At 54.7% G+C, this 134,479-nt stretch overlaps 9 protein-coding genes and 1 pseudogene across 24 annotated transcripts in view; 4 read left to right on the top strand and 6 right to left on the bottom strand.

The window, feature by feature from the left end:
• The window catches only part of PLXNA3 (plexin A3), a 15,740-nt gene extending 3,323 nt beyond the window's left edge, over positions 1–12,417 (top strand). For 4 of the 5 annotated variants that reach the window (XM_045068141.1, XM_045068140.1, XM_004780736.3 and 1 more), the window contains exons 3-33: positions 1–290; positions 488–670; positions 1,573–1,701; positions 1,773–1,873; positions 2,215–2,338; positions 2,426–2,582; positions 2,662–2,761; positions 2,936–3,050; positions 3,204–3,404; positions 3,535–3,631; positions 3,789–3,979; positions 4,061–4,206; positions 4,285–4,405; positions 4,486–4,622; positions 4,731–4,901; positions 5,201–5,294; positions 5,407–5,646; positions 5,735–5,878; positions 5,958–6,192; positions 6,325–6,467; positions 6,553–6,809; positions 6,919–6,985; positions 7,098–7,244; positions 7,332–7,491; positions 7,648–7,751; positions 7,987–8,083; positions 8,350–8,540; positions 8,821–8,990; positions 9,568–9,780; positions 9,994–10,144; positions 11,271–12,417. The exon at positions 1–290 is cut by the window's left edge and continues 250 nt beyond it. In XM_045068141.1, the coding sequence (XP_044924076.1) occupies positions 1–290; positions 488–670; positions 1,573–1,701; positions 1,773–1,873; positions 2,215–2,338; positions 2,426–2,582; positions 2,662–2,761; positions 2,936–3,050; positions 3,204–3,404; positions 3,535–3,631; positions 3,789–3,979; positions 4,061–4,206; positions 4,285–4,405; positions 4,486–4,622; positions 4,731–4,901; positions 5,201–5,294; positions 5,407–5,646; positions 5,735–5,878; positions 5,958–6,192; positions 6,325–6,467; positions 6,553–6,809; positions 6,919–6,985; positions 7,098–7,244; positions 7,332–7,491; positions 7,648–7,751; positions 7,987–8,083; positions 8,350–8,540; positions 8,821–8,990; positions 9,568–9,780; positions 9,994–10,144; positions 11,271–11,366 (4,772 nt within the window). In that variant the 3' untranslated portion in view covers positions 11,367–12,417. Of the gene's footprint in view, positions 291–487; positions 671–1,572; positions 1,702–1,772; positions 1,874–2,214; positions 2,339–2,425; positions 2,583–2,661; positions 2,762–2,935; positions 3,051–3,203; positions 3,405–3,534; positions 3,632–3,788; positions 3,980–4,060; positions 4,207–4,284; positions 4,406–4,485; positions 4,623–4,730; positions 4,902–5,200; positions 5,295–5,406; positions 5,647–5,734; positions 5,879–5,957; positions 6,193–6,324; positions 6,468–6,552; positions 6,810–6,918; positions 6,986–7,097; positions 7,245–7,331; positions 7,492–7,647; positions 7,752–7,986; positions 8,084–8,349; positions 8,541–8,820; positions 8,991–9,567; positions 9,781–9,993; positions 10,145–11,270 lie in introns of those variants that run through there. The other variant, XM_004780737.3, reaches the window with a different exon arrangement.
• A 4,947-nt stretch (positions 12,418–17,364) lies between these two features.
• Positions 17,365–19,695, bottom strand: LAGE3 (L antigen family member 3). Its single transcript, XM_045068143.1, has 3 exons — positions 19,312–19,695; positions 18,016–18,144; positions 17,365–17,727 (listed from the first exon to the last, which is right to left on the bottom strand). The coding sequence occupies exons 1-3, from the start codon at positions 19,548–19,550 to the stop codon at positions 17,613–17,615; spliced, it is 483 nt and encodes a 160-aa protein (XP_044924078.1). The 5' UTR covers positions 19,551–19,695; the 3' UTR covers positions 17,365–17,612.
• A 5,021-nt stretch (positions 19,696–24,716) lies between these two features.
• On the bottom strand, positions 24,717–27,445 carry UBL4A (ubiquitin like 4A). Of its 3 annotated transcripts, none has more exons than XR_006602977.1 (5): positions 27,285–27,445; positions 27,003–27,108; positions 26,595–26,809; positions 26,176–26,489; positions 24,717–25,576 (listed from the first exon to the last, which is right to left on the bottom strand). XR_006602977.1 is itself a non-coding variant. In XM_045068029.1 (4 exons), the coding sequence occupies exons 1-4, from the start codon at positions 27,330–27,332 to the stop codon at positions 26,379–26,381; spliced, it is 480 nt and encodes a 159-aa protein (XP_044923964.1). In that variant the 5' UTR covers positions 27,333–27,445; the 3' UTR covers positions 24,717–26,378. The 3 variants fall into 3 exon arrangements, 1 of the variants encoding a protein (XP_044923964.1); XR_006602976.1 differs by having other exon boundaries at positions 24,717–25,055; XM_045068029.1 differs by having other exon boundaries at positions 24,717–26,489.
• A 289-nt stretch (positions 27,446–27,734) lies between these two features.
• Positions 27,735–31,943, bottom strand: SLC10A3 (solute carrier family 10 member 3). Of its 4 annotated transcripts, none has more exons than XR_001177525.2 (3): positions 31,177–31,934; positions 28,134–29,891; positions 27,735–27,930 (listed from the first exon to the last, which is right to left on the bottom strand). XR_001177525.2 is itself a non-coding variant. In XM_013050118.2 (3 exons), the coding sequence occupies exon 3, from the start codon at positions 29,751–29,753 to the stop codon at positions 28,323–28,325; it is 1,431 nt and encodes a 476-aa protein (XP_012905572.1). In that variant the 5' UTR covers positions 29,754–29,891; positions 30,555–30,616; positions 31,177–31,934; the 3' UTR covers positions 28,083–28,322. The 4 variants fall into 4 exon arrangements, 3 of the variants coding, with proteins under 3 accessions (XP_012905572.1, XP_004780799.1, XP_004780795.1); XM_013050118.2 differs by lacking the exon at positions 27,735–27,930 and adding an exon at positions 30,555–30,616 and having other exon boundaries at positions 28,083–29,891; XM_004780742.3 differs by lacking the exon at positions 27,735–27,930 and having other exon boundaries at positions 28,083–29,891; positions 31,843–31,943.
• A 4,343-nt stretch (positions 31,944–36,286) lies between these two features.
• On the bottom strand, positions 36,287–47,122 carry FAM3A (FAM3 metabolism regulating signaling molecule A). Of its 4 annotated transcripts, none has more exons than XM_045068214.1 (10): positions 44,626–47,122; positions 43,057–43,127; positions 41,480–41,593; positions 40,960–40,983; positions 38,847–38,970; positions 38,680–38,738; positions 38,209–38,259; positions 37,853–37,937; positions 37,650–37,776; positions 36,287–36,914 (listed from the first exon to the last, which is right to left on the bottom strand). In XM_045068214.1, the coding sequence occupies exons 2-10, from the start codon at positions 43,067–43,069 to the stop codon at positions 36,819–36,821; spliced, it is 693 nt and encodes a 230-aa protein (XP_044924149.1). In that variant the 5' UTR covers positions 43,070–43,127; positions 44,626–47,122; the 3' UTR covers positions 36,287–36,818. The 4 variants fall into 4 exon arrangements, with proteins under 4 accessions (XP_044924149.1, XP_044924147.1, XP_044924148.1 ...); XM_045068212.1 differs by lacking the exon at positions 44,626–47,122 and adding an exon at positions 43,468–43,970; XM_045068213.1 differs by lacking the exons at positions 38,209–38,259; positions 44,626–47,122 and adding an exon at positions 43,468–43,978.
• Positions 47,123–48,470: 1,348 nt separating this feature from the next.
• G6PD (glucose-6-phosphate dehydrogenase) lies at positions 48,471–61,260 on the bottom strand. 3 transcript variants are annotated; one of them, XM_004780748.3, is made up of 13 exons: positions 61,003–61,260; positions 60,021–60,148; positions 53,137–53,174; positions 52,945–53,053; positions 52,188–52,405; positions 51,067–51,225; positions 50,814–50,939; positions 50,458–50,551; positions 49,959–50,145; positions 49,643–49,878; positions 49,485–49,561; positions 49,277–49,369; positions 48,471–49,182 (listed from the first exon to the last, which is right to left on the bottom strand). In XM_004780748.3, the coding sequence occupies exons 1-13, from the start codon at positions 61,112–61,114 to the stop codon at positions 49,092–49,094; spliced, it is 1,668 nt and encodes a 555-aa protein (XP_004780805.1). In that variant the 5' UTR covers positions 61,115–61,260; the 3' UTR covers positions 48,471–49,091. The 3 variants fall into 3 exon arrangements, with proteins under 3 accessions (XP_004780805.1, XP_044924145.1, XP_004780806.1); XM_045068210.1 differs by having other exon boundaries at positions 61,069–61,260; XM_004780749.3 differs by lacking the exon at positions 61,003–61,260 and adding an exon at positions 60,710–60,895.
• On the top strand, positions 56,557–79,196 carry IKBKG (inhibitor of nuclear factor kappa B kinase regulatory subunit gamma). 2 transcript variants are annotated; one of them, XM_045068211.1, is made up of 10 exons: positions 56,557–56,736; positions 64,803–65,004; positions 67,368–67,579; positions 71,768–71,886; positions 73,262–73,414; positions 73,831–73,906; positions 74,509–74,652; positions 74,912–75,054; positions 75,212–75,273; positions 75,442–79,196. In XM_045068211.1, exons 2-10 carry the CDS (start codon positions 64,818–64,820, stop codon positions 75,582–75,584), a joined length of 1,239 nt encoding a protein of 412 aa, XP_044924146.1. In that variant the 5' UTR covers positions 56,557–56,736; positions 64,803–64,817; the 3' UTR covers positions 75,585–79,196. The 2 variants fall into 2 exon arrangements, with proteins under 2 accessions (XP_044924146.1, XP_012905560.1); XM_013050106.2 differs by lacking the exon at positions 56,557–56,736 and adding an exon at positions 61,491–61,644.
• An 8,202-nt stretch (positions 79,197–87,398) lies between these two features.
• Positions 87,399–88,040, bottom strand: LOC101674614 (annotated as a pseudogene).
• Positions 88,041–117,480: 29,440 nt separating this feature from the next.
• On the top strand, positions 117,481–118,416 carry LOC101674922 (olfactory receptor 3A3-like). The gene has a single exon (XM_004780755.3). The coding sequence runs from the start codon at positions 117,481–117,483 to the stop codon at positions 118,414–118,416; it is 936 nt and encodes a 311-aa protein (XP_004780812.3).
• A 5,399-nt stretch (positions 118,417–123,815) lies between these two features.
• On the top strand, positions 123,816–129,313 carry LOC123386970 (sodium- and chloride-dependent creatine transporter 1-like; the record flags this gene model as incomplete). Its single annotated transcript, XM_045068075.1, has 10 exons — positions 123,816–124,178; positions 125,245–125,379; positions 125,468–125,571; positions 125,653–125,777; positions 126,341–126,453; positions 126,564–126,701; positions 126,793–126,895; positions 126,988–127,088; positions 127,176–127,346; positions 127,781–129,313. Coding segments are annotated over 10 exons (1,494 nt in total), but the record flags the coding sequence as incomplete, so codon positions are not given.
• Between the last annotated feature and the right edge of the window lie 5,166 nt (positions 129,314–134,479).

Below are 134,479 nucleotides of genomic sequence, written 5' to 3'. Positions count from 1 at the left end.
GCTCCTGGCGAGGCGTGGAGTACCGCCTGGTGCAGAGCGCCCACCTGGCCAAGCCCGGCCTGCTGCTGGCCCAGGCCCTGGGTGTGCCGCCTGATGAGGACGTGCTCTTCACCGTCTTCTCCCAGGGCCAGAAGAACCGGGCCAGCCCCCCGCGGCAGACTGTGCTCTGCCTCTTCACCCTCAGCACCATCAACGCCCACATCCGGCGCCGCATCCAGTCCTGCTACCGTGGGGAGGGCACGCTGGCCCTGCCCTGGCTGCTCAACAAGGAGCTGCCCTGCATCAATACGGTGAGCGCCCCCCCCCCCCCGGGCCGCTGCTCTAGCCGCCTCTGACTTCCCGCAGGGTCCCAGGGCCCACAGTTGGTCTTGGCTGGTGGGGAGCCAATGCCAGTTCCTGCTTCCTTCCAGAATATGGGGTCATGTGGCCTCCGCCCAGCCACTGTCCCCCAACTCTGACTCTCACTGCACCCCTCCTGTTTCGCCAGCCCATGCAGATAAATGGAAACTTCTGTGGGCTGGTGCTGAACCAGCCCCTGGGGGGCCTGCACGTGATCGAGGGGCTGCCTCTGTTGGCTGACAGCAGCGATGGCATGGCCAGCGTGGCTGCCTACACCTACCGCCAGCACTCTGTGGTCTTCATCGGCACGCGCACTGGCAGTCTGAAGAAGGTAGGCTGGGGGCCGGGGCCAGAACATGTGCCGTGAGGCCCCGGACAGGACAGGGCCCAGGGAGGGGAGGCGGATTGCCCAGACCGGGCCCCAGGAACCCAGTCACATTCTACCCTCACCAATGCTAGTGCCCGCCATGGCCTAAAGGGCTGGCTCGTGTAACACAGCCTAGGCCATCGTTGCTGAGTCCTCTGCTGAATGAATGAGGAAGAAATGTGACTGTGACACCCCCACCCTGTCCCCGCTGAGGCTGTGCCCTCTTGTCCCCTCATGGGCCCTGGGGCTGCTTCCATTCTGGGACAGAGGGTCATGGGAAAGGGGGAGATGGACTCTGGGAGCTCCACTGTGCTCTGAAGGGACAGGAGTCAGGATGGCTGGCCCTGTGCTGCCCCCAGGAGGGCTGGGAACATGGGGCAGGGTGGGGGAGATTCGTAAAGAGAGCCCAGTCTGTCCCCCTCCTGGGCCCTCATGTGCTTCTGAAACCACGCTGGGGAGGCATCATTCCCAAATCACACCCTGCTCCCCATCTCAGGTGTGCCTCTCAGTAAGTCTCCAGAACAGTGCTTAGTAGTCCAAGCATTGTCAGTTTCTTGTTCCAGGACAGGTCACCCTGCAAAACGCCCTCCCCCACCCTGAGCTCTTCCCCTCTCCCCCAGGCCTAGGTACCATGAATCTCTCCATCTCTAGTTCTTGGAGGCCTTTTTGACTGGCTGAGACACCCCCAGTGGCCTCCAGGGATGGCCTTTGAACCCTCCTTCCCCTGCCCATGGGGGCCGGGGGCGGGGGCTGGGGGGCAGGCTGAGTGCCGAACCCCTCCAGGCCCTGGCTGCAGCTTGATAAGAGGATGCCTTGGGTGCATGTGGCACAGCTATGACATCCGGCTGGCTTGTCTCGTGGCCCAGGTCCGGGTTGATGGCTCCCAGTACGCCCACCTCTACGAGACAGTGCCTGTGGTGGATGGCAGCCCCATACTCCGGGACCTGCTCTTCAGCCCTGATCACCGGCACATCTACCTCCTGAGTGAGAAGCAGGTGGGCCCATGGCGGGCGGCGGTGGGCGGCAGGGTGGGGGGCTGGGCAGGTACTGACACGGCTGTCCCCAGGTGAGCCAGCTCCCAGTGGAGACCTGTGAGCAGTATGGGAGCTGTGCGGCCTGCCTTGGCTCAGGGGACCCCCACTGTGGCTGGTGTGTGCTGCAGCACAGGTGAGGGTGGCCGCAGGGGGCCAGTGGGGAGGGTGGCTTTGGGGAGGCCCTGCTCCAGAGAGGAGTCATCTAGACCCCCTGTGGGCTGCCCACGTGCCCGTCTCTCCCGGCCATGCCCTTGTGGCCTCCTCCTCCTTCCCCTTCTATTTCATCCAACTAATGAGCAGAACCTCCATCCTCCGGGACACTTCTCGGACCCCAGGGGACGATGCCAGAGCACACTGTTGCCTGGCACTGTGGGCTGGGCCAGCTGGCCCCTCTTCCCTCCAGACCTCCACGACTTCCCTGGCCAGGGCCCTCTGGGGCGGCTGCATCACAGGCTCTGGCCTGATCCCACGCAGATGCTGCCGCGAAGGGGCTTGTCCGGGTGCCTCAGCCCCACACGGCTTTGCTGAGGAGCTGAGCAAGTGTGTCCAGGTGCAGGTCCGGCCCAACAACGTTTCAGTGACCTCCCCCGGGGTGCAGGTGTGTGGCCTGGCAGATGCGCGTGGGCCGAGGCGGTGGGGGGGTCGCATGCCGCATGCCGCACTCTGACTCCTCTGCCTCCCGCAGTTGACTGTGGCCATGCGCAACGTGCCAGACCTCAGCGTGGGCGTGAGCTGTGCCTTTGAGGAGGTGACAGAGAGCGAGGCCGTCCCGCTGCCCTCGGGGGAGCTGCGGTGCCCCTCGCCCTCCCTCCAGGAGCTCCGGGCTCTCACCCGCGGGCATGGTCAGTGGGCTGGGGCTCTCGGGGCTGGGGGCACTCTGCGTCCCGGGCTTGCTCACGGCCACCTCTGGGCTCGCTGCAGGGGCTACCCGCACCGTGCGGCTGCAGCTGCTGTCCAGGGAGACGGGGGTCAAGTTCGCCGGGGTCGACTTCGTCTTCTACAACTGCAGCGCACTCCAGTCGTGAGTCCTGGCCTTTCTGACCTCTGTCCCCCCATCTCTTCATCCCTTGCTGGGTTTTGTGGGCTTCGGGCGGGCCCTCGGGCCCTCTTCCCTCCCGTTTCCCCATCGGGCCTGGGGGAGAGTGGTAGGAGGGCAGGCCCGGTCCTCGGACTTCCTAAGCCTCTCCCCCACCAGGTGCGTGTCCTGCGTGGGCAGCCCCTACCCCTGCCACTGGTGTAAGTACCGCCACGTGTGTACCAGTCACCCCCACGAGTGCTCCTTCCAGGAGGGCAGGGTCCACAGCCCTGAGGTGAGGCGGGGGCAGGGGGAGATGTTGCGTGCCAGGGGGCTGGGCTCTCTGACCTTTCTGCCTTTGATCTTCCGGGTTTCTCTCGGAGCCTCCCCCCGGGTCCCCCCCCCCCCCACCGTGCGTGTGTGTGGCTGACGGGTATTCTCCCCTCAGGGCTGCCCTGAGATCCTGCCCAGCGGGGACCTCTTGATCCCAGTGGGTGTCATGCAGCCTCTTACCCTGCGGGCCAAGAACCTGCCGCAGCCACAGTCCGGCCAGAAGAACTACGAGTGCGTGGTCCGGGTGCAGGGGCGCCAGCAGCGGGTGCCAGCCGTGCGCTTCAACAGCAGCAGCGTGCAGTGCCAGAATGCCTCGGTGGGGGCGGTACCCAGGGCCAGGCGGAGTGAGGGGGCGGGGCGTGGGGCGTGGGCTTTGGGGTGGGCGGGGCTAAGGCCAGCCCCCCCCCCCCGGGGTGGGGCCGCTAACGCGGCTCCCTCTCTCCCAGTACTCTTATGACGGTGACGAGTATGGTGACACGGAGCTGGACTTCTCTGTGGTCTGGGATGGAGATTTTCCTATCGACAAGCCTGCCACCTTCCGAGGTGAGGGGTGGGATGGGGCTGGTGAGCTCGCTTCCTGGGGCCCAGTTGCTATGAGCTGGGGCTGCATATGGTGTGTATGTGGGGGGACCCTTCATCGGGGTCCTCCGAGCCCTGGGCCCCTGCACGGCTGCTCTCCAGCAGTGCCCTCTGCCCACAGCTCTCCTGTATAAGTGCTGGGCGCAGCGGCCCAGCTGCGGCCTCTGCCTCAAGGCTGACCCTCGCTTCAACTGTGGCTGGTGCATCTCGGAGCACAGGTGCCAGCTGCGGGCCCACTGCCCGGCCCCCAAGACCAACTGGATGCACCCGAGCCAGAAGGGCACCCGCTGCAGCCACCCCCGCATTGCCCAGGTCAGTCCCCCCTGCCCTCTTCTTTCAGTTGGGCACCTGCCAATCTGGGCTCACCCTGTCCCCTCTCCTCCTGTTCTGCAGATCCACCCACTCATGGGGCCCAAGGAGGGAGGCACCCGGGTCACCATTGTGGGCGAGAACCTGGGCCTCAGCTACCGAGAGGTGAGCCTGCGGGTTGCGGGTGTGCGCTGCAACTCCATCCCCTCAGAGTATATCAGCGCTGAGAGGTGAGTGCGGCTGCGTGCGCACCGGGGCCCTGAGCCCTGGGCCCTCTGCAGCTGGCCCTGACCTTCTTGGACCCCCAGGATCGTGTGTGAGATGGAGGAGTCACTGGTGCCCAGCCCGCCGCCCGGGCCCGCTGAGCTCTGCGTGGGTGACTGCTCGGCTGACTTTCGCACGCAGTCTGAGCAGCTCTACAGTTTCGTGGTGCGTGAGATGCCTGTCCCGTACCCCCCACTCCTGCTGAGTACCCCCCCAGCTGCCCTTCAAGGGTGCTTCTCCCACAGACACCAGCGTTTGACCGCGTGAGTCCCAGTCGGGGCCCCGCTTCTGGGGGCACACGGCTCACCATCTCCGGGAGCTCTCTGGATGCCGGCAGCAGGGTCACTGTGACCGTGAGAGATGGCGAGTGCCAGTTTGTGAGGTGGGCAGGGCCCTGTCAGCTTCAGCCTGGGCATTTTGTAGGGGACACAAGGCAGGGTGGGTCCCGGCCCTGAGCTACCTGCCCTAAGCGCCCTGCTTGCCAATGTAGGAGGGATGCCGAGGCCATCGTGTGCATCTCCCCCGTGTCCACTCTGGGCCCCAGCCAGGCCCCCATCACCCTGGCCATCGACCGTGCTAACATCTCCAGCCCTGGAGTCCTCTACACCTACACCCAGGACCCCACTGTCACTCGCCTTGAGCCCACCTGGAGCATAATCAAGTAAGACCCTAGGAAAAATGAGGAGCATTGATGGCAGTCAGGGATTGTGTCCCTGAGCTGTTCTGGGGCCTTGCCTGGTGGCCGGAGTCTCGGGCATCAGGTTACACCTCCTGGGAGCCCAAGCCCTCACCGGCAGAGGGGGCCCAGTCCTTTCCTTGCCATCCACCCAGCGCCCTGGGTAGAGGAGGCCCTCGGCTCCCCCGCAGCCTTGGTAGCTGTCCTGGGCCAGGCTGGGGGTAGTGGGGGGAGGGAGGACCCTAACCCTAACCTTGAGGCCCCTCCCCCCCCACCGCTCCCAGTGGAAGCACTGCCATCACTGTGAGTGGGACCCACCTACTGACAGTCCAGGAGCCCCGGGTCCGGGCTAAGTACCGAGGCATCGAGACCACCAATGTGAGTGCCGGCCGCTGTGGCCCCGCCCCGCCCCGCCCCGCCCCGCCTCCACCCCGCCCGCCCCTGCCCCCTGTGGCCTTAGCCACTGGGCTGCCCTCCCTTGTCCCCACAGACTTGCCAGGTGATCAACGACACTGCCATGCTGTGTAAGGCCCCCGGCATCTTCTTGGGACGGCCGCAACCCCAGGCCCAGGGAGAACATCCCGATGAGTTCGGCTTCTTGCTGGACCATGTGCAGACGGCCCGCTCCCTCAATCGGTCCTCCTTCACTTACTACCCGGACCCCAGCTTTGAGCCCCTCGGGCCCTCTGGCGTCCTGGATGTCAAACCCGGCTCCCACGTAGTGTTGAAGGTATGAGTGGGGCACAGGGTCAGGAGAGGCGGGGAGGTGGGGAACCACAGCCACGACCCTGTCGTGTCACTCCCCCCCACGCCGACAGGGCAAGAATCTGATCCCTGCAGCGGCCGGCACCTCTCGCCTCAACTACACGGTGCTGATCGGGGGCCAGCCGTGCGCGCTCACTGTCTCCGACACGCAGCTCCTATGTGACTCTCCGCGCCAGACAGGCCGGCAACCTGTCATGGTGGGTGGGGACAGGGGAGGCCTCCAGGGGCGCGTGGGGTGGGCGTGGGGGTGCGCTCACGGCGCGCTGGTCCCTGCAGGTCCTGGTGGGCGGCCTGGAGTTCTGGCTGGGTACCCTGCACATCACGGCCGAGCGGGCGCTCACCCTGCCGGCCATGGTGGGCCTGGCGGCGGGCGGCGGGCTCTTGCTGCTGGCCATCACTGCCGTGCTGGTGGCCTACAAGCGCAAGACCCAGGACGCAGACCGCACGCTCAAGCGGCTTCAGCTGCAGATGGACAACCTGGAGTCCCGCGTGGCTCTGGAGTGCAAGGAAGGTGCCTGGGCCGGGGAGGCATGGCGGGGGGGGGGGGGGGGGGGGGGGGGGGGGGGGGGGGGGGGGAGGGGGGGCGGGGAGGAGGGGGGGCCCCTCCCCTGCTTTGCTCACTCCACTTCCCTGCCCCTCCCAGCCTTCGCGGAGCTGCAGACGGATATCAACGAGCTGACCAGCCACATGGATGGCGTGCAGATCCCGTTCCTGGACTACCGGACGTACGCCGTGCGCGTGCTCTTTCCGGGCATTGAGGCCCATCCAGTGCTCAAGGAGCTGGATGTGAGTCCCCGCCCTGCCTGCCCACTCCTTGTCCCCTCAGTGGACCCCCCCCCCCCCTCTCTCTGAGACTCCCCGTCCCTCCCAGACACCCCCGCACGTCGAGAAGGCCCTGCGCCTCTTCGGGCAGCTACTGCACAGCCGCGCCTTCGTGCTCACCTTCATTCACACGCTGGAGGCCCAGAGTAGCTTCTCCATGCGCGACCGTGGCACCGTGGCCTCGCTCACCATGGTGGTCCTGCAGAGCCGCCTGGATTACGCCACGGGGCTGCTCAAGCAGCTGCTGGCTGACCTCATCGAGAAGAACCTGGAGAGCAGGAACCACCCGAAGCTGCTGCTGCGCAGGTACTGGGAGGGGAGGCAGCCCCGCCCCCGGCCTGCCCCCCACCCCTGCTAGAGCAGGCCCCGTCCAGGCTGCTCTCTGCCTGCTGGCCCAGTGCCCCTTATGCCCTAGGACCGAGTCGGTGGCCGAGAAGATGCTTACCAACTGGTTCACGTTCCTGCTGCACAAGTTTCTGAAGGTGCACTGGTGGGGATGGGGCCAGGGGCGGGCAGAGGTGATGGGGTACAGGGACGGGGGAGGCGACTAGCTGGCAGGCAGGTGGCGAGCCGGGTGCCCGACCCTGGCTGCAGGAGTGTGCCGGGGAGCCGCTTTTCCTGCTCTACTGCGCCATCAAGCAGCAGATGGAGAAGGGCCCCATTGATGCCATCACGGGCGAGGCCCGCTACTCTCTGAGCGAGGACAAGCTCATCCGGCAGCAGATTGACTACAAGACGCTGGTGAGCTGGGGTCCAGGTGGGCTGGGATCCAGGCACAGGGGAAGGAGCCTCACCCAGGACCCACCCCATGGTGCCCCCCACTCTCAGACCCTGCACTGCTTGTTCCCGGAGAGCGAGGGCAGCACTCAGGTCCCAGTGAAGGTTCTCAACTGTGACAGCATCACCCAAGCCAAAGATAAGCTGCTAGACGCCGTGTACAAGGGCATCCCGTACTCCCAGCGCCCCAGAGCTGAGGACATGGACCTAGGTAAGCGGCCCTTTCCTTTCTTCCTGGCCCCCACCCTGTGGCCGCATCACACCGGCTGGCATTCACACCCCCATTTGGGCTCTGTCTTTGGAGGGGAGTGGGTGCAGGGCCGGGGGGACCCCAGGCAGGACCTCAAGGGCTGTCTGTGGCCTGCAGAATGGCGTCAGGGCCGCATGGCCCGCATCATCCTCCAGGATGAAGATGTCACCACCAAGATCGAGTGTGACTGGAAGAGGGTCAACTCGCTGGCTCACTACCAGGTGAGGGGCAGGGGCCTGCTCATCCCCAGGGCCACCTGGGGGCCATGGCCCCGTCCTGCCGACACAGAAGCTAGGGCACCGGCTCCTCCCTTCTCCTGCCCCTGTGGTCATGGTCCCTGCGCAGGGAGGCTCAGGTGCCTCTGCCCGTGCGCCCTGCAGGGTCAGGTTGGGTGGCGGCTGAGGCCTTGGCCCCTCAGCCTCCTGTACCACCTGCCTCTGTCTCCGGGCTTTCCAGGTGACAGATGGTTCCTTGGTGGCACTGGTGCCCAAACAAGTATCCGCCTACAACATGGCCAACTCCTTCACCTTTACTCGCTCCCTCAGCCGCTACGGTAGGTGCCTTCTGCGTGGCAGCCTTTGCTGGCTCTGTGCCCTTCGAGGCCATGTCAGCCATCATGGGGGGCCCCCTCGCTGCAGGGCCGGCTTGCTTCTGGTGGCCTCCCCAGGCCTTGACCTTGGGAGGCCTTGAGTTTCGTGGAGCCTAGACGTGGGCCTGGGCCAGTGGGAGCAGGCAGGCCGCCCCTTCACTTGCTGGGCTCCCAGGACAGAGCGGGGCAAGAACCGCTGGCCTAAGGGGCATGCCTGTCCTTGGCCCCAGAGAGCTTGCTGCGCACGGCCAGTAGCCCCGACAGCCTCCGTTCTCGGGCACCCATGATCACACCCGACCAGGAGACTGGCACCAAGCTGTGGCACCTGGTGAAGAACCATGACCACGCTGACCACCGGGAGGGGGACCGCGGCAGCAAGATGGTCTCGGAGATCTACCTGACGCGACTGCTGGCCACCAAGGTGCAGGCCTGCTGGGAGCCACCATGGCCTGAGCCCAGACAACTTGTAGCCTGGCCTTGGCCCTGTGGTGGGCCTGGCCTGCCCTGGGGCGGGGTGGGGGGAGGCCACGGGATTGGTCGCATCCGGCGGGCCTTTCTCAGGCTTTTGCTTCAGGAACTTCCAGCCAGAGGTTGAGGCTGGGCCTGTCTTGGGTGAGGCCCCTGTCCCCTGCCCTGGTTCTACAGCGGGGCTGTCCCGGCCTGGCCCCGTCATGGCCTGTGCTCTTGCCGAGCCCCTGCAGGGCACGCTGCAGAAGTTTGTGGACGACCTCTTTGAGACGGTATTCAGCACGGCCCACCGGGGATCGGCCCTGCCCCTGGCCATCAAGTACATGTTCGACTTCCTGGACGAGCAGGCTGACCAGCGCCAGATCAGTGACCCTGACGTGCGCCATACCTGGAAGAGCAACTGGTACCGCCAGAGGGGGGGCCACGCATGGAGGAGCCGGACAGGGGGTCGCAGGACGGGGGTCCGAGCCGGGAGGGTGCCAGATGGGGGGTTGCCAGATGGAGGTCTGCACGGGGAGGGCACCAGACAGGGGGGCCGCTGGACGGGAGGCTGCAGGGCAGGGGGCAGTGCGAGGAGGACACTGGATGGGGTGGGGGCGCAGGACGGGGGGGCCGTGTAGGGAGGGTACCGAATGGGGGGCCGCAGGACGGAGGGTTGTGTTGGGGGGTGCTGGATGGGGGGCCATAGGACAGGGGACTGCCGCTGGACAGGGGGCTGTGCAGGGAGGCTGTTAAAAGACGGGGGGTGGCAAGACGGGGTGGCGCAGGATGGGGGGCCACGGTGCTGTCAGCGGCAGCAGGGGAGGTGGGGATGCCGGCCATGGGGTTAGGATGGAAGGCCATGGGCTTGTGTTTTTCTCTGCAAGAAGGCTGGCAGGGAGTTAAGGGACGGCCAACCTCACTATGTCACCCTGGCCATGCCCAGGCTGGCCGGGGAGCATTGGCGGGAGGGGGCCTCAGGCGCTTGCTCCTCTCCCCAGCCTGCCCCTGCGCTTCTGGGTGAACGTAATCAAGAACCCCCAGTTCGTGTTCGACATCCACAAGAGCAGCATCACGGACGCCTGCCTATCCGTGGTGGCCCAGACCTTCATGGACTCGTGCTCCACGTCCGAGCACCGGCTGGGCAAGGACTCCCCGTCCAACAAGCTGCTCTATGCCAAGGACATCCCCAACTACAAAAGCTGGGTGGAGAGGTGGGCCCTGCAGCCCCCTGCTGGGTGGGCCTGGGGCGGGTTGGGGAGAGGGAGGGGAGGGGAGCTTGACTGGGCAGCCCAGAGAGCCCGCTTGCCACCCCGCCCTCTCCCCAGCCCTGTCGGCTTTAGGAAGAAGGCCCGGAGAATGGCCTGAGAGCCAGGTCAGGGCTTTTGGCAGCACCTGCCTCTGTGACCTACTCAGGGTTCCGACAGGTACTACCGGGACATCGCGAAGATGGCGTCCATTAGCGACCAGGACATGGACGCCTACTTGGTGGAGCAGTCGCGTCTCCATGCCAGTGACTTCAACATCTTGAGCGCGCTCAGCGAACTCTACTTCTACGTCACCAAGTACCGCCAGGAGGTGTGTGCCAGTTCCACAGGCGCCCAGTTGTTAGGCCCCGAACATGCATTTGGTGGCAAAAGTGGGGGGCTCAGTAAGGGTAAGGGAGCTCCAGGGCGTGGGAGGGGACAGAGAGGGCCTAGAGACCGCCCCTGAGATTGCTCACGGTGCCCCGCCTAGCCAGCCTCCAGGCCAGCACCTGGGATGCTTTCCGCAGATGCTGGGGTTTGAGGGACCTAGGAGAGAAGCCACCGGCCAGAGAGTCAAGTTCTGGTTGGGCAAAAGTAAAGGTCCAGGGAAGGGATGGGTGGATGTGGGGGTGCCCAGAGGGGTGAGGCCAGAAGGTGAGCAGGGCTAGAGCCTTATAGGGCCCATGGTTTTTGTGACTGCAGCCTCAGGAGGCTGGAAACATTAGAGATGTGAGACTGAGGATGTATTATTACTGGAAATGAGAACCTTCCAGCCAGGACCGGGCCCTGAAAGCCCGGAGCCTGCACGAGCTCACCGGGGCGGCCCAGAGCCCGTGTAGAGGGAGAAGCGGCCTGCGCAGCGAGCCCTGGGGCCCTGGGACACTCGGAGGTGGTGGAGGAGAGAGGGAGCAGCCACGGAGACTGCAGCGGGGCGGCCAGAGGGCCGGGAGGGACCCCGAGAGGGCAGGTGCAGGGTGACCTCCCGGCTCGGGAAGGGCCCACGTACGCGCGCACCGGGGCAGGGGGGAGGTCAGGGAGGAGGGAGCGAGGGGCTCCGCGGGGGCTGCTGCCGGTCAAGGGACAGGACGCCTTCTGGAAACCCGCCCGAGAGAGGTTCGGGTGGGCGTGGGAGGTGCGTGTGCCGAGGGGCTGGGGAGCTCGGGGTCAGCCATCCGGGCCGCTCTCGGGAGGGGCTGCCCTCTGCCCCCCCCCCCCCCCGAGAGCAGGGAGCCCGGTTCTGCAGCAGGAGGGGCTCTGGGGCGCAGGAGAAGCTGCCCACCGAGTTGCCGGGGGAGGGGTTGTGCCTCCTTCCCCGTGCCCGGGGGTCCCCCAGAGAGGACGGGGCGCGCCCAGGCGCCGGGGAGGGAAGAGCTCCAGCTGGGGAGGAGGGCTTTGGCCGGCGGGCACTGGCCCCTCCTCGCCAGCCCGGCTCCGGGGGGGACACCCCCCTCCCCCAGGTTCTCACCGCTCTGGACCGAGATGCCTCCTGTCGGAAGCACAAGTTACGACAAAAACTGGAACAGATCATCAGCCTCGTGTCCAGCAACAGCTGAGGGTGGCGGAACCGGTTGCGGGGCGGGGCGACTCGGTCCTGAGCTGTCCTCCGGGCTGAGCCCTGGATCCGGGGGCGCGGGGGCGGGGGTTCCCTGGGCCAATATGCCCCCAGCACACCTGGGCGCCCCCTTCATTAGTGCCTTCCTCTGGGCCCTGTGAGGGGGCAGGGGTGACAGGACCAAGCCCCCGACCCCGGCAGCAGCAATACCCCTGCCCCCTACCCCCCCGCCCCCTACCCCCCTACCCTCTTGTCCCCCCGCCCCCGCCCCGCTCTCCCCAGCCCTCCTGCCCCTGTGCTGTGGCAGCCCGTGCCGTCCTCGCTATTTATACCCCTAACAGCCTATTTATTTAATTTATCTCCCTCTCGCCACCCCCATCTGTAACCATGTGTCCCTTCTCCGGGATGCTGTCACCCACACACCCCTTCTGTCCTTGAGTCGTCCTGGCTCCTCTGTGACAGCAGCAGCCCTGGCCTGTCCTCGGGCACCTTCCCCCCTGCGCTGTGGCTGGCCCCGCCCATTCCAAGCGGGGGAGGGGGGATCTCGGCACCAGCAGCACTTGGGGGCCGGGCCGGGGATAGAGGGAGGGGACGCCCCCCCCAGCGCCACCCATGGCCTGTGACGGGGTGGGCCTAGGGTTCTCCCTGCAGCTGAGCCACAGATCCCCCTCCCACGCAGCTCCAGAGTCAGATGGGACCTTCTCCTGGCCCCGCTGGCAGCACCAGGACAACTAGAAGCGGGCCTGGGCCCAGGCTGGAGGCGGGCCTGGGGGCTCTGGAACTCTCCTTCTCCTGGCACTACTGCCACATGTCCTCCGTGCTGTACGCACTTGCCCCAGACCCCTTGCCCTCAGCCGCCCTGTCCTGCGCCTGCCCGGCGTGGCCTGGTCACGGCGGCCGTGCCTTACTCCTTGGTTCTTCTTTCTCTGAGGTGAGGGCTCTGGCCCCGTCTCCTGGGCCCCCAAACCCACTTCTCTCCTCTTTTCGGGCATGAGCTTTCTGTCGTCGCTGTTCATGGAATTCTTTTCCTAATTAAGTGTTGGGAAAATGGAGTCTCGTGTGGCTTTGTCCTGGGGGCAAGTGGGTGGTCGGTGCACAAAGAAGCAGGTGGGGAGGCTGTCGGCCTGTGGGTGGTGGGAGGGCTAACTCGAGCCGGCGTCCTGAGGCTCTGAGGAGGGCGAGGGCCATGTCCATCCTCAGCCGGCCCTGGTGGCTCTCCCTTCAAGGTCCAGTCTGAATCTGTTCCCTTCTCCCCACCTCCACGCCCCCAGTCAAGTCCCAGCTACCCTGGGCTCCTGCCTGGATGCCCAGGGTCCCCACTTCTGTCCCACTTGCCTGCCCTCATTCTAGTCTTAGTGCAGCAGGCTCTGGGAACCCGAGAAACCAGCAGTAGCTCTTGTCCCCCTCTGTGCAGAACTCCCCAGACTCCTCCATATCGGACAGTGCTTTACTGCCCCACTGCCTCCAGCCCGAAGCACCTGCTTGCTTCTTCTCCGCCTGCCCCCCCACATGTTAAAGTCATGCAGGAGGCGAGGAAGTGGGATGAAGGGAATGAAGTTTGAGTGAGCCGGCAGGAACACCAGGGGAAGAGATTTCCAGACCTGAAAGAGCCTGTGCAAGGGCCCTGAGGCAGGGGTGGGCCTGGCCTGTTTGAGAAAGGAGAGGAGGCCGGTGTGGTTGGACCAGAGGGAGCAAGGTGGAGGGGGGAGCGGAAGAGGCCAGAGAAGTTGAGGGGGCCTGGGTCCCATCCCCCTCTGTCGGCCACTGTAAAGGGCTCTTTGTCTCTGAGTCAGAGGGGAGCCCAGGGAGGGTTGGTGATAGAGTTGTGTGATCTGCCTTGGGTGTCAGCGCCACCCAGCAGCTTCAGCAGTCCGTCTGTGGGGCCAATGCAGTGGACTGTGGTGGTTACAAAACTGCATTTGTTAAAACTCCTAGACCTGTACGCCTGAAGAGGAGGAGGTTACAGGATGGAAATTAGACCTCACTAAACCTGACTGCAAACATAGTAAACAAAAAGGGGAGGTAAAGGGTAAAGAGAAAGCTGCTTGATCTGGGACAAGGCTTCAAGCCCAGACGAAAGGAAGTGCTTGGATGTCTGCCAAGGAAGATGGTTTTCGAACATGACCGCTGTGAGGTTATGGGAACTAAGCCAATGCAAGACTAAATGCGTCAATTTTTAACCTTTGGGGAAAGAGACCACGAGTGACTAGAATAGAACCATTCTGGGAGAATGAATAGGGGATGCAGAGTGGACAGCGGTGTAAGAGCGAATTTCTCATGTATCAAACTGATTTTGAAGGGGCGCCTGGGTGGCTCAGTCCGGGGAGCGTCTGATGCTTGGTTTCAACTTAGGTTGTGATCTCAGGGTCCCGAGGTGAAGCCCATGTCGGGCTCTGTGCTCAGTGCTGAGTCTGCTTGACACTCCGTCTCTGTTCCCTCCACCCTGCTGGTGTGCACATTCCCTTTCTCTAAAATAAATATAATCTTTTTTTAAAAGATATGTATTTATTGGTCAGAGAGCAATAGAGCACACAAGCAGGCAGAGCGGGAGACAGAGGCGGAGAGAGAAGCAGGCCTCCTGCTGAGCAGAGAGCCCGATGCGGGACTTGATCCCCGGACCCTGAGATCATGACTTGAGTGGAAGGCAGCTGCCCAACTGACTGAGCCACCCAGGCATCCCATAATGCAAGGAGCCTGCTTCCCTCTCTCTCTCTCTGCCTGCCTCTCCATCTACTTGTGATTTCTCTCTGTCAAATAAATAAATTTAAAAATCTTAAAAAAAATTTTTAAAAAAAATTTTTTTAAAAAGATTTTTAAAAAGGAAGACAAGAGACCGACCCCTGCTGTCGCCTGCTGTCAGGCAAGTCTTCGTTGTCATCATCATCACAACTACAGTCCCCCTGCCACCGCCACCCCCCGCCCCCAACCCCAGCAGCGTCACTCTTTCCCCTGCGCGCAGCACAGGCAGTCTCCATGTGCCACAATGGCAGATTTTCTGTTCTTGCATCTGGACTAACGGAGGACGGAGTTACAACCCAATTTGGGGGGCTTTAATTGAAGGAGCCCCACAAACCACACAGACTCGATGAAACACACACCATAAAGAACGCAGGTATGGTGCAGGAAGAACAGCGATCTCTGGGCGGGGAGAAGTCAGAGATGCGCCCTGTGATCGTTGGCAGAGAAAGTTCCTGGTGAAGCCCAATGGACACTCCTAGTTTAGGAAGCGGGACTGAAAGCCCGGGGACCCCAAGTTGGCAGGGCCAAGGATGTGGGGAGCGGTGGGTGGAGGAAAGCCTGCACATCCTCAGAGGGTCCCGCTGGAGTAAGCTGCAGACCACTGACCATCGCCAGTGCATGAGGGAACTGCCCGAGGCTGGGGTAACGACCATTTGAAGAACGGAAGGTAGTTTGTCTGGCGCTTGAGCACGACAGGACGTCACAGCTGTCCCTACCAGCCAAGAAGGCAAAGCTCACAATTCAGGAGGCATCAGACTGGCCACCCAGAGGGTCTTGCCTCAGTAGTGATGCGGGAAAATTGACCGCTACATTGAGTTGTTCTGGTGCATAGAACAAATCTTCAAAGCTGAAAAGGATCAAACTGTTCATGGTCACATAATAGCATCTCAGACTAAAGCTCACAGATCTGTCCAGCAATACAAAGATATACAGCACCCAAGGAAGATCATATCTGGCATCCAATCTAAAACTACCAGGCACGCAGAGAAGCAGGGAAAGTCCAACCTACAACTAGGAGAGAAATTCTTCACAAAAAGGTATCTATATTGGAAAGGAAGAAGTAAAACTGTCTTTATCCTGAGGAAACCTGATCACCTATGGAGAAAGTCCCACGACATCCACCAAAGGATTGCTGGAACCCCTGGGCTGGGCAAGCGTACAGGACGCGGTGTTTTCTAGAAAGTGCACTCCTTCGGCCGAAAAGCTCAATTGTCCCAGCACTCGTTGTCGCTGAGCTAAGTCCTGTCAGCCACAAAGCTCTGATTCTAGTGTTTCTGGGTTCCTTGCTCTTCTCATGCAAACTATTTTTTTCTTACAAATTTTATTTATTTGAGAAAGAGCGAGAGAGAGAGCACGAGCAGGGGGTAGGATGGAGGGGCAGACGCAAAGAGAGAAGCAGACCCCCGCTGAGCAGGGTCCCGATGCAGGGCTCGATCCCACAACCTCAGGATCATGACCTGAGTGGAAGGCAGATGTTTAACTGACTGAGCCACACAGGCGTCCCCAGAGTAATTTTTTAAAAACTTGGCCAGAGAGCCAGTGGTGATAAGGTGGAAAACCTGTATTCTGGCAGGAGGGTGCATTTTCTGGAGAGGAATTTTACACTTTTTTTAAGATTTCATTTATTTGTCAGAGAGTATGCACAAAGCAGAGGGAGCAGTGGGCAGAGGGAGAGGCAGGCTCCCCGCTGAGCAGGGAGTCTTATGCAGGGCTCCACCCCAGGACTTGGGGAGCATGACTTAAGCCAAATGCAGATGCTCAACCAACTGAGCCACCCAGGTGCCCCTAATTTTGCCGTCTTGAGTCAGAGTTTCAAAAGAATAGCCGGGGGCGCCTGGGTGGCTCAGTGGGTTGGGCCGCAGCCTACGGCTCAGGTCATGATTTCAGGGTCCTGGGATCGAGCCCCGCATCGGGCTCTCTGCTCAGCGGAGAACCTGCTTCCCTTCCTCTCTCTGCCTGCCTCTCTGCCTACTTGTAATCTCTGTCTGTCAAATAAATAAATAAATAAATAAAAATTAAAAAAAAAAAAAAAAAAAAAAGAATAGCCAGGCGGGGCGCCTGGGTGGCTCAGTGGGTTAAAGCCTCTGCCTTAGGCTCAGGTCATGATCTCAGGATCCTGGGATCGAGCCCCGCATCAGGCTCTCTGCTCAACAGGGAGCCTGCTTCCTCCTCTCTCTGCCTGCCTCTCTGCCTACTTGTGATCTCTGTCAAATAAATAAATAAAATCTTTAAAAAAATAAAAAAGAATAGCAGGATATCAGGGCGCCTGGGTGGCTCTGTCAGTTGAGTGTCTGACTCTTGATTCTGGCTCAGGTCATGGTCTCAAGGTTGTGGGGTTGAGCCGCGCATTTGGGCTCCACACTCAGCAGCAGTCTGCTTGAGATTCTGTCTGTCTCCTCCTCCAACCCCTCTCTCTCACTAATAAAAATAGTAATTTTCTATTTTAATTTAAAAAAAAAAAGAATCTTTAGAAAAATAGTAATATTTAGGCACTTTCCCTCTCCCCTGGTCTGTCTCCCTCACTTGTACTCTGAAATAAATAAATAAAATCTTAAAACAGTAAATATGCATGCCTGGGTGGCTCAGTTGGTTAAGCATCTGCCTTCTGCTCAGGTTATGATCCCAGGATTCTGGGCTGGAGCGCGGCATTGGGCTGCCTTGCTCAGTGGGAAGCCTGATTCTCCCTCTGCTTGTGCTCTCTGACAAATGAATAAAATCTTAAAAAACATAGAAAAAAATAATAAACATTTAACCAAGTAATTCTGCCTCTATTAACGTATCTTAAGGAAGCATCATTCAAAGATTTTACGCCAGAGATCCACTGACTCACCATCTCTCATTGGCAAAGCTGAAGAGAATTTAAAAGTTCAGTAATGACATGAGAACGCATCTTTCATGCATGCATTCGAGAATGCACTCAGCGTTTTCAGAGAGGAAAAGTTCACATTCGGTGGGGAAAACATGCGGGGACATGGGAAACGTGCAAAATATTACCCCTTCTTCATTATTCTCCGTTTAGCATCTAAACACAAGGAGAAAACGAAGGACACATTCCACCGAGCGGAGAGAGCCGCTGACAGCAAAGGACAGGGAAGGACAGAGAAGGACAGAAGCCGCGTGCTCCCGTTTCCTCCACTGTCTTCAGTCCGCTCTCGCGCCTCCCTATCTCCATCCCAGAACCTCCCCTCCGCTTCCCCGAGGACAAAGGGAAGACCCTCTGAAGGCGGTGCCATGGCGGAAAAGAAACCCAGACAGAATCGCACAGCTCAGCTCCCTTTAATGGTCTGCAGTGACTGACCGTTTTAAGCGGCAAACAAAACAAAACAAAACAAAACAAAACAAAACAAAACAAAACAAAGGGGCCCTGAGTGCCCTGGGGCCCTGAGCCTCAGAGGATTAGGCCCTCCTAACACAGGGGCAGCAGGTACGACAGGAGTCCCTGTCCCGGGAAGGACGCAGTCCCCGGGGAGGGACACGATAGACTTCAGCCCCTCTCCCCAGCCCAGGCTTAGCGGGAAATGGGGGGCCCAAAGCGCCGCATGGTCCGCATCACCAGGGAAAGGTGGTCCAGGAAGTTGAGGACGGAAATTCGCAGGAGGCGAGGATCCTCAGCTCTCCAGCGGCTGAAAGGGAGCAGAAAAGACAACCGAGTTGGAGGTGGAAGCTTCTCCCCTTCCTTGCTCTGCCGCCCCCCGCCCCAAATCCAGCCCACCAACCCCGACATCCCCATGAAGGCACTTCCCTGTACCCCAGGCCAGGCTGCAGGTGCAGGCCGAGACAGCCTCCGCCACCCCTGTCCCTGGAAGTAACCGTTCATGGAGGGTCTCTGTGTGTCCAGCTGAGTGCCCCTTCCGTGGAGACCGGGCCTGCTACCGGCTACCGCTCCCACCGGGCCCCCTTCCAGAACTTACACGGCCAGGACGCTGCCGCTCACGGTGAGCAGCTTCTCGACAGCCTTTCTGTGGGGCTCGGCATCTGGGGCCAGGGACCCACAGGCGATCTCCGCCTCCAAGCAGGATGGAAAAGGGACGCAGAGGGCACTGGAGGAGACCGGCTTAAGGCACCATCCAAAGGATTTTGTGCCTGCCCCCCGCCCTTCTCAGGCCCCCCTGACGAGCCCAGTCCCCTTCCAGACAGCTCCCACCTCCTTCCCCGACCTAATCACGCCCAGCCACCCGGGCCCCAGACGCCAAGCCAGGCCCATAGCCCCCCCCACCCCCGCTCCCCCTGCAACCGGGTCATCCCCGGCTCTCCCTCCTTCCTTCCCCGACCCGTCCCTCTAAAGCCAGGCCATTGGCACCCTGCTGGCATTTCTCTGCCGCCCCCCCCCCCTCCCCCAGCACACCCTGCCTCCCCTCTGTACCCCTTCAACCCAGCCACGGGCCAGAACCCCCCAGCTTCCTCCACCCCCTCGGTGACCACTGACCCACCAACCCTGGGCTGGACTCCTCCAGCCTCCCCAACATCTCCTGTGACCAGTGTCCCCCGCAGCCCGGGCGGGACCCCCCCCCCCCAGCCACTCTCCCCCGGTGACCACCGTCCCACCGGCCCGGGCTGGACCCTCCCAGCCGCTCCCCCCGGTGGCCACGGCCCCACCAGCCCTCTGCAGCCGCTCCCCACTGACTCCTGTCCCACCAGCAATCAGGCTGGACCCCCACAGCCTCTCCACCTCCTGTGACTACTGTCCCACCAGCCCCGGGCCGGACCACCCAGCCTGCCCCAGGGACCACTGTCCCACCAGCCCTGGGCCGGTCCCCCGCATCTGCTCCCCTGGGGACCACCGCCCCACCAGCCCTGGGCCGGAACCCCCAGCCGCGCCCCCGCTGACTACTGTCCCACCAGCCCCGGGCCTGAACCCCCAGCCTCCCCCAGTGACTACTGTCCCACCAGCCCTGGGCCAGACCTCTGCAGCCGCTCCTCCGTCCTGACTACTACCACACCAGCAATCGGGCTGGACTCCCCACAGTCTCCACCCCCCCCGCACACCACTGTCCCACCAGCCTCGGCCAGACCCTCCAGCCGCTCCCCCGGTGACCACTGTCCCACCAGCCCTGGCCGGACCGCCCTAGCCGTCCCCAGCCCCCCGGTGAACACCGCCCCTCTCCCTGTCCGCCCGCAGGCCGCCCCCGACCCTTCGGTCCCTCAGGGGCCCTGGCGCCCACAGCCAGCCCCCGGCCCAGGCCCCGCCGTCCGCTCGGGCAGGATACAATCCGTGTCTTCGGGTCTCCCGCCGTCCAGTCGTGGCAGCGGCGTCTCCGCCCGGCTCCGGGACGTGCCGTGCGCGCGAGACGGGCCGAGCCCTGCCGGCGGCGGCAGCAGCGGCCTCGCCCGCGCCGCCGGGAAAGCCGGGGCCGCCCCGGCCACCGCGACGGTCCTGGCCGTCCGGGCCGTGGTCCGCAGCGCCCGCCCCGCCGCCCGCGCCTGCGTCTGCGCCTGCCGCCTGCATGGCCGCCGCGCCCCGCCCCCGCCTTCCGGGCGCCGCTCCCGCCGCCCCGCCCCTCTGAGGAACTGGGGCTTCTTCCCAAAGCCCCGCCTTTCGCGAGGCCCCGCCCCCGCGCCGCGCGCCCGCCACTGTCTCAGGGCGGGGCGGGGCGGCGTGGGGGGAAAGGGTGCCGGGCGCGTGGCCGCTTCCCGCCAAACCGACCCGGCGGGGGCCCGCCAGGAAAGCGCGGCTCTCTCCACAAGCCCTGCGTCTCAGAGCCCGACGCGTCCCCCAGGGCACCTGCGCCAACGGGCTCCTAGGGAGGCCGCCGGGCCTGTGGTCGCTGCCCGCCCAGTGGGCCCTTGCACCCTCGGGCCCTGGGAGGACCCATGGCTGCCGAGCCGGCGAGCGCTTCCTCGCAAAGCTCAGCGCCTTTGTAGGCGACGCGACTCGGGCTGCCCGGAGCGCCTGCGCCAACAGCCCCCATCGCCCCCCACCCCGGCCAACCCACACCACCGACCCGCCCCGGCCCCGCGGAGCCTGCTGGGCCCTAGACTCTCCTCTTCCCTCCCACAGTCCCGGTCAGCTGCCCCGGGAGCTGCCGGAGACCCCGCCCCACGGCTGCCTGGCCAATGAGCGCTCTCTCGCGAAGCCCCGCCCCTCAGGGCTCCGTGGGAGCCAGGCGCGCCTGCGCATACACGACCCTTCCCTCGGGCGGCGGCCGGCAGCGTGCTGGCTTCCCGCCAAGCCGACCCCCGCGGCCCGTGGCTTCCGGGACCCGCCTTCCCGGCTGCGTTGGCCAGCGAGCACTCCCTCACGGAACGCTGCCCCCTAGGGTGACACGTGACCCCGTCGCACCTCCGCAGTCCCGTCGTGCCTCAGCTCGACCCCCATCGCAGCCCCCACCCCTGCCCGAGACCTCGTGTGAAGCCACGGGACTCGAGGCCTGTTGCCCGCCCTGCCTCTTCCCGGGGTTCGGGTCCCCAGGGGGGACGTGCGGCTCGACGTCCTTGCAGCCATTCGTGGAAGGGAGGTGGGACAGAGCCCACGACGGATCCTGAGCCGCGCCCCGGCCCCATCGCCGGTACAGGTGGACAACCCGAAGTGGCCTTCGAGGGGGCGGCCCCTGGGATGAGCGCATCAGATGCGATTTTCGGGAAGAGGGCCCGGTGGCCCCCGTGCGAGGGCAAGCCTGCCAGAGGGACGAGGAGCGACGGGGTGGGCCCCGGAACTCAAGCAGTGGCCGCGGAAAACCGGGCTCGTGTCCTAGACGAACAACCAGAAGGCAGAACGGCAAAAGTCCCCACGGCCCGGTCTAGATGCCAGGAAGCCTGCACAACACCCCCAAGTGTAGACACCCATGATCTCTGGGTGGTGGCTTTGGGGGGCTGACTTCCTTGGGTGGGGCTTCTTCCCCCAAAAGGCCCGCGGAGACCTTACGTCATGTTTCTTTCATTTTTTTTTCTTGTACGTCGTCTCTACACCCAGCCTGGGCCAAAAACTCACGTGCCCCAGACCAAGAGTCGCATGCTGTACCCACCGAACCAGCCTGCGGGCACCCCCATAATCAAAAAGCAGTTTTTTAATCAGACAAGAGATATCCATCCTGGGATGCTGTATTAGTTTTCTGTGTCTGTCCTTGGTAATCATAAGGAAGGACATAAAACTGAACTAGAGCATCAAATCCTGCTCCATCTCCTCTCAAAACAGACCCTACATCAGACCACTTCACTCCCTCTTCATTGCTAATGCCAAGTGGGAACCACCATCCATCCAATTCGTTCAATAGCTTCCTGACTGGTTTGCTACTATACTTGTGCCTTTACAGCTTGTTCATGCAACAGAATCACCTCTTAATTCTTAATATGTTACATTATGTCGCATCCCTGTTTAGAATCATAAAATGATTTTCCATTGCCCTTGCAATTATATCTGAACTCCTGATGTAGCTAATAAAAGCTCCTACGTGTGGGGCGCCTGGGGGGCTCAGTCGGTTGAGCAGCCAGCTCTTGGTTTCAGCTCAGGTCATGACCTCAGGGTTGTGAGTTCCAGCCCAGTGCTGGGCTCCATGATCCGCAAGAAGTTTGCTTGAGATTCTCTGATTCTCTCCCTCTCCCCCTCCCTCCTCTCAAAAATGAATAAAGAAATCTTCAAAAATACCCCAACTCTGTCTGACCTGAGCTCCCAGCTTGTCCTTCTGTGTCCTCATCTGTTGGCTCCTGCATTCTCTGCAGCCTGGGGCCTTCTCTTTGCTCCTGACCAGGGGTGGCCTAACCCTAGCTCTTGCATTTATTCTTATGTTTGGAAGACTCTGTACAAATCTTCCCATGGTTGGCTGCTCCTTGTCATGAGGATCTTGGTTCCCATGTCGCCTTGGAAAGGCCTTTTGTGTCACCAAACTAACATACTGCCCCCAGGCAACATTCTTCACATATGTCCATTTCAGTCAATTGCATTGCATTGATCATAATCTGAAATTATAATCTTGTTTTCTTTACTTTTATATAATTCATATAGCTCTCTGGTAAGTTTTTGTTGTTGTTGTTCTGTTCAGTTTCTTTTTAAAGATTTATTTATTTATTTTAGAGAAAGCATGAGCAGGGCGAGGCGCAGAGGGAGAGAGAGAGAAGCAGACTCCCTGCTGAATCTAATGAGGAAGCAATCGGGAGAACCTACATTGTGGAACATTCTACGAGGCAAGTGCTCTGGATTCTTTCAAAAATATTGTTGCTTGGGATGCCTGGGTGGCTCAGTGGCTTAAGCCTCTGTTTTGGCTCTGGTCATGATCCCAGGGTCCTGGGATGGAGCCCCACATCGGGCTCCTTGCTTGGCAGGGAGTCTGCTTCTCTGCCTGCTGCTCCCCCTGCTTGTGCTCCCTCTCACCCTCTCTCTCTGACAAGTAAAGAAATTAAAATATATATTGTTGCCTGATTCCCTATGGAAAAGGGAGAGGTTTTATTTATTTATTTATTTGACAGAGAAAGAGACACACGAGAGGTAACACAAGCAGGGGGAGTGGGAGAGGGAGAAGAAGCCTTCCATCAGAGCAGGGAGCCTGATGCATGGCTGGATCCCAGGACTCTGGGATCATGACCTGAGCCAAAGGCAGAGACTTAACGCCTGAGCCACCCAGGCGCTCCGAAAAGGGAGAGTTTTGAGAGACACGGGTGTCCTCCTGCTTCCTGTTGTTAAAAGTGTGGCTGAGAGCTGTTGGCATTCATTGAGGCAGGCTGTGGAGAAATGTGCTTGCTCAGTGGCTGATGTAAATGCCACAAGGGAGGGAGCTGTGTCTTTTGGTGCCAGCGTTGCCAGCCTTTGGGACATGGCGGGCGCTTTGGGAGTGTGTCTGGAAGGAATGAAGGAGGCATCTACAGGAGGGCCAGGAGCTGTCTCAGTCACTTAGAGATGTGGCCTGGAGCTCAGGAAAAAGGGCCAAGAGGGAAGTACAGAGACGGGAATGAAGGTGGACAGACTCCCTTGGGAAGTGATGGTGGGGAGTGGGGTCTGGGTACAGGGCCCTGGAGCTCCTCATATTAAGAGGTAAGGTGTGGGGGGAGAAAGAACCAGCAATGGAGCGAGAGAAGGAGTGAACACCCTGAGGGACACGCAGACAGGGTGGTTCCCCAGGAGCCCTGGAGGTGGGCAAGGGTGGCTGTTTCTCCTTCGGGCTTTCCTGGGCCCCAAGGTCTGGGGCTGCCTACAGCTGTCGTGTCTACTCCTAGAAGCACCAGGCCCGGCTCACCCCTGCACCCCTGCTGAACCTATCAGAGCTGGCCGGGCCCAGTTTCAGCCAGGCCTGTGCAGGACGCCTGCCCGTGCCAGCAAACTGTGAGAGCAGCCTAGCTGCTTGCGTACCTCCAGTCGGTGAGTTCCATTGCGAAGTAAATGCTGTTCTCCCGAGTCTGCCCCTTCCTGCTCCGTGCCTTTGGGAAATGGCACCACAAGCACCGCATGCCAGGTGCCAGACCACTTCCATCTGTGATGCCCCAACTTGTCCTGTGTCTCCCAATATCATTGTAACGAACAGCAGGGCCCACCAGGTGCATCATGTCCCTGGGGGTGGGGACTATCCCGAGGACCCTCCCCAAGGGGCAGGCAGTGGGGCTTGGGGATCCACAGTAGCCAGGGCCCAAAGGGCAGCAGGGGTGTCAGTACCCACCTCCTGGGTGGGCGCTTGGGTCAGAGGGGTACAGAGCCTGCCTTAAACATCGTGACCGCTGTTGAAGAACCATAGTGTTCAGAGCCCATGGGCATACCCAGGGCCACCCCCAGATTCGAGGGGCAGAGGGAGGGTGCAGCCCTATGGCCGCTCCATCTTCACTTGGAGTCCCTGGTCTCCTCTCCTGACAGCACAGGCCCCTTCCCCTTGTGTCTCCCACTCCCAGCCCTGCAGCATCCTTTCTCCTCCTGTCTTCCCTCCTTTTCCTGCCCATCCCTGCCCAGCCACAGCTGGAGAGAAGCTTCCAGAATGTGCCCCCCCCCCCGCTGTCACTGTCCCATCTCTCTCCACCTTGCAGCCACTTCTAGCTCTCCAATGTCACCAACGACCTTCTTGCTACCAATGCCTCTTGGCAGCTCCAGACAACAGACCCCCCCTTTCTGGAAGGGTGTCCTTGGCTTCTCGTACTGACCTTTCCCCGTGGCCTCGTGTTGGGTAGCTTCTGGGCCTTTACCATGTCTCCAGTTGGTAAAATGCCTCAAGGCCCAGTCCTCTCTTCTCTTTTCATGCTACACTCTCTGGAAAGCCCCCTCACCTGTCCTCAGAGATCCTAGGACACCCTCTCCACACCTCACTCCTGTCCGACGTCAAAGAAGGCTGCACGGGGCTCTGGAACCAGACGACTGGGCCAGGCTCCCACCATACACCCTGACGATCTCATTCATGCTTCCATGTCCACCTGGATGAGTTCCTGACCCCCATGTCCCGTGTCCAGTGGATGGCTCCTAGCCACCCGAGGGTTCTTGTCACTCCTGAGCCACGAGGCACTAGCACAAGGCACTCAATGGCCATCTCTAGGGTCTGAAATGCACAATGGCGTCACTCCGCTGCAGTGGACAGCTGCTGCTTGGCCCCACCATTTAGCCCTGGCTTTTGTAGGGAATCCTCCTGTCCCTCCCTCCCATGGGAATCCAGGGGGCTGGCCTCCCACCACCCATCCCCCCGCTGGCCAAAATGACTGGAGTGTGACCTGAGCAATAGAACAGCATTTATTTGCTGGGGGCATCCGAGAAAGAAGCTACACCTACACCCCGGGGGGAGAAGGTGCGCCTTGATGGCTGTGAACAGGAGAGTCCGTGGATACAGAGAACAGCCATCTTTTGATCCTGAGGCAATGGCCTGGACTGGAGAGGGGAGGCAGGAGGAGACTGTGCATCTGGCGGAACCGTCCATCTGCTGCCAGTACCCCTGGACTTCTCAGCTCGGTCAACCGGCGTTTCCTTTATGGCTTAAACCAGTTTCTTTCATGGTTAAACCCATTACTGGATGCCAAATGCAGTTCCTTCCAGTTCAGAGTCCGTCTCACTCACCTTTAGTGGGATTCGAAATTTCAACAAAAATTTCCTGACTCAGAATAGAATGAGAGCATTGCAAAGTGCCAGAGAAGCTTCCCTGCTGTTGGACATTCCCAGCTCTGGGGGGTGGGAGCAGGCAGGGACTTCTTTCTGCTCTTCAAAGCCTTCACCCTTTGGGCCTCTGTCTTCCCTGCCTGGCCACCCAGAATTCACCCCATGAGGCCCAGCAGGAGGGCAGCTTCCTTCTGGCCTTGACCGTCCTAGGTGTCCTCTGCCAAGGAGCAGGTGCCTAGTGACCTCTAGTGCCCACACACAGGGCAAGGTGGGAGCAGGGCCACCAGCCCATGCTTCTAGCCCCTGCCCAGCAATCTGAGCGCTCCCCTCAGGCAGTGAGGTGTGTGCAGAAGGAAAGGCCCTGTGTCCATGTGGCAGAGGAAGGGTCTACTTCCACACTGTGGGTAAGCGCAGGGTGTGGGGGCCTGGCCAAGGCTGAGTGACCTCAAGTTAGTCACCTGTCATCCCTCGGTGAGACATGCCTATGTCCAGGAGAAAATAAGCAGAGGGAAAGGTTAACCCAAAGAGCTGTGACATGAAGGACCAAGACATCGCATCTCTGGGCCATGCTTGGCCACTGCTCGGTTTTTGGCCTGTGTGTGTATGGAGCACAGACCCCTCACCCCGGGGCTGGGTAAGGATGAAGGAAAGGGAGGTTTCAAGAATGGCCACCACGGTGCAGAGTTAACAAGTAGGAACCGGCGTGGCACTGGGACTTGCCTGAGGTCATACCGCAGTCTCCGACTCCCTAACCTGCTTTTCCTTGTCGGGGGCACACTGGCTGCAGCAGCTGCGGGGGCCCCAGGGCTGGCTGTCACTTGACCCCCTGCCAATGTCCTGAACCTGTCTGAGGTCAGGTGACAGGACTGGGCAGCCTGGGCCAGCTGCTTTTCCTTTCAGGCCTGAGGAGTTTCTGGAGGTTTATTTTCAGTGGCCTAAACATGACAGGCCAAAGACCATCCCTTGGAACCTGTCCCAACAGCCCCTTTTCCCCTCTGCACCCTGAGGCACTTCTAGAAGCTGGCCATGCTCAGATGCTGGCTTCCCGGCTTCACTGCTTGATGCCTCCTCACTGTCTTACCTTTCACGGGAGGCGGGGGGAGAGCTGCGTCCAGTGCGTGTGCTGTGCCTGCCCCCAGGGCAAACCAGGTACGTGGACCCGGGTGCCTGCCGGCTGTTATTCTTATTCGTATTATTATTATGAGTCAAATCGCAACAGGAGAACACATTTAATGCTACATGCAGCTTGTAGCCTGGCTGGGCTCCTCCCCACACCGGAGAATCCTATTTGGAGAACCCCTTCTCCACAGCTTCAGTCACTTCGGGGTGCAGAAAGCGGCCAGCGAGGCGCTCGATGTCATCCAGAGTCAGGCGGTTCAGGGACCTCTCATAATCCTGAGGAGAGAAGGCAGGATTCAGGGGGTGCCAGTCGGGGGTACCCTGCGGCAGGGGATGGGCGCAGCCGGGCTGGGGATGAATGTCCTGGGCTGCCTTGCTCACCCTCTGGAGCTGATCCAGGACCCTGGCCGCGTCCGCAGCGCTGAAGTGGCGGGCCAGGACTTTGGAGACCAGCTGCCAGGCGGGGGCCGGCGGGGGTGGGGCCTCGGCGAGTCTCCGGGCGGCGCTTTCTTCCAGCAACACCTTCTCCAGAGGTTTGACCACTAGGTTGAGCTTGGAATTGGGCCCAACGCTGTAGTCGGAGAGTCTCTTCCCATCTGGCAAAGAGAGATTGATAGAAGTCGTTACCCACAGGCGAAGCTCTGCGGCACCTGTCTGAGGAGGGTTCGGTCACCTCCCTGAGGGCAGAGTGACCAGCACCCCATGTCACACTCCTTCTCGGGCTCGGCCTAGACACCCCGTCCCCCGAATTCCTGCGCGGCTCCCTGGGCGGCTCCTCTGCCCGGGTACCTGCCAGGGCTTTGCCCTTGAATAGCAGCCGCTGCTGGCGCACGGGGACGTTGAGCTTCTCGGAGACCAGATGTTTCAGCGTGGACACCGGCTCGTCCTCCGACACCTGTGGCCGGGCCGAGGGTGCGAGGCAGAGGCTGAGTTCCCGGGGCCCCCGCTGAGGTCGCCTCCCCGGCCTCCCCCACTGCCCATCCCCCGCCCCGCCCGTCCCGTCCTTGCGCCCAGCGCGGGGGGTGGGGAGTGCGCGAGCCGGCACGCTGGCGGGGCCCCCCGCGACGCTACCTGCAGGCTGCACTCGCGGCCCTGGAGCGCTTTCACTGTCAGCTGCATGGCGGCCGCGGCGGCATCCACTGCGGCGGGCGCGCACCCCGACCGCCCCCCGCTGCGCGCCGCCGCCCCGGGCGCGCGCCGGAACCGCCCGTCGCCGCCGGAAGCAGCGCGAGGGACGCGCCCGGCCCCGCCCTTTCCCGCCCCGCCCCGCGCGGCCCGGCCCCGCCTCCACCGGCCCGCGAAGAGCGGACCCGGAGTCCCGCCTCGGGAACGTCGGGGAACGCCACGCGCGCTGCCGGATTTCCCTGCGGCCACGGTGCCTGGCAGCCCGCCACGACAGGGAGGAGGAGCGAGTTGGGCCAAGTTGGCTTCCGGTGGAAGCTGGGGCTTGGTGGGGGGGACGGAGGGCCGGGAGTGCTGTCGTCCCTGGCGGGCTGCTGGGGCTCGTGCAAACCCGGATTCTCTCGCTCGGGAGTCCACGTAAAGGCCCAGCGCGGCCAAGCTTTTGCCCGACTGCCCGAGGGCCCTCTGCCTCTCTTCTCTAGCCTGGCTGCAGAAAGTCAGCTGAGTTTGAGAGCTGGCTGGGGAGCCCGGCCTCTGCACTCATCCTGTCTTCATCCTCGCACGCTCACTCGAGAACAGTAGGGCCCACCTCTCCCTGACAGGCAAATGCATGGGAAAGGAAGGTTAGAGAGAAAGCCTGCAGAGATCACATGGTCACCCAAGCCAGTTCCTCCATCCTGTGTACATCTCTACCCAGCCACACCCTTCCTGCCCCCACCCCAAGGGCAAAGACTGGAAGCCACCCAATCTTGCTTCTCTCTTTTATTGAAATATATTTTCTGAGCAGTGCCCACCTACCTAACTCAGCACGGCCTCTTTGGCACTGAAAGCTGGAGAATAAAAAACCAGTAAAAAAAATAAGCCTGGATTTTTTTTTTTTTCTGAATGCATAGTGCATGAGAGCTGAAGGCCTTTGGTACACAAGAACTGTGGAGACAGTGGGCCGAGGGTAGGGGCGAAGGGTGGTGAAAGCTTGACCCAGGGGCCTCAGGGGACTGGGCACAGGCTACTGTAGATGAAGTGGCCGATGACCAAGGCCAGCATTTCTGAGGTGCCACTCAGTGCTACGATGAAGGGGGCCTGGGAGGCGTAGTCTGCTTGAAGGCGACGGAGGGACAGCTGCAGCATGGCCAAGGCCAGCAGGCTGTTCTGTACCCCTACCTCGATGCTGACCGTCCGCCGCTGGGCCACTGGCAGCTTCAGGCATGTAGCCAGGCAGTAGCCCACCAGGAGGCCAACCAGGGGCACTGTGAGGCCCACCAGCACGATGGGCATCCTGACGCCTGCCAGGATGAAGACCCCCATGCGGTAGGCCAGGAAGAGGCCACCTAGGAGGAGCACAAAGCTGAAAGGCTTGATGACCTGCAGCAGCAACTGGGAGAACTTGGGGAGCTTGGACCTGATCACGACACCTGCTGCTATGGGAACGGCGATGAAGAGTAGGGTCCCCAGGATCTTGGAGATGGGCACATGCAGTGTTTCATGGATGCTGAGCAGGCGGCTGTAGAGAGCTGAGGACAATGGCAGGAAACCAGTGGCAGCCACTGTGGAGATGAAGGTCATGGAGATGGCCAGAGTAACGTCCCCTCCGAGGAGGAGGCTGAAGAGGTAGCTCCCCCCGCCGCCGGGCGACGAGCAGGTGATGATGAGGCCAAGAGCCAGGGCCTTGGGCAGCATGAAGACCTTGGCCATCAGGAAAGCATATAAGGGCATGACCAGGAACTGGCCCAGGAGGCCCAGCAGCATGGGCTGGGGGCTCTGCAGGAGCCCCTTCAGAACCTCAAGTTCTACTTTGCACCCAAATGAACACTTGTTGACAAAGAGAAGAGGCAGAAGCAAGTAGAGTATGGGGCTCTCTGAGAAGTGGACCAGCTCGGTGCCGAGACTGGTGGGCGTGTCTTCAGCAGGTGAGACCTTGATGCAGAAATCTCTCCGTTCCTCAATGAGCATGGGTGGGGCCTTGTGGGGATCCATAAGCTGGATGTGGAGTGGGGCCAGGCCGGGCAGGCCCGAGTGGATGCTGACCACAAAGCCGCCCCCGCCGCCCCAGGTTATGGCACTCACGTTTCTGATGGTCAGCACCTCTGTGTCCAAGGAGGTGACCCTCAGCGTGGGACCAGGTCCTGTCCTGTTGCCCTGGCCTGGGTACCGGCTTGAGATCACAATGATGCCCTCACTCTCCTCTGGGAACTCAAACTCCATCACAGAGCCATCCCCAATGCTCAAGTATTGGCTCCCCGTCAGTGGCACGGTATGGCCCAGAGCTGTGCCGAGGTTGATGCTGGCTATTCCGTGGGCTCCCAATGGTAGGCTGACGAGTAGCAAGGAAACTCTGAGCAAGCCTAGGGGGCCTGGGCAAGCCCTGCCCTCACCCTGTCCAGGCCACTGGGAGCTGCCCCTGCCCCTCCTAAGCCCCATGGCTCCTCCCAGAGGACCGTATTCCCAGGCCCTCTGTGGCTTAGGAGAGCAGCCCCACTCGTGCCATCGGGTTGTCCGGAGAAAGGTCCATGGGCCGGGCCTGGCCCTGTGCTGTGTTCTGTGACAGTGGAGCTCTTCCTGAGGAGAGAAGGGACACAGAAAGGTATCTGGTAACGGTGAGCAGCTGTGAGTCCAGGAGCAAGGGGGTCTGGAAGCCCAGTGCTGGGAGACCCAGCAGAGCCCCTAGCCGCAGTCCCAGGAACAGAAAGGCAATGCCTAGTTGCGGCCCTTGAGTGCCATTTGTCTGTCCCCTTCCCCCGCATACCTGTCTCAAGTTTCCCACCCCTCACCCAGCGGGGCCGCCTACAGAAAGGAGTTCCCTTTCAAGCTGCGGCTACCTGCTGCTTTCCCTGGACTTTTCCAGCACAGCGAACATGCAGCAATGGCCTGATACCCGTGGATCTCGGAGAGCCACCCCTAACCCTGTCACCACCAGCCTGTTGCCCACGGGCTTCGAGACAGAGAGGGACCACAGTGACACTGCACCAGGATGAAATCTCCGAGAGACTGCATGGGGATGGCATGGAGACAAGCCTGCTGAGAACCGGGTGCTGAAACCCGGCTTGGGCCAGATCTGAGCGGCCATCAGGCTGTTTGAGTATCATCGGCCAGGCAGAGAGCAGCTGGCAAAGCAGGATGTATAGTGAGTGGGTAACCAACTGGCAAAGGGCCTCAGGGTTAACGTCCATCATCGCCATGCCATTGTGAACAGCCCTGCTGTGGCTTCGTGGCCTACCGTACCTGCCGACAGTGGTGAGGCCGGAGTCCTGGGGCAGGAAGGAGGTCCTCTCTCCCCAGGGAAACTGCCAGAAGCGGGAGCAGGAGGTGGTCAGATAAGACCCTGTGTTTGCAGGGTGCCTTTCTTCCTCCTGTCGGAGCTCCCACTCCTCTGGCAGTCCCCAGTATTTGAGCCCCTTAGGAGCACTGTGTCACCTCTGAGAGGCTCTGTTCTGAGTCCAGGGGCTCCTCCCCATGCCCACACGAGGCCCTACCGAAGCTGAGAACTTCCAGTGGGATTATGAGCGGTTCTGGGTGGGGGGAGGGTGCCTGAGGATGAAGGGTTTGTCCACTTCCACTTCTCAATCTGGGCAGCCACTGTCACCTGCTGGAACTGGGGCAACCAGGGTGGGTTGCCTAACCCTACCCTCACTCCTGTTGGTTGCCTCACTGCAGTGTCCCAGTCCTGGAAGAGGCTCTTGCCTCTCCAGATCCTATCAGTCGTTGGACCTGTTCCCCCTCATCTGAGACTGGGGGGCAGGGGAAGTAGGGGGTGAAGGGCAGGTTAAATAAAGCTCATCCCTGGGAACGTTCTCCCACCCCTGCATGCCATGGCCTCTGCTGGTTTGGAGTTTGGGTCACTTACCCTGGAGGCCTTGGTCCAGCTTTGCATGCCACCGCTGAAGAGGGAGGCAGGAAAACCAGAGGGAGTATAAGAAGCAAAGCGGAAGGGAGTCACAGGGAAAAGACGACAGCACTCGGGACTGAAGCCACTGGGGTGGTTTGAATCAGTTCAGAAAGGAGAGGAGGCTAAGGGCCAGCCACCCTGTCCTTCCAGTACGGCTGGCGGCTTTGAGTCACTGCAAGAGGGTTCTGGCCCAGATCCCACACCATTTCTGCTTGAGGGACTGGACGAGTTTGAGCAGCTGCACCCTAAGGCAGGGGAGGGAGCCCTCGGCCGACCGCTGTTTCCACACCGGCCGTGTAGTCGGTGTGAGCGCAGTCGGCATTGCTGACCCGGCTCCTCCCAAGCTGGGAGTCCGGAAGTTGCCCGCCTGGGCACAGAGCTCGAGCGCCAACCGCGGAGGGGGCGACGCGCCTCGCCGCCGGGCTCGCGCTGCGGTCCTGCAGTCGGCAGGAGGGTAGGCCGCCCGGGCGCTTCCCGGATCGCGCCAGGGGCCCTCACGCCACTCCCAGGCCCTGCGGCCGCGCCCGTCCCTGGCTGGGCCCGGCCGTCCGAGCGAGAGGGCGCGGAGCCGGGCCGGGGCCAGAAGCCGCCTTCTGCCCGCCCTTTCCGGCCCAAAGCTCTCACCTGCAGCCGAAGCCCGGGAGCTCGGCGCCGGGGCCAAGCGCCTGCCCGGCCCGCGGACGCCTGCGAGCTGGGCCCGCCGGGCCCCGCCTCGCTTGCCGGGGCCCCGCCCCCGACCCCGCCCCGCCGAGGCCCCGCCCCCAGGCGGCCGGCACGCCCCTCGCGACCCGGGCCAGTTTCAAGCGGATATGACGTATCTGGAAGCGACGAGTCGGCGCGGGCGCACGGAGCGGGATGTCTTCCGGGTCGTGCTTGGCCCGCGCCGCGTTCCCCTCGGGCAGGGGGTGCGAATCTTCTGTAGCTGCTGACGTGGCTCCGGGCTCCGGGTAGGGACCTTGCTCGTGCACAAACGCCCTGCGGCTGGCCCCAGGTTCCCGCCACCACCACGCAGCCGCCGGGCGAGCGAGCCCTGATAGCCTCCGCCTAGTTCCACCTCCCTTCGTTCAAGCAGTGACCGAGTGTCTATTTCCAAACTGGGAGGCATCGGTGAGCTTGTCCGCCTTTCAGAACTAGTTGGCGCCACTAGCAGAGTCTGAAGGCGTCGCTGGAAAGGAATGCAAACTGATGGCATAAGTTGGGCACAGAGGTGGTGAGAGTGTAGAAAGGACATGGGGGGGCAATAAGCGAATGCTGAGTCTAACGGGATTTATATGTTGTGAAAGGCTGCTGGGCAACTGCAGTCAGTCAGTGGCCACCCGCTGCTCTGGAAAAATTTGTCACGGCTCTGATGGAGGCTAGTGGTCCTGAATCACCAGTACGTGCCCACAGGAGGTGCTGGATCGTTGAGAATGGAAACAAAACAAACCAGCGTCTGTATTTTAGGTTAATTTTTCAGGCACCATGCTAACTTTAATAATAAAAATATTAGTTTAAATTTAAATACATTTTACTTAAAAATTGTATGTTTCATAAAGTTTACGTGGGCAGTGTATGTGATATGTAAACAGATAAACCCATGGTGGGCTTTATGCTCCAGAGGGTTTGATCAGAAACATTCAGAGGCCCTAGCTCTCCGCTCTTCTTTAGCCTCAGAGGACCAGTAAGGCGCAAGCCATTTGTGTGTATTTCAACATCCCTGCTACTACCCCTCACAAATGAGGCAAACGGGGTCCTGATGGAAGTGGCCTGGTGCAGGAGAGAGGCCTGCGTTTGGCACAATGCTGCAATGGAAAGTGCAGTTTACAAAAGGGCAGTGCGGGTCGGGGTGTCTGAGGACGGGTATTACCAGCCAAATGGAGAAGGCGAATGGGTCAGCCGGGAAGACCTGGGGAAGGAGAACCTAAAAGACTTGTCCTCCCTGGAGGAAACCTGTGTTTTAATACAACTAAGGGGCTCAAGGGGAGTAAATGTAGTTAGGAGGCTGCCCCCTTTACTGTCAGTCACCTGAGCCCTCCCTGAAAAGCTAGAGTGGGCTGGAGGGATGTCCAGCATGAGGGGATTTAGAGGTTTGTACAGAGGAAAAGGACAGTTACATTAAAGGTAAGAGAATATTCATAGTTGCTTTGGAGGATTAATAATTTACCTCAAGAGAGGAGGACGGGCTCTACAAATCAGTCAAGGACATCTACTTCCAAAAGAGAAGTCATCCGGACTGAGAGAACATGTGGAACAAACAGTGTGACAGTCAAAACGTAAATGCAGTTCAGACGGGAGCCCTGCCACCGTACTATGTAATAGGGCCACGGTGGCTACCCTGAGAGGTATGCTTACCTCCTGGTCTCCGGGCAGCCATCTCTAGGAATCTGTGTGGTGAATGAGTGTGCAGGGAAGACACGTTCTACACAAGCACAAGTATGGCATGCATTTGCTATTTATAGGGACGGGTGACAACTGTCATTTTTGCCTGCCCAACATCAGGTAACAGGACCTCGGTTTTCTTTGTGGAAGATGTCCCTGCTCCACATTTGGTACACAAGATCTGGATGTGGGTCACTGCAGCACTTGCCTCTGGGGTGGGCACATGCCTCAATGTAGCCCAATCGGAGCCAGCCATATCATAGGAGGATACGCCCATAATCTGACCTGGACCAATGAGAGCTAGTTCCCAGGGACTTGTGCTAGAACTGCTGGGAAGGCGGGAGTTCTTTTTTGGCTGGGATTACTAAACTGGGACCTCTACTACTGCTCCCCCTAAGTGGGGGAGACGGCATGTTTGAAAATGAAGCAAATTACAGAGAAAAGTAGAGCCAAGAGATGGAGGAAGCTCATGTCCCGATAACATAATTGGGGCTAAAATCACCTGTGAGCATTGGGGTCCGATATATGAGAACACTAAGTGTCCTCTCCCATGTCACTACTTAATTTTGGTTATGTCACTTTGGGTTCGGATCCTGACACTTAAAACCAAAGGTGACCTAACTCCTCAAGGGTAGGTGGGGAGAGGGGCACCAGCCCCGTACCCCGGTGGAGGAGGACCAAAGGATACAGCTTTGCCTCCACTTTGGAAATTTGGGCAGACTGTGCTCCATACCATCATTCGCTTCCTAGCCTGGGTTGGCCCAAGGGGGGATTTAAGCTGGCTTGGTGTTTCCATCTGTGTGACTGGTGACTCCTCGTGAGGGCAAAGCCCCCTGAGGAGTTAGGGACCATCACTGGGGCTCACTCTGACGGTCCCAACATGTAACCCAGCCCCGGCAGGCCCTTGGCAGGCATTTGGGAACAGTCAAGTGACCGCAGCAGTGGAATGAGGCAGTTAAATAGGGCTGCATGCCTCCCAGCCTCGCAGTGTGGACTTTCTTTGAGGTTCTGTTTCCTTTGGGACACGCTACCAACCTTGGGGAGCCCCACTTACTTGGCTTCTGGCCTCTCAGCTGCAGTGAAATTCTCCTAAACTCGCCAGGGACTTGTCTCTATCCTGCAAGTGGGGACAGTGACAGTCCCTTCTCGCTAGGGTTGTTGTGAGGCCCACGCAGGTAGTGCGTGTAACTGGAGAGCTGGTGGGAGGCGACGTTGGAATGCTGGCCCCACAGTGATCACTGGGGCAGCTCAGTGGGTACACAGGGCTTTGCGATGCTGTTCTCTCTCCTTCAGGGGACGTTCAGAATTTTTTATGATAGGTTTAAAAGTGCATGCTTGTATGATACTACCCATTATCCATATGTCAAACCCATAGTCTGTATAACAGCAGGAGGGAACCCTGCTGTCAACTTGGGGTTCAGTGATGACACGTCAGGGTAGACTGGGGATGTGGAACTCTGCAGTTTCTGCTCAACATTGCTGCAAACCTAAAACTGTTCTAAGAATGTCTATAAATAATGCATGCACATTAAGCACTTGGCTCAGGGCCGGGCTGGGAGTGGACTGCTACGATCAGCATCTGGGCCCTTCTGGTGTCTCCACCTCCATGACCTTTGAGGTCCCGGCATCACCACCACAGCCTCTCCTTCTGGGCGGCCCTGGGGGCCTCTCACTCTTTTCCCTGCTCCTCACTTTCCTTTCTTGACACTCTGTTCATTCTGGCTGCAGTGAACTCTTAAAAGGTGAAGGCTCGGGAAGCCTGTCTCCAGAGCAGTACTCATGAAGTCCTGCGCCCCTGCCCCATTGAGGTCGCTTGGCTGGCTCCTGGTTTCCCCAGATCTAGGAAGTTCAAACTGCCTTTTTTCCTGTTTCTGAGTTCAGACCGCTTCTTTGCTCCTGGATGTGCCGTTCCAGCAATACTCCTTATAGTTTCTTTTTTTAAAAAAGATTTTATTTATTTATTTGACAGAGATCACAAGTAGGCAGAGAGGCAGGCAGAGAGAGAGAAGAGGAAGCAGGCTCCCCGCAGAGCGGACAGCCCGATGTGGGGCTCGATCCCAGGACCCTGGGATCATGACCTGAGCTGAAGGCAGCAGCTTTACCCACTGAGCCACCCAGGCGCCCCCTCCTTATAGTTTCTTGCTGATTCTCACTCAATGAAGGGAAACAGAACCGTAATGTTTAAGAAATGATGAATAGGGGCACCTGGGTGGCTCAGTGGGTTAAAGCCTCTGCCTTCGGCTCAGGTCATGGTCTCAGGGTCCTGGGATCAAGTCCCGCATCGGGCTCTCTGCTCAGCGGGGAGCCTGTTTCCTCCTCTCTCTCTGCCTGCCTCTCTACTTCTGATTTGTCAAATAAATAAATAAAAATCTTAAAAAAAAAAAAAAAGCCAAATAGCTCACAACTTGGGCTTTGAAGCCCTGATCTCAAAGACATTCAAAGTAAAGTGACGCAGGTCAACACAAGCTCCTGAGGGAGGGTGTGGGCAGTGGGGAGGCACCTGCCTGTTTTTAATTCTCATCCCTGTCTGTAGCGGCCTTGGGGTGTGGGGAGGAGTAGGTGGCAGAATGCTCTTGCCTGGGCAGGGTTGCGGGAATGCCAGCGGCGAGCTGCGTGTCAGGGGCAGGAGCCCCGGAAGCTAGCGTTGTCTATGGAGGCTGTGGGAGCGGGTCCGCCCCGGCCCCCGGCACATGAACGCACTTGATACCACTGGGGGCTACTCGTTTATTAAGAGCGCGTCCCGCAGGCCGGCCCCCTGATGGCCGTCACAAGGCCCCGCAGCGCCCCGCCAGCCCCGCTCCCCAGGGGCCGTTCCCGCGCAGGGCGAGGCCGGAGGCCGCCGGCTCCAGAAGTGCCAGCAGGCGCGGCCCCTCGGAAGGCGTCACACCGGAATTCGGATTGGCCCGAGAGACGGCGAGCGGCTCCGGGACCCCAGCGGCCCCCCCCCCAACCCCGCCCCGGGAGCCGCTGCCGCCGCGCGGGGGTCGGGCTGGGGCTCCCCGGGGGAGGCAGCTTGAGGAAATACGGAGAGGGGCGCCTGACCGCCCGATCAAAGCGGCTCCCGCCGCCCCCTCCCTCGGTCGCGCCCGCCCCCCCCCTCCGGCCCCCTCTGCCCCGGGGCACCGCCTCGGAGCCCCGACGTGCGGGGCCAGAGCGCGCTCGTCTGGCCTCGGGCCCGCCGCGGCGCCTCCTCCCGGCCGGGCGCACGCGGCCTCCCTGGGCTGGTCCTGCGCCCGGCCCGGCTAGCGGGCCGTGGTCCTCCTCGGAATGCAGCCCTCCATCTCCAGCGCCTCGGGCCAGCCTTCGTACTTGTTGGTGTGCTTGCTGTTCTTCACGTGCTGCGGGGGGGGGGCGGGGGGCGGGAAGCCCGGCCTGAGCCCTCGGGCGGACGGGACGCCGGGGCTTCGGTCGCTCCGCGCTGGCGGCGGCCAACCGCGCGCGCTCAGGGCACCCCCGCCCCCTGCCGTCCGTCCCCGCGGCCCGATCCCGCCATCTGCAGCAGGGCAAGCGCTGCACAGGCCTCTCCTGACCCCACAGGGGGAGTGTAGGCGCCGCACGCCCGGGAAGGCGAGGAGGGAACGCGATGTCCGTTCCGCCCTCACCTGACCCGCAACGAGCTGCTGGAAGCTTCAGGAAGAACAAAGCCAGAGGGAACATTTCATCTCTTTTGTGGCAGCCAGAGCCTTCCAGAAACCATGGGAACAGCCTATTTGTCTCGTCTGGCTGTGCGTGGGGGTGGGGGTGGGGCCGGGCTGGGGGGCGCTGAGGCTTTCCACCGGCCAAAGAGGAGCCTCCCAAAGAGGAGGATGGTGCCTGGGCCTTCCCAGCCCCTCGCAAGGGGCTTGACATGGTGGGTCTGGGGGACATGGCGGGTCCCTTAACAAGGGGCAGGGTGGGGTGAATTGGGGCACTGGGTCGTAGCAGGAGGAGACAGCACTGAGCATCTGGAAGGCGTCTGGGAGAAAGATTTCCTAATCATGAAAGCTTTCCCTGTGCAGACGGCCGATTCGGGGGGAGTCTGAGGTGAGGGCTGAGGCACGCTGGTGGGCTGGAGGCAGAGGGGTGGGAAATACCTGCTCGAAGGGGCTCTTGTTCTGCACGCCCTTGGCCCCCACAAACACCCAGCTATCCCGAAAAGCCAGATCCTTCACGTTCCTGCTGCCCAGATCGCTGAAAAGCTTCCTGGTCTCTTCATTCATCCTGCCACACACAAGGAAGAGCCTTAATTGGTCACCGTGGCAGCGTGAGGCTGAGGCCAGCCTTGGCAGTCACTTACTTGGTGGCTGGGTCGTCGTAGGATGCCACAAATACCAGGGTGCCTTCATGCAGCGGCCGAATAAACTTCAGCAGGTCGTTGACATCTGGGGTGACAGGTCCCATGAAACACGGAGCATCGGGCAGCACGGGGTGCCCACCCCCACCAGCCCCCGCTCTCCAAATAAAGAGACTAAAAGAAGGGATCAGGCCAGGGACACACCCATGAAGGGTCGCCGTGGGAGTGCAGGGACAAACTGGTATAGCAACCCCGATGAGTGTACACCTGTCCCTGTCCCTGCCTTTTCCGAACCCAAGGAGCCACAGCCATGGGCAGAGGGTGGCATGTCAGCGATCTGGCGATACATGGCGACTCACCTCCTGCCCACATGTCAAAGGCCCGGGCCTCGATGAGCTCGCCGCTGACCCCTGCAGTGACAGGGAGGGAAGGGGGTCCTGCTGCTCGAGCTGCCGGGCAGCTCCACCCGACCACCGCAGCCCCCCTTGAACGAGGCTAAGGACATGGCCCTGGCCACTGGGTGCAAACCTTCTGGAAGCTTTCTTTCACACCCCCTGTGCCCCCTCCAGCTTCCTGGAAACTTCTGGTTCTTTACTGCTACTGTGCTTTGCTTACTGGGTCACTTCTTCTGTGGAACCTTCAGATTGCATGAACATGAACCCCTGCCTAGGCCTCCCTGGGAATTCCCAGAGGGGCGGGCGGGGAGGAGAGGGCCAAGGCGAATGTCCAGATGCCTCCTCATGGGGAGGGCACGCGGAAGGAGGGGGGCAAGCCATGGCATGGCCCTGCTTCTCTGGTAGCAACTCTGACCCCACATCACAAGGACTCACCATTCACCAGGGCGACGTTCAGTCCACGGCCCACGTTGTCCTGGACACTGCTCATGAGCCTACCGGGGTGGGGGGCAGAGCCCTCAGATGGCACGTTGGCTCCACCGTCCTTCACAGATCCAGCTTCCGGTCTCCCGTCCCCCCACCGGCCACCCCGAGGAGCTCACATCTTATCTTCGAGGCAGATCTTCGGTCCGATGACATTGGCAGCCCCACTGACCATGCGGAAGGCTAGGTGCTCCTCGGGGCATGGCTGGGGCAGGCCACACTTGTACTTCCTGGCTCGTGGCTCTGAGCATGAACAGCAGGAGTGACCCATGGGCCTGGCCCTGGGATCACCTGAGATCTGAGACAGGAAGGTCAGGACCAGCCCACAGGGAGGAATGAGTGGCCACAGAACAGGGGACCAACAGGGGATAGAGAGGACATGGCTCAGGCCAAGGCCAGGGACACTTACACAGACACTCTGTGTCCTGCTGGGGCTGGCCTCAGGGCAAGGTGACAGGGATCTTAGGGAGGCCTTTATGCCACCGGTGGGAGAAAAGAGGTAGGAGGGCTGGCCTTGGCTGTGGCCTTGCAGGGAAGGAGCACAGGTAGGGGAGGAGGGAGCAGCTGGGAAAGTGACTCAGGGAAGTGGCGGTGAGGAAAGCACCTGACTCCCTCCCTTGGGCAGAAGTGGGAGGACCAGAGGAGGGGCTGTGTTACAGGTTAAACCGCAAAAGATGTCCTAACTCCCGCCATCTTTGAATATAACCCTATTTGGAAACAGGCTCACTGAAGGCCTGGTGGGTTAAAATGAGCTCATTGTGGGGTTGGGTTAGTTAGTTAAGCCTAAGTCCAAGGACAAGTGTCCAGTTCATGGCATTTGAGTCCAGAGGCCCAGGGACACTGGAGGCAGGGGGTGGGGTGCTGGCCGTGGAACTGGGTTGCGAAGGGAGGCTGTAGAAGTCTGTGGAGCTGGGGTGCCTGGGCGGCTCAGTGGGTTAAGCTCTGCCTTTGGCTCAGGTCATGATCACAGGGTCCTGGGATCAAACCCCGCATCGGCCTCTCTGCTCAGCAGGGAGTCTGCTTCCTCCTCTCTCTCTCTCTGCCTGCCTCTGCCTACTTGTGATCTCTGTCTGTCAAATAAATAAAATCTTAAAAAAAAAAAAAAACCCGGGGAGCAGCTAGACCAGGCCTAGATGGTCTCGTGGGAGTGCCGACAGAAATATGGATGTTCAGGGTGCTTCCTGTGTGAGCCTAGGGTGAACGGCGCGGGGAGCTTGTCGTGGCTGTGGTCGGTGTGGGGTGGCCATGGACTGTGGTCTCGGGTGGAAATGGGAACGTGTTACTGGGCACTGGAGGAAAGGCGGGCCTCATCATAAAGTGGTAAAGAACTTGGCCCAGTCTGGTTCTGATGTCTGAGGAGAGGAGAACTTGTAGACACTGAACTGGGAATACCGAGCTGAGATTTCCAAACACAGCCCGGTTTCTCCTTGATGCTTGCAGAAAGATGTGAGGAGAGAAAGATAAACCGGAACGAGAATCGTTAAGCACAAAGGAACCAGAATGTGAGAACCGGGAAAAGACTCAGTCTAAGTGCGCTGGTGTGGTCGCAGGACCGATCGCTAACGAGCAGAGGCGCGTGACTCGCGGTTCTACTTGGTCCTGTCCCCAAAGTCAGGAATCGAGGTGGGATTACCCAGAAGAGGTCTGCAGGGCCCTCCTGTCTCACACCTTAGAGTCTCATGAATCGCACAAGACACCAAGAAGGTTTTCGAAAATTTTATACCAGGAGAAACCCTGCCATCCTGGGCTGAAAAGGACAGAGAAAGGACAGAAGGCACAAGGGTGGCTCTGAGGGCGGAGCAGCGGCTGTAGAGGGCAGAGTCAGCACAGGCCCAGAGGGTAGGACTGCCTCCCCAGGAGCGTACCCTGCTCCCCCACCAGCTCCAGTGGGGCCAGAGGACAGAGCATTGGGCCTCAGAGGAGGCCTCTCAGGCCTTGAATCCTGACAGCATTTGCCCTGCTGGGTTTCAGACTTGCTGGGACTGGTGACCCCCTTATTCCTTCCAGTTTCTCCCTTTTGAAATGGAAAGATCTATCCTAGGCTTGTCTCACCAGTGTATTCTGGAAGCAGGTAACTGGTTTTCTAGGTCTGCAGCTGCCAAACAGTTGCAGTGGGCTGTGATGGCTAGTTTGGGGGGGGGGGCGCGCGTGCAGGGAGAACAGAGACTCCGGAAGTCTGGAGGCAGGCGGAGCTGAGAGCTGGGAGGACTGGGGAGGTGACAGTAGCCTTACCTGCGGTCCCTGGGTTCTCTGGGCCTGTGGGGAGAGAAAGTTGCTTGTGTTAGGGTGGAGGCCTCCAGGGGCTGGCAGCAGGGCATCCTAGTCCTGGCCCTGTACCATGGACTTGAGATGGGGGGCTGGTCAGGCTCAGGGGCTAAGCCAGACTCAACAACCCCCCCACCCCGCATGGCTCCAGGAAAAGGGTCAATGGCACTGTAAACAACACCCAGCGCCCCCTCCCCATTCCAGAGGCCTGGGGAGAGCCCACAGGGAGCAGCCAGGCTGTTTTCCCAATGTCTGGAGGGGTCCCCCTGCCCCTCGCTCAGACTCTGCTGACTCCAACAGGGCCCAGGGTTTTAACTGGCAGAGACGAGAGCAACTGGGTGATAGGGGGAGATGACCCGAGGGCAGCTAGATGGGGCCTGGCAAAAAGAGACATCCCCACCCCCGAGCCTCTGCCCCCAGGCCCAGAGTGCCCCCCACCGCCTCCGAGTGGCAGCCACTGCAGAGCGAGGAGGCGTCCCACACTTACTGGTGAAGAGCTGCTGGATGCGAGGAAAGCCACTGCCAGGCCCACCCAGGAGGATGCTGACCACGATCCACGTAAGGCCCACGGTGACAACCAGGGCCACAATGCGGAGGGGGCCTAGAGGCAGGACAGACAGGGTAAGGCCACCCTAAGCCTAACCTGGGGCCTCTCAGGACTGCATCTTCCTGCCACTTGGAAGAATTGAGCAGAGGACCAGAAGGTGGGGGCCTGCTGCCATCCACGAGGCCTGGGAGGGGGACTCGAGCTCCTGTAGGTGGAAGCTTGGTCCTCTCAGCTTGGTCCTCTGTGGCACGTATGGAGCAGACATGACCACTCCAGAGGCTGCCAGCCTCCCTCAGGAGTCCCCAAACTTTATGTCTTGGTGGCCACCAACATATTCACATCCCACCCGTCCTGTTCTCTTTTTGTCCCGTCATGATGAAGGAGAGGGTCCCTGCTCCTTCCAAAGACCAGTTCCTGCAGCTGCTGTGGAGCTGGACCTGAGCTCTCCTCCCGAGAATCGTTATCCGCTCTTTCTCCTTGACCTGCAACACCTCCCATCGTAAGACAGCACAGGAGAGACCGTCAAATCACATCCCTAACCAGCCACTGACCTCTCTCCCCTCCCTTCCTCTTCCCCAGTGTCACCATCCACTCTCTTCCAACCTACTCCGGTGTGGCCTTGTCTCCATCAGCCCACCAAAACAGCTTGTGGCCAAGGTTATATATGATCTTCTTGGGGTAAACTCCCTGGGTCACCTGTCAGCCCCAATGTTCCTGACCTCTCAGTTGACCGCCTGGGTCCTCATGCTGGAAACACTTCAGTGGCTTCTGTGGCAGCACATCTGAACCCCCCACCTCCCTTAGATTGCCCTCTCCTCTCCCCTGAAATGCTGGCCACACCCAGCTTCTGGCCAGGGCTGTTTTCTCTGCCTACGGTCTACTCTCCGGAGAGGTGCCCTCACCTCCTGGCCCCCAATTTACCTACAAAGCAGTATTTTTTTGCTCCAGCCCTCGAGGATCTTGAGGCCACACCCTCCCAGCCAGTTCCTAAGCAGCGGCTCTAGTGGGATACATTTACAAGCAGCCCTGAATTCCAGTTCTTGAGTTCTGCTCGGCATCACCCACTCTCATCTGTTCCTCCCCCAGCCAAGCCACCTGTCTTGCTGTCGGGTGGGCCTAGGGCAGGTTTGCCACCGGTTCTTATCCAGCCCCATCGCTGCTCCAGTCAATTTCCACTCTAAGACCACGCCCCTCCGCGACTGCACCCCGCCCCCCGTCCCTAGCCGCCACGCTCCCTGCAGCCTCTCCCACAACTCGTCTTTTCGGACAGCGGTTACTCAGTTACCCGCGTTGGGAGAAATCGACTTCCCTGATCCTCATTTCACAGCTCTTAACTTCCTGGGGGGGTGAAAGGATTTACTCGAGGTCACAGAATGGGTGTTTGTGTAGGGCCCTCCATTTACAAAACCACATTCATCTGCCCACCCGGGCTCCTCCAGACACAGACCTCCGGACACCTGAGCCTCCAGTCTGGTCCCTTTTCCAACTACCTCCCATTCACTGTGGAAGCCACCCACCTGCCAATCTCATGTCCACTTCTCCCGCTTGGTTGGGGCTGCCGGCAGGAGCACTGCTTGGGGACCGTGCGCTGTGGGAGCAATACAGCAGAAGAGCAGGTTTGGGTGGAACTCAAGGATGGCCCTGGGCTTGGCCCCTGCTGCTGGGAAGACGTGATCGGTGCACCGGCTTGCTTGTCCAACGAGCTGGTGAGGCTCGTAGAGCACGCGGAGAGAAGCACTGCCAGGACAGGAGAGTCCTCTGGAACCCGTCAGCTCACGATCGTGCCCACGGGAGCCTCTGGGGCCGCGAAGAAAAGGTGGTTCTCCCGGACATGGGCCTCCTTCGTGGGAGGCCCTGAACTCAGGCCGTCCCCCAACCTCCAAGGCTGGGGGACACGGACGACACGGGCTAGGCTGGTGTAGACTTGCCTGGCCGTGGGGGAGATACCAGCTGGCGTGGGCGGCAGTCCGGTCAGGCCAGCTGCCCGGCTGTGCTCCGCGACGGGCAGCGAGAGAGGTGCGCAGCTCCGCGGACCGGCACGGCAATGGCGGCCCGGGGCGGGGCCACAGCCCGCAGGCACCACCCCTGCCATCCGCTCCCGCCCTGCCGCCGCGCGGTCAAGGGTAGAAGACCGTGGAGTCCCTGCTCCCAGGTCCGCGGGTCCCGCCCATAGGCCCGCCTCCAGCAGGCGTTTTGGCCGGGGTGGGAGGGGTCTCCGCTCCGGTCCCGCCCCTGAGTGTTCTCTGGTCCCGCCCCCGGCATCAGCACGGGAGGAGCAGGGTGGTGTCGGCGGGATCCTACTTCCGCTCCGCGGCAGAAATCTCTCCTCGGGCTCCTCCAAAGTGGGAGATGCCTGCTTCGAGGACTGGGGTTGAGCTCCTGGCCTGTGGTCGGATTTCTGAAGCCTGGATGAAGCGACCGTATCTAGGGGTGTAATTAGAAATTGTTGGGGGGGGGGGCGCCTGGGTGGCTCAGTGGGTTAAGCCTCTGCCTTCGGCTCGGGTCATGATCTCAGGGTCCTGGGATCGAGTCCCGCATCGGGCTCTCTGCTCAGCGGGGAGCCTGCTTCCTCCTCTCTCTCTGCCTGCCTCTCTGCCTGCTTGTGATCTCTCTCTGTCAAATAAATAAATAAAATCTTTTTGGAAAATTGACATGTGTGTCTTTAGAAAGCTGGAGACATAGAAGAGTCCACGGGAAAACGGAGAAGGTGAGCAGGCCGAGGCCAGAGTGACGCCTTCCCTCCCGCTCTGTTTTCCAGACGGAAGCACGTCCACGTGCTGTCGCCGGTCGCAGACTACGGAGGACTCGCTCCCGCCCTCTCCCCTCCCCTCCCCTCCCCTCCCGCGGGAAAGGCCGCAGCACTCGGCCCAGCACGGCCCCGTCACGCATCGCCGGGAGAGCAGCACCCGCCATCGGGCGGGCTCGCCTTGCTCTCTGGAGGGCAGCGCCCCGGCGGCAGCAGAGCCCAGGAACGCGGCGTGCCCTGACCCGCCCATCGCGCCTGCGGAAACCTTCCCCAGTGAAGAATCCCAAACAGAGAAAGCTTGTAGCGCCAGGCAGCGACAGCTCGGGCTAGGATCCAGTACCTTCTCGGTGGGAGGAAATCAGTTCCCAGCCCTGCTGCTGCAGTCCGCGCTTAGCTTTTTTTTCTTTGCCTTCTCATGGAACTTGGGATCCGAGCTAATGCCGACCACCCGTCAAACGCTCACAAGTCTTTCCGAACCCCAGGTGCACCGTCTCTCCCATAAGGCTTGCAGGCGCCGACGCCGGGCAGAGGGAGCTCCTGCTGCCCGCGCTCTCACTGTGCCCGCCAGGTCCGGAGCACCCGCCCACTCGGTAGTTCGGAGACGACCGTGTTTACATCTTGCCCAGGGCAGGAGTCTCGGAGAGGCTGCTTTAATGAGTCCCCCTGAGGGGCCAGAGGCACAACCGCACAACCGCCGTCCCCACAGCAACCCAGCAAGACACGGGATCCGCTCCAGGCCGTCGGGCCTGCGCGGCAGCCTCGCGCGACTCCCAGCTCCGCTCGCGGACTGGTTTGCAGCCAGGACCGGCAGCGCGTAGCCGCCTGCACGTCCCCGGCCCTCACGTCTCCGCCCACCCCCGTGCGGGGACACAGAACCTGTCCTCCAGGCGTCCCTACCTGTGCCCGTGTAGTCCCGGTAGCTGAGCTGCCAGTGTATGTCCTCAACGGTTCTGTCACCTGCTTCTCTCAGTAGACACCGAAGCAGAGTTAACAGCGGATGGGGACCAGCTAAGGTCCCATCGCCTGGGACCTCTCGCCTCCCCTCTACATGAGGCGACCAGACCTCAGGCGACAACTGATTTCTCCCACGCAGTCCTTCCTGCCTCCGCCTGTCTTTAATAACCAACAGCTTAAGGGACAGCAAAATGTCCTCAGTAGCCCCTCAGTCCAGTCTCCAAAACAGGCGGCAAGATTTGTCCTCATCCAGGCTCTCCTGTCTCTCCTCAGTGCCTCCTCCTCCCTTCAAGCCTAGGGCTCAGGTCTGACCGTGCACCGGAATGCGGTCCCAGGCTTGAGGACCCCGCAGCGCTGCTCACGCGTGTGTCGGGGCTCGCGCTCTGTCTCCGGGTGGGAACCCAGATCAGAGCTAACAGCTGAACGACCTCACCAGTCCCTTGCTGCTCCACCTGAGGCTCAGCAGCATGCCCTGAGTGGGACGGGGACTCAGCACAGTCACCTGGAGCTGAGGGGACTGCTGGCTGTCCTCACCTGCGGCTGCTGCCATCCATCCCATGTAAGCACATGGACGTAAGGTGACAGATGGGTCTCCTCACCGTGTCTGTCATCTCTCTTCCCCGTTATAGACCCCCAGGACTGAGGGGACACTTGTCTTAGTTCAGCAAGGCCCAAGTTCTGTGTCAGATGGCAATGGGAGCTGAGGTGACAGCTTAATGCCCTCAGTTGGGACTTCTCTGTCTTCCCCATTGCAGGTTCCTAGAGCTGACAGGTGACTGTCCTCAGGTCCCTCTCTCTTCCTCAGTCACCCAGGGGTCAGGTGACAGTTGACTATCACCACCAGGGCCCTTACGTGTATGCCCTGGTGTGGTGCTCAGATCTGGGGTGCCCTCATCTGGACCCTTCTGCCTGTCACACCACTCTCTGCACACATACCTGGTCATCATGTGTTGGGGGCCCCAGAGGAATTACGTCCCTCTTCTACTTTAGACTCCCGCTGCTCCCCTTATGTGGATCCTCCCACATTCCCAGGGGAATCCTCCCTGGTGATGCCATGCCAGCAGGTCCCCCAGGGAGCCTGGGGACCCAAGAGGACAATCCCCAGAACACCGCTCTCCTGGGTCACCGAAAGTCTAGGAATGTCTGTGGGTCTCTGCAGAGGACTCTGAGCTTGAGGACCCTTCCAGGGTCCGGACCGACTCCCTCATCTTCATTTATTTGACGGCTCCCGACCTCCAAGGGCTTGAAGTTATGCTGAAGTCTGTGTTTTGGGGATTAGTGAGGTTCCAGGATGGCTGAGAACTTAGAGTAGGCAGCACAGCGCCCTCTGGTGGTGAGCGGGGGGAAAGCGTGGTCACATCTTCAGGGGCTCCCGCTGCCCCATTCCTTTGGTCACCCCAGCTCATCAGGCATGAGGTTGCTCTGCAGTCAAGGGCAAGACCCTTGGCAGCTCCGTGGGAGCCAGAGGGCTACAGTCCCTAGGCTGGCCCCCTCTAGCTCCTGCGGAGGCCTTTGCCACCACCCCCTCTCCAGGAGGTCCCAGGCACCAGGAAGGACCAAGGCCATTGCCCACAGGGTGGAGCTTGGCCTCCAATCCTGTCCACATGGAGTCTTCTTGGCTGCTCTGCATGGACCTGGGCTGGGGTGGATCTTGAGGTCCAGAGCCCACTGAGGAAAGTCACCACTTAGGGGTATGTGATTTGTCCTAACCCCACAGAGTTCCCACCTTCCCTGTTTGGTGACCTCAGTGACCTCCCTCCTTACCTCATCTGAGTGTACCACCTGTCCTGGTCACAGGAGGGGATGGGGAGAGTGCAGATAGCATCCAGGAGGGCCGCTCGCGTACAGGGGCGACACATTCCCCTGGCTTATGGAGCGGAACAAGCCAGCCTGCCAGTAGCTTTTTATCTACGTATGGCTCCCACGTGGGAGCCTTGGCTCCCCCCCCCCCCAACCAGCCAGCACTCCGCCAGACTGCGCCCGTCTCCCTCGCCCTCACCAGGCTCTCCAGCTGGTTCTCACCAGCAGGACCAGGTAAGGTTTGGATGGCTGGAGTGAAAAGCTCCAGGTAATTGCTTCCCCAACAGGAGTGGGGAGAGAGGGGCTGAGCCCTGACAACCACGGAGCCCTGGGCTAAGTCTCCTCCTCCCAGGGAGCGGAGCCTCCCCACTCTCCCCCGCCACCCTGAGTGATTTTCTGGACCACTTGTTCCCTCCATAAAATGTGCTGCCATCTGATCATTCTGTCCTTTCGTTCTAGGCTGGCTGCACCTCCCAGAGCCCCGGGCCCTGGTGCTGCACTATTGTTGAGTAGGGCTGTGGGGGAGGGGGGCACATGGGAGTGTACTGGGACAAGCACCCCCCCCCCCACCGCAACCGCCGGGATCCCTGGAACGTGGCCTTATTTGGAAAGGGGACTGTTTACAGAGGTAATCAAGGTTAAGTCAGATGGAGGTCCGGGAAGAGAACGGCCCCTAATCTGATAGGACTGCTGTCCTAAGAGGAACCAAGAGACACACAACCACACAGGGCAGAACGTAGAGTTGGGTGCAGACACTGAGTGATCTGTCTGCATGCCACGGAAGGTCCAGGATGCCGCCACAGTGGGAAGAGGCAAGGTGGGTCCCTAGAATCTTCAGAGGGAGCCTGGCCCAGCCACACCCGGATTTCCCACATCTCGCCTCGGGAGCCATGGGAGGACACAGTCTTAGGCTTCCCCTCCCGGGCCCGTGCGCCTGGTCGCAGCTATGCCCCCTCCCCCCCGCCCTGGCATCCAGGGTCAGTCACAAGAGCCCACTGCCTCTCTTTCCTAAACACTTCTTGCCTCCATGGATTGGCGTGTAAAGGCCCTCAGCGATTCTGGGATGAGTCCTCACTGTGGTGGGGACAAGGTCAAGGCAGAGGAGGCCCATGTGGGCAGCAAGTGCGGCGGAGTGAATGTGGTCCGACCTCCATGGCCTGGTGACAAAATCCTGCGGAGGACGACTGAGGGAGGAGCACAGGTGAGTGTGCGCGGGGGGGGGGGGGGCCCTCGGGGAGCAGGGCTCAGTCACGACTAGATGTGGGCTCAGGGTTAGGCCTGGACTGCCAAACCCGCGCTGGGGAGAGACGTGGCTGATGAGAACCGGGTGGTGGGATTCAGGCAGCCGTGGGCCCTTGGTGGGCCGGGCTGGCCCAGGCGCCCCCCTGCAGGGTAACAGGGTCAGAAGGAAACAAGCAGGGAGCAGGCGGGTGTGTTTGTGGATTTAATGGCAGGGGCTGGCTGTTTCTGCTTTTCCAGTGGTGAGTGGGCGGGCCATGGAGTGCAGAGTTGGGGAGTGCTGGGTGGGGGGAGGGCAGAGGGGCATCCAGGAGGCCCGAGACACCGGGGGCTGCAGGGCAGCACGGAGGTCCCTTCCAGCGGGTGACCAGGAATGTCGAGTGGCACTGAGACTGGTGTGAAAACGCTTGAGCCCGTCCCCTCAGTTCCGAGGACCTCGCTCACAGCCAGCAGGAGTGTGCGGTTGGCCCCTGGCCCACAGATGCCTGCCCCCCTCTGACATCCTTCCCCCTGCCCTGGGTGGAGGAGCCCAGGACAGATGCGAAAGCCACTCTACTTCCTTCTGTGGAGGCTCAGGCCAGTGGACAGAAGCTGGCTCAGGAAGGGCCAGTGGCAGCTAGAGACGGTCACAGCGCGAGTCTCGAGCGCTTTGCTAGTGGCGGAATGTACTGGGCCCGGGCTGGCCGGGGCCGGGAATGTGAGGCCGAGGCCTGTGGCCCTGGAGCACTCCCGATGCGAGGCTGGGGTGACGGGCAAGTGAGAGGAACAAAGACGGGGCCGAGGTGGGTGGGGTGGGGACCTGGGGCTCAGGGCTCAGAGCTTGTGGGGGTTCACCCACTTGTAGGTGCCCTCGTACTGGAAGCCCACTCTCTTCATCAGATCATCTGCCTCCGCGGGGCCTCGGCTGGGAGAGTGACAGGCAGAGGGGAGCTGTGAGGGCGCCCTGGGCCCCTGCGAGCCGTCCCTGCCCCCCCCAGCCCCCCCGCCCGGCCCCTTACCTGCCGTAAAGGTAAGGGATGGGCTGGAGCCTCTCGTGCTCGATCTTGTGCAGCAGCGGCGTGAAGATCCGCCAGGCTTCCCGGAGCTCGTCACTGAGGGGACACCGCACAGCTCTGGGGGTGCTGGCGGGGGCACGGGGCCGCGGCCCTGCCGCTTGGAGCCCAGCCCTGACCCGGTGTGCACCCGGGGCCCAGGGGCGCCCCTCACCTGCGCACGAAGTGCATCTGGTTCCCGCAGAAGACGTCCAGGATGAGGCGCTCGTAGGCATCGGGGAGCTTCACGTTCTGTGGGGGGAGGCTTTGTGCTGTGGCGCCCGAGCCTGCACCGCCCCCCTCCCCCCCCACCGCCCGGGGCCAGGCGCCCACCTTGTATCTGTTGCCGTAGGTCAGGTCGAGCTCAGACTCCTCGGGGTTGAAGAACATGCCGGGCTTCTTGGTCATCATCTTGGTGTACACGGCCTCGTTGGGCTGCACACGGATCACCAGCTCATTGCGCTTGCACTGCTGCCGGAAGATGTCGCCGGCCACGTCGCGGAACTGTAGCCGCACCTCGGCCTTGCGCTCGTTCAGTGCCTTGCCGCAGCGCAGGACGAAGGGCACCCCTGTGCGGGGCGCAGCGGCGTCAGGCGGGAGAGGGCGCAGCGGGGCGCGGGGGCCGCACCCGGGGTTCGGGGGCACCTACCGTCCCACCTCTCGTTCTCCACATAGAGCGCGACGGCCGCGAAGGTGGCAGTGGTGGACCCGCGCGGCACCGTGGGGTCGTCCAGGTAGCCTTTCGTGGACTCCCCCTCTCCGCTGGGGTTCCCCACGTACTGGCCCAGGACCACGTTGTCCGCCTGCACCTCGGAGATACACTTCAACACCTTGACCTGGGAGCGAGCCGGGAGAGAGCGGCTCCTTGGGCGAGGGCGGCAGATGTGTGGCAGCTGGGGCACCACGCACAGCGGGCTTTCCGGCGGGGTGACCAGCCAGCACACACGGGGGGGGGGAGGACACACGTCGTCTGCATGGCTCACCATGCAGAGCCCGTGGCCGTGGCCCTCCCATCCGAGGGCTCCCTGGGACCACCCAGACCCGCCCTCCTTTTCTCCAGAAGGAGAGGCAGTGGGTGAGCCCGGGAGACAGAAGAGCCCCCTGCAGTCCTGGTGGCGGGGGGGCCAGAAGGGGACGCCTCAGGGCACCTTCTCGTCCCGGACATCGTCCGAGTCAGTGGAGGCTGGCTTCTCCATGGCCACGAGACACAGCATCTGCAGCAGGTGGTTCTGCATCACGTCCCTGCGGAGGGAGGCGCAGGTGGGCAGTTCAACTGCTGAGTCCCCCTGCGCCTCTGACCCTGGGCGCAGTTCCCATGGAGGTCCCCTCAGGCAAGGAAAGAGATAGGGACACCCCCCTTTGCAGCTGACGCTGTCACCCACTCGTGAATCTCAATCTTGGGGGAGGAGGAGCCCCCAAGAACAGGGAGTGGTGACCCCGCAGAACAGCAAGATCGCACCCCTTGCCTGTGCTGACGCCCCGGGAAGGGGAGACACACGCTTACCGGATGATCCCGAATTCGTCGAAGTAGCCCCCGCGGCCCTCGGTGCCAAAGGGCTCCTTGAACGTGAGAATGACGCAGGCTATGTTGTCCCGGTTCCAAATGGGGCCAAAGATCCTGTTGGCAAACCTGCAGCGGGGGCAGTGTGGAGTGCGCTGCTGTACTCGGGGTGCAACAGCAGGATGGGTGGGGCCCCACGAGTGCCCACCCCATACCCAGGATCCGTCCCCACCCTGTCGCCCAGGCCAGGCCCCACCTCAGCACCATGAGGTTCTGGACCATCTCCTTGCCCAGATAGTGGTCGATGCGGTAGATCTGGTCCTCACGGAACAAGGAGGAGATATGGTTGGACAGCCTGTCGGAGCTCTGCAGGTCCCTCCCAAAGGGCTTCTCCACAATGACACGGTTCCAGCCTCTGCGGGAGCCCAGAGCTGTGTCACTGTCACCCTGCACCCTTCCTCGACAGCAAGGGCTGGCACCTCATCTCCCCCAAGGTCTCCGTCCTCCAGGAGAGGCAGAAGCTTCCCTCCCCGTCTTCATGCTCAGCCGGCCGGCAGAGCTCTGCTAGCACAGAGTCCCCAGACCAGAGGACACCTCCTGTCCACCACGCCCTCCATGCTACACCGAAGACTTCCTCAGAAGCCCTCCCACCCAGCCGGCTGCGGCTGCTCGCTGGGACGAGTGCTCCAGGGTCCTGTTCCCTTCCAGCCCCGGGGGTGGGGTGGGGGTGGGGCTGGGCTGGGTCTCTGTCAGGACTAGCCCGGGAGCTGGTGGGGGAGCAGGGGGATGTCAAGGGCACAGCTGCCTCCACAGATTTTAAAATGGAAGAACGCCCCTTTCTTGGCTAGTCCCCTTGGAGAGCTGATGTACCACTCTGCGTTCAAAACCAAAACGAAATGAAAGAGACGACTGCGGGTTTGAGGGACAAGACGGACTGGCAGAGGCCAGGGCGCCACAAAGCAAAATTCTTGCGGAGCAACACCGCCACCTCGTGGTCACCAAGGGGACCGCGAGAAGCACAAAAAACCCAGAAAACAGACGGGCGGCAGTTTCGTGGAGCAACACCGCCACCTTGTGGTCCTCGCAGGAACAGCGGCGAGGGAAAGCTGATTTCTGGCAAGATGGGCCACGAGGGCCCTTGGGAGGGTTTCCAAGGCAAGAAGCGCGGTAGCATTTCTGGCAAACGCTATTACAAAACCCCTGTGTTCATGCCCTATTCTCGTCTTTCAAGAGCTAACTCCAGTAGAGAACAAACAGGGGTCACCATCCTTTTCCAACTCGGTGGACTAGCTTGCCCCAGGGACTCTCAGACAACCACCAGGCCCGGCCACACCAGGACAGGGCACACCTAAGAGGCAGGGAAAAGACAAGCCTTACGTCTGGCTCATGCAGGTCTCGTGGATGTGCTTGGTGACCGCCTCATACACCGTGGGCGGCAAGGCCAGGTAAAAGAGGCGGTTGGCCTGTGGCCCCTGGTGGAGAGCATTCACATGGCTGTTGAGGCGCTCGTAGGAGGCCGCGTCGTCATACTGGCCAGCCACATAAGAGTTGCGTGCAAAGAACTCCTCCAGCTTGGGCTTCTCCTCTGGTGTGGCCTGAGAAAGATTGACACAGGGACACTGACCCCTGCCCGGCCCTCCCCTACTCATACTGGTGCGCTCCCTCAGAACTCAAAGTCATTTGAGCACCACACCGGCTTCACCCCCATGTTGTCAGTTTTACATACTTACAGGGGAGGCCGAGGCAGCACACCACCACATGGGATGGGGCCCAGCAGTCACCTCTGGCGACCCCAGGCCCTGACATGAAGTCAGATTTCGGGAGGCTGAGACCTGGCTCTCTCCAAAGTCAAGGCACCAAACCATGGTGTGTTGGGGAAAGGCAGATGTGTAAGACTTTCGGGGTGAAGACACTTTTTGGGCTCTGGGCCCCCGGGGGGCGTGTATGGGAGGCGCAGCAGGGTCGAGGTCAGAGGGGAGTTGGAAACAGGGCTCCCATGCCGGCGGGCTCCCCGCACCTTGCCCTGGGCAGTGGTGCGGCTGGGCGGCACGGCTGCTGTGGGGAAGGCAAAGGAGAGGAGCGCTCCAGGCAGGAGGGGCACTGTCCCTCCGGGAGACCCCCAGAAGCCACTCACTTTGAAGAAGGGCTCGCTCTGTTTCCGGATGTCGGCCACTGTGAGGCGGGAGCGGGCGTAGCCCACGATGAAGGTGTCTTCAGGCAGAAGGCCGTCCCGGAACAACCACCTGAGGGCACGGCATTGCTGGGGCCGGGGCAGGGAGGGCAGGGAGGGCTGGGGACGGTGGCGACAGTGCGGGGACATGCTTACCAGATGGTGGGGTAGATCTTCTTCTTGGCCAGGTCGCCCTGGGGCGGAGGGAACAGGCGTGGTTAGGAGAAGCTGGGGGCTGGGGGCATGACCTAGATGGTCTCCTCCCCTTCAGTCCGGATGCTGGCTCAGGGTCACCACTCAGCCGCAGGAGGCACCGCGACCAGGCCACCTGCCCTGTGACCACACGTACCACTCAGATCACAATCTCTGGTCACAGGGTGAGCAGGCGAAGCCACACCCAGGCCAAACGCCGGCTTCTGAACCGTGCACAGGCTAACGAAGATGCCTGAGAGCTCTCGAACCAAAGGGCATGACCTATGGCGTGAGATGCCGCTTTAGCTCAGGCCTAATGAGCTCAGGGACTGATTTACGAAGTCAGACAAAGGAGTAGAACTTTAAAGCCAACTTTAAAGCCAAACAAATTACAAGGCAGGGAATAATGAAAAATAAACGTTACTAAAACAGAAAATAGGGGCGCCCGAGTGGCTTGGTTGGTGAAGCATGGGCCTTCAGCTCAGGTCATGATCCCGGGGTCCTCGGATCAAGCCCCGTGTAGGGCTCCCTGCTCGGTGGGGAGTCTGCTTCTCCCTCTGCTACTCCCCATGCTCATGCTCTCTCTCTCAAATAAATTAATAAATAAAATCTTAAAAAACAAAACAAAAACAAAACCAGAAAATAAACCCAAAGAAAATATTAAGAAAGCCAAAACCTGGTGTTTGCCAAAGACGAATAAAAACACAACTTTTTAAAAATTCCAAGAATTCGGGACGCCTGGGTGGCTCAGTTGGTTAAGCAGCTGCCTTCGGCTCAGGTCATGATCCCAGCGTCCTGGGATCGAGTCCCACATCGGGCTCCTTGCTCAGCGGGGAGCCTGCTTCTCCCTCTGCCTCTGCCTGCCATTCTGTCTGCCTGTGCTCGCTCTCTCCCACTCTCTCTCTGATAAATAAATAAAATCTTTAAAAAAAAAAAATTCCAAGAATTCCACCAAAATTGCAGAAACTGGGAACTCCATTCTGGGGCAGACCCTGACTCTATAACCAGAATATATAACCCGCTCATGCACCAAAGTAAGAAGACGGCCCCATGGAAAACTGATTAGATTCTAACAAACACACGAGAAAGTACCCAAGATCATCAGTTGAAGGGAAAAGGCAAGTGAAGCCCCTCGCGGCTGTTTCCTGGTCGTTGGGACGGCTGTAAGCCGGAAGGCCGGCAACACCAAGTATCAGAGAAATGGAGACACAGCCCAGATGCTCAAGTGAGAGATGGAGAGAAAGGCCCTATACGTTCTTTTGTTAAAAAAATTTTATTTATTTGACAGAGACGACAGCGAGAGACGGAACACAAGCAGGGGGAGAGGGTGAGGGGGAAGCAGGCTCCCCGCTGAGCAGGGAGCCCGATGCGGGGCTCAATTCCAAGATCCCAGGATCATGACCTGAGCCAAAGGCAGACACTTAATGACTGAGCCACCCACGCGCCCAGCCCTATACATTCTTTAAAAAAATATTGATTTATTTGAGAGAGAGAGACAGACAGACAGACACACACACACACACACAGCACAAGTGGGAGGGGCAAAGGGGGTGGGAGAAAGAGAATCTCAAACAGACTCCATGCTGAGTGTGGAGTCCAATGTGGGGCTCGATTCCAGGACCCTGAGATCATGACCTGAGCTGAAACCAAGTCAGACGCCTCACTGTCTGTGCCACCCAGGTGCCCAACAGAGTCCTATATTGTGATAAACTTGTGCAACCTACTGCACCATTGAGATTGGTGCATTTCAGTGCATTTCAACTTTGTCCAAAAAAAAACCAAACCCTGAAAAACAATTGTTGAGCAAAGAGTGGGGAGTGGGTGAAGGAAGACAGAATTTCAGTACGCCTGGGGGGCTCAGTCAGTTAAGTGTCTGCCTTTGGCTTAGGTCATGATCCCAGGGTCCTGGGATCAAACCCTGCATCGGGCTCCTTGCTTGGTGGGGAGCCTGCTTCTTCTTCTACTTGCCATTCTCCCTGTGCTCTGTCAAATAAATAAATAAAATATTTTTTTTTTAAAAAAAGAGGCAAATTATCATGGGAACTGGGCAATGGACCATGGCCATTTGTTGCGCCTTTTTTTTTTGAGAGAGAGTGAAACACGTAGGCAGGGGGAGGGAGAGAACCCCACCAGGCTCCACACTCAGCAGAGTCTGACACAGGGCTGGATCTCTCAACCGTGAGATCACGACCTGAGCTGAAACCAGAAGTCGGACGCTCACCCGACTTGAGCCACCCAGGCGCCCCTCGTGGCCCTACGGCACCAACTTTGCCGATGTGTGAAGTTTTCCACAACAGAAAGGTGTGAGCACACGGCAACTTCAAGCAACAAGATGGCAGATCCCAGAAATTCCAAAGAGGACGCCCTAGAAAGCATACCAGTTCGGTCCCTGAGCCACGCCAATATGCTTCAGTTCTGTGAGCAAAGGAACTCTCCAGTCCAGGTGAGAGAGGCAGAGGCAGGAATGGCCACAGGCTCCCGCGGACCAGCGGGGCATGCACCCTTCCATCTGCCCGCCCTGTGATCAGGGTGTGGGACGGGCCTGGGCTGCGAACCCATGATGCTCCGGGCACTGCCGATCAGTGCCGAGACAGTAAGGCAGGCTGGGGCAGGCTGGACTGGCTGTAGGCAGAAAAGTGGACTCTGGGGATAAGGACCTGAATATTCAATGCAAAACTGCCTTTGAGAAGCCATGTAACCACTGGATAAGCTCATTTCTATGAACTCTTGGACCTGCAAACGGGAAGCCCCATGGCCAGAACCAAAGCAGGACCACCATGGTTCAACCCCCTGCCCCCACCCCTGGGAGAGCTTTAGGAGGGCCCGCAGGGAGCCCCGAGTGGGAAGTCCCTTCTCGGGGGGGGGGGCAGGTGCAGGGCTCAGGGGAGCCCTGTGCCTCAAATGCTCGAGTTTCCTCCTGGCCTTTGCTCCACCAAGGCTCCTGGGGCAGCCTGCCGTTCCCCCAGGGTTTCAGGTGAGGGTGTGCGTGTGGGCCCAGCCTTTCATGAGCACCAAGCCCACAGTGACAAGTGTTTCCTGGTCCTCTCTGGGCTCCACCAGGATCCCCAACTCCTAAAACAGGTGGTTCCCAAACCAGGGTTGGCTGTGTGGGCACCGCTGCTCACATCTGCTCACTGTCCACAACCGATCTCCCCAGCAGTCTGCAGCAGGTCCCTGTCGTCACGGCCACCTTCCTGCAGCTGCTCTCACTGGTGCTTCCTGGTCCAACTCCAACCCCCCGCCCAGGGACCCCACTATAGCAGACAGTCAGTGGCCGCCTCTGGCTTCTCCCACCAGCAGGGCTGGAGGGAGACTCTGCTCAGGTCATGTTTGCTTATGATCAAACTCCAGTGGGCTGGGAAGACTCAGGACAGGCTGCGGGCAGCAGACTGGTGGCAGCGGACAAGCCTGCTGTCTGCTGAGTCACGACGCCCAGCACCCCAAGCTGTTTGTTCCTGCGGCTTCCCTTGGGATTAGCTACCGACAGAACCTGCTTGCCTCGTTCAGCTCAGCCCCGGCGCCCAGAGGCCTGCTGGGCTCCAAGTCGTCCAAGGGCCAAGTGAGGTACGACCCAGGACGGTGGTAGGGGTTCCTGCTGGTGGCTACCCGGCACGGGAGGTGAGCTGGTCAGCCCTCCCCACTGGCCTAGAGTAGACTCCTTCGCAAGAGTGAACATGGGAAGATACGGACCAAACCTCAGCACACGGCGGGGGGCGGGGGGCGATTACAGGGTCTCTTGGAGAAATGCGAATCTTTCCCAACCCCCTTATTTCCGTCTGAGGGCACAGCAGTGGGGAAAGAGCTGCCTGGGGACATGTGGGGACATGTGGGGACATGTGGGGACTTTAGCAGAAGAAGGAGGACCTCTTAAGCTCACCAGCTACCAGCATCTGTCCCAGCTGGGGCAAAGGGACTTGGGTCACCGCCTGCCTGTTGCCACCTAGTCTGACCACAGCTTCTAGTTTTATAAGCCCCCAAACACTGTCGACATCTCTGTGAGGATCCGAGGGCAGAGTAGGCAGTCCAGTCCCTCAGAGGCCAGCCGCCAGCTGGAGGCCTGGAGGGGTGGGCCATCCCGGCCCCCAAGGGTCACCTGGGTCAAGGATGTGCCTGGGCTCTTGGAGTGGAGCCCGGGCCCTGGCTGCAGCCCAGCTCTCTCCTGGGAACTGGGGAGAAAGAACCTAGGGGCTGTTGAGGTAAGTTCCCTCCTCCACCCTGGGGTTCATGAATCATCAGGCCTTTGGGGGAAGTGCCAAGGTCATCATGACGCAGCAAGAATCTTATCGACCCAAGGGGCAAAAGCAACCCAGAAACGTCCCCAAAAGACAGAGGAGCCAGGACTCTCAGGTAACCCATTACCTAGGCAGACATTGGGACGAGGCCTGAACAGCCATCAAGTCCATGGTCTTTTTGGACCAGGTGGGGAGACTGAGGTCCAGAGAGGTGAGGGCCTTGCTGAGAAGCCTGCAGTGAGCCGGCAGTGCCCACGCAGACTCCCTGTCCTGTTCTCCCCCCACTCCTTTCTCCATCCCCTGTGGCGGGGGAGGCCTCCAGCCTGTCCAAGGTTCTATCAGGTGGGGGAGGACATGATGTGCCAGGCCCAAGGCTCCCCTCTCCCCAGCTCTGGTCTATAAGGAAAAACTGGTTTCTTTCATTCCAGAGCTTTCCAGACAGGGACATTAAGTATCTCCACTCCCTTCCTGGCTGGGGGTGGGAGTCCTGGAAAGGGGGGCAAGTGGCCACATGGGAGGAACAGAGAGCAGCTCAAAGCCTATTGGGTAACTGCGAGCCAGCATCAGGACGCTCTCAGGAAGGAAGCTGGGCGGGAGCGTGAGGCTTGGGTAAGCAGAGGAGGAATGAGGAAGGGCAGGGGACAGCCATGTGGGCCCAGCCTGCTCTGGGGCCTTTGCCACTGGGGGCTCTGCGTCTGCTCTGCTGTGTGGAATGTTCCCTGACCCTGGCTCTGCCTGGGACCTGTATGCTGGAGGAGGTGGGGGACACAAGGGCCCACTGGTGTTTTTGGTCACATGTGCCACTAGAAGCTCTGATTGGGCTAGGAACTCCCCTTGGGTCCCTTCCCCCCAGCACACAGATCACATGGGGAAGGTGGGGCCGGCACTCACTGTACTGTAGAGAAGGCACTTGGTTGCTATTTGTTGGATGAATGAGCAGTGAACTTGTGGGTTTCCCAGAAGAGCAGGTCTGGGAGAGTGCGCCCTCAGCACCACTCTGCCTACCTCTTCTAAGCAGGGAGTGGACACCGGAGGCTGGATGGTGGGAGCTGTTCTAGACGCTGCCCGAGCACGGCAGGCCCACCCACCTGGTTCCAATCCCCTTGAGTGGATGATTCTGGACAGGGGGATCCCCCCACTTCCCACTTCTGCTCTGGAAGGGTCTGGCTGTCACTCTCAGAGCAGAGGAGAGCAAAGGGGAACCCTACCAGTTGCAAGGGAAAGTTGCTCAACATCGAGCCGGCCACAGGCAGAGGCACTGACCACTCAGAGAATAAGCTCAGCCTGAGGTCCCTTGACATTGGTTTCAAAAGCCCCCATTTGCTCTGCAGAAACACTGAGGTGCAGAGGAGGAGGGCCGCTGGCCAGTCCTGTGGCGAGCTTGGGTGTTCTCAACAAAGCATCTTAGGAGCTGACAGCCCAGAGTCCTAGACCATTTTTGTGGCCTGGGACCCTCTGGTGGAGCTTCCCAGGGCAGCCTGGTATGGGGGTGGGGGAAGGAAGAGGCATAATCCTGAGTAACTTTCTCCTCCAACCTGTTTCTTGGACCTAATGGTCAGACTCCCAGCTGTGAGAGCTCGTGGCCAACACAGGTTAGGGTTAGAGGAGCACACACTGGGGCCAGGGTAGAGACGAAGGCTGCTCCCCTCCAGCCCATGTCCCTATGTCCCCCTACTGTAGGTGTTACAGAATCAGGAGATAGTGCTGGCTGGCGATGGCCTACCTTCCTTCCCTCCCTCTGGCTCTCTGGCAGAGCCCCATCTCACAGCCAGCACCACCTGCTGCCTCCTGCTCTCCTTTGCGGAGTTCTCCTTGGAATCACCAAAGTTGGTGGGCACAGGCTCTGTCTACAGAGCACACCTTATGAACATGAACTAGGAAGCAGGTTCTGCCAGAGCTAAGGGGACCGTGACGTGGATGGCGCAGAGAAATAATGTCCACTTCACCAAGAGCTTGATAGTTCTGGGGGAATTCTTGCTTAAGCTTATACGACAGGTTATGGGCAGAAAGGGCCACAGGATGGTTAGCAGGGTCCTGCTCATGCTGAAGGTGAAGACGAAGAGCTGCACTAGGACTGCCCTCCCTCTCCTGTCCCCCACATCACGTGTGGTCTGTGTGCTATACCTGTGCCTTGGCTTCTACCGTTTGATCTTCTAGAACAAAGTGTCAGTTCCACAGGCTGAACAATAGGATGGGGTGGGACAGGTCATAGCTTCTCTGCGGGCTTTGGGAGCCGGGGTAATGACACGGTACTCAAAGGAAGGGCGAGTGTTTGTTCCCAGGGAATCTGTGGTACCGACAGAGAAGGTGAAGCTTGGGCCTCAGAACATGCCTTTGCAACTCACTGTGTGACACCTACCAAGCCAGAAACAGGTGTGAAAGAGATACAGAGTGAACAGCCTGTCCTGTGCATAGTTTGCCCTGCGGAGGAAGAAGTCCAACGAGAGAGTCTCTAAAGTCTCCTGCGCACAGACTGGGCGCATACTGGGTGGCACTGGGATGGGAGTGGCAATTGAGCAGAGGCCCTGGGGCCTCCAGAGTGGGCTGGGAAAGCCTGGGCACCCAGGAGGTAGGGACCCGAGGCAATGTCGCCCTCCAAGCCTGGGGGAGACTCACCGATGCACCCATGATGATGAAGATGTGTGTATCAGATTGATGGAAGGCATTGCCTTGGTACAGCTCTTCACGCAGGATCCCGCACACCTGGGTCCGGCTCAGGGCCACCTGCTCTGCCATGATGCTCTCTGGTTAAAGAAAGGCTCGTTGACAAAGCAGGAGAACAACAGAGCGTGGGGAAGTTGGCCATTTTCTGCTGGGGTCCTTTGGGGTCTCACCCCAAGATGCCTGCTTATTGAAATGCTTCCCTGAATGGCAGGGAAACAGGACGGTTGGGGGCTTAGAAAAGTGCAGGCTCTGGGCTCCCAGCAGAGTGTCCAAGCGGCTTTATTTCACAGGATTACTAGGGGATTCCAGCTAGAGCCTCAGCTCGGCAAGACCAAGTCAGGCTGCTGGAGCACGGCACAATCTGCCCAAGCCACCTCTCCGCAGACGCCAGCGCAAACTCAAGGAGCTGGATGGAGCACGTTAGAGCGGGTGCCGAGTACGGAGCGCAGGCCGGGAGACGCCGGCGAGTCGCCGCCCCTCTCGGGGTCCCGGTCTCCTCGGGGGGTCCAACGGAGGGACGCAGGGGACACTGGGACCAGTTACACCCTCTCGATTTTGCCCCGCTCCCAAGCCTGGCAAATCAAACGGCCTCGCGGCACAGCACGCTACGCGGCTGGCGCGGCGCCTAGCCACTACGTTACCTGCGCCTCGCCGCCGTCGAACGCCGCGCTCCCAGCCTCCGAGTGCCCGGCCGTTTCCGGAGGCTGCTCCCCGCCGCCTCATTTAAGCGGCGGGGGCGGGGGCCTGGGCTGAGCTGACCGGCCTCAGGCGAGGCGCGTGGGTGGGGCCTCAGCGGCCCCTTGCCCCGCGGGCGGGGCGGAGCCAGGGCGCGGGAGGTGCGCGCGCATCCCGCGCTGGGGCGCACGCGTCCACGCCCTCCCGCCCTCCAGCGGCGTCAGGCTCCCACCCTCGGCCCGCCCCGCCCCTTGGGCACCTGCGCGAGCCGCCCGACTGCCGGGCGCCTTTTCTCCCCGCCGCCGCTGCGCCGCGTCCTCGGTACCTCGCGTGTTCCCGTGCAGCTTTGCACTGTTCGCCCGCGTACCCATCCCTGGCTCGGCCTAATCCTACAGTCCAGTTTTCTCGCCCGGCGCGGGCGGCTCTGCGCCCTCGCGGAGGGCTCCACTTCCGCCGGCAGTGTGGCCACGCCTCCTCGACCCTATTCCTGGGCGGGGATTTCTGCAGCTCGGTGGGCCTCTCGTTAGCTCCTCCCCTGGTGGGGGCGGGGCGGCCCGACATCCGACAGATGAGGAAGAGAGTGAGTCGCGACGCCCCCCAAAGTAGCAAGTGCTGCGTATCATGAGGAGCGTCCTGTGGGCAGGCCAAGGCTGGCGGACTCGGGTTGCCTTCTGGAACAGCGTCTTGCACAATTCTGCTGGCTCCCAGGCGGGGGCGGGCCTTGCGAGTTTTACTTCCGGATCCCACAGCTACGACACCGGAAGCCGGAAGTGTGAGTTTCGGCAGCGCGAGAAGGGAAGGGTGACCGTGGAACCCGGACTTTCTCGGAGCTCCGGGGACCGAAGAGTGCTCGCGGCTCACCGTTCCTGCCCTTCTCACGTCGGACCGACTCTGCTGACAGGTGTGGTCCTCTTTCCGATCACAGGGTACTACTGGTGGGCATTCTGCCGCCTCCGAAACTCCCCGGACTTTCAAGTTTACCCCTCCTGTTGGCCGTGGCCCATTTCTGCCGCCTGCTTTTACAGCACTGGCCAAAGCGACGCGATGCAGGAGGCGACTTACCTTGGCGGCAAGCGGGACTGTTTCCGCCTCTCTCTCTCCGCCACCGTTGCGGAGTCTGACCACACCCCTGCTTCGTGGATGAATCTTTAGTTCGGAGACATTTTCTGCTCATCAAACTTAACTGCATTCGGGGTTGTTAAATTCTTTTAAAAGGCCCCAAATATGGTTGGCCCCAAATATAGCACCTGTGTATCTTACTTCATGTGCCTCAGTTTGCTCAGTTTGCAACAACGATTAACGTACCCGACCTCAAACCGTTTTCTGTGACTTGAGGGCGCATGAGCCATCCTGGCATGTATGAGGAGCTGCAGGGGCAGAGTGAGCGCGGGGAAAATACTTGCAGAGGAAACGACGAGGGACCAGATAATTCAAGGCTTTGCAGACCGCCTTGGGACCTTAGGCTTTTACACGCAGGGCAATGAGGAACTGTGGTAGGGAACAGTGTAGAGGACGGACAGGATCAGCATTACTTTTTAGGGTGATCTGACCCCTGTGGGAAGAACAAACTATAGGGGCAAAGGTAGGAGCACGGTTAACTGTCAGGATGTTATCCCAGATAAGTGTGCTTTGAGCATTTTATTATGAAAAATTTCAAAGGAAAATTTCAAAGACGTACAAAAGTAGAAAGAATAGTATAGTAAATCCTATGTCCTCACTTCCCAGCTTTGACAGTTGTCAGCTCATGCTAATTTTGTTTAATTTATACCCCTCACAATCCTCTTCCTTTATTATTTTCCATAACAGCTTTATCAAGATATAATTCTCATACCATATAATTCACCCATTTAAAGCGTACAGTTGATGACTCCAAAAAACCACTTGCCTCCTTAGCTGTCACCGCATTGCCGCAGCTCTCCCAGCTCTTAAACTCTTAAGCTCCATCAATCATTCTGTTTCTATGGATTTGCTTTTTCTGGACAGCTCATATAAATAGAATCATACAATATGTGTGGTCTTTTGTGAGTTGCTTTTCTCTTTCAGTGTCATGTTCGCAAGACTCGTCCACCTTGTAGTGTGTGAATGTACTAGATTTTGTTTACTCATCAGCTGATGAACGTTTGGGTCATTTCCACGCTTTAGCTGCTGTGAGTAATACTGCTCGGAGCATTTGTGTGTGCACATGGGTTTTTGTTTCTCTCAGATACCTAGGAGTTCCCATATTATTTTGAAGCAAACTTCTGACACCGTATCATTTCACCTGTAAACATTTCAGCATGCATCTCTAAGAAAGGATTAAGAAACAACCACAACACCACTATGCCACTTAAACACTTAACATTAATTGCTTACTGTCATCAAATAGATTCTGGGGTACATTACGACAGGATTTCCTGATGCGTTAGATGTGAGCTGTGAGACAAGGTGAGGTGGGGGTCAAGAGGGGCTCTGAGGTTTTTGTCCAGTACCTGGACATCAGCTGACAAGAAGGAGGGTTGTGGGTGGAACTGGCTTTTGGGAGCCATCAGGAGTGCAATTTTAAGGTTAGTTTTGAGAACATTACCAGGTAGCCAAGTGGAGATGTTGAATTTTCTATGTGTCTGGAATTCAGGAAGGAGGTCTGATTTAGGGTGTTGTCACCATGAAGATGGGGTTTAAAGCTGTGAGGCTGAACCGGCTCTGTACCGGAGTGACTGCAGGTAGGGAAGCGACCCCAGAACAGAGCCCAGGAGTACCACAACGTGATCAGGCGGTGTGGTGAGGAGGAAGGGGCCTGAGCATTAGCAGCTAGTGGGCCAGGAGAGTGGGCTTTTCTGGAAGTCCAGGGAAGGATCAGTGGCTCATCACAGACTGTTCACGGGTTCATGGGGGGGCATTCAGTGGAGCAGGAACAGTTTATTCAGCATTAAAGCTGTCCTCTCTCAGCTTCTGCAAACTTGTATTGGGATCAGCCTCCTCCTCTGAGTAGTCTGCCTTCTTGGGCAAAATTTAAAAGGGCTCCAGGCTAGTGCCGGCCCACAAGGCCGACTTCTGTAGTTCATAAGAGAATGCAGACAACTCTGCCTTGCTCTCTGCCGTGTTGTCTTGGGCTATGAGCCCACGTCCCATTTTCAGATTCCTCAGCATGCGTCAGATACTAGATATCCCCTTCAGGCCCTCAGTTCGAGTGAACACTCATCATGTTCTCAGTGGTGTCCTTGAAACTCATCTTACTAGGCAGATTAACTTCTTAGAGCTGCTGTGACAGATAACCACAAGCCGACTGGCTAAGACAATGGACCTTTATTCTCTCCCAGTTCTGGAGGCCAGAAGTCTGAAATCAGGGTGTCTTCAGGGCCACGCTCCCTCTGTAGGCTCTAGAGGAGGATCCTTCCTGCCTCTTCTAGCTGCTGGTGGCTCCAGTCCTTCCTTGGTTTGTGGCCATATCATTCTAGTCTCTGTCATCATGTGGCCTTCTCCATGTCTGTGTTTCTTCTGTCTCTTATAAGGACACTTGTCATCGGATTTAAGGCCACTCTAATCCAGGATGATCTCATCTCAAGATCTTTCACTTACTTACATCTGTAAAAAAAACCCTTTTGTCCATACAAGGTCACATTCACAGGCTATGGGGGTTAGGATGTGGACATACCTTGCTGGGATTCTGATTCAGTGCACTACACGAGGTAATGAGCTGACATCTTCACTACTGCTTGGAGGTGTATGTGGCACATAGCATGATACCTCCCCACAAAAACAATCCTCTCTGTAAGTCCCTCCTCTCGTGAGATGCTTACCTTGACTTTTCAGCCTGGAGGTAGGTCCTAGGCAGAGTTGATAACAAGTGCTGAACCATGGCCTTTCTGACCCCATGTATGGGCCTGCAGCTGCCTTTGGAATGAGAGGATATGCCGCCTTGTCGACGGAAAAGCCTGTCTTGGGTTCCTGTTCCACCTGATAAAGTGCTCGGTGTTCTGCTTAAAGCGTGGCCCAGAACTCCTGCACAGACTACACTCCTTGCCCTGCAAGATAAGAGAATTCTGGGTTTTATGGGACACGTCTGCTCCCTTTCTCCTCCAGACCCTGACTTGTTGGATGAGCAGGCCCCCCTGGAAGAGTCCACCGTGTGAGATGGTGCAGCCCAGTGGCGGCCCGACAGGGGACCAGGACGTGCTGGGTGAAGAGTCTTCTCTGGGGAAGCCGGCCATGCTCCACGTCACTTCTGAGCAGGGCACTCCCGAGACCTTCCAGCGCTGCCTGGAGGAGAATCAAGAGCTCCGAGGTGAGAAGGGCGGCAGGTGTGCTGAGTCAGACGTCAGAGGTCCCAGCCTTGCTGGAGGGGGAGGCTTTGTCCCCTCCTCTGCCTGTGTTTTTACCGGGTCTGGGGTGGGGGTGCCCCTGAGAGCCAACTAGTGATTCGAACTCAGCCACTCTTCCTTTGGGTTTCAGGTGGGCTCCCTGGAAGTGGACCGTGAGGGTTAGATGGCTGTGCGGGGAGTTTATTGAGAGTGCTCAGAGGACCCGCACCCGGGAAGGGGAGGACAGGGAAGAAGTGGGGGTGGGGGGCCCAGGGAGAAGCTGGGCTGCGGTGCAGGCTGACCCCGCAGGGAGCTGTGGAGCCGGAGTGACCTTCTGAGTCGTCCCAAGTTGGGCTGGCTGTGGTGGGCCTTGTCCGTCTCCATCCCTGTCCAGAAGCGCACGCGGCTGTTCTGGGAGTGGCCCTGCGGCTCCCGGGGAGGGGAGGGTGGGTTAGGGACGGACCTGCACCTGCGGGGGAAGGGGGGCGGTTTCTGGTGCCTCTGGTGCGGGCAGGAGCACGGACCAGGTGGTGGCTCCCAGAACCATCTGGTTTCTGTCTTCACCTCGATCTGCACCCGCTCGCCTGCCACCATCTCACTTGTTTGGGTGGGGGGTGGCTTCTTCAGCTCCTAGGGGCCTGCACATGCCTCTCAGGTGGCTGGCTATCCTTGAGTGGGGCATATCTGTGGCCGCCCTGCAAGTGACAGCATCCCGCCCACCGTGATCCTGCTGAGACATCTGGGGGGTGGTCCTGGCCGCTCACTTGGTGTCGAGCAGCATCCCTGGCCTCCTCCACTAGATGGCAGTAGCACTCTTCCAGTTACCACAGCCAGCACCATCCCTAATGTTGTCCAGTGTCTTGCTGTGCTGGGGTGACATAGAGCTGGCAGCCGGGTTGGGGGTGGGGAGACAGCTCAGCTTGCACAAGGATGTGTGTGGGCTCTGCTGGGTGCCAGGAGGGTGCTCCAGCAAGAGGGGCTTGGGGGCAGGAGTGGCAGGCCCGCTGCAGAGGGCTCACGGCCCCGCAGGCTCCCTGGCCACAGAGCTCTTAAAGTGGCACCCTCCAGCCACGCGGCCTGAGCCGAGGATGTGCGGTGCATTGGTTCTGCACCTTGCTGTCAGTGAGTGCTGTGTGTCATGCCCTGGGTCACTCCTGGGGCACTGAAGGTGTCTGCCCCCAGCAACGCTCAGGATTGTGCCCAAGAAGGGCACAGGGGAGAGGACATAGACTTTGCTTAGAATGTCGGGGGGGGGGACCTCATGGAAGAGGTAGCGTGTAGCTGGGGTAGGAGTCCACTTCTGTGACATGTCCAGGAGAGGCGGATCCAGAGAGAGAAACAGAAGCGTGGATTCCACAGGCTGGGGCTGACAGCGAAGTGCCTGTGAGTGGGTTCCAGTTTTTTGGGGAGCGGTGATGGAAATGTTCTGGAACTAGCTAGAGGGGATGGGTGCATAACTTTGTGAATAGGCAGAAGCCACCGAAACACCGGGTACTTGAAAATGATGAATTTGATGTGATATGAATTTTGTTTCAATAGAAAAGGAAGTTGCACGTGAGTTGAGGTTTAGGTGGGGGCTGGGCAGAGTTGCAGCAGGTGGAGGGTGGAGGTGGGTGGGGGAGGCGTGCCTGAGGCGGGAGGCCCCTGTGTAAGGGCCACAGTCTGCTTTGCTCCCCTGCAGGGAAGGAGTCACGTGGGGACAGAACATGCAGAACGTGTCTGTGGTGCTGGCCTCAGACGCCACTGGGGTTCATCAGGGTTTTGACCAGAGAGTGACATGAAGCTACTGCCCGTTGCCATCTTGAAGAGTTCCGTGGTTGTGAGATCCTTCGCGTGTCACGGAGCAGTTCGGTCACCGTCCACGTTCTTCCACTGCCAGGGGTGTGCCTGGGCGTGGGGCTCTCCTTTCCTCGGCCTGTGCCGACTGCCTGGCCTTGGCACACACTCATCCCTCGGCCTGGTGGGAGGGGCCTGGCTGTTCCGCGACCCGATCGCTGGGCCCTGCTCCTGGGCGTAGCCGTGTTAGCCCCGGGGAGGCTCCCGGAGGTCAGTCACTGGGCCGCTCGGAGCCTCCTGGGCCTCCCAGGCTGCAGCCGGCCATGCCACAGGGTGCTCTGCGCCCGTGGCCGTCCCGGGGTCTGCGCGTAGCCCTGGTTCCTGGTTCCGAGGGTACCGCCGGAGCCCACGGAGCCGCGGGCCGGCAGTCGCGCCTCCGCCTGGGGCCGGAGTACAGATGCGCTCCAGGCGCTTAGAGAGGAGGCGGCCCCTGCCGCGCGCTCAAGCCACGCCGAGGTGCTGCCCCGGGAAGGGACCGCAGCTCTCACCGGGTCCTCTTCTCGGCCGCCAGACGCCATCCGCCAGAGCAACCAGGTGCTGCGCGAGCGCTGTGAGGAGCTGCAGCGCTTCCAGGGCAGCCAGAGGAAGGAGAAGGAGTTCCTCGTGCAGAAGTTCCAGGAAGCCCGGAAGCTGGTGGAGAGACTGAGCCTGGAGAAGCGCGAGCTGCGGAGGCAGACGGAGCAGGCCCTGCAGGAGGTGGAGCACCTGAAGCGCTGCCAGCAGGTAGCAGGGGTGGCGGGCCGGGGTGGCGGGCAGGGGTGCTGCCCGGGGGGGGGGGGGCGGCGAGCGGCGGGGCCGGCGCCCTGCGTTCCAGGAGCACAGCGCGCCCCCGGCACCTGCCGGCTCGGGGCTCTGCGAGGAGGGTTCGCGGAGCGCCGAGGGGCCGGCCCGTGGCTCCTGGTCGCGGCCGCCGTGCTCAGGGACGCGGGGGGGGGGGGGGGGCGGCGCGGGGCCACGGCTGCTGCCGGGATGCAGCGGGCGGCAGCTTCCGGGGCCCCTGGCCGGAGGGGCTGTGGACTGGCCGTTTCTCCCGCGGCCTGGGGGTGACAGCCCACCTCGGGCCCCGCCATCAGAGAAGTCTCCCTGAGCGGTGCTGTCGGGGGACTTGAGCGCGGTCGCGGTCCTGTCAGCCTGGAGCTCCCGCGGGGCTGACTTTGGTCTCCGCACATCCCCGTCCCCGGGGACACGAAGCTGAGAGTGTGGCCCAGTTCGGCCCTGCCAGGAGTCATGTGATCAACAGAGATGGCCTGTCACGGCGCTCGGGAAGGGGTGTACCGGGTGCCTGGGGCGACCCTGACAGGGGACCCCAAACTGGGCGGCTAAGGAAAGAGACCTGTATTGTCTCCCAGAAGCCCAAGAGCGAGACATGGGCAGGGTTGGTGCATTCTGGGGGCCCCAGGGGGAGAACCTGTTCCAGGCGGCTTTCCCAGCCTCGGGCTGTGCCTGTGGTCCTTGGCCTTCTTTGACTTGTAGATTTATTCCTCCGTGTCCCTCTGTGTTGTCACATTACCTCACTGTGTGTTTGTATGTCTCTCCTTCTCTTCTTTTTTTTTTAAGATTTTATTTATTTATTTGACAGACAGAGATCACAAGTAGGCAGAGAGGCAGGCAGAGAGAGAGAAGGGGGAAGCAGGCTTCCCGCTGAGCAGAGAGCCCGATGTGGGGCTCGATCCCAGGACCCTGAGATCATAACCTGAGCCCAAGGCAGAGGCTTTAACCCACTGAGCCACCCAGGCGCCCCAAGTCAGTCATTTTGTGCCTATTTTGTGTGTATTACAGTCATTGGATCCTCCCCTCCAGCATGACTTGATCTTGATTGTAACTTGATTGTGTCTGCAAAGCCCTGTCTCCTCATCAGGTCTCATCCGTAGGTACTGGGGGTTAGGGTGTGGACGTATCTTTTGGGCGCCACCATTCAACCCATCCTAGGCTTGAACAGGTAGCCTCAGGGCTCTTTGCTAAATGCCTTCAGAGCCTCCCCTCTTGCCCCACCCACGTTGAGGGATGCTGGCCTCACAGCTGACAAGTCCGTCAGTAGTGGCTATCGGAGCAGACGTGGCTTCGTGTTGCTGGTGACAGCGTCAGCTGGTGCCAGTACTTGGAAAAACGAGTCGGCATTTTCTCTTCAAGTTGCAGATGTGCTTACCCCTGACTCAGCAGCCTCCCAGCAGGTGCACCTGTCTAAAGAGCCTGGCTCCGAAACCTGGGCATGGCGCAGGTGCCCGTCACTGGAGAAGCTGGTAGAAACGTAGGGTGGAAGTTTTTTATAACAGCTTTACTGAGATAAAAGTCACATACCGTAAAATTCATTGTTTTAAAGTACAGAATTGGGGCACCTGGGTGGCTCAGTGGGTTGAACCTCTGCCTTCAGCTCAGGTCATGGTCTCGGGGTCCTGGGATGGAGCCCCGCATCGGGCTCTCTGCTCAGCGGAGAGCCTGCTTCCTCCTCTCTCTCTGCCTGCCTCTCTGCCTACTTGGGATCTCTCTCTCTCTGACAAATAAATAAATAAAATCTTTTTTTTTTTTTTTAAAGTACAGAATCCCTGTTTTTTTGGTATGTTTATAGACTTGTATAACCATCATCACTCTCTGGTTCTAGAACATGTTCATCCTTCCCTGCCACCGCCCTGCCAGTAAACCCCGGCCCCATTAGCCAGTACTATGCACCCTCTCCCTCAGCCCCCAGCACTGTCCAGTCTGCTTTCTGTCTCCAGGTTTGCATCTTCTGCGATCCCATGGGATGTGCCCCTCACATCTGGCTTCTCTCATTCAGCATCAAGATTTTGGGGGGGATGCTACTATGTACTTTTTAGGAGTTTTATTTATTTATGTAATCTCTATACCCGGTGTGAAGCTTGAACTCATGACCCCGATATCAAGATTCACATACCTCTCCAACTGAGCCAGCCAGGTGCCCCCAGTAGTGCTGCTGTGAATCTTTGGGTGTGGATGCGTGTTTTCATTACCGAGGACACACCTGGAGTTCCCCTGTTAATTTGAAGCAAATTCTAGACGCCATATGATTTCATCGGTAAACATTTCAGTGTCTGTGTCTAAGAAAGGGCTTAAAAGAGAGATAACTGCAATACCACTGTCACATCTGAAATAGTTAACATTGTTTGGTGTCCTCAACTAGACACAGTATATATATATTTTTTAACTTTATTTATTTGACAGAGAAAGATCATACACAAAGTGAGACACAGGGAGGAGTCAAGAGGAACACTGAGGTTTTTGTCCTGGTAGCTGGAAGATGGATTTGCCATCAGCTGACAGGAAGGGGGGCTGTGGATGGAACTGGCTTCTTGTAGCTGTCGGCCATGCTGTTTCTGAGGGCGCTGCTAAATATCCAGGGGACACGTTGATGTGACAGGCCAAGTGGTGGGGGGTGTTTGCACTGTTCAGTGGGGAGACCTTCGCTGAGGTGCATTCTAGTAAGGACCAGAACACAGTGAGGGGCTAAGCCACATGGGGTATCTGAGGAAAGCCTGTTTTAGAGGCAGGAGGAAAGCATGTACAAAGGTCCTGAGGTAGTGACATGCCTGTCATTTTCAGGGCACACCGTAGAGGCAAATGTGGCTGAAGCTGTGTGAAGGTGGCTGAGGGGTGGGCGGGGAGAGTCATGGTAGGGGCTGTAGGGGCAGGTTATGTGGGCTTAGTAGGGCCAGTGGGAAGATTGGGGCTTCGACCCAAGTGTCACAGGAACAGTAGGGGCTGCTGTGCTAGTGTGAGACATTATCTGGTTTCCTGTTGACTGTAGAGTATGGGGGGGTATTATGGGGTGGAGTTGTGTGCCCCCAAAAGGAATGTCCACATCCTAAACCCTGTATTTCAGAACATGATCTTATTTGGAAATAGGGTCTTTGCAGAAGTAATGAAGTTCGGATGTGGTCATACTAAATCCCATGATCGCTGTCCTTAATGGCAGAGAAACAGGCACAGAGACATCCAGGGAAGACAGCCTTGTGATGACGGAGGCAGAGAGTGGGGGGTCCCCCCCAGGCCCCTCAGAAGGCGCCAGCCCTGCCCTTGCTTGCTCCTGGACTTCGGAGCGACAGTACGTTACTGTTGTCTTATGGTCCCCACCTTGCAATCCTTTATGGAAGGCCCAGGAAACTCCTCCAGGTGCAGGAGTGGAGGAGGGCCCAGGTGGAAGTCCCTCCAGCCCCCGGGGAGGCTGGCCGGAGTGGGCACTGGCCCACAGGGTCTGTTGGCAGGCCCAGGCGACGCGGAGTGTAGGGCAGGTGGCTGCGTAGCTAAGCTGAGGCCCCCGAGAAGAGTCTGTCTTGGAGGTGTGACTTGGCCGGTGCTCCGACCTGCAGGGGTCCGGTGGGCCTAGAGACCAGACCTGTGCCTGGAGATGCGGAGCAGAAGGGCAGGATGGCAGGCGTGCTGTGTGCCTGTGCGCGGGAAGCCAGGGCCAGGGGCATGGAAGGCAGGAGTGGCGGTTTCCTGGGGGCGGTGGGGGGTCTGGCCGTGGGGGACTGAGGCGCCGACTCTGGGCTTGAGCCGCCTAAGGTAATGGGGGACCTGGCCTGGACAGTGCGATAAGGGAGACCGGCCATCGGGTGTTTGGGCAACTCTCGAGTTTTGGCCCTGGTAGAGAGCCTCTGGAAAGCGGCTGGCCATCTTGGCTCTGGTAGCCTCGGCTTGTGGGCGGGAGCGCGCATGTTGACGCTGTCTTCAGGTCCAGCCTCCCTTGGCACCACGTCCTGCCAGGCTCTGTCCTCGTGACCGTGAGGCCACTCTGTGCCTGTGTCTGCAGGGATGGGGAGGCATCTTGGGAGGCTTCTGAGGTGAGCGGTGGTGACATGTCTTTATCCCTGCCCACTGCCCTGGGGCTCGGGGGTGCCAGGGGTGGGCAACTGGTGAGGAGGCATCACTGATAGGAAGTGGCTTTTCTTCATGCAGCAGATGGCCGAGGACAAGGCCTCCGTGAAAGCCCAGGTGACATCCTTGCTGGGGGAGCTCCAGGAGAGCCAGAGTCGTTTGGAGGCCGCCAACAAGGAGCGGCAGGCTTTGGAGGGCAGGTGAGTGGGGAGGGAAAGCCCGCCAGGGCTGCTGCTCAGGTACCCGAGAGGAGGGAGGCATCTTCAGAGCCTCCAGAGGGTTCCTCTGTCCAGGCACAGGGACCACCATCAGAAGGCCCGCTGCCCACGTGCCGCCTGATGGCCAGGTTTGTGAGTGGCCTGCCCAAGTCAGTGGCTGGCCGGCTGCTCCTTGCTGCCACGTGGGCTTCCCGCAGGCGCGATGGGCGGGTCAGGGCACGCCGCGTTCCTGGGCTCTGCTGCCGCCGGGGCGCTGCCCTCCAGAGAGCAAGGCGGGCCCGCCCGATGGCGGGTGCTGCTCTCCCGGCGATGCGTGACGGGGCCGTGCTGGGCCGAGTGCTGCGGCCTTTCCCGCGGGAGGGGAGGGGAGGGGAGGGGAGAGGGCGGGAGCGAGTCCTCCGTAGGCGCCGGCGACAGCACGTGGACGTGCTTCCGTCTGGAAGCGGGAGGGAAGGCGTCACTCTGGCCTCGGCCTGCTCACCTTCTCCGTTTTCCCGTGGACTCCTCTGTGTCTCCAGCTTTCTGAAATCACATGCATCACTTTTAGGACAATTGGGCGTCTTTTCTGCCTGTGTTTTCCTATGTACATGAAGGAACCCGCTAGAGGCAACTTGGGGCCATTCGTGACACCACGCGGACATTTATGGCGGCACCTGTGGGCTCCTGAGCAGTGTCTGTTTGTGTCCCTCCCCTCACAGTGGGCCCTAGATGTGCTGAGCTGGCCAGCTTGGACACAGAGGCCTTGCTGGGGTCTCAGGGCACTTGGTGTGGCCATTTGGAGAGCTTTCTGCTTCACACACACACACATACAGAGGCCCCCGAGCCCTGGGCATGTCCTGTTGTCCCCCTTATTCCAGGGCCCCGGGCGGACAGCAGCTCCGTATGGCGATGTCAGTGTCAGAAATGTGCTCAGCGTATTTGGACAGGTGCAGAGAAACAGCGAAACCAGTGGCCATTCCCGGCAGCCCCTGTTGCCTCTGCAGTGGGGACTGTGCAGGGCTTTGGGCCAGCAGGGCGACGTGGCCAGAGCCTTGGACTGGAGATCTGGGGAGCTGTGGGGACATAGGAGAGTGGAGCTTGGAGACTGGGGGCTGTGGGTGATACGGCTCCGAGGATGCCGGGCTGTGGCAGCCAAGGCCATGGCCAGGCGGGTGGGAGGCTCCTCTTCCAGATGTGTGCCTTTGGGACTGCAGCTGAGCCATTGAGCTTCTAGAACAGGGAGTGGGAGGGAAGGAGTCAGCCCCAAGCCAGGCTCTCTGCGATAGTCCTGTGTTCGGTAACCGGCTTCCATCTTCCCCTGCCGTGGGCTCGGCCGGGCGCGCTGGGGCCCTGCTGTGACCGTCCCCTTCCGCGCCAGGGCCCGGGCGGCCAGTGAGCAGGCGCAGCAGCTGGAGAGCGAGCGGGCGGCGCTGCAGCAGCAGCACAGCGTGCAGGTGGACCAGCTGCGGATGCAGAGCCAGAGCGTGGAGGCGGCCCTGCGCATGGAGCGCCAAGCAGCCTCGGAGGATAAGTGAGTGGCCCGGGCCCACGCGAGGACACCAGGGCCCCACGGGCCTCCCCGCCACCAGCCCCAATGTGACCCGGCTCTGAGACAGGGATCCGTGCTCTCCGGCCCACGCTCGGGTCCTCCCGCGTGGCCGCAGCGTGGCCCGTAACCGGCGGCCTTCGAGCCTCTTCTCGTCCTCAGCCTCTCTCCCGTCCCTTTCTGCTTCTCACGGGGCCGTCCCACCTGATTCTAATCGGTCCTTGTTTCGACAAACGGTAGCCTTAACACAAAGCGCGCTCACCATGTGCTGAAGCCGGCCCGAGGGCAGAGGGCCTGTAGGCACAGAGGCCCCTGGAGGCCCCTGGAGGCCCCTGTGCTGGGGACAGGCGTGGAGGGGGTGGGAAGCGCTTGTTTCTTCAGCGGAGGCTCCTCTTCCACAGGCGGAAGCTGGCCCAGCTGCAGGTGGCCTATCACCAGCTCTTCCAGGAGTACGACAGCCATGTCAAGAGCAGCACGGTGAGCAGCGAGTGAAACCGAGTGCCTGTGGCGGGCACGTCTCCGGGACTGGCCACCACGGATGTGCCTGGGTTCCTCTCCTTGCGGCTGAGAAACACAAGGGCCCAGGGCGCTGCTGCCCCGAATTTAGGACTGTCGGAGTGCGAGTTCCTTCCTGAAGACTTGAGAGAATTGTGTCAGAGCTTTTTCAGGGTCGCAGCGCAACAGCTCAGGGCAGGACATGGGGCAGACTGGGCGGGCCTCTCGGTGCTCTCTCTGTGGGTGGGGACACGCTTGTAAGGGGACAGCATTAGTGCGGGACACCAGCTCCCACAGAGGAGGATGGCCTTGTCCCTGGAGGGGCTGGAGGCAGGCTGTGTGGCTGAGGAGTCCGGGAAGGGAGTGTTGAGCTGGGCAGGAAGTTGTGCCCCCTGACCTCAGAGGTCCCCCCACACCCTCTGCCTTTCCTGTGCCCTGCCCGCGCTGACGCCTGGTGGCCAGCCGGGACTCGTCTCTTGTTGCTTTTGGCTCTTGTCACCTGGGGCAGCCACTGGCCTGGTGGTGGCCCGGCTCCTGCCCTGGGCTGGCTGGGGCTCCCTCACTTTCCCCTTGCCCATTTCTAGGGAATGCAGCTGGAGGACCTCAAGCAGCAGCTCCAGCAGGCGGAGGAGGCCCTGGCGGCCAAGCAGGAAGTGATCGACAAACTGAAGGAGGAGGCCGAGCAGCACAAGGCCGTGATGGAGACGGTCCCTGTGCTAAAGGCGCAGGTGAGGGCGCCCCCCTGTGGCCGGCGGGGCCTGTGAGCACTGGGACCTCGTGTGTCACTGGCGTCTGTGGGCCGGGGCTTCTCAGAAGCCCCTGGAGCCCTCTGTCGGCCCTGGCACTCTCGGGGCAGCCTTGCCCTGCACCATGGAGCCTGGGAGCCTGGGAGCTGGACCTCCTCCATGTCCCCCAGCACGGAGAGTCGGACGGGCGGCCGGCGGGCGGCTGACGGACGGCGCACGCGGCCCCTCTTGTGTCTGCCAGGCGGATATCTACAAGGCCGACTTCCAGGCTGAGAGGCAGGCGCGGGAGAAGCTGGCAGAGAGGAAGGAGCTCCTGCAGGAGCAGCTGGAGCAGCTGCAGAGGGAGTACAGCAGGCTGAAGGCCAGCTGCCAGGAGTCGGCCAGGTGGGCCTCGCCGTCCAGCCTTGCAAGGAGCGGGGCCGGGGGCCGGGGGCTGTGGTGGTAGCCACCCACATGTGGCGGCTTCTGAGCTGGCGCTTGTTGCCCCTCGTCCTGCCCCAGCCTGCCGGCTCTGTTGACCAGATGGTTTCTCTTCTCAAAGGATCGAAGACCTGAGGAAGCGACACGTGGAGGTCTCCCAGGCCCCCTTGCCCCCCAGCCCAGGTGAGGGAGCTGCAGGAGGGTGGAGAGGGCAGGGTGCCCTCCGGAGGGTAGTACTGCTGCGGGGGAGCGGGGCGAGGGGGGGAGGAGCTGGTGGTGGTGACCCCAGAGCTCAGACCCGACGGTCCTGTCAAGTCGCAGCACTCCGTGCCGCCTCCTCTCTTTCCCCAGCTCACCCCTCCTTCCACCTGGCCTTGCCCAGCCAGAGGAGAAGCCCCCCCGAGGAGCCGCCTGACTTCTGTTGCCCCAAGTGCCAGTACCGGGCTCCGGATATGGACACGCTGCAGATCCACGTCATGGAGTGCATTGAGTAGGGGCTGCCTGGGGGGCGGGCGGCCCGGAACAGCGCCCCACGAGCTAGCTCTGGGACCTTCCGCTTCAGCTGCCCCGACTGCTGGCCCGCGTCTGCCCTGTCGCTTGGAACCCACCGGGCCCGAGGCTCTGCTCTTCTGGTTTGTTCTGTCTGCTTGGACCACTTGTCTCTGGGGCTTCCTCTTCTTCCATGGCCAAGTCCAGAATCACGGCCAGGGCTCTCCAGGAACTCCTCGAGCTGCTGCGGGCAGAAGGTTCTCCTCACCCGTGAGCTCCTGCACGCCGTGGCGTCAGGGCACTCGTGGGCCGTGTGCTGTTCCGTGTGGGGGCTGCCTCGCCACTGGATGGCAGATATTCACTCGTGAGGCCCATGTGGGTCGTTACCACTCAGTGTCACGAGCGATGCTGCGACGAACATCTTCGCGTGTCACTGACGTGTGTCTTTGGGTCAGATTCTTCGAAGCCGCCCCGTGGAGCAGTTGCCAATGGGTGCATGGGGCCCGTGTGTCGCCCCTGCTTCCTCAGAGCCTTGCCCGTGGTGGGGGTGTCCAACCTGTAGGCTTTGGCCATCTGTCCGGCACGTGGCTCTCTGGTCACAGTGAGCCTGAGCATCTCTTCAGAGCTTGAAGGATCCTTTCTGATTTTGCGGTTAATGGCTTGTTTGTGTGTTTTGCCCATTTTTCTGTTGAGCTGTTAGTCTTCTGCTCCTCAGTGTCTTTGAGCTCTTTGGTCATTAGTGGGACTGGCTCTCATGTGTGATAGAAACTGCACGTATCTCCTCTTGCTCTGCGTCGGTGCAGGTGGGTTTTGGACTTGAAGTTTGTCATCTTAACGTGGCCACGGTTCTCCACCTTTCCTTCACGGCCTGGGGTTTACTGTGGTGGTGACGTTTCTCACGCCCGAACCCCGCAGCGCGCTCTTGTGCTCCCTGAGCGTGTTGCCGCCTGGCGTGAGTGATGGTGGCTGTGATTCGTCATGCTGCAGAGGCTTGCGATGCTGTTCCCTGCTCCAGCCCCAAATGCCCCAGCCTTGGGAAGGGAAGCCCCTGGGTGACCATGGGCAGGTTACAAACACTAGAGGGCTCCTTACTGTTGTTTTGCAAGATTCTGGATGTTTCCTCGATGTCAAAGCCAAGGGCATCAAGCCTGCCGTTGTCAGGCAAGGACAACAGAAGTATGCCACGGTCTCCCCGGGTTGGGAACGGGATGTCACTGAAGGTGACCTGGTCAGCAGCTGGTTCTGAAGACGAGCCTGGGCCAGGGGTTTGCTGGGTGTGTGCAGGCAGCTGTTCCATGGGAAGGTGTTTAAGGCTTCCGGGTGCTGTGTCCCAGTCCTGACCCTGTAGTTTTTCTGCAAGAGCACTTTTAGTTTTGGGGAAGGAATGTGTGCATTTCCCTTGGCTGCTGTAGCAAATGACCGACTTGGCTTAAAACAAGTCATTCTTTCATGGTTCTGTAGTCAGGGTGCCTTGGAGGTCAGATCAGTTCCAGGCCTCTCTCCTGGCCTCTTGGGGGTGGCCCCTGCTGTTCTTGGCTGGTGGATGTGTTGCCCCAGTCTCTGCCTCTGTAGTGACACGGCCTCTCCTTCTTCCCGTGTCATCTCTCCTCGTCTCTTAGAAGCACACCAGTCACTGGCTTGGGGCCCACCCGCGTCATCCAGGATGAGCTCATTTGGAAATCCTTTATCTTCATTAGATCCACAAGGACTCTTTCCAGCTCCGGTCATAATCCCAAGTTCTGGCATTAGCTCATGCCTGTATCTTTTGGGCCACTGTTCAGCCTAGCGCAGGGCCATCTTCTGGAGCACATAGTCTAGGACACAGGCGGAGGAAGAGCGGGGTCTCCAGGGCTGGCCGCTCTGTTGAGGGACTCATTCCCTGGGGTGGTGGTGGCTGCTGGGTGCTCCTTGCAGGCGTGGGGACTGCTGCTGCTTGGGACACCTTGGCTCCAGCTGGCCACCGCTGGGTGGCCATGGGCAGGAGAAGGAAGGTTGCGGGCCACGGTGGGACGGGGTCGCAGGCCCATTGGGCGCCCTGGGGAACAGCCGCCAGCTGTGGAGGGAGGGGCTTTGTGCTTTCTAAGGGGCATGGACGAAGGCGTGGGGGGGTCCTCCGCGGACTGGCTTCCTCTTCAGAGGGAATTGAAAGGAGGAGGATGGGACCCAGGAGCAGTGAGAGAGGCCGGCGTTCTCTTCCTGGGGCACTTTCCTCAGGTCCTGGTGGTGGCGCCCCACCACGGCGGCCAGGAGCTTGGACGGGTGTTGGTGCCCGGGCCCCAGGCTGAGTCAGGGTCTGCTCTTCTGAAGCGTCCCCTCCTGGGCTGCCCGTGCCCCCTGCCTCCTTGTGGCCCGTGTGGGAGCAGCTGTACACTGGACAGCCATGACTTTCCAGCGGGCCACTCACCTAGAAACCCGGGATTCCGCTTTCTCCCCTGCTGGCTTTCCTTTGGGCTTCCAGAAGAAGTGGTTGGATCCTTTCTGTGAGGGGAAGCAGCCTGCCTACCTAATGATCTGTGGCTCCTTGATCTTCAGCACCCTGGCTTTGGGAGGCAGAGACAGAGAACTCGAGGCACAGCCTGCCAAAGCCCAAGTCATTCTTGCTGCTGGGACCACAGCACGGGCTGTTACCCGCCGGCCCACGTGGCCAGAAATCCGGGGGATCCCAAACGGCACCGTAAGGAAGCGGTTTTCCGTCGCTGGTAACTGAAACACAGACTCCAGCTGCATGGAAAGTGATGGGGGGCAAGGAACAGATGAAGCCTGGCGGCCGGGTGTGAAGGGCTGGGGGCTGCTGCGGCCGGGAGAGGCAGCCTTGCACCATTTGGGTGGATGTGGCTGGTGGGGTTGCCTGTAATTACGGTTTCCTTTTGTATTTGCGTAGTTGCTAAGTGACTCTAATTTGCATGTATGACTCTGATAGGTAGAACAGCCTGTTTGTTCAGAGTCCGCCTGGCTGGCTAGCGCGGCCCGGAGGTGGTGTCTGCTGAGGCCGAGAGAAGCAGGACTGGTTCTCCAGGGGGACGCCTCAGGTGCCTGGTGATCACTGATGTGCTAGGAAGGGAACAGGGCTGAGCTGGAGCTGCCGGGGTCCCACATGCCCAGGCGGGGTGAGCGGCAGGCAGGGCTGCGGGGCCGCGGAGGGTGTGCAGCGTCCCTGGGCCTCCCGGGGCCTCAGTCTCCACGTGCAGGAGGTGACAGCAGAGCTGCGGCTGCCCTGGAGGGGCTCCTGGGAGCTGGCTGAATTCTCATCTGGTCTCCCAAGCACGGGCGGGGACAGCGACTCCGGCAGGTGTCAGTAGTAGTGCTCGTCAGGAGGGACCGTGTGCGCGTGCCCCCACATGTGTGCATGTGGGTCCTCGAGATTGTTTTCGCACCTCCTCCTCTGAAGCTGCTGTTAGTCTAGTCCAGATGGCAGATCACGTGAGTGTGTATTTTTATGTAGTGGCTTAATTATTCTTTCGTGTAACAGCTGAGTAGTGAGCATGTGAACATCGGGTTTCTTTCTTTTTTTGAGTATTTTTTTAAGTTACTCTGCATTTCAGCCACTCTGGAAAACGGTATGGAGATTCCTCAAAAAGTTGAAAATTGAGCTACCTTACCACCCAGCAATCGCACTACTGGGTACTTACCCCAAAGATACAAATGTAGTGATCCAAAGGGACACCTGCACCCCAGTGTTTCTAGCAGCAATGTCCACAATAGCCAAACTATGGAAAGATCCTAGATGTCCACTAACAGATGAATGGATAAAGACGATGTGGTTCATATATACAATGGAATACTATGCAGCCATCAAAAGAAAAGAAAGTCTTGCCATTTCGAATGACATGGATGGAACTAGAGGGTATTGTGCTGAGCAAAATAAGTCAATCAGAGAAAGACAGTTATCATACGAGCTCACTCCTGAAATTTAAGAAACAAAACGGAGGATCATAGGGGCAGGGAGGGAAAAGCAAAACAAGAGAAAACCAGAGAGGGAGACAAACCATAAGAGACTCTTAATCTCAGGAAATAAACTGAGGGTTGCTAGAGTGGAGGGGTGTAGGGGGATGGGTGGCTGGATGGTGGACCTTGGGGAGGGTATGTGCCATGGTGAGTGCTGTGAAGTGTGTAAGCCTGGCGATTTCACAGACCTGTACCCCTGGGGCTAATAATACATTATGTGTTAATAAAAAAAAAGTCATTCTGCATTTCTAGAGCTCTGTTTTATGTAACAGGTACTTTAAGTAGTAAATATTGTGTCTATTAATACACATCCTCAGGGTTCCACCTCCTTTACTGTTCATTTTCTTCTTTTCCTCTTTCTCTTGTTATTTGTTGGAAGTCCTTGTTGAAGAAGGAAACAAACTTCCCTGTAGTTTTCGTGAGTAATAAGCAGCCCTGGCTATCAAAGCAAGTAGCCTGAGCCCCACATCTGGCTCCACACCTAGCCAGGAGCCCACTTATTTCTCTCTCTCTCCCTCTGCCCCACCACTGCCACTTTCTCAAAAATAAATAAATAAAATAAAGTAAAATAAAATAAAAATGGCCTCTGATTCTTCAGTATCTGCTGTCGTGGTATTTCCATGATCTGATTGAAAGGTCAGTTTCAGCGGTAAGCTTGCATCTTAACAGCAGTGAGATTTTGCTTGCGAGTTTAAAGGCACAGTCTGCAAACATCTGTTCAGTAGGGTGCTGCCCGGGGCAAAAAAACTAAGACAGATGTGCTTCCAGATGACCGATTGCTATTTAACATATAATTGGAGTATATATAAAAGATGAACTGAAAAGCTAGGAAAATACTTGAAATCTTTCCCTATCAAACGTTCCCTCCTAAGCTTCGATATTCTCTTTCAACAAAGGAAATCTCTTAGGAGAGTATTGATGCCTGGACCAGGAGTTAGAGAAGCCTGGGATTTTTTTTCTGAAATTGAGTGAAGTGTATTTTCATCTTCCTTTTTTTAGGTTTTTATTTGAGACAGCATGAGTGGGGGCAAGAGGTAGAGGGAGAGGGACAAGCAGGCTCCCCGCTGAGCAGGGAGCCCGATGTGGGGCTCGATCCCAGGATCCTGAGATCATGACCTGAGCTGAAGGCAGAGGCTTTACCCCACTGAGTCACCCAGGCGCCCCAAGAATGTTTTTTTGTTTATATATGTGGCATTAAATTGTCATCCTTAAAAATATGTTTATTAGTAAGATGTGAACAGTGGGATTATTAATAACATTAGCTTGAACTCCCCCATTAAAGGATCCTAAGAGAATACTATGAATAATTGTATGCCAACAAGTTAGGTAACTTTGATGAAATGGACAAATTCCTAGAAACACAGACTATTAAAATGGATTCAAGAAGGAATAGAAAATCTCCACAGACCTATCATGAGTAAAGAGATTGAATAGTGCTGTGATCTGAATGTTTGTGTTCCCCTAAAATTCGTATGTTGAAACCCTGACCTCCCAAAGGATGGTATTAGGAGGTCGGGCATTTGGGAGGTGATTGGGATGAATGGGATTAGTGCCTTTAAGAGGCTCCAGGGAGGGCGCCTCGGTGGCTCAGTGCGTTAAGAGGCCCCAGGGAGCTTGCTTGCCCCTTCCCTCACATGAGGATGCCAGGAGAAGTCTGCAGTCAGGAACAGAGCTCTCACCTGACCATGCTGGCCCCGCGATCTCAAATTTCTAGATCCAGAACAAATGAGAAACAAATTTCTGTTGTTTATAAGCCACCTGTCCGTGGCATTCTGTTAAAGCAGCTCAAATGGACCAAGTAAATCAGTAATCAAAACCCTCCCAAAAGAGAAGTCCTAGACGGGATGGCTTCATTTAAAGAATTGACACCAATCCTTCCTAAACTCATTCAAATAATAGAAGAAGAGGAAATACTTCCTAATTCATTCTATGAGACCTTTCGTGAGCATTACCTTGATGTCAGAGCAAGACAAAGACATCACAAGAAAGCTAAAGCAATATCCCTTCTGAATGTGGATCCAAAGATTCCTGACAGAAAATGCATCAGACATAACTCAACACCTGTTTCGTGATAGAACACTCAGAAATCTGGGATTAGAAGGGAACTTTCTCAACATGATAAAGGGCATTTGAAACCCATGACTAACATTGTACTCAATGACTTTCTCCCTAAGATCAGGAATAAGGTAAGAATGACCACTTTTGCCACTTCTGAACATTGTGCTGGAGGTGCTAGCCACAGAAATGAGACAAGAAAAAGACAAAAGACATCCAATTAGGCAACAAAAAGACACATAAGACCTTTATACTGGAAAGAAAGAAGTGGAACTATCTCTGTCTGCAGATGGTGTGATCATACATATAGAAAATCCTAAGGAATCCACAAAAAAATGTTGAAGGTAATAAAAATTCAGCAAAGTTCAGGATGTTAAGATCAACATGCAAAATTGGTTGTGTTTGTATCTACTAGCAATTTGAAATGAAATTAAGAAAACAGTCCTATTTAAAATAGCAGCAAACAGAGCAAAATACTTGGGAATATGTTTAGCTGAGGAGGTACAAACTTGTCTGCTGAAAATGACAAAACATTGTTGAAAGAAATTAAAGATGATCTAATTAAATAAATAGCAGACTTGTTTATAATAACCAAGGGCTGGAAACTACCCAAATGCCCATCAACAGTAGAACAGATAAACCATAATGCCATAGATAGCTGACAAGAAGTTCAGTCGCATGACATATGAAATTGTCGTTGTGGGATTAATGAAATGAATGGGGCAAGTCTATCAGACGGTCCAAATCTGTTCTGATCCTGGCTGGGGTTTGGTGCCATCTAGTGGCTGGTATTGCTGTGGTCTAAAGCACTGATGAAGGTTCTGGGTCCCATGGCTGGGCCAGTTACTATGGGAATTCCCCAGTTAGCTAGGACTTGTTTTATTTACTTGATCTGGGGATATTGGGTTGGGAGAATACGGGGCGGACCCTCCCTCCATATTGCTTCCTGAGACAAAGTTATGTGCCTACCCTTCCTGATCCGCTGAAAGCAAAAACCTTAGCCTGCCTCTGTTTGACAGTGGAGGCTGGGCAGGGGAGGGGAAGCAATAACCAATAGGGTTATGTCTGATTTTCAGCTATTTAAGGGCTAACTGTGTTATCAGGTTGTGTTTCCTGTTTATATTCTTGTGCTGCTATCATTTATTGGGGTACTATACTGTAGAGGCAGTAATGAACTGGGTGTGTATAGCTACATGCCAGCTTGGCTGAATCCTTCTGAAGCCTTTTATTGTGAAATATAACACATATACAGCCAGTTGCACAAAATCAAACATCGCCATAACTTCAGAACATCCCTTGTACCTTGTCCAAACTATGACTCTACTTCATTCTTAGAGATAACCACCACCCTTTTATGTTACTCTTTTTTTCTTTGTAGTTTTGCTACTATTTTAGTTATCTCTTTTTTTTTTAAAGATTTTATTTATTTGACAGACAGAGATCACAAGGAGGCAGAGAAGCAGGCAGAGAGGAGGAAGCAGGCTTCCCATGGAGGAGAGGGTCCGATGCAGGGCTTGATCCCAGGACTCTGGGATCATGACCTGAGCCGAAGGCAGAGGCTTTAACCCACTGAGCCACCCAGGCGCCCCGAGTTATCTCTTATTTTGTAATCATTCTTCAGGATTGTCTTTTTTTCCTCTTCCTCTTTTACCTTTTAAAAAACCACCTATTGAGGTGTGATTGACATCTGAAAAGCTGTCCATACGTAACATATACAACTCGATGAGTTTGGGGCTAAGTGTACTTGTGAAACCATCACCACATATTTATCCTAAAGACACAAATGGAGTGATCCGAAGGGGCACGTACACCCGAATGTTTATAGCCGCAATGTCCACAATAGCCAAACTATGGAAAGAGCCTAGATGTCCATCAACAGATGAATGGATAAAGAAGATGTGGTGTAGGGACGCCTGGGTGGCTCAGTTGGTTAAGCTGCTGCCTTCGGCTCAGGTCATGACCCCAGGGTCCTGGGATCGAGCCCCGCATCAGACTCCTTGCTCGGCAGGGAGCCTGCTTCTCTCGCTGCCTCTGCCTGCCGCTCTGCCTGCTTGTGTGTACTCTCTCTCTCTCTGGCAAATAAATAAAATCTTAAAAAAAAAAAAGAAGAGGGACGCCTGGGTGGCTCAGTTGGTTAAGCAGCTGCCTTCGGCTCAGGTCATGATCCCAGCGTCCTGGGTTCGAGTCCCACATCGGGCTCCTTGCTCGGCAGGGAGCCTGCTTCTCCCTCTGTCTCTGCCTGCCATTCTGTCTGCCTGTGCTCGCTCTCACTCCCTCTCTCTCTCTGACAAATAAATAAAATCTTTAAAAAAAAAAAAAAGAAGATGTGTTGTATGTATACCATGGAATACTACTCAGCCATCAAAAAGGACAAAATCTTGTCATTTGCAATGACATGGGTGGAACTAGAGGGTATTATGCTGAGCTGAATAAGTCATTCAGCGAAAGACAATCATCATATGATCTTCCTGATATGAGGAATTTGAGAAGAAGGGTTGGGGGCCGTGGGGGGCAGGGAGTGAAAAAATGAAACCAGATGGGACCAGGGAGGGAGACAGACCATAAGAGACTCAGTCTCAGGAAACAAACCGAGGGTTGCTGGAGTGGAGGAGTGTGGGAGGGGCGGGGTGGCTGGGTTATGGACATTGGGGAGGACATGTGCTACGGTGAGCGCTGTGAAGTGTGTAAGCCTGACGATTCACACACCTGCACTCCTGGGGATAATAATACATTATGTGTTTTTAAAAAAAAGAGAAACTATCACCACAATCTATGCCATAAATTTTTCTCCTGCCTTGATGATGATGATGTGTGTTGAGTACACTTAACATAATATCTACCCTCTGAGCAAATTAAAAAAATATTTTATTCATTTATTTGACAGTGAGAGAGAGCACAAGCAGAGGAGGAAGCAGGCTCCCTGTCAAGCAAAGGAGCCTGATGCGGGGCCCCATCCCAGGACCCCGGGACCATGACCTGAGCTGAAGGCAGATGTGCAACAACTGAGCCCCCCAAGTGCACCCTAAGCAAATTAAAAAAAAATTGTTTTTTATTTGACAGAGAGATAGAGGCACAAGTAGGCAGAGTGAGAGGGAGAAACAGCCTTCCTACTGAACAAGGAGCCTGACTCGGGACTCAATCCCAGGACCCCCGGATCATGACCTGAGCCAAAGGCTTAGCCGACTGAGCCACCCAGGCGTCCCCCTCTGAGCAAATTTTAGGCATACAATACAGTGCTGTTAGCTAGAGGCGCTATGCCGTGTAGATCTTGGTATTTATCCTACATAACTAAAACTTTCTATCCTTTAACCATTTTTTCTCCATTTTCCTCTCCCACTAGGCCCTGGCAACCACCATTCTACTCTCTGTTCCTATGAGTTTGACTATTTTAGATCAACATATGAAGTCATATAGTATCAGTCTCTCTGCACGTGGCTTATTTCCCTTAGCATCACGTCCTCCAGGTCCGCCCGTGTTGTTGCCCATGGCAAGATTTCCGCCTTTTTTAGGCTGAATGATATTCTCTTGTATGTATAGACCATATTCTCTTCATCCATTCATCTGTTGACGGACGTCGGACGTCGGGTTATTTCTGTTTCTTGGCTATTGTGAATATCGCTGCAGTGAGCCGGGGAGTGCAGATATCTCTTTGGGATCCTGGTTTCAATTCCTTTGGATAAATAATCACGAGTGGGATTCCTAGATCATATGGTGGTTCTATTTTTAATATTTTGAGGAATCTCATACTTTTCCCCATATTGACTGTACCAACTTACATTCTCACCAAATAACAGGCATCCTAACAGGTGTGAGGTGGTATCTCATCATGGTTTTGATTTGCATTTCCCTGATGATTAGTGACGTGGATTACCTTTTCATGTACCTATTGGCCATCTGTATGTCTTCTTTGGAGAAATGTGTATTCAGGTCCTTTGCCAATTTTAAAGTTGATTTAATTATTTGGTGTTGAGTTGTATGAGTTCCTTACATATTTTGGATATTAACCCTTTATCAGATACATGGTTTGCAAATATTTTCTCCCATTCTCTAGGTTGCCTTTTCATTTGGGTGATTATTTCCTTCCCTGTGCAGAATTGTTTTAGTTTGATGTGGTCCCACTTGTCTATTTCTGCTTTTGTTGCCTGTGCTTTTGGTGTCACATCTAAAAAATTGTTGTCAAGACCAATGTCAAGGAGCATTCTCACTATGTTTCCTTCTCATAGTTTTATGGTTTCAGGTTTTATGATTAAGTATTTAATCCATTTTGAGTTTATTTTTGTGTATGGTGGGTCCAATAGGGATCCAGTGTTGTTCTTTTGATTGTAGCTCTCCAGTTCCCAATACCATTACAAACACTATTGTATTTCTTGGCACCCTCATCAAAGATTAATCGACCATATATAAGTGAGTTTATTTCTGGAGTATTCTGTTCCATTAATCTATGTGTTTATTTTTATGTCAGAATGACATGCTATTTTGATTCATGTAGCATTTTTTCTTTAATAAATGGTTTATTGATATTACATTAAAAAGAATGACAAAATTGTATTATCTATATTTCTAGATTGAATGGCCACCCCATAGAAGGCATCTTTGGAATAGTAAAAAGTTTTAAGAATTTGTTTTCCCATAGCCATAAAGCTGTCATGCTCAGTTTGGGTAACATTTCCCTCACCCCCAGGCTCCAGTCACTGACAGGAGGAAACCAGTGTCAGCGTCAATATTTAGCAGCATTTCAAAAAAGCATTTTTTTCCTCTTGAATAAAAAGTTAAACTATTCTTTTAGTGCAGCAGTTTCATATGGTCTTATTACTTCTATACACCAGATATGATCCTTTCACATTTATGTAGGTAAGTCTCTCCCATTTTTTTTTTGAAGACTCCCAAAGACTTTGAGGATTTTATTTTTATTTTTTTAAAGATTTTAATTACTTATTTGACACACACAGAGAGAGAGAGAGAGAGAGAGAGAGAGATCACAAGTAGGCAGAGAGGCAGGCAGAGAGAGAGCAGGAAGCAGGAGCCCTGCTGAGCAGAGAGCCCGATGTGGGACTCGATCCCAGGACCCTGAGACCATGACCTGAGCTGAAGGCAGAGGCTTAACGCTCTGGGCCACCTAGGTACCCCTATTTTATTTTTATTTTTAAAACATATTTTATTTATTCTTTTGAGATATGGAGAGTGAGCATGAGAGAACATGAGCTGGGGGACAGGGGGCAGTGGGAGAGAAGCAGACTCCCCGCTGAGCAGGGAGCCCAACTCAGGGCTCGATCCCAGGACCCCGAGACCACGACCTGAGTCAAAGGCAGATGCTTAACCAACTGAGCCACCCAGGCACCTTGAGGATTTTATTTTTTCACAATGAAAGAAAAGAGGAGGGTGTCAACCCATGACGGTCAGCCCAGCCAGGTAAGTAGACCTGCTGAACTCAGTTCCTGGTGCAGGAAGCAATCTGACACCCTCCCCTCGCTCTCAGCTCTTAGAAAGGGATCTGGGAGGGATAAAAGCAGTACGGAAGGCACGTGCCAGAGAACTTGGGACAAGGCTTTCCGGTGCTGTGGTTCAGCAGCCTTTGGGAGGCGGGGGAACCAGAGGCCAACGCCCTCACATGTGAAAAGGCTGCTAAGAAATCAGCTAGGGTGTCGGTTAGATGCCCTTTGAAATCCAGCCTGTACTTGCTTTCCTGTGAAGTGAAGGGCTTGAGATGTGCAGAGGCATCTGAGACATGTGTAGGGGACCCTTCTTGTGCAAAAGGCAGAGAGGAGCCTCTTCAGGAAGGCTTTCTACTCATTTGTTTTCATGTCAGCTTACCATCTAGGCTAGGAAAGCCGCTGTGAGCTCTGCCCACTAGCTTTGAACTTGGACACCGCACCAATACTACACAGACGACCAAATGAATGACATTTTCCTGGTTCTGCTGCTGCTTTGGACTGAATAGGTGTGATCATGCTCGAGAAAAGTGTGTGAACATAGGCCCAGATTCTGTTAGTTTCCACTGCAGAAAATCAGCGAAGCGCTCCTTAGCTCTTGTATAATTCAGTTACTGGCTTTGCCCAGCTTCGGGGTCATCATCCATCTGCTGGACTAATCGTTCCCCCATGACGTCATCAGTCCCACGCACAGCAGGTGGATTGAAGTCCCGGTTAACTAGGAGGTGACTCCAACGTCAGTGGAGATGATCTTTGAGTGTCTCCAGCACAACGTTCAAAGTGATCACCATGTTAGATCCAGCTCACAGCTTTTGTCCAGGGCTTCAGCCTGGACTAATGTTGTAGGAAAACTGTCCAGCAGCCAGTGCGGCCAGGCCCGTTCTCCAGCTCTGGCATCATTAGGCGGGTGATCACATGACCTGGAACCACAAGACCTTTCTCCCTGTACTGCTTTGCCATATCACCAACTTGGGTGATGCTGGCTTTGATGTTCCTGCACAAGAAGTAGCTGCTGGAGAGATGCTGGAAGCCAAAGGATGACTGTGCGCAGGAGTTTGGAAGCCATTGCCTTTGCCAGGCAGGGAGGGGGTGGCCTAACAGGCAACCCTGACAGCAGCCTTGGAGAAGCTCCGGGAACTTTGTTGCTTCTGCCTCTGACACTCTTCCCTTGCCAGGGACTCCTGATTGCTATAGCTTTGTAATACAATTGAAAATCAGGAAGCCTGATAGCTCCAGTTTTGTTTTTCTTGCTCAAGATTGCTTTGGCTATCTGGGGTCTTTTGTGGTTCCATATGAATTTTAGGAGTGTTTTTTCTAATTCTGTGAAAAATGCCATTGGAATTCTGATAGAGATTGTTTTGGGTACTGTGAACATTTAAACAATATTAATTCTTCTAATCCATGAATATTGGTTATCTTTCCATTTATTTGTGTCATCTTCAATTTCTTTCAGAAATTGTTTTATAGTTTTCACTGTACAGATCTTTCACCTTCTTAGTTAAATTTAATCCCAAATATTTTATTGTTTTGATATGATTGTTAGTGGGATCATTAACTTAATTTCTTTTTGAATAGTATATTGCTAGTGTATAGAAATGGCAGATTTTTTAGTGTTGATTTTATATCCTGCAACATCACTGAATGCATTTATTAGTTCTAACAGTTTTTGGTGAATTCTTTAGGGTATAGTTTTACCATTTCCTTTATTATTTGGATGCCTTTTATTTTTTTTTCTTACCTAATTGCTCTGGACTTTCAGTAATATGTTGAATAGAAATGGTGGGGGTGTGGGGGTGCCTGGGTAGCCCAGTTGGTTAAGTGTCTGACTTCAGCTCAGGGTCCTGGGATTGAACCCCACATTGGGCCTTGCACTCAGAGGGGAGTTACCTTCTCTTTCTTCCTCTCCCTCTGCCCCTCCTCCTGCTTGTGTGTGCTCAATCTCTCTCAAATAAATAAATAAAATCTTTTTAAAAATGGTAAGAGTGGGCACCTTTGTCTTTTTGTTTTGTTTTGTTTTGTTTTCTGATCTTAGAGGAAATCTTTCAACCTTTCACCACTGAGCATGATACTAACTGTGGGCTTGTCATAGATCACCTTCATTATGTTGAGGTACATTCCTATAACATAATTTGTTGAGTTTTTTTTTTAAATCATAAAAGGATGTTGAACTTTTTTCAAATGCTTTTTATGCATCTATGAGATTATTCTGATTTTAATCCTTCATTCGTTCCTGTAGTGTATCATATTGATTTACAGATATTGAACTATCCTTGCATCTCAGGGAAATATCCCACTTGATCATGGTGTATGATCTTCTTAATATGAATTCAGTTTGCTAGTATTTTGTTGAGGATTTTTGCATCTATGCTCATTTCTGATATTGGCCTGTAATTTTCTTTTCTTTTTTTTTTTTGTAGTGTTCTTACCTGGCTTTGGTGTCAGGAGAATGCTTACTTCCTAAAACAGTTTGGGATCATTCGTTCCTATTCAATTTTTGGAAGAGTTTAAGTAGACTTGACATTAATATTTCAAATGTTTGGTAAAATTCACCAGTGAAACTATCTGGTTCAGCACTTTTCTGTGTGTGTGGGTTTTGATTACAGATTCAATCTCCTTACTCATTATTGATCTGTTCAGACTTTCTTTTTCTTTCTGATTCAGTCTTGTTAGGTTGTGTGTTTCTAGGAATTCACCTGTTTCTTCTAGGTTATCCAATTTGTTGACATATAATTGTTCATAGTAGTCCCTTAATGATCCTTTGTATTTCTGTGATATTGGTTTTAATGTCCCCTCTTTCATTTCTAATTTTATTTTATTTTTTGAATCTTCTCTTTTTTTCCTGAGTCTTAGCTGAATGTTTGTCACTTTTGTTTATCTTTTCAAGAAAACAGTTTTGTTGATCTTTTCTCTGTTTTTTATAGTCTTGGTTTCTTTTTTTAAGATTTTGTTTATTTATCTGAGAGAGGGTGAGTGAGAGTGCACAAGTTGGGGGAGCGGCAGAGGGAGAGAGGGAGAGGGAGAAGCAGGTTCCCCATGGAGCAGGACCCTGAGATCATGACCTGAGCAAAGGCAGATGCTTAACTGACTGAGCCACCCAGGTGCCCCTGGACTTAGTTCTTTTTATAAGACCTTAAAGTATAGAGTTAGGTTGTTTACTTGAAATCTTTCCTTTTCTTAAATGTAGGTATTTATTGCTAAAAGCCTCCTTCTTAGAACTGCTTTTGTTGTACCCAGTAACTTTTTTTTTAAGTTGTGTTTCCACTTTTGTGTGTATCAAGATTTTTAAAAAAGATTTTATTTATTTATTTGACAGAGAGAGGCCGTGAGAGAGGGGATACAAGATGGGGGAGTGGGAGAGTGAGAAGTGGCTTCCTGCTGAGCAGGGGGCCCGATACAGGGCTTGATCTCAGGACCCTGGGATCATGATCTGAGCCAAAGGTAGTCATTTAACCAACTGAGCCACCCAGGCACCCCTCAAGATATTTTTTTAAAGATTTATTTATTTGAGAGAGAGAAAGAGAGAGTGAGTGAGAGAGAGGGTGAGCATGGATGGGAGGGGAAGATGGAGAGGGAGAGTCTCAAGCACACTCTGCACTGAGCATAGAGCCTTATGTGAGGCTTAATCCCACAACCATGAATCCACAACCTGAACCAAAACCAAGAGTTGGACGCTTAATTGACTGTACCACACAGGTGCCCCTCAAGATATTTAAATTTTTTTTTATTTTTAAGTACTCTCTACACCAAATGTGGATTTGAACTTACAGTCCTAAGATCAAGATTTGCATGCTGTACTGACTGAGCCAGCCAGGCATCCTCTCAAGAGATTTTTAAAATTTCTTCTTTGACCCATTGGTTGTTCGGGAGTGTGATCCTTAATTTCCAATATGAATATATAAATTTTCCAATTTTCTTCCTGTTACTGGTTTCTAGTTTTATACCATTGTCGTTGGAAAAGATATTGATAAAATTTCAATCTTCTTAAATTTGCTAAGACCTATTTTGTATCTAACATGATCTGTCCTTGAGAATGTTCCATGTGTGCTTGTGAGGAATGTGTATTTTGCTGCTGTTGAATAGAAAGTTCTGTATATGTCTGTTAGGTCCGTTTGGTCTGAAGTATAGTTCAAATCCCATGTTTCCTTACTGATTTTATATCTAGGTGATTATCCATTGTTTAAAGTGGAGTACTGAGGAGTGCCTGGGTGTCTTGGTCAAGCATCCGACTCCTGATTCTCCTGATTTCTTAAGGTTGTGAGATTGGGCCCACATGGTACTCCATGCTGGGTGTGGAGCCTGCTTACAATTCTCTCTTGCTCCCTCTCCCTCTGCCCCTCTCTGACCCCGTGCTTTCTCTCTCTCTCTTAAAAAAATTAAAGCGGAGTATTAAAATCCATTTTTGTATTTTGATTTCCTTCATTCTTTGTTTCTTCTTGTAGATTTGAGTTATTTTGTTCTACCTGGAAGTTTTCCATTAGTATTTCTTGTTAAGTTTGGCCCACTAGGAACAAATTCTCTCATTCTTTATCTGAGAATGTCTTTATTTTTTTTCAACTTGAAAATAAATATATTCATAATGCATAGAGTTACATTCCCTTTACCACCCACCCCCAACCTTGGGAGTGCCCCAGAAACTCAATGATTCTTTAAAATATCACAGTGTAGAAGTATCTGCAACACGAACACAGTATACTCTAAAAAGAAAGAAATTCTTGATCAAAATGTCATCCAGATCTCCATATGGATGTGCTTCTTTTCTTGGAACATTCTTTTTCATTTTTCTTACTTTAGCCTCAAAGTTCTTTGAAGTACACCAATGTTCAAGGAAACTAAGAAGTAAATACATGTAAGAATGTCTTTATTTTAACTTTATTTTCAAGTCTAGTTTTTCTGGAAACAGAATTACTCAGTGACAGTTTTTTTCTTTCAACACTTTGAAAATGTCACCTCTTGCTTTCTGGCTTCCATTGAGTCTGATGACGTGTCAGCCATTAAGTGAATTGCTGGTCCCTTGTACATGATGAATCGCTTTTCTCTTGTTGCCTTCAAGATTTTTTTGTCTGTAGCTTGGAACAGTTTGACTAGGGTGTATCTAGGTATGGGTCCCTGTCTGTCTGTCCTGTTTGGAGTTTGTTGAGCTTCCTGGTTCTGTAGACTAATATTTTTCACCAAATATGGGAATATTTCAGTCATTATTTTTTTCTTCTTACTTCTTTAACTCTTTTCTTTCTGGGAGTCTCATTACACTTAAGTTATCACACTTGGTGGCATCTCCCAGTACATGCAGCTATGTTAATTTTTCTTCAGTTTTTCTTTCTATTATTTGGATTCGGTACTTTATATTGCTTTATCTTTGAGTTTGCTGATTCTTTCCTCTTTCATCTCTTTCATCTCTGCTATTGAGCCCAGATGCTTAACAACTGAGCCACCCAGCTGCCCCACGTGGTAAAGTTTTCATGTCAGTTCTTTAATATTTAAACTTAGGAATTCCCATTTGGGTATTTTATGTAGTTTCTGCTTCTTCATTGAAACTCTGTGTTTGATGAATTGTCATATTTTCCTCTAATCATTTGAGCATAGTTTCCTATAATTCTTTGAACATACTCCTAATAGGTGCTCTGAAGCTTTTGACTACTAAATTGAATATCTAGATCTCTCAAAGTCAGATTCTCTTGACTGCTCTCACTTGTGGGTCAAACTTACCATTTTCTTTGTGTCAAGTTGTCAAGTGGTTCCTGAATAGCAGCACTGTGGCTTCTAGGCTTTGGCATTTCCATAGATTCAGCTGGTAAGGAAAAAATGAGCCCAAATGGATTCAGATAGTATGTTACTTACACCTTCAACAAAAGCAAGATCAGTGTAGTGTCAGATCATGTCTCTGGTCTCACAAGATGACAGACACCAAACCAGAGGGACCGGATGACAGGTGACACAGGCAGTGGAACACTCTGCCATTGAGGAGTCATCTCTAAAATTACAGCCAAGCAGGTTTGTAGACTTGTATAGAATTCTGAAGCTGTAAGCTGAGTGGAGACAAGGTAGAAAGTTCTGTGCCCAACTGCAACTGGGGAGATAGATGAAAAATGGCTTTGTTGAAGTCTCCCTTAGGATATGGATCAGAAGGGGCACCTGGGTGGCTCAGTGGGTTAAAGCATCTGCCTTTGGCTCAGGTCATGATCCTGCTTCCCACCACCCCCTCCCTGGCCTGCCTCTCTGCCTACTTGTGAATTCTTTCAAATAAATAAACAAAATCTTTAAAAACAACAAACAAACAAACAAACAAACAAAAAGATAGGGATCAGAAAATGCCTCACAGACACTCCATACCAGCTGTTTCTCCCCTTGCTCCAGGAGAATCACAGGGTATTCTGCCAAGACAGAGGTCAGATGTAGTCAGTTCTTGCCTATGTATCCTTTGTGGAGATATGCAAGATCATCAGGGTGCCACACAGAATTACCACGCCCGTATGCTTTGCATGTTTGCTTTTGTTGTTGAAAAAATGAGCATTTTCTGAGTATTTGTTTTTTGCTTTGTTTTGCTCTGTTTTAATAACTTTTCTGGACCTAAACTGTGGAATCTATCACTCCCACTACAATCTGTCTGTCTCATGGAGTACAGCCGCTGTTTTTTCTTTTCAGATTAGAAAAATTCTTATTTTTACTTATTTAAAAGATTTTTATTTACTTATGTGACAGAGAGAGAGACAGGGAGAGTGCGAGTGAGCGCTACCACAAGTAGGGGGAGCTACAGTCAGAGGGAGAGGGAGAAGCAGGTTCCCCACTGAATGTGGAACCCGATGCAGGGCTGAATCCCAGGACCCTGGGAACATGACCTGAGCTGAAAGTAGTAGTTTAACCAACTGAGCCACCCAGGCGTCCCTTATTTTTATTTTTTAACCTGGCTTCCTAGTGTCTGCATAACTTAGTGCTTTAGCCAGTGATTTTGGTAGAGATTGTGCTGAAACTTCTTGAGCCCAAAACTCTCCTCACTATTTGCAGATTGATCTGTGTGTGGGTAGGGAGTGTGGTGTCTCTCTTGATCAGATGGGGGCCCCCAAATGAAGGGTGATGATCAGGTGGAAGCTGGCGGTGTGGAGGGTGAGTGCCCTGGGCAAGAAGACTGCAGACTCCTGCTGCCCTTAACTGAAGTTGTAACAGTTTGTTGTCTACCTTTGGTTACTTTCCAGAACACTGCAATGGTCAACAATAACTTGTCTAGTTTTGTATTTGACTTTTTTGTGGATAAGATTTGTCAACCTCTTTATCATACTGAGAATTCCACATATATCACCTTTATTTCTGAAGGATTTTTTTACTGGGTCTGTAGAATTCTGGTTTGGAAATTATTTTCTTTCAGCACTTTGTATGATTTTCTTGTTTTCTGGATTCTGCTGTTTCTGTGCAGAATTCAGCTGTTCATTTTAGTGTCCTTACTCCTCCTTTTTCCTCTGACTATTAAGATTTTTTTCTCTTGGGGCGCCTGGGTGGCTCAGTGGGTTAAAGCCTCTGCTTTCAGCTCAGGTCATGGTCTCAGGGTCCTGGGATCGAGCCCTGCATCGGGCTCTCTGCTCAGCAGGGATCCTGCTTCCCCCTCTTTCTCTGCCTGCCTTTCTGCCTGCTTGTGAGCTCTCTCTGTCAAAATAAATAAATAAAATATTTTAAAAAATATTTTTTTCTCTTTGTATTTTAGCAATTAAGATTTTCTTTTTGTCTTTATATTTTAGCAGTCTTACTACAATGTGCCTAGATATCATGTTCTTTGTACTTATCTTGCTTGAACTTTAAAAAAAAAGGATTTTGTTTATTTATTTGACAGAGAGAGAAAGATCACAAGTAGGCAGATTGAGAGAGAGAGAGAGGAGGAAGCAGGCTCCCTTCTGAGCAGAGAGCCCGATGTAGAGCTTGATCCCAGGACTCTGAGATCATGACCTGAGCCGAAGGCAGAAGCTTAACCCACTGAACCACCCGGGCGCCCTTGCTTCAACTTTAAAAAAAAGATTTTATTGCTTTATTATATATGGAGAAGGCATGAGTTGGGGGGGCAGGGCAGAGGGAGAGGGAGAAGCAGACTTCTTCCTGAGCAAGGAGCCCAATGTGGGGCTGAATCCCAGGACCCTGGGATCATGACCTGAGCTGAAGGCGGACACTTAACCGACTGAGCCACCCAGGCGCCCTGAAACATTTTATTTTAAAGTAATCTCTACACATAATGTAGGATGTGAACTCATGACCCTGAGATCAAAAGTCACATGCTCCACATACTGAGCCAGCCAAGCACCCCTATTTTTAGCTTGGTGAATATTTTTATCAGGAAGGGTGTTGGATTTTGTCAAATGCCTTTTCTGTGTTTATTGAGATCATCATGTGATTTCCATCCTCCATTCTATTACTATGTAGTAAATATGTGTTGAGCTGAAGACCAACTGAGTGTTTGAGGCCCCCTATTGTGAACTGAATTGTGACCCCCGAAAGATATGTTCAAGTTCTAACCCGTGGTACCTGTGAATATAACCTTATTTGGAAATAGGGTCTTTGCAGATGTAATCAAGTAAAGATGAGCTCATACTGGTGCGTGTGGGGGCCTAAATCCAATATGACTGATGTCATTAGAAGAAGAGGGACACCTGGGTGGCACAGCTGGTTGAGCATCCCACTCTTGATTTCAGCTCAGGTCATGATCTTGGTGTCATGAGATTTAACCCGCACTTCAGGCTCTGCACACGGCAGCGAGTCTGCTTAGGATTCTCTCTCTCCCTCTGCCCCTTCCCTGTGTATGCTCTCTCTCTCTTTCAAATAAATAAACACATCTTTAAAAAAAAAGAGTTGAAGAGACATAGATAGTGTCACAGAAAAAAGAATGTCATGTGAATATGGAAGCAAAGATTGAAGTGAGTCACCTATAAACCAGGGAATGTCAAGGATTGCTGACGACCAACCGAAACTGGTTGAGAAGCGTGAAACAGATTGTTTCCAAGAGTTTTCACAGTCAGTATGGCTGTCAACATCTTGATTTTAGACCTCTGGTCTTGTGAAATGTGAGAGAATCACTTTCTATTGTTTGAAGACAGTAAGTTTGTTGTACTTTGTCACGGCAAACCCTAACCCTTAGCAAAGTAGTATATCCCCCCCCAGTCTTCAATTTTGTCACTTCAGTTCCACTTGACCACTTAAAGTTCTGCTGATTTCTCTGCCCCCTAACAACAACCCTCTGCCTCTATCTGCACTGAGAGCTGAAGTATTTCCCAGGGGAAAAGTGGTTGCAGATGGTCAGCGTAAATTTGTCACTCGTTCCAGGGCTTTCAGTTTTGTTTGTTGTGTTTTCAGGGCCTCTCTCTTTTAGCAAGTCTTTGTTTCCCAAGCACAGTGAGACTACAGAAAATGGCTACCACTGCTCAGCTTACGTCTATGGCCTCTGACCCTGTGCAGCTTCAGAACGCTGCACATGTCTTGGCGGAGAGCACCTGTTGGTTTGAGGACCCTAAAGTCTTCAGTTTTGTCAGTACAGCCCCACATAACTGTTAAAACCTCTCATGTTTTTTCTGAACCTTAGCAGTAGCTTTCTGTATGGGTTAAGTTCAGATTCAGCATCTATCCTTCAACTACAGCCAACATGTTCCTTTAAACAAAAAGCAGCTGCAGTTCCTCAGCTCATGTCTAAAAGTTTCTCCCTGTCTTAGTCTGTTCACGCAACTATAACAAAAACACCACAGACTGGGTGCCTTGTAAACAACACATGTATTTCTCACAGTTCTGGAGGCTGGAAGTCCAAGATCAAGTGCAGATTTCAGTGTCTGGTGAGGGCCCAGTTCCTTGTTCATAGATCACCACGCTCTCCTTGTGTCCTCACCTGGCAGCCGGGACAAGGGTGCTCTCTGGGGTCCCTTTCATAAGGACGTTAATCCCATGCATGAGGGCTCCACCCTCATGACCTAATCATCTCTCAGAGGCTTCACCTCCTAATGCTGTCACACTGAGACTTAGGGTTCAATATGCGGGTTCTTGGAGGACACAAACATTCAGACCATAACATTCTACCCTGCCTCATCAAAATTCATGTCCTTCTTGCACACAGAAATGCATTCATTGTATTTCAGGAGCCCCCAAAGTCTTAACCAGTTACAGCATGAACTCTGAAGTCTAAGGCCAAGTCTCATGTAGATATCACCTAACTCAGATGTGGATTAGACTAAAAGTATGAGCCGAGGCAAATTCCTCTCCATCTGTGAACCTGTGAAACATACATGTTGTGTGCTTCCAAAATGCAGTGGTGGGACAGGCATAGGATAGACATTCCCATTCCAACTGGGTTAAATAGGAAAGAAGAAAAGAGGGATAGGTCCTAAGTAAGTCCAAAATCTAATGCGGCAAATTCCAGTAGACCTTAAGCCTCAAGAATAATCTTCTTTGGCTCAATGCTCTGTCTTCTGGGCCCACTGGGGTGGCAATGCTACCACATGACTTGGTAAGATGGCCTTCAGCTGCTCCCTGCTGGGGCTCTGAAGCTCTCCTGGGCTGGGATTGCATGCCTGATGCTGTGCTGTGTAACCTTGTCTTTTAAAACCTAGGTGGAGACAGCCATGCCCCTCAAACCCCATGTACTCTGGGCTTCAGGTGAGAGTGTCAGCCCTGATGATTTCTGAATCACCTTTGAGGTCATCCTTCCATTGTCTTAAAGAATAGTACCTGGCCTCTGTCGAGATAGCGAATCCATACTAATCTCTCAATCAAGTGGTCAGGTCACTTGGCCACATTCTTAGTGTTGTCATTTTTTTGCAATATGGATAGGCCGCGGATTTTCCAAAACTTTAAGTTATGCTTCCTTTTTTGCTTAACAATTCTGTCTTCAAATAGCTTCTTTTCAAGTTTTACTATAAGTAATTAGGAGGCACCAAGATGCACCCTCAACAATTTGCTTAGAAATTTCTTCAGCTAGGGGCGCCCAGGTGGCTCAGTGGGTTAATCCTCTGGCTTCGGCTCAGGTCATGATCTCAGGGTCCTGGGATCGAGCCCCACATCTCTGCTCAGCGGGGAGACTGCTTCCCCCTCTCTCTCTGCCTGCCTCTCTGCCTGCTTGTGACCTCTCTCTCTCTGTGCCAAATAAATAAATAAAATCTTTAAAAAAAAGAAATTTCTTCAGCTAAACATCCAATTTCATGGCTTGTCAATTCTGTTTTCCACAAAACACTAGGACACAAACATGATTCAGCCAAGTTCTTTGCCACTTTTTAACAAGGATGGCCTTTCCTCCAGTGTCCAATAATATGTTGCTCATTTCTGTCAGAGACCATATCAGAATGACCTTTATTATCTACATTATACCAATATCCTGGTCGTGATTACATAGGTCATCTCTAAGAAGATTGTGGCTTTCTCTACAGCGCTACAGAATTGTTGTTTGCTGGTCTGTTCACGTCAATATAGGCTTTTTCTAGTACATACTTTGAAACTCTTCCAGCCTCTACCCATTACCCAGTTCCAAAGCTGAGATTTGTTACAGGAGCGCTTCTCAGTACTGATTTCTGTCTTAGCCCATTCGGGCCACTGAAACAAATGACATAGTCCAAGTGATTCCTTTTTTTTCTTTTTTAAGATTTTATTTATTTATCTGACAGACAGAGTTCATAAGGAGGCAGAGAGGCAGGCAGAGAGAGGAGGAAGCAGGCTCCCTGCCTCCCTGTTCGATCCCAGGACCCTGGGATCATGACCTGAGCGGAAGGCAGGGGCTTTAACCCACTGAACCACCCAGGCGCCCCAGTCCGAGTGATTTCTAATAGCAGGTATTTCTCATAGTTTGGAGGCTGGTAATCCAAGATCGCAGTGCTGGCAGGTTTGGCATCTGGTGAGAGCCTGCTTCCTGGTTCACAGATGGTCATCTTCTTGCTGTGTCCTCACACAGTGGAGGGAATGAGGGAGCTCTGTATGGTTGCATTTATAAGGGCACTAATCCCATTCCTGAGAGTTTCCCTTCTGACTTGATGACCTCCCAAAGGCCCCACATCCAAATATCATCACACTGGGAATTAGGTTTCAACATATAAATTTTGGGGTGGATACAAATGTTCATTACATAATACTCCCCTCTCTGGAATTTCAGCCCCTTAAGTTCTTATTGCTTCCATACTTCCATGCCCTTAAAAATCGGATTTTTATAATTTATCAGCTTTTTTTTTCTTTTTTTTTTTTAAAGATTTTATTTATTTATTTGACAGAGAGAGATTACAAGTAGGCAGAGAGGCAGGCAGAGAGAGAGAGGAGGAAGCAGGCTCCCTGCAGAGCAGAGAGCCCGATGCGGGACTCAATCCCAGGACCCTGAGATCATGACCTGAGCCAAAGGCAGCGGCTTAACCCACTGAGCCACCCAGGCGCCCATTTTTTTTCTTTTAAAAAAGATTTTATTTATTTATTTCAGATAAACAGAGAGTGAGTGAGAGAGAAACCATGGGGGGTGAGGGGCAGAGGGAGAAGCAGACTCCCTGCTGAGCAGGGAGCCCCATGTGAGACCTGATCCCAGGACTCTGGGATCACGACCCAAGCCCAAGCAGATGCTTAACCAACTGAGCCACCAGGCGCCCCAAGAGTGTTGTTTTAATGATCTGATCTGTGTAATAAAGTACCTGAAATCATTCTGCCTTGAAATAATAGTCATTGAGGGACCCCTTTGTGGCTCAGTCGGCTCCGTCTAGGAACTGTGCTCTCACTGAGTTCCAGATACATTGAGTTATCCATGCGTTTATTCCACAAATAGTAACTGAATATCTGCTATTGCTGGTCACTAGGCCTGCAGGGAACAATCCAGGCAGACACTGCTGCTCACGGAGCTTACATTCCTGAGGGGGCACCGACAGTAAATAAGGTTAATAAATAGTGTGTTATGGGGCACCTGGGTGGCTCAGTGGGTTAAAGCCTCTGCCTTTGGCTCAGGTCATGATCCCAGGGTTCTGGGATCAAGTCCCGCATCGGGCTCTCTGCTCAGCGGGGAGCCTGCTTCCCTCTCTCTCCCTCTGCCTGCCTCTCTGCCTACTTGTGATCTGTCAAATAAATAAATAAAATCTTTAAAAAAAATTAAAAAAAATAGTGTGTTATATGGCAATGATTACAAAGGGAAAAAGAGCATGGAAGAGAGATAGGAGATGTGGGTGGGGATTTGTTTTGGATATAATGGCCAGGGAAAACCTTGTTGAGAAGTAAGCATTTGAGGAAAAACTTGAAAGAAATGAAGAAGCAAGCTACATGGATATTTGGGTAATAAAATATAAACATATCTATAATAAGTAAGGCGATTAAATCAACAATAAAAAAAATTCCCCATCAAAGGAAAATACATGACCAGATGGCCTCACTGGAGAATTCTACTGAATATTTAAAGGAGAATTAACATTGATCCTTCTCAAACTCAAAAAACAGAAGAGGAGGGAACAGGTAACTCATTTTGTGAGGCTAACAGAATCCTGATACCAAAGCCAAAAAAATATCACAAGAAAACTACAGATCAATATCCCTTATGAACATAGAGGCAAAAATCCTCAACACAATACTAGCAAACTGAATCCAGGAACAAATTAAAAAATTACACAGGGGCACCTGGGTGGCTCAATCAGTTAAGTGGCTGACTCTTGCTTTCAGCCCAGGTCATAATCTCAGGGTCCCAAAATAGAGCCCCCCATGGTGGGCGCCCTGCTCTGTGGCAAGCCTGCTCAAGGATTTTCCCTCTTCCTTGACTTATGCTCTCTCTCTCTCTCTTTCTCTAAAATAAATAGGGTGCCTGGGTGGCTCAGTCAGTTAAGCATCTGCCTTTGGCTCAGGCCATGATCCCAGAGTCCTGGGACTGAATCCCACATTGGGCTCCCTGCTCGGTGGAGAGTCTCCTTCTCCCTCTAGGTCTCCCTCCTGCTGCACTCTCCCTGTCTCATGCTCTCTCTCAAGCTCTCTTTCTTAAATAAATAAATAAAATCTTTTAAAAAATAATAAATCTTTTAAAAAAAAAATTACACACAGAGTCATCAAATGAGATTTGTTCTAGGAATTTCCATATGTGAAATCTACCAGTGACTCAATAAAACAAAGGAAAAATAAAACCCCAATCATCTCAACTGATACAGATAAATTTTTTTTTTTTACAAAATCCAGCACCCTTTCATGATAAAAATATTTAAAAACCCTAAGAATATAAGGAATCTTCCTAGACATGATAAAGGGAATTTATGAAAAATCCAGAGCCAACATCATACTCAACAGTGAAAGACTGAAGACTTTCCCTCTAAGATCAGGAGAAAGGATGTCCACTTTCAAAACTAATTTTCGACATTGTACTGGAAGTTCCATCTAGAGCAGTCAGCAAGAAAAAGAGATAAAAGACATCCACAATGGAAAGGAAAAAGTAAAACTACCTGTATTTGCAGAGGATATGATCCTATATATAGAAACCCCCAAGGAATCCACAAAACATTGCTAGAGCTAAGAAATGAATTATGCAAAGTTTCAGGTTACAAGATCAACATGCAAAAATCAGTTGTTTTTCTGTACATCAGTAATGAGAACTCTGAATATGAAATCAAGACAATTCCACTTACAATAGTATCAAAAGAATAAAATACTTAGAAATGAATTTAACCAAAAAGGTGTAAGAATTAAACATGAAAACTACAAAACATTGCTGAAAGAAATTAAAGAAGACCTAAATAAATGGAAAGACATTCCATTTAGGTTGTTGATCCATTTTGAGTCAATTTTTGTATATGGAATTTGGTAAGGGTCCAACTTTATTCTTTTGCATGTGGCTATCAGTTGTCCTAACACCATTTGTTGAAGAGACTATTCTTTCTCCACTGCAGGTGGTCTTGGCACTTCCATTAAAAATCAAATGGCCATGGATGTATGGGTTTATTTCTGGACTCTCTGGATTGAAAGATTTAATTTTGTGAAGGTGGCAATACCACCCAAAGTGATCTAAAGATTCAAGGCAATATCCATAAAAATTCCAACTTTCTTTCTTCTTTTTTTTCCAGAAATAGAAATGTTAATCTTTATATTCATGTGGAATTGCAAGGGGGCATGATTAACCAAAAGAATTTTGAAAAAAAAAAAGAAACAAAGTTAGAGGACCCACACTTCCTGATTCCAAAACTTATTACAAAACTGCAGTAGTCAAGACATCATGGTGTTGGCCTAAGGATAGACATATAGACCAAAGAGATAGAATTGAGGTTGCAGATGGTACCAGGATGAGCATCGGAAGCCTCACCTATATGCTTCAGTCTCATACAGCAAATGCTCTGCGAAGGGCAAGACATGGCAGACGCAGGCACAGCTCATTCTCCCCTAAATAGGAAAGGAAACACCCCAACGATCCAAATGCATTCAAGAGCCTTTGTCCATTTCCTTATTTTGTTCTGAGCATCACATTCTTGTCATGGGGAGCATCCCGCCCTTTCCATGGGAGATGCCACAAAGAAACTAGAAGAAACAAGTGGATAATAAAGTTGTTCAGATGGAGAAAAATACAGAATGGGTATTATCGACTATGTGGCTAACAGAGACCTGAGGTAAGGACAGAAAATGGAGTTGTAAAGGCTGGAAAAGCAAGAAAAAGTGGAACAGAAAGAAGATAAAGATGATAAGAAAATAACGAGAAGTGTGAAGGTAAGGATGGCAATGACGATTATTTTGTTGAAAAAGGCATTCTTTAAAAAAATATATTATTTATTTATTTGACAGACAGAGATCACAAGCAGGCAGAGAGGCAGGCAGGGAGAGAGGGGGAAGCAGGCTCCCCGCTGAGCAGTGAGCTCGATGCGGGGCTTGATCCCAGGACCCTGAGATCATGACCTGAGCCGAAGGCAGAGGCTTAACCTACTGAGCCACAGGCGCCCCGAAAAAGGTGGTTTTAATAGAGATTTTTTTTCTCTAAAGAAGCTAACTCCCACATTACCAATTCCATATCTTTTAAAGTTAAAAAAGGAAATTCAAAGGAGTAAAACTTTCCAAAGAAGCAAAGGACCTGTACTCAGAAAATTATAGAACACTTATGAAAGAAATTGAGGAAGACACAAAGAAATGGAAAAACATTCTATACTCATGGATTGGAAGACCAAATATTATTAAAGTGTCTATGCTACCTAGAGCAATCTACACATTCAATACAATCCCTATAAAAATACCATCAACTTTTTTTCACAGAACTGGAACATTCCTAAAATTTGTATGGAATCAGAAAAGACCCTGCATATCAAAGGAATGTTGAAAAAGAAAACCGCAGCTGGTGACATCACAATGACAGACTTCAAGCTCCACTACAAGCTGTAATCATCAAGACAGTATGGTACTGGCACAAAAGCAGACACATAGATCAATGGAACAGAATAAAGAGCCCAGAAATAGACCCTCAACTCTATGGTCAACTAATCTTCGACAAAGCAGGAAAGAATGTCCAATGGAAAAAAGACAGCCTCTTCAACAAATGGTGTTGGGAAAACTGGACAGCCACATGCAGAAGAATGAAACTGGACCACCTTCTTAACACCACACACAAAATTAGACTCAGAGTTGATGAAAGACCTCAGTGTGAGACAGAAATCCATCAATATTCTAGAGAAGAACACAGGCAGCAACCTCTTTGATCTTGGCCACAGCAACTTCTGGCTCGACACATCTCCAAAAGCAAGGGAAACAAAGGTAAGCGAAACAAAGGGAAAAAGGAACTACTGGGACTTCATCAAGATCAAAAGCTTTTGCACAGCAAAGGAAATAGTTGACAAAACCAAAGGACAACCGACAGAATGGGAGAAGATATCTGCAAATGACATATCAGATAAAGGGCTCATATCCAAAATCTATAAAGAACTTACCAAAGTCAACACCCAAGAGCAAATAATCCAATCAAGAAGTGGGCAGAAGACATGAACAGGCATTTCTCCAAATGGCTAACAGACACATGAAAAAATGCTCAACATACCTCGGCATCATCAGGGAAATACAGATCAAAACTACAGTGAGCTACCACCTCACCCCAGTCAGAATGGCTAAAACTAACCAGTCAGGGAATGACAGATGCTGGTGAGGATGTGGATAAAGGGGAACCACCTACACTGTTGGCAGGAATGCAAGCTGGTGCAGACACTCTGGAAAACAGCATGGAAGCTCCTCAAAAAATTGAAAATAGAGCTACCCTATGACCCAGCAATCACACTACTGGATATTTACCCCAAAGATACAAATGTAGTGATGTGAAGGGTCACATGCATCCCAGTGTTTGTAGCAGCAATGTCCAGAATAGCCAAACCGTGGAAAGATCCCAGATCCAGATGTCCATCAACAGATGAATGGATAAAGAAGAAGTGGCATAAACACACACACACACACACACACACACACACACACACAATGGAATACTATGCAGCCATCAGAAAATTGAAATCTTGCCCTTTGCAACAGTGTGGCTGGAATGAGAGGGTATTATGCTAAGCAAAATAAGTCAATCAGAGAAAGACAATTGTCATATGATCTCACTGATATGTGGAATTGGAGGAAAAAAGACAGAGGATCATAGGGGAAGAGAGGAAAAAAATGAAACAAGATGAAACCAGAGAGGGAGACAGACCATACGAGATTCTTAATCTTTGGAAATGAGAGAAGCAGCCAACACAATCTGTTAAGACATAGAACAAGAATTGGCGAACTACAGCTTCATGGCCAAATCCAGCTCAGGGCTTGTTTTTTAATTTTTATTTTTTATTTTTAAATTAACATATAATGTATTATTAGCCCCAGGGGTGCAGGTCTGTGAATCATCAGGCTTAGACACTTCACAGCACTCACCTTAGCACACACCCTCCCCAATGTCCATCACCCAACCACCCTCTCCCTCCCTCTTACCCCTCAGCAATCCTCAGTTTGTTTCCCGAGATTAAGAGTCTTTCATGGGGGACACCTGGGTGGCTCAGTGGGTTAAGCCGCTGCCTTCGGCTCAGGTCATGATCTCAGGGTCCTGGGATCGAGTCCCGCATGGGACTCTCTGCTCAGCGGGGAGCCTGCTTCCCCTCCTCTCTCTGCTGCCTCTCTGCCTACTTGTGATCTCTCTCTGTCAAATAAATAAATAAAATCTTTAAAAAAAAGTCTCTTATGGTTTGTCTCCCTCCCGGGTCCCACCTGGTTTCATTTCTCCCCTCCTCTCCCCTCCCTACCCCCAACGACCCCCACCCTGCCTCTCAAATTCCTCATGTCGGGGAGATCATTTGATAATTGTCTTTCTCTGCCTGACTCATTTCGGTCAGCATAATACCCTCCAGTTCTATCCATGTCATCGGAAATGACAAGATTTCATTTCTTATTTGATGGTTGCCTAATATTTCAGGGCCTCTTTTTAAAGAAGCCATGAGCGAAGGGCTTGATTTGGGGACATGCAATCAGCCTGCCAGTCCTGTTTGCTCTGCCAGGCTGACAGAAGGGCAGGTTTTGAAGGGCGCCGGGCATTACAGGGGGGCAGGGGGGCAGGAAGTCAGGAGTGCGCAGGCAGAGTACCCGACCCCAAGGTCACCTGCTCGCGGAGCGGTGCTAAGGCTACGCAGCAGGCGAGCAGCGGACCATCACGGCCTGCCGGGCACTGACTGGGTGCAGAGGGCACGTACGGGGTCTCTCGGGCTGCTTGGCGGGAGCCAATCACGAGCCAGGGGCAGTTCGCGGGGCGTGTTCGCGCAGGCACTCTGCGTGTCCCACCTTGCTGTGGGCACCAGCGGGTGCAGGTTGGTGAGCAGGGCCCGTGTCCTTCCGGGCCTCGTGAGGAGTGAGGCGGGGGTCAAGATGGGGTCTGAGGCAGGCGGTGGAGGGGCCAGGAGGGCGCGCTAGGTGGACCTGGTGAGCTCCAGGACCCTCGAGCCCCTGGTGGTGCAGGTGGTCCCTGTGACCCCGGTGACCCCGGTGACCCCGGTGACCCCGGTGACCCCAGCCACCACGGAACCCGGAAGCTGGAGCGATCCCGGAAGTCCCGGCATCGGGGGAGAGGCAGGCGCCGCGTGTGCCCGCGCTCGTCAGATGGACAAAGCACCGAGCGCTCCGGGGCCGGAGGGAGACGCAGCACCCGCGGCTGGAGGTCCCGGGATCCAGCCGCTTCAGTTGTATCCTCTGCGTGGAGCCCCTGTGGGCCGGACGGCGCGGGGAGGGGCTGAAGGTGCTGTGATGGGGGGCACAGGCCAGCGCGCTTGAAAGGGGAGCAGGAACTCTGGACATCTGGAGGGTGTGGGCTGGGGTTTGGCCCCTGCTGGCAGAGGATGGTGGTGGAGGTGGGGCAAAGCAGCCTGGGGGGCATGCGGGGTAACGGCAGCACCGTCCAGGGTGGCCCGTGTGTGTAGGGGGGGGAGGGGGTAGACAGCCCGAGGGTCAGCCTGGCCGGAAAAGAGGCTTCGTGGAGGAGGAGGCCTGAGGCAGAGGCGAAATGGATGCTCTGGATGGTGCCTTAACCAGCTCGCAGCGCCCTCACTGTGCCTTTCCCATCGCCCGTGGAGGCGGAGATTGCCCACCGGTATCTGACCCCAAACGCTGAACTTCAAGGGCCAGTGCGGAAGGAGCTCGCCGTCAACGGAAACTTCCCGACCGTGTTAGTTTTACGGTGCTCCGGGGGAGGGTGGTGGCGAGTGGCTGGGGACGGTGCGAGTTCGGGCGGAGCTGTAGTGGGAACAGGAAGTGCTGAGTCTCAGGAAGGAGTGTGATGCTCCGGGATTTCCGTGCGATGGGGCAGCTGGGCGATTTACCTCTCCGCCGCTCTCCCCGGAATTCCGTTTCGTCTTCCCTGGCCGACTGCGCATTTCCATCACCGCGTGTCTTGACCAGGTTTCCCTGGTGATTCGGACCATGCAGCGCCTTGTGCCTCCCTTTTTCTCTAAGCCACAGCAGGATAAAGGCGGCTGAGCCGACCTGCGCATCCCGGCCTCGGCAGCCCTGGCTGGGCCACTCATTTCTGCAGTAGTTGCTCCTTTATTATTGGGGCCTAATCTTTTGCATATTTTGGTCCTTAGGCGCTTGGGATCCAGGTGTTTTCTTTGGTAATTATAAGTTCAATAAATTCGCAAAATAAAACACACGCTATTCTGTGTCTGAGTTCAATTTTAGCTTCTCCACCTCCTAAGATTGCCTTTGTTCTCATGTTGGAGGAGAGATTCTGGAATTCAGAGATTCAGGTAATATAAGGCAATTGAAGACATTTAGGAAATGGGAGAAATGATTGTGTCCTGTTATTTGATATGAACTACTGTCAGCATGTGGGACTATCACCTTAGTTTTACAGTTGTATTTATGTATTAATCCAGAACACCAGAGTTACCAAGTAAGAGTCTGTGGCTTATTGGCCTTGATTCAGATCTGTGAACAGAACTGCTGGGACAGCAGGTTAACTGGGTCCCACGCCACCCTCTGTACTCACCTATCAGCTGAGGCCTCATCCCCCAAGGTGCCTTCCTTTGTGCAGCTCTCTTGCATCATCTCTCCCCAGAGTGTTCCTCCAGTTCATTATGCTGCTGCTTTCTTCCTGAAAGTAATGACTAGGGTCCTTGAGGAAAACAAAAGGGGAAGTGGTCCCCCTCGGGTCGGGGTGGGGGTGGGGGGGCGGGGGAGAGGAAGTACATTATTCTCCGCCTTCCCCTGAAAGATGCCCCCATGGAACACCACAGTGGGGCTGCTGACAAAGCATCAGAGTGGCCTCCGAGGGGAATGGCCGAGGCCCCAATGCGAGAGGTGAGTCTCTGGGACGGAGAAAGGAGGAACAAAACATTGTCTGGGGGACAGTCCACACCGCAGAGAGACACTGAGCTGTGGAGAACACTGGGGCTACATGAACTTGTACCTGTCTGGGTGTCTGTAAGTAGGTCTTCCACAAGAAGCTGGGAAAGCAAAGACAAACCTGTCTTGTCTGTGAGGAAGGTGTCAAAGCAAGAGGGTGACCAGTGTCTACAATGGCTTCTGGCTTGAGGGAGCATTTCATTGAGCAATGTCACCAAAGAGAGCCCCAGCATGGAACTCAACTCTCTCTGTCAGTCCTGTTCTTTCTTACTTTATACTGGGTAGACAACTTTTTTTTTTTTTAAAGATTTTATTTATTTGACAAAGAAGGAGAGAGAGACAGAGAGAGCACAAGCAGGAGGACTGGCAGGCAGAAGGAGAGGGAGAAGCAGGCTTCCAGCTGAGCAGGGAGCCCGACAGGGGGCTTGATCCCAGGACCCCAGGATCATGACCTGAGCCGAACACAGGCACTTCACTGATGGAGCCCCCCAAACGCCCCTGGGCAGGCAGCTTTAATATCTGAGGCATGTGGTGGGTCGACCTGAAGCTAGAGAACATGAAACACCACATCGCTACGATGAGAGGTAAAATTCAGGATCTTGTCCATAGATGCAGAAAACGCACTTGGCAAAATACAATGTGTTTTCATCATAAAAACCTTCAACAAATTAGACATAGAATTAATAAACCCCAATATAATAAAGGCCACATATGACAAACCCTGCAGCTAACATCATACTTAATGGTGGAAAGTTGAAAGCTTTTACTCTAAAATCAAGAACAAGGCATGGCTGGGCAGAGGCATACTCAGTTAAATTTCAATCCTTAAAATTTAAATTCATTGAGAATTGGGTTTGGCCCTAGTAAATGCTTACAAGACATATTTGTACTAGAAAACAATGTGCAGTAGACACACATCTGAAATTGAGATTTCGAACTGAGAGTTCTAACAACGTCAATCAAGGTAGCTGGCACTATTCACCAGATGGTGTAGGTCGGGGGCCAGTAAGCTCTTCACGTAAGAGACGTGGAGCTGGCATTAGCCAGGAGGTTGTAGCTTCCCAGTCCCTGTTCTGTGTCTTGACCAGCTGCATTGGCTCATTCTCTCACCTGCTGAGAACGCATGTGAAAATCTCTAAATGTAACTTTGAACTGGTCCCTTTTACCTATGAATCCTATTAATTCTTGCATCATGGATTTTGAACATATGTTATTGGCACAAACAGATTTATGATCATTTTCTCTTCCAGATGGAGTATTTGCTACTTTTACTATTATGAAATGTAGAGTTTTCCTCGAATCTGATTCATCTAATACGCATACAACCATGTTAGCCTTCTTCACTCACTATTTATTTGTAAGTCGTTTCCCATCCTCTTACTTCCAACCTACCAGTCTTTATATTTTAATTATGAGATTCATGTAGACAGCACATACTTTGGTCTTTTACAAAATCTAACAATGTCTCCTTTTAAGTTGGATTGTTTGGCAAATTCACATTTAGCATAACTACTGATATGGTGGGATTTAAGTCTGCCATTTCGCTATTCATTTTTTGTTTGTCCCTTCTCATTTTTGTTTTGTTCAATTTATTTGAGGTGAAATGCACACATGGAAAATTACACACTTTTAAAGTATACAGTTTTATGAGTTAGGACAAAGGTGTACACAGCAAAAGTGAAGATACAGAACGTTCTCATCACTCTCACAATTCCCCCTGTGCTTCTGCACAGACACTCTCCCCTTCTGCATCCTGCCCCCAGACAATAAATATAGCTTAGGTTTGCCTACTCAGCCTAATGGTTTGGGGATTCATCTAAGTTGTTGGGTGTATCAGTAGTGCATCCCTCTTTGTTACCGGCCGGCATTCTATTGCATGGATATACCATAATTTGTTTAACCATTCACCTGCTGATGGACATTTGGCTTATTTCCAAATTGGGATTATTACTAATAAAGTTGACATGAAAATTCATGTGCAAGTCCTTGCAAGGATATACATATACATATATATGCATTTTTAAAAAAATATTTTATTTATTTATTGGACAGACAGATCACAAGTAGGCAGAGAGAGGAGGAAGCAGGCTCTCTGCTGAGCAGAGAGCCCGATGCGGGGCTTAATCCCACACCCCTGGGATCATGACCTGAGCCAAGGCAGAGGCTTTAACCCACTGAGCCATCCAGGTGCCCATATATATATATATTTAAGGACATATATTTTTAATTCTCTTGCATAATAGAAGTGAGAGTTCTGGGTCATATGGAAAGTGTGAGTTTATTTTTTTTAAAGATTTTTTAAAAAAAATATTTATTTGTCAGAGAGAGAGAGAAAGAGAGATCACAAGTAGGCAGAGAGCCAGGCAGAGGCAGAGGGAGAAGCAGGTTTCCTGCCGAGCAAGAAGCCCGATATGGGACTCGATCCCAGGACACTGGGATCATGACCTGAGCCAAAGGCAGCCGCTCAACCAACTGAGCCACCCAGGCGTCCCTATTTTTTTAATTTAAATTCAATTAATTAACATATAGTGTATTATTAGTTTCAGAGGTAGAGTTCAGTGATTCATCAGTTGCATATAACAGCCAGTGCTCATGACATCACCATCCCCCCACCCACCTCCCCTCCAACAACCCTCAATCTGTTTCCTATGATTAAGAGTCTCTTATGGTTTGTCTTATGGTTTGTCTTCCTCTCTGATTTCATCTTGTTTAATTTTTCCCTCCCTTCCCCTATGATCTTCTGTTTTGTTTCTTAAATTCCACATGAATGAGATCATATGATGATTGTTTTTCTCTGATTGACATAGTTCACTCAGCATAATACCTCTAGTCCCATCCACATCATCACAAATGGCAAGATTTCATTTCTTTTGATGGCTGCATAGAATTCCATTGTATATATAGACCACATCCTCTCTATCCATTCATCTATGGATGGACATCTAGGCTCTTTCCACAGTTTGGCTATTGTGGGCATTGTTGCTATGAATATTCGGGCACAGGTGCCCCTTCTGATCACTACATTTGTATCTTTAGGGTAAATACCCAGTAGTGCGATTGCTGGGTCATAGGGTAGCTCTATTTTCAGCTTTTTGAGGAACCTCCATTGTGTTTTCCAGAGTGGCTGCACCAGCTTGCATTCCCACCAACAGTGTAGGAGGGTTCCCCTTTCTCCGCATCCTTGCCAGCATCTGTCATTTCCTGACTTGTTGATTTTAGCCTTTCTGAATGGTGTGAGGTGGGATCTCACTGTGGTTTTGATTTATATTTCCCTGATGCCCAGTAATGTAGAGCACTTTTTCATGTGTCTGTTGGCCATCTGTGTGTCTTCTTTGCAGAAATGTCTGCTCATGTCCTCTGCCCCTTTCTTGATTGGATTATTTGTTCTTTGGGTGTTGAGTTTGAGAAGCTCTTTATAGATTTTGGATACGAGCCCTTTATCTGATATGTCATTTGCAAATATCTTCTCCCATTCTGTCAGTTGTCTTTTGATTTTGTTAACTGTTTCCTTTGCTGTGCAAAAGCTTTTGATCTTGATGAAATCCCAATAGTTCATTTTTGCCCTTGCTTCCCTTGCCTTTGACGATGTTCGTAGGAAGAAGTTGCTGCTTGTGTTTTCCTCAAGGATTTTGATGGATTCCTGTCTTACATTTAGGTCTTTCGCCTATAATAAGTCTAATTTTGTGTGTGGTGTAAGACAATGGTCCAGTTTCATTCTTCTGCATGTGGCTGTCCAATTTTCCCAAGATGATTTTTTGAAAAGACTGTCTTTATATCCCCCCATTGGATATTCTTTCCTGTGGCAAGTTTAAGTTTACCTTTACAAGAAACTGAAGAACTGTTTTCCAGTATGATTCTACCAATTTACACTCCCACCAGTGACGTACGAGATTTCCATTCCATCTATATCCTCTTTTAGTCATCCTTAAGTCTTTCAACTTTATTCTTCTTTTTCAAAATCTGATTTGCCTATTCTAGGTTCTTCCATATACACTTTGAAGTCAGCTTGTCAATTTCTGCAAAGTCAGGACTTTTATTGGGTTTGCATTGAATTTATAGATTGGTGTGGTCAGAATGTACCTCTTAAGAATACTGGGTCTTGGGGCACCCGGGTGGTTGGTTAAGCCTCTGCCTTTGGCTCAGGTCATGATCCCAGGGTCCTAGGATCAAACCCCAGGTCAGGCTCTCTGCTCATCTGGAAGCCTGCTTCTCCTCTCCCCCTGTCTGCTGCTCTGCCTACTTGTGTGAGTGTGCTCTCTCTTTCCATCAAATAAATAAATAAAATCTTTAAGAAAAAAAAGAATACGTGGTCTTCTGATCCATGCACATGATCTATTTCTCCATTTATGTAGGTTTTCTTTAATTTCTCTTACCAATAGCTTTTAGTTTTCACTGTAAAGGTTTTGCACATACGTTATTAAATGTGTCACTAAGTGTTTCATGTTTGGGATACTATTATAAATGATAGTGATTATTTTTCTATTTCACTCCTCTTTTTTTGGTAGCTTACTTAGGATTTTCTACATACACAAATATGTTATCTCTGAATGAAGATAATTCTATTTCTTTTTTTCCAATCTGTATCACTTTTATTTCTCTTTCTTGCTTATTGTACTGCCTAGGATTTCTAGGAGAATGTTGACTAGAAGTAGTGAACATCCATACCTTGTTTCTCAAACTTTGGGGGTGATGGTGGTGGGGTTGTGATGAATGACATGAATTGATTTTTTAAAAAAGATTTTATTTATTTATTTGAGAGAGAGAGAGTGAGAGAGCATGAGAGGGGAGAAGGCCAGAGGGAGAAGCAGACTCCCCATGGAGCTGGGAGCCCAATGCGGGACTCAATCCCAGAACTCCAGGATCATGATCTTAGGCAGTCGCCCAACCAACTGAGCCACCCAGGCGCCCTGGATTGATTTTTTTTTTTTAAATGAAAACCGGTCTTTCATTCTTGGGATAAACCCCACTTGGTCATGATTGCGTCATCCTCTTTATAGGTCGCTTGACTGAATTTGCTAATATTTAATCAAGTTTTTTCTTGACCAGGATATTGGTCTATGGTTTTCTTTTCCTGCAATGTCTTCATCTGGTTTTGATATTGTGTAATGCTGGCCTCATAAAATGATTTGGGAAGTGTTTCCCCTCCTCTGCTTTCTGAAAGAATTTGTATAGGATTGGTAATATTTGTTCTTTAAGTATTTGGTAGTATTCACTAGTAAAACCATGTGGGCCTGGAGTTTTCTGTTCCATTTCTTTCATAGATTTAGGGATATTCATGTTTTATATTTCTTCTTGAGTCAGTTTTGGTAATTCCTTATTCGCAAATAATGTTCCTGATATTCCCTGGTTACACTTTTTTAAAAAATCAGTTTTCTTGTTTTTTTTTTTAAACTTTCAGTTTCATGGATTGTTCTTTATTCTTTGTTCATTTTATTCATATCTTCCTTATCTTCATTATTTCTTTCTTACCATGCGTTGAGATTTTAGTTTGCTCTTCTATGTCTGATTTTTTGCAATATTTTCTATCAATTACTAAAAGAGGAGTGTTAAAATGTTTACCTCTGATTGCAGATTTATCTATTCACCTTTCTTTTCTGTAAGTTTTTTAAAATTTAAATTCAATTAGCCAACTTATAATACATCATTAGTTTCAGATGCACTGTTCAGTAATTAATCGTTGCATATAACACCTAGTGTTCATCTCACTACATGCCCTCCCTAATGCCCATCACCCGGCTACCCCATTCCCCCCACCTCCCCTCCAGCAACCCTTAGTTTGTTTCCTAGAGTTAAGAGTCTCTTGTGGTTTGTCTCCCTCTCTAATGATTTCCCACTCTGTTTTTCCCTGTTCTGTGAGTTTTGTTTCATGTATTTTGAAGCCCCTTTATTTGTAGCACATACATATTTAGAGTTTCAGGTCCTCTTCATGAAGTGACCCCTTTATCAGGAGCAAAAGCCCTCCATTCCATCACCTTCCTTGTCCTGAAGTCTACTTTGCCTATTGATATAGGCACTCAAGCTTTTTTTTTTTTTAAATTTTATTTATTTACTTGACAGACAGAGATCACAAGTAGGCAGAGAGACAGGCAGAGAGAGAGGAGAAAGCAGGCTCCCTGCTGAGCAGAGAGCCCGTTGCGGGGCTCGATCCTAGGACCCCGGGATCATGACCCGAGCTGAAGGCAGAGGCTTTAACCCACTGAGCCACCCAGCCGCCCCTCAAACTTTCTTAAGATTAGAGTTTGTGTGGTATATCTTTAACCATCTTTTTACTTTTACTATATCTTCATGTCTTCATATTTGAGGTGGATTTCTTTTTTTTTTTAAAATTTTTAAAATTTTTTTAAAGATTTTATTTATTTATTTGACAGAGAGAGAGATCACAAGTAGGCAGAGAGTTAGGCAGAGAGAGAAGGGGAAGCAGGCTCCCCGCTGAGCAGAGAGCCCGATGCGGGGCTTGATCCCAGGACACTGGGATCATGACCTGAGCCGAAGGCAGCGGTTTAATCCACTGAGCCACCCAGGTGCCCCGGATTTCTTTTGTTTTTTTTTAATTAAAGATTTTATTTGCTTATTTGACACAGAGAAAGAGATCAGAAGCAGACAGAGAGGCAGGCAGAGAGAAGGAGGAAGCAGACCCCGCCAAGCTGAGAGCCCGATGTGGGGCTCGATCCCAGGACCCTGAGATCATGACCCGAGCCAAAGGCAGAACCTTAACTCACTGAGTCATCCAGGTGCCCTTGAGGTGGATTTCGTTTTTTTTTTTTTTTTTTTTAAAGATTTTATTTATTTATTTGACAGACAGAGATCACAAGTAGGCAGAGAGGCAGGCAGAGAGGAGGAAGCAGTCTTCCTGCTGAGCAGAGAGCCTTTAACCCACTGAGCCACCCAGGTGCCTGTTGAGGTGGATTTCTTATGCTTAGTTTTCTTATGCATAGTTTTGCTTTACCTTTTTATCCACTGTGGCACTCTCTTGCTTTTTAGCTGCACTGTTTAGACCATTTATAAAAATTGTAAGTAATGGGGCACCTGGGTGGCTCAGTGGGTTAAAGCCTTCGGCTCAGGTCATGATCTCAGGGTCCTGGGATCGAGTCCTGCATCGGGCTCTCTGCTCAGCGGGGAGCCTGCTTCCCCCTCTCTCTCTCTCTGCCTGCCTCTCTGCCTACTTGTGATCTCTCTCTGTCAAATAAATAAATAAAATCTTTAAAAAAATTGTAAGTAATGCTATGGTTGAGTTTAAATCTACCTGCTGTAGATTTAAACAAACCTGCTGTTTATTTTCTATTTGCCCCATGTGTTCTGTGTTCTCCTTTCCATATTTTTATGACCTCTTTCAGTTTGACTAATTTCTAGAATTTCGCTATGTGTGTACATATTTTATGCCTAGGGTTCTAGGGTTTCTAATAAGTATTTTATGTTATTATAGACTACCTTCAAATAATTACAGTTCATTTCACATTTAATGTAAGGACATTAGAATTACCCCCTCATCTCCTTTGTGCTCTTTTATATATTTTATTTCTTACAGTGGTTATAAACCCCATGCTCTGTTGTTCACATTTTTGCTTTAAATGGTTTGCTATGATAGAAAGAAATTTTAAAATGAGAAAAATATTTTTATATTTACTTACATACTTTACATTTCTGGAACACTTTTAAAAAAATTATGTTCAATTAGCTGACATCATTAGCTTTTGATGTAGTGTTCAACGATTCATTAGTTGTGTAGAACACCCAGTGCTGGAACTCTTCATTGTTATGTCCCAATAATGGGTCCGTGATTAAAGGAGTGAGACTGATACAAAGCAAAGGTCAAGCAAAGCTTTATTTCGCGCCAAGCATCAAGAATCTAACCGAACGTTCGGGGCTGCACCTCTTACAAGAGAGGGCAACCCTTCCCAGTTTCACAGACTAGCTTTTAAGGGCAAAGGCCATGCGGTCGGGCCTGGCCACGCACAGGTGACCAATGAGATTGTAACACACACAGGAACCTCCACAGTGATGCTAGGTGACCAATTGAGTTACAATTAACCCTAGTAGACATTTGAACCAGCCTATCACACCTTGATTGGGATTGGCGCCAAAAGGGCTCCCAAAGGGCGGACCCCATACTCCTTGGTAACCAAGGAGACAGTATGCATCCCCCCCCCCACCCCCGCATTGATCCGATGTCTCCACCTGGCCTGACCCACCTTTGTATCTGGGCTTTGTTACCTGTAAATCCCCTGGGGGAAGGGGAGCAGGGACAGTTCCTAAATAGGTCCCCACATTCATGACTTCACGGAGATCCAAGTTCCCATCTGGTATCACCCTTCTTTGTGGAGAATTGTTTTTAGCATTTCTCATAGTGCAGGCTTTCTGCTGACAACAAATTATCTCAGCTATTGTGGGTCTGAAAAAGTCTTTATTTTTGCTTTCTTTTTCACTGAGGTAAAATTGGCATAATATAACATAAACCATCAGTGGCATTTAGTACATTTACATGTAAAACGATTGCCAGGCAGGGCTGGCACAATGAAGGGAGCGGCCAGGGAAGTTGGATAAATTAGCCCCGGACAGGAGGGCAGAACCCTCTTCTGCTGAGGCAGGAAATGCGCAAGGGTCTCTGCTGCTGTGGGCAAGTCTGAAGGTCTGATACGGGGCTCGGAGCTGACAGACTTCTTGCCCGATGATGAGAGAGTGTCTCACTGAGGGCCTGGCAGGCCATGGGAAGGAATTTGGCTTTGGCTCTGACTGCGATGGGAGGCACTGAAAGGTTCAGAGCAGGAGAAGGAGGGAACCAACTAATGTCTTTTTTAAAAAAATCAACCTATAATGTATTAGTTGTTTCAGGGGTGCAGGTCTGTGAATCGTCAGGCTTACACACTTCACAGCACTCACCATAGCCCCTCCCCTCCCCAATGTCCATTACCTAGTCACCCCATCCCTCCCCCACCATCCCCCAGCACCCCTCAGTTTGTTTTGAGAGATTAAGAGTCTCTTATGGTTTGTCTCCCTCCCGATCCCATCTTGTTTCATAGTTTCCTTCCCTACTCCCCGCAACCCCACACCCTGCTTCTCAAATTCCTCATATCAGAGAGATCATACGATAATTGTCTTTCTCTGATTGACTTATTTCACGCAGCATAATAGCCTCTAGTTCCATCCATGTCATTGCAAATGGCAAGAGTTCGTTTCTTTTGACGGCTGCATATTATTCCATGGTATATAGGAACCACATCTTCTTGATCCATTCATCCGTTGATGGACATCTAGGTTCCTTCTACAGTCTGGCTATTGACATTGCTGCTGTAACATTTGGGGACCCGACTAAGGTCTTATCACTGATCCTGAGCTGGGGCTCTGCTGGCTTGGTGATGGGGAAATAAGGGCGCCATTGCAGATCCTGACAAGATGTAGGGCCCTTAGTCAGGTAGAAGTTTCTGAGGGATTGTCTCCCTCAGAGGGGCATGCACTGTGGCTTCAAGATCTGAGCAGCTCCTTTTGGTGTGGGCTTGCGGTTTCCATTCTCCTGGCCTCGACCTTACCACTGGCCTCCTGAGCCTAACCCCCCTCCTCCAATTATGAGTCTTATTTCCTTAAGCTTGAAACCTGTCTTCTTTGTCCCTGAACATTCCCTCACCCCCCACCGCCTTTTAAACTGGAACCTCCAAACGTAGATCCTCGTCTGACTCTGAGTTGGACTCTACAGGTTTCTGTGCCTGGTTCCATGAAGCTGGGGAACGAGACCCTGGTGTCCCAGTTTCTTCTAGAAGGGCTGACTGACACAGAGGAGTTGAGGCACTTGCTTTTTGCCATTTTTCTGCTGGTTTACATAGTGGCTGTGGTTGGGAACCTGGGCATTGTCAGCCTTATCATAATGGACTCCCGACTTCACACCCCCATGTACTTCTTCTTAGCCAACCTTTCACTACTGGACACTGCCTATATCTCCAACACGGTGCCCCAGGTGTTGGTACACCTGCTGGCACCAGTGCGGACCATGCCCTATCATGCCTGCCTTACCCAGATATTCTTTCTCCACTTCCTGGCTCCCTGGGAGTGCTTCCTGCTCACAGCCATGGCCTATGACCGCTATGTGGCCACCTGCCAGCCCCTGCACTATCTAGTCCTCATGGGCCCACGGACCCGGACAGGGTTGGCTTCAATCTCTGGCCTGCTTGCCTTGGCCAATGCACTCACCCACACCATCCTTGCGGCTCGACTCAAGTTCTGTGGGCCTCGCCTTATCACCCACTTCTTCTGCGACCTCCCTCCGCTGATGAAACTCTCTTGCTCAAGCACGTGGGCCAATGAACTCGCCCTGTTTTTCTTCAGCTTTTTGGTGGCTCTTGCACCCTGTGCCCTGGTTGTGATCTCTTATATACACGTCGTGGCTGCTATTCTCAGGATCCGCTCTGCTGAGGGCCGACGAAAAGCCTTTTCCACCTGCGCTGCCCACATCATGGTGGTCTGCGTGTTCTACGTCGCTTCAGTCCTCTGCTACATCCTCCCCAGCTCTGCATACTCAGGCTCGCGGGACCGGGTGCTGTCCGTGCTGTCCGTGGTCCTCACTCCCATGCTGAGCCCCATCATCTACAGCCTGTGGAACAAGGAGGTGAAGAGGGCTTTGCTCAAGGCCCTTGGGAAAGAAAGTGCCCCCTAGGCACTGGTCACATCAGCTCCCACCACACTCGCTCTCTCTGCTGGGGCCAGCACATGCCTGATGCTTTGGGGCTGAATCCATTTGGTGAATCCTGTTTTGTGTGCCAGGTTCCCCTCTCCCCATTTTCAGCCAAGATCCAATATTTCTGTTGTGGTTCTTGACTGTGATACATTGTTTTCTGTTTATGGAAGTCAGAATGGTCATTGGAGAAGTTGTGTAGTTACAGAAACTTATAAAGTGATTTCCCCCCAAATAACACCTGTACAGTCTCACCACCCAGAGGGAACCACTGTGAACATTTTGATTCAGGTTTCTTTCTGAACTACAAATGTATGTACATGCATATTTAAAGTCGGAAAACAAAACTGGAATCATAGTGTATTTACAATTCCGGATGTTTAGATATTTAAAATTTTTCCAACTATAATATATTCTTATTATAAAATCATTCATACTTTACATAAAGGTGTGTTGTTAGGAAGTAAAAGTTTCTCATGATCTCAGTGTCTGTAGTAACCACTCTGAACAGTTTGATGTGTGTTCTAGTTTTTTCCCTAGGACATATTATTCTGCATTCATCTTTTCTTTTTTTTCACAAAGAGGATCATACCGTTAAAGTGGGCATTTAGTTAGACATGAGCTGGAGGCAGAGGTGGTGATAAAGAGGTGACAGGTTAGAAGCCTGAGGACACAACACCCTGATTGTGGCTTTTAACATTTTGGCCTTAAGGTTTCCAACAGCTGGAGAGGAGGGGAGGGGCTGGGGGGGTGGGGTGGGGTGTGGGGAGGGGGGTGGCTGCCAGACCAAGAGCGGCAGGTGCAGACCCTGTGCCCTCCTCTTCCACCTCAGCCCCAGGGTAACCCATAGCTTCATTATAATACATTTACATTGTGGTTTCAACCCCTCCTGTTCCCCTCTCCAACCCTAAGGGAAGATGGCCCTGACAGTTCTGGCAATTACCTTGTAGGGCCCAAAACTCCCCTTCCCAACTGGTAGGAGTCCCTTAGATGATTGGAAACAACCTCAGTCAGAGACCCCCTCCCCCTGCTAGCTATGACCCATACCCTATACAAACAAAAAGAAACGACACCCCCAGCTAGTCCCAGTGAAGTTGCCACGTCTGGGCCTGTCCACTCTCCCAACTTGAGAATGTCCTGTCCTTAATAAACTGCTTTGTGCTTGCTACCTTCCTCCTGACTGTCTTTATTTGAGCGCAGATCCTCATGTAACTCTTCCGTGGGGGATCCAAGAGACTTTCCTGCTGGTAACAATACCATGTACCAAATGGTCTGTTTACAATCCTTATTCCATAAATACCATGTTCTTGTCATTTGTACAATTTTTCTACTGGGTTATTTGACTTTTTTAAAAGATTTTATTTATTTATTCGAGACAGAGAGTGAATGAGCCCAAGAGTTGGGGGGAGGGGCATAGAGAGAGGGAGAAGCACTCCCCACTGAGCAGGGCGCCTGATGTGGGGCTGGATCCCAGGACCCTGAGACCATGACCTGAGCCGAAGGCAGACGCTTAACCGACTGAGCCACCCAAGGGCCCCCTACTGCGATGTTTGTTTTTTATGTATTTATTTCTTAGAGCTATTTACATTTAAAAAATATTAGCTTTAGTTTACCATTTAGGTTACTAATGTTTTCCTAACTTGTTTGTCTTTTCATTTTATTTATTTTATTTATTTATTTATTTATTTTTTAAAGATTTTATTTATTTATTTGACAGACAGAGATCACAAGTAGGCAGAGAGGCAGGCAGAGAGAGAGGAAGGGAAGCAGGCCCCCTGCTGAGCAGAGAGCCCAATTCGGGACTCGATCCCAGGACCCTGAGATCATGACCTGAGCCGAAGGCAGTGGCTTAACCCACTGAGCCACCCAGGCGCCCCTGTTTATTTATTTTTAAAGATTTTATTTATTTTACAGAGATCACAAGTAGGCAGAGAGGCAGGCAGAGAGAGAGGAAGGGAAGCAGGCTCCCCACTGAGCAGAGAGCCCGACGTGGGGCTCAATCGGATCCCAGGACTCTGGGATCAGGACCTGAGCCAGAGGCAGAGGCTTTAACCTAGTGAGCCACTCAGGCGCCCCTTCATTTTATTTATGATGTTTTCTTCCATAAGAGAGCCTAACATCTTTGTGTAATTAGACATTGGTGTTTGTTTTTTTGTTTTGTTTTTGTTTTATGTTTTTTGGATTTTTGCTTCTGGATTTCACATCCTGCTTTGTTTACTATTTGACTTATAAATAACTTTCTCAGTTGAGTCCCTTCTGATGCTTTTATGGTGTTCTCTACCACAAATAACTTGAAATTTCCTTGTATTTAGACAGATTCATTTTTTAAAAGATTTTATTTATTTGACAGAGAGAGATCACAAGTAGGCAGACAGGCAGGCAGAGAGAGAGAGAGAGAGGAGGAAGCAGGCTCCCTGCTGAACAGAGAGCCTGATTCGGGGCTCAATCCCAGGACCCTGAGATCATGACCTGAGCCGAAGGCAGCGGCTTTAACCCACTGAGCCACCCAGGCGCCCCGACATGGATTCATTTTTATTCATGCATGTTTCCTGGGTTTTGTATTATGCATACACTTTTTCATCAGGACTTTCTCCTTTTATTTTAAAGGTTTCATTTTTTAAAAATTTAATTGTATGCTTTCACTTTGCCCCCACTTGATTCCTTTTTAAAAATTATTTTTAAAAAGATTTTATTTATTTATTTGACAGAGAGAGACAGTGAGAGAGGGAGCACAAGCAGTAGGAGTGGGAGAGGGAGAAGCAGGCCCCCTATTGAGCAGGGAGCCTGATGCAGGGCTCGATCCCAGGACCCTGGGATCATGATCCAAGCTGAAGGCAGATGTCCAACCGACTGAACCTCCCAGAAGTCCTGACATCTTGAGTCTTTACTCAATGTACAGTAACATTCATCCAATTTTTTACATTATGTTATAATTAACATTCTGCTTGATTCTGCCTTATTTCCACATGCATTTCTCTATGATAGATTCCCCAAAGGTGGGTCAAAGGGAGTGAACATCTTAAATATTAACAAAAAGTGCCAAATAAATTCCCACATGCATTTTACTACTTCTTCAACTGATAAGAGTTCTTGTTTCTAACTGCAGCCCTGTATAACATTGGAGGTTGCTAACTAGTTAAATTAACCCTCCACTAAAATCTGTTCTGGTGTCACTTAGCAAATCCTAAAAGCAAGACTTGAAAGGATCAAACTGTTCTCAAGTAATAACAGAATCCCAGAACAAAGTCCAAGAATATGTTTGGGAACACAAATACCAAGGCAAAATTTCATGATGTCTGGCATCCAATCTAAAATTACAAGGCAGGTGAAGAAGTGGGAAAACACAATCCTACTGTGAGGTGAGAAATTAACCAGAAACAGGCATCCAGATTGGAAAGAAAAAGTAAAACTCCCTTATTTGTAGACAATCTGATCATCTATGGAAAAAAATATTGTAATCCACAGAAAAACTACTAAAACTATGGGCAAGTTTAAAAACGTTGTAGGGAACCAGATACAGTGGAGAGAGCTAACTCCTTTTCCTGCCCTGCTTAACTAATTGTCTCAACAGTTTTCTTTACAGATCTTAAACAAGGTCAGCAAGCCACAAAATTCCAATTCCAGTGTTTCTGGGTTGTTTGATCTCGTGCAAACTAAGTCTGGGTGGTTCAGTTGGTTTAGTGCCTCGCTCTTGATTTCAGCTCAGGTCATGATCCCAGGGTTGTGAGATTGTGTCAGGGATCTGTACGGTGCTTGGAGACTGCTTAATATTCTCTCTCTCCCAATCCCCCTTCCCCTCCCTGCATCGCTCTCTTAAAAAAAAAATCCCTCCCCCGCAACGATAGAGAATCAATAAAGCCAAGAGTGCCCAAAGTCCAGTACAACTAATTAAACCCTCATGATAAAGTGGCAGCTGGCATAGGAACCAATGTCCTAGGGAAAGATGCACTGCTCAGGGGGGCCACTAGGTGGGTCTTAGACAACTTTCTCTGGCCTTGGCTTAGCAAGAAAGGGGGGCACAAAGTTCTGCATGGGCCAAACCAACAGGGAAAACTGGTCAAGATAGGAGGTGATGGAAATGTGGAGTTGGCCAGGGGCTTCAGCAATTAGTCAGCTAAAAGTGAGGGAAAAAGAAAATCAAATTAATGTGATAATTCTGCCCCATCTCTCTCTGCCCCCGCAGGTAGTGACAGGCCCCGTATGCCACATGTACCTCCTTAGAACTTACCTGTGGGTAATTCCAATTCACCATTAGAATAGTGATTGACCTCAGCCACCTTCCACCACCCCCAACCTGGGCTCCTTTTAGAGCTAACATAGCTAGGATGCTGCCGGATACCATGAGCTCCTTTTGAATTGTCCCTCGTAGGATTGGCCATTTGGAGACAGGGACTGGCAGGCCACCTCTGTCTACCTGGCTGATGGGAAAGGTACAATGAGAGAGCTGGTGGAGAGTCGGTTAAGGCACCACCCAATACCAATCTTGTCTGTGCCTCGGCCTCCTTATCACTCCAAGGCCTGCTCCCCCTCTGACCACTCTCACCCCCAAAGTCCCCCCCAGGTCTGCTCCCCTCCTTCCTGGTCCCTCAGACCATCTCTCCCCACCATCTGCCCTGGCCACCATTGGCCCCTTTGCTCCAGGACGGTCCCTCCAGCAGCCCCGGCCCCTCCCTGGACCCTCCTTCCTCTGTGCCTCGAGGCTGACCTCCTCTCCTCACTGTCCCATTGCCTCCCCTAGATCCATGCCCCTGGCCAGCCAGCCACGCCTCAAACAGGTACAACAGGGGGCACCTGGCTTCCTGGCCCTCTGGCTGTGTGCCTGACAGGCACACCCAGCCCTGATGCCGTATATGCACAGTGCGACACCCAGCATGTCCCCTGGCCATGGTACCGCATGTTCTCCAGGTCCTGGTGTGGCGTCTCCGCCCGGGGTCAAGAGCCTGTGGCACCTACGTGACCCGTGGGTCTCCCCTGGCTGTAGCACTTGCCTCTCCCTCACCACTTCCACGGGGGCCCTCCTGGCCTTCAGGGCCATCTGGACCGCTAGGGTCACCCGGGCAACCCAGACCTTTAGCTGTGCCGGTCACACCGCCTGCACCTTAGTCTGTGGCCTGCATGCTTCCTCAGCTTATACTTCTGGCTTCCAAGCCCTCCCTGAGCCACAGACTGAATGAGGCTCCCTCGGAAAGCTCTGCCCCTTAGCGGGTGACGTCACCTGGGCTCCCCCGTGCACCTGTGTAAACCACCCCTGGCGCCATTCCCGAGAGACCCCTCTTGTGAGGCTGCTGGCACGTGACTGTTTCCTGCCAAACCTACCTCACCCTCAAGTCTGTGTCTGCAATTGCCCTAGCCTGGCCCAGGTGTGACCAACCCGCTGGCCGCGTGTCCCCGGTCACGGAGTCCTGGGAGGCGGCCCGACACCTCTGAGCCGCTGCTCGCCGGGGCCTCTCTCTGGGCTTCACACGTGGCCCGAGTCCGCGTGCGCCGGCGCCCAGGAGGGCCCCACCTGGACCCGAGGGCGGCAGGGCGGGCGGGGAACGCCACCCCTGGGGCAGCGCCCACTCACTTCACCCTCTGCTGGTCCCGCGCTCACGGGCTCTCCCTCCCCCAGGAGCAAAGTCTGGCGGCTCTCCGGGGGGCTGGAGGTGCCAGGGGCCCTCAACTGGGAGGTGACCCTGTGTCTGCTGGCCTGCTGGGTGCCGGTCCACTTCTGCGTCTGGAAGGGGGTCAAGTCCACGGGAAAGGTACGGCCGGAGGCCCCCGCAGGGCTGGAGGTGACGGCCGGGCTGGGGGCAGCACGGCCACGGTGGGCCACGGGGGAGAGAAGGGCGGGCTCTGCCAGGGACCGCCGCTGCGACGGGAGGGGACGGGAGGGGCCAGGGCCGCGGCCTGAGCGCGGAGCAGGTCCTTGAGTCCAGACTGCTCCATTCCCGCCGGTGCCGGGACCGCCCTCCTGCCCTCCAGAATCCCCCGCCCATGCCAGGATTGTCCTCCCCGCCCCTCCAGACTCCCCCGCCCAGGCCTGGATCGTGCCCCCCCCACCTCCAAACTCCTCCACCCTTGCTTGGACCGTCCTCCCCGCCCCTCCAGACTCCCCCGCCCAGGCCTGGATCGGCCGCTCCCACCTCCGAACTCCTCCACCCCTGCCTGGATGGACCCCCCACCCTTCCAACCCCCCCCCCCCCCCCCATGCCTGGAGCGCCCCCCCCACCTTCTTCCTCCTGAGGTGGGGAGAAGCCCAGGCAGCCCCTGCCCCTTGCTGCGTCGGGACATCGCGACTGCCCCGCTTTCTCTCTATTCCTCACTCCCTTGTGCTGGCCCTGGTTGGGGGCGGGGGGCTCCCAGGCTATAGCTCTCCCTTGCCCGCCGGTCCTGCTCTGCTCAGCGTGGACGGGAGGCAGCAGTCATGGGGGCCCGTGTCGCTCTCTGGCCGGCGGGGTCCAGCCCCGACTACCAGACTGGGCCTCTCTGCAGAGTGACGTGCTGTCGGGGGCCGGGGGGCGCGAGCTGTGCCCCCCCCCGGCTGCTCTCCCGCGCCCTGCCTCTCCCCTCCGTCCGCCGCTGGCCTGTGCTGGCCGTGGAGCTGCTCCCGCTCCAGCCCGGGTGCAGAGCTTCCCCGGGGAGGAGCCGAGGCTTTTGAGGAGCAGAAGGGGGGCTGCTGGCCGACCCCCCCCCCCCCCCCCCACCCCCGGCTTGGGAGCAGCCTGCCGTCGAGGGGGCAGTGTGGCCTGCTTGGCCATCCTGCCGAGCTGGGGGCCCCGAGGGGGAGGCGGGTGCCGCAGGGCCCCTCTGAGCCGCCCGGTCCCCCAGATCGTGTACTTCACCGCAACATTCCCCTACGTGGTCCTCGTCGTGCTCCTGGTGCGGGGGGTGCTGCTGCCCGGCGCCTTGGACGGCATCATCTACTATCTCAAGCCTGACTGGTCGAAGCTGGGGTCCCCTCAGGTGAGGGTGAGGTGTGGTGGAGTGGGGTGGGGGGCATGGGCCGGGCCGCAGGGCCCCTCACATCCTCCCTTGGCCGGCCCCCCCACAGGTGTGGATAGATGCCGGGACCCAGATTTTCTTCTCCTATGCCATCGGCCTGGGGGCCCTGACGGCGCTGGGCAGCTACAACCGTTTCAACAACAACTGTTACAAGTAGGTGCCCCCCCCCGCCCCTGCCCCCCCCACCCCTCCCGTGGGCAGCAGGCAGCCTGACCACCGTTCCTCTGCCCCCAGGGACGCCATCATCCTGGCTCTCATCAACAGCGGGACCAGCTTCTTCGCTGGCTTCGTGGTCTTCTCCATCTTGGGCTTCATGGCCGCAGAGCAGGGCGTGCACATCTCCAAGGTGGCGGAGTCAGGTAAAGCCCCCCCCCACCTCCAAGGCCTGGCCCGGCCCGACCCCTGGGCCTTCCGGCACACCGCACTCGCAGACAGGCGCCAGGGGACATCCTGGGAGCCGGAAGAAACGGTCCCCGAACTTGCCGTGTCCCTCTGGGCCAGAGGGAGGCCCGGCGGGCTCACAGCGGGAGCCACGTGGGCCAGGCCCCGCGGAGCCTTGAGCTCCTGTCCACCCGGCCCCAGGGCCTTGGCGCAGGCCCCTCCCCTTCTGCGAGGCCAACGGCACCACGCAAGCCCACCGCCCCTCCCCTCTGCCAGAGGAGGGCCTTTCCGGGCTTCACGGGGACCTGTGACCGCAGTAGCGGCTGGAATCAAGAGGCCGGGAGGCCAAGTCAGACGACCCACCCCTAGAGGCTCGAGTGACACCCGGCAGCACCTTGACCGGAGAGGCAGGGCAGGGCCCTTGGCCAGGAGATGCTCTGGCGTTCTCCACCCCTTTGGGAAGGGGGGATGAGGAAGGCAAGCGACGGTGACCGACGACCGACCGATGACCGTGGTCTGAACCCTGCCCCTTCCCCTTCAGGGCCAGGCCTGGCCTTCATCGCCTACCCCCGGGCCGTCACGCTGATGCCTGTGGCCCCGCTCTGGGCTGCCCTGTTTTTCTTCATGCTGCTGCTGCTCGGCCTAGACAGCCAGGTTTGCCAGGGGTGACAGAACTGGGGGTGGGGGGCGATGGGTGGGCACTGGGGGAGGGGAGCTGGCCAGCAGGGAGGGGGGAGGGGCGTGGCCTCAGCGCCTGGCCACAGTTTGTAGGTGTGGAAGGCTTCGTCACTGGCCTGCTCGACCTCCTCCCGGCCTCCTACTACTTCCGTTTCCAAAGGGAAATCTCTGTGGCCCTCTGCTGTGCCCTCTGCTTTGTCATCGACCTCTCCATGGTGACTGATGTGAGTGGGGGCTGGGCAAGGGCTCCCCCCCCCCCCCCCCCCCGCAGCTTCCATCCAGCGGCCACTTCCCCTGACCCGGCTCTGTCCCCAGGGCGGGATGTATGTCTTCCAGCTGTTTGACTACTACTCGGCCAGCGGCACGACCCTGCTCTGGCAGGCCTTTTGGGAGTGCGTGGTGGTCGCCTGGGTGTACGGTAGGTCTGCGGGGGCCCGGTGGGGGGAGGGGGCGTGGCCTGCAGGGGAGGTGGGGTCTCTAGCTCCAGCCCTCGTGCCCTACCCACCCCAGGAGCAGACCGGTTCATGGATGACGTGGCCTGCATGATCGGGTACCGACCTTGCCCCTGGATGAAATGGTGCTGGTCCTTCTTCACCCCACTGGTCTGCATGGTAAGCGCCAGGGGAGGCTGGGCAGGGGGAGGGACGCCGAGGGCCCTCCCGCGGCTGAGAGCCGGGGTTCGGGGTTCTCACCCGCAGGGCATCTTCACCTTCAACGTGGTGTACTACAAGCCGCTGGTCTACAACAACACCTACGTGTACCCGTGGTGGGGCGAGGCCATGGGCTGGGGCTTCGCGCTCTCCTCCATGCTGTGTGTGCCCCTCCACCTCCTGGGCTGCCTCCTCAGAGCCAAGGGGACCATGGCTGAGGTCAGTCGCCCGGCCCGCCTCTCCTTGACTCCACTCCCTGCCTCGCACCCGCTCAGGGCATTCCGTCCCTGTCCCAAGCGCCCGTTCTCCCGCCCGCTAGGACGGACCGGCGCTGGGAGTCTGTGGGGCCAGCTCAGGGGAGGGGGTGGAGGAAGGCAGGCAGACCCTCCGGGGCCTGAGGGGGGCCCCTTCCCTTGGGGGAAGACGGGTCTGTCCCTTCGCCTCACCCCTTTCCCTGGTACAGAGAGTGGGGCGTGTGGTCAGTACCCATGGGAGGAGGGTCCCCTTGGTCCCCTACCAGTGGCCGCTGGTGGGAAGTGGACAGAGGCCGAGGGCTAGCATGGGCACCTCCCCCACTCTCCCCCACCCTCCCCTCCCCTCCCCTCCCCGGGCCATCGCCCAGGGACTCAACAACGTGTCCCTCTCCCCTGCAGCGCTGGCAGCACCTGACGCAGCCTGTGTGGGGCCTCCACCACTTGGAGTATAGAGCTCAGGACTCGGATGTCAGGGGCCTGACCACCCTGACCCCAGTGTCCGAGAGCAGCAAGGTGGTGGTGGTGGAGAGCGTCATGTGACAGGCGCCCTGGCTCCCATCACCAGCTCACCCTCTTGTAGCCATAGCAGCCCCTGCTTTAGCCCCCCCACCCCTCCCGGGGGGGGCTTGCCTTTCCCTGACACTTTTGGGGTCTGCCGGGGGGGGGGAGTGGGAGGAAGCACCACGAGTGCTAACTAAAATAACTTTTTCCATTTTTAATAAAATGCCAAAAATACCACAACCCACCAAAAATAGATGCCTCCCCCCCACCACCCCCCAACGGAGCTGGTACGCACGCTGCTTCCCAGGCCCTGCCCACCGCGCCCCCGCCCCATGCCCGCTGCAGCTGTGTCCCCCCCCAACCCCGGCCCCAGCACGCCTGCCCCTCCGGGCTCTGCCCGACGCTCCCTCGGGCGGCCCGTCCACCCCAGAGGCGGCAGTGGCAGCTGGGGGACCAGGGCGGGACAGCCAAGGCGGCTACTTCAGCTGGGCCCCACCCCTCTCCCCGTCCCTCTTCTAGAAGCTTAGAGAGCCAGCCAGCAACGGGACCGTCCGGTTCCTGCGCCAGTTGCCACCAATATCAGTTGTGTGAGCCTGTGTACGAATGCATGTGTGCGTGAGTATGTAGGGTGAACCTCGATCTCTTAGCCAAGGTCACTACCAGGTGTAAACTGTGCCTGTGGGCAAACGAGGCTTGTATTTTGCACATTTTATAAAAACTTGAGGAAAGAGATTCCTGCTTGTATATTTCTAAAGAGAAAACAGCCCCACGTCCCGACTCTCCCTGCCACTCCCCGTCCCTCTGAGCACCCTCTGCGTCCTCTGCCCCAGCCAAGGAGTGTGAATTTATAAATCTAATTTTCATAGGCAAAAGCTTCAAGCTGTTGAGCGTGCGAGTCTGTCGTGTGGGTGTGCACGTGCAGTCCCGGGCCCCAGACCGGGGTGGACAGAGAGTGCAAGGCCGGGGGTGGGGGCCGTGCAGGAGCATCCCCCCACCCCCTCTGCCCGCAAGCCGGCAGGGTGAGGTGCGGCGTCGTGACCCCCGGGGAACCTGGGGCCCCTCTCCTGGTGCACTCAGGCTCGCCCACGCCCTGCCCCCCCCCCACCCCCGGCCCAGGCTGGGCACGACTGCAGGGATCTGAGGTGGGCACCAGCCGGGGAAGGCCTGCACCCTGGCGCGGCTCCCACCTGCAAGCTTAAAGCGGATGCACCTCCCGCGTCTCAAGTCTTCCATTAGCAGCTTTAATTAACCCACGTGTGTGTCACGTCCGATCCCGAGACGGCAGAGCGGACCCTAGAAGGGCTTCCCCCACGCCGCCCCAACGTGGGTCAGAGAGGTGGGCCTGGGTGAGGGCGGGGGTCCAGCGGGGACATTCTTACTGTGCTAAAAAGCCACTGCAAACATAGCAATAAAAACATGTCATTTTCCAAAGCTGGCTCCCGAGCCGCCACTGCTTGTCGTGAGGGGTTGGGGGGGGGCGGGGGGAGGCATGCCCACCTCCAACCGCTTCCTTGGGTGTTTGTTCGGAGGATCCCTGCGCCCGGTGCTGTTCCAGGACCTGGGAGCGGAGCAGGTCCCGGAGCCGGCAGAGCCTCTTCCCCACGCACCCGGTACTGGGGTGGGGGGGGGTGAGAGGAGCGAGACAGCAGGGCAGGTGGGTAAGGGATTGATGAGAACACACAGGGAAGAACTGTTTGCGCGTCAAAGTCATAGATTTTAGGCAGGATTGGAGGTGAGGATGGGGAGTGTTGTCCAAGTGTTAGGCCTGGCTCGTACTGACATAGGCCCATCAGAGAAGAAACAGAGTGGACAGACTGACAAACGAAAAGCTATTCTGTGTACCTGTGGAATCTCTTTCTGGTCACTATCACATGCAGCCTGCTAATTCCTGTGCCTTTTATTTCCTTAGACACTTTTTCACACTTTAGATTGTGCTGTGTCCTGGAGCCCCCATACCCCCTCATGGTCTCTGACTTTTTGGCCCTGCAGAAGACCCCTCTGCACATGGCTCCGGGGCTCCCTTCCAGCTCCATGGACGGCTCAGTTTTTCTCCATCATTCAGCCGGAGTGCGAGGTGGGCTTAGAAGGGAGGGGTGTTTGCTCTCCTGGGCAGAGCTCCCCGTGGAGGCAGCCAAGAGTCACTGAATAAAAGCCTGCTTCTCTTCTTAGGCTTTGGAGGGATGCCTTGGAGGGTTGGGAACTGTTTGAATGACTGCCATGAACTGGGGTGCCTGTAAGCACTGACCTGTTCCACGGTTGCTCCCCGTTTCAGGGAGGCATGGGAGGGAAGTATTTCTGCATTATACAGATCGTTCATAATGCACAAGCATGTGTGGGCTTATATATACTCAATAAATCAACACGAAATACTGGAAGAAAATGTAGATGAGCTTTATTTGATTTTTGAATGGAAAAGTCTTTTCCAAGCCTACCAACAATGGAAAAATAGTAACCAGTCACATTTATTGGGTGATTACATCTACGCGCTCACTATGAGTGAGCTCATTTCCTGAGACACCAGCATTTTACTGTGGTTGTCTTTAGTAAGTAAGATGACTGATCTTTGTTTTCTTTTCTGAACTGGCCCATATTTTCTTTATTTAGAATTTTTTATTATTTTAAAGATTTTATTTATTTGTCAGAAAGAGAGAGAGAGAGCACACGCAAGCAGGCAGAGGCAGAGAGAGAAGCAGGCTCCCTGAGCAAGGAACCCGATGCAGGGCTTGATCCCAGGACCCTGGGATCATGACCTGAGCCGAAGGCAGTGGCTCAACCGACTGAGCCACCAAGGCGTCCCTATTTTATTTATTTTTGACAGTGAGCATCAACCACCTTTGTAATCAGAACACAAATTAAGAAAGTTATTCAGCAACTGTTGTTCAGAAAAACTTCTAATTAGTTCCCAAGTGAACTACTTTGCTGAAGTTTTAATAGTTTCGTCTAATTCATTGGAGGCCAATCTTTCCTTTGAAAGTGCTTCTAATTGGCCCCTTTTCTTTGATATGGTTAGGAGGATTGTGATGAGGTCCCTGAAGTCTTTGCCAAACCCTAGCCCCAGGCGAACCACCTTGGGGCCAGCGTGGCACAGCCTTGTCTGCCTTCAGATGTTGAGCTGCTTCCAAAAAACTTTTTCTGAATTGCACTCGTAATGTTCATCCTTCCTGGAAAGGTAGTTTGCTTCATCAGCATCTCATCAATATTACATGAAGAAATCTTTTGCTTTTCTCCCCTTTTCAAGTACTCTGCACACGTGCACATATGTGTGTGAACACAGCAAACACAGGCAGCCAGACACTCAGGAGGGCTCAGCACCCCACGGCCCTCTTCTCTGTCCTGCCCACACCAGGCTGTGCAGCAGTCATAGCCTTTGAGTTTGTGAGGCAAAGAAAACTTGCTTGGAATGTAGTAAATTTATCTAGCTTTCTATCTATCTATTTATGATTTTATTTACTTGACGCGAAGAGAGGGAGAGAGAGAGAGAGAGAGAGAGAGAGCACAGAAGCAGGGGGAGAGAGAGGCACAGACAGAAGCAGGCTTCCTGCTGAGCAGGGAGCCTGATGTGGGGCTCCATCCCAGGACCCTGAGATCATGACTTGAGCCGAAAGCAGACACTCAACAGACTGAGGCACCCAGGCGCCCCCCTTTTTTTGTAGTAAATATGTTAGAAACACGTGAGGCCTGGTCTGTAATGACTATGGTTAAGAGGTGACAGGGCAGGGCATAAGGAAGGTGACAGTTAAATCACCGTGGATCTCTGCCAGTTGACGGATATTCAACATTTTTCTTGAATTGCTGAGCTCTGAGTCAGTTAGCCACCCAAACCAGGACATCCTGTAGGCTCCCAGAAGCCAACCAGCCCCTACTGACCTCACTGTACTTCGCCCACTCCCCACATGCTTCCCTCTCCTAGTGCTGTCTTGATGACAGGTGTTTCCACAGCCGCTCATGTTCTGACGTCATCTCCCAGGCAGTGAATCCCCTCAGACAAGTCCCAGCCATCCTTCCTAGGCCGCCCTGGGCCATGCCGGCATTTCCCCTCACCTTACAAATTCCCTGGCTCCTTCCCTCTGGGAACATGCCCCACCCCCAGACTGCTGAGGAGGGTAGCGGGCGGTCAGCACTTCATCTCTGACCATTCCCTGCCCCACACCTCTGCAGGGGCCCTGCGATCTCCAGAGCTCTTCCTCCTCCCCAGGGTTAGGGTTAGGTGGAAGCTGCCTGAAGTGGGGGGACTTCCTGTCCTTGCCCCTCCCCGTCCCAGGCCGGAAGTGCACATGCGCGTGGGTGTGTATCTGTGTGTGCACGGGACCACCTGGGTTAGTGCTGTCACTTCCTCCTCTCACAGAGAGCAAGGCCACGGTCGATGGGAACCTGAGGCTGTGCTTCTGCCTGCGACACTCTCACTCTCATCGGAGTTGCCTTCAGTGAGAATGCGAGCAAGACAGTAATCAAAAAGGGGTCACGGACTGAATGCTCCTTGAGTTGGGCCTTAAAGGAAGAGTGGAGGTTAGAGCTATGGCACAGATGCCACAGAGCATTCTGAGCAAGCGGGTTAGTTGGGCAAAGGCGCTCATAGGGATGCCTGGGGGGCTCAGTCGGTTGAGCGTCTGCCTTCAGCTCAGGTCATGATCCCAGGACCCTGGGATCCAGCCCCACATCGGGCTCCCCCCTCGGAGGGGACCCTGCTGCTCTGTCTCCCTCTGCCCCTCCTCCTACTCCTTCTTTTTCTCTCTTTAAACAAAAAGGAGGCTCATCAGTACCTTTACCTCTTAAAACTCTTTATTATGGCAGTTCTACGTGTACACACAGGAGAGTGAATAGGATCGGAAACCCCCACCCTCCCTCACGCAGCTTCAGCACTTGTCAACATTTCACTGGCTTGCTTTGAAAGCACAAAAGGATTTAGGGGAGAGAGCCATGGGGTACGTCTCCAGAAGTGATAAAAGAAGAGGCACCTGGACAAGGTTGTCCAAGTGCAGGAGCACCCACGCACCCTTTTATAAGGGCATCGCATGGTCCTGACGCACGGCAGGTGACACCAGCAACAGTCTTGCTCCCTCTGTCCCTGGAGCTATACAGATTTGGTTGGGCCATGTTGTGGAGCGGAGGGACCCGGCCTGCCCCGGGCTGTGGCTAACCCCTGCGGCTATGCATTCAGCATTGTGCGTGCCGGGCGCCAGGCGAGGGTCACTTTCTAGGCGTTGCACGTCGCTTTCAGCAGACCTTTGTTAGCTCTGGACCATCACCACGAATTTCTTGGGCAGAGACTCTTTTCTGTTGTCACCATATTCTCTCAGTGACTTGCAGTCACACTGACCAAAGAGCAGGGAGGGCCGGGCACTAGGAAGGTGACCCACATGGTTCCTTCCCCCCAAGATCTGCCGCTCCCATTGCGGGGTGCCCTGTCCGGTGGCTCTGAGGGCCTCTTTGTGGTGGAAAGTGAGGTCATCGTCTAGCACGATAAGCAAGACAGTAAGAGCCGTGAACCGAAGCGAGCAGGCAAGGTCGGAGACATGCACTTTGAGCCTAGGGCAATGTTGCTGATGGAACACAGAGTCTAGAGGGAGGCGCTCACGGTGTTGGTTTAGCTGTCCAGTGAGGGCTTGTCAAGGTCCTAGGCCCCTTCCTTCCTGACCTTTCTAACAGCATGTGGGTGTTCATAGGTATGGTGCTGGTTACTCCTTTCTGTGAATGAATAGTCTGTGACCATTGCATTAAAATAAGTTATCTTGGGACGCCTGGGTGGCTCAGTGGGTTAAGCATCCGCCTTCGGCTCGGGTCATGATCCCAAGGTCCTGGGATCGAGGTCCACGTCCGGCTCCCTCAGCGGGGAGCCTGCTTCTCCCTCTGCTTGTGCTCTCGGTCTGACAAACAAATAAATAAAATGTTTAATAAAATAAAATAAAGTAAGTTATCTTGGTGTCTAACTGCCCCCTGCCCAGGCTAATTTGTGAGCGCCTTGAGGGCAGACACGACGTCTTATGGTTTTCCCCAAGTCCCATGTTCAGTGCTTGGTACACACAAGGTGCTCCTTAATTCATTCACTCATTCACTCATTCAAGAGTTCTTCCTTCTAAGTGCTATGATGCAGGGGAACACGGGGACCCCTGGCATTTATAATTTATCCCAGCCTTTGGGCTGGAAGTAGAGGCAGCAAACATTTTCTTTTTTTCTTTTCCCTGAATTGCAGAGGCCTCGGCTCAGCCGAACGGTGAAGGTTTTCATCCTGTCGGCACTTGGGCTCTGAAGATCTTTCTGCATCAAAGCTCATGGGGATTCACAGTTCAATTACTTCTTACTGAACATCTATTATGTGCTAGGTTCTGGGAGGACAGAAATTCCTGATTGCTCTTGCCTTCAAGGAATCTCCACCTCTTCAGGCCTAGGTGACGAGTAAGCACACAGGGCCTCAGAGGAGGGGCGGCTCCCGGAGCCTGGTCGCTTGGATCAGAGGAGATGCGGTCCGCTTGGGCCCTCAGGAACAGGGGGCGCTATAGGACGAGGAGGGGTCAGCTGGCCAGAGGCCAGAAGTGGGGCAATTGGGAAACATCTTCTGAGCATGGGGGATGGGAGGGGGATGGAGCAGAAGGCGTTGCT

Source organism: Mustela putorius, unplaced genomic scaffold (genome assembly GCF_011764305.1).
Source record: "Mustela putorius furo isolate JIRA1106 unplaced genomic scaffold, ASM1176430v1.1 tig00003899_pilon_pilon_pilon, whole genome shotgun sequence".
In the NCBI taxonomy this organism is placed as follows: Eukaryota; Metazoa; Chordata; class Mammalia; order Carnivora; family Mustelidae; genus Mustela; species Mustela putorius.
The sequence above is the reverse complement of the archived record's forward strand: the minus strand, read 5'-3'. Positions and strand labels throughout refer to the sequence as shown.

What these genes read in the sequence shown, in the direction of transcription:
- LAGE3 (XM_045068143.1), bottom strand. Translation starts at nt 19,550, where the DNA reads ATGCAGGCGGCAGGCGCAGACGCAGGCGCGGGCGGCGGGGCGGGCGCT. An exon ending in GAGACCCGAAGACACGGATT is followed by an intron (nt 18,145 to 19,311) that starts GTATCCTGCCCG and finishes GGTCTCCTCCAG; the next exon opens with TGCCCTCTGCGTCCCTTTTC. An exon ending in AGCGGCAGCGTCCTGGCCGT is followed by an intron (nt 17,728 to 18,015) that starts GTAAGTTCTGGA and finishes GCTCCCTTTCAG; the next exon opens with CCGCTGGAGAGCTGAGGATC.
- UBL4A (XM_045068029.1), bottom strand. Translation starts at nt 27,332, where the DNA reads ATGCAGCTGACAGTGAAAGCGCTCCAGGGCCGCGAGTGCAGCCTGCAG. An exon ending in GCCGCGAGTGCAGCCTGCAG is followed by an intron (nt 27,109 to 27,284) that starts GTAGCGTCGCGG and finishes GCCCGGCCACAG; the next exon opens with GTGTCGGAGGACGAGCCGGT. An exon ending in TCCTGGATCAGCTCCAGAGG is followed by an intron (nt 26,490 to 26,594) that starts GTGAGCAAGGCA and finishes TTCTCTCCTCAG; the next exon opens with GATTATGAGAGGTCCCTGAA.
- SLC10A3 (XM_004780738.3), bottom strand. Translation starts at nt 31,203, where the DNA reads ATGCAAAGCTGGACCAAGGCCTCCAGG. An exon ending in GCTGGACCAAGGCCTCCAGG is followed by an intron (nt 29,892 to 31,176) that starts GTAAGTGACCCA and finishes TTCTCTCCTCAG; the next exon opens with GAAGAGCTCCACTGTCACAG.
- FAM3A (XM_045068212.1), bottom strand. Translation starts at nt 43,631, where the DNA reads ATGGCAGGGGTGGTGCCTGCGGGCTGTGGCCCCGCCCCGGGCCGCCAT. An exon ending in ATCTGCCTCGAAGATAAGAT is followed by an intron (nt 38,739 to 38,846) that starts GTGAGCTCCTCG and finishes CCACCCCGGTAG; the next exon opens with GCTCATGAGCAGTGTCCAGG. An exon ending in GAACGTCGCCCTGGTGAATG is followed by an intron (nt 38,260 to 38,679) that starts GTGAGTCCTTGT and finishes CTGTCACTGCAG; the next exon opens with GGGTCAGCGGCGAGCTCATC.
- G6PD (XM_004780748.3), bottom strand. Translation starts at nt 61,114, where the DNA reads ATGGGTACGCGGGCGAACAGTGCAAAGCTGCACGGGAACACGCGAGGT. An exon ending in AAGATCTACCCCACCATCTG is followed by an intron (nt 53,054 to 53,136) that starts GTAAGCATGTCC and finishes CCGTGCCCTCAG; the next exon opens with GTGGTTGTTCCGGGACGGCC. An exon ending in ATCCCTTACCTTTACGGCAG is followed by an intron (nt 49,183 to 49,276) that starts GTAAGGGGCCGG and finishes TCACTCTCCCAG; the next exon opens with CCGAGGCCCCGCGGAGGCAG.
- IKBKG (XM_045068211.1), top strand. Translation starts at nt 64,818, where the DNA reads ATGAGCAGGCCCCCCTGGAAGAGTCCACCGTGTGAGATGGTGCAGCCC. An exon ending in GGAGAATCAAGAGCTCCGAG is followed by an intron (nt 65,005 to 67,367) that starts GTGAGAAGGGCG and finishes CTCGGCCGCCAG; the next exon opens with ACGCCATCCGCCAGAGCAAC. An exon ending in CCCCTTGCCCCCCAGCCCAG is followed by an intron (nt 75,274 to 75,441) that starts GTGAGGGAGCTG and finishes CTCTTTCCCCAG; the next exon opens with CTCACCCCTCCTTCCACCTG.
- LOC101674922 (XM_004780755.3), top strand. Translation starts at nt 117,481, where the DNA reads ATGAAGCTGGGGAACGAGACCCTGGTGTCCCAGTTTCTTCTAGAAGGG.